General features: G+C 48.9%; 1 protein-coding gene across 1 annotated transcript; it reads right to left on the reverse strand.

The window, feature by feature from the left end:
- Window positions 1-39417: 39417 nt before the first annotated feature.
- EHD4 (EH domain containing 4) lies at window positions 39418-117647 on the reverse strand. The gene is made up of 6 exons (XM_075531611.1): window positions 117304-117647; window positions 97525-97701; window positions 86174-86271; window positions 59240-59652; window positions 50827-50991; window positions 39418-43113 (listed from the first exon to the last, which is right to left on the reverse strand). Exons 1-6 carry the CDS (start codon window positions 117537-117539, stop codon window positions 42577-42579), a joined length of 1626 nt encoding a protein of 541 aa, XP_075387726.1. The 5' UTR covers window positions 117540-117647; the 3' UTR covers window positions 39418-42576.
- Between the last annotated feature and the right edge of the window lie 26532 nt (window positions 117648-144179).

Below are 144179 nucleotides of genomic sequence, written 5' to 3' on the forward strand. Positions count from 1 at the left end.
GTGAAGCCATTATTCTGAATATCTCATAATACAGCTCTATATACTTCTGAATGTGATATTCCCATTTCTGTAACCTTTCTCTAAAAAATTCTCTTCAATTTACATAATGTTAAAGCAAGCTTTGGCATCCCTGAAAGACACAAGTCGTGGTCCTTTTAATAATACTTTACATTTTGAAAACAAAAAGAATCTGAAGGGCGCAAATCAGAGCTTTAAAGTGGATAAAGTGAGATTTCTCAATGAAATTCTGGTAGGCCAGCCATTGATTAGCTGTGAAGAGTGACATTATTGTGATGCGGCGAAAAAAAAATTCATGGCAAAAATTTCTTGGTCTATTTTTTTCTCACAAATGCCATTTTCAGGGTGGGGGGTGTTCCCGCCCCCGCCCCCGAATTTCTCATTTTAATGACTTATGAATATTTGGTACCTTTTAAGAAAATCTATCATGATTGCATATTTGGAATTACCAAAACAATCATCGTAGTTTATTTTTAAATTTTTCTTTTTTAAAACATATTTTATTGGCATGTAATTCACGTATCAGTTTAACAGCTTAATCCTGTTAAGATGAGTTGTACAATCATCACCACTATCAATTTCACAACATTTTCTTTTTCAGACTCATTGCTGTTTTCCCCTAATGTCCCCTTCCCTGTCCCTCGCTCACTGCCAATACAGGCGATTCAGACCCATAGTGACCCTGTATGGCAGGGTAGAACTGCTCTTGGGGGTTTCTGAGATTATAACTCTTTACCAGAGTAGAAAGCCTCATCTTTCTCCCTCAAAATGGCTGGTACTTTTGCTGTGCTGACCTTATAATTAGCAGCTCACGGGTAACCCACTATACCAGCCTTGCCCCTAGGTTAGTCAAATTACTATCTCTATAGATTTTCCTATCCTATATTTCATATACAGAAAATCATAAAAAGCAAAAATAAGAAACAAACAAAAACACTGACAATGAAAAACAGAAAAATCTCTCTGGAAAGAAAGCATTAAAAACTGAAAAAACATTGAGCTGGCCCCGAGGCCTTGATTTGAACTGAATGAGCAGATCCCCTCGGAAGTCACTGTTTGGGCTGAACCTTGCTTTTGAAGTCACACTAAGCAGAATAAGACAGGGTGTGACTGAGTTAACTTGTCAGTAGTCATCTCTATTGATTACAGGGGCTCTCACAGCCATGCTTTGTTTGGAATAAACGTGTGTAGGTATGAACCGAAAGCATTGTAGCAATACTGTTGGGCTTCCTAAAATACGCTTAAAAAATAATACTTTAAAGATTAATGTTGAGCTCTTAAGGTACTACTGAATGTACAGCTCTTACAAATGCACAATTGAACAGTTTTCTTTTCTGACATAGCATCATTAGCTGGAGAATGTTGCTTAACAGTAAGCCAAGTAATCCAACTGCTGGACCAAAACGTATTTGGGAACCACTGAGCAAAATTCTTCTAGGGAAACCTTTATTTTTTAAAACTTCTTTTTTTCAAAAAGTTAGAAAGAGAAACTAAAGATTCTCATTTCAAAATGGGCCTGACAGATTTCCTGCTTTAAGGAGCGTAGAGACTGAAACCTGTGAAGTGTACACATTTCAAACTAGCCATTCTTAGAAACTAAGTGAACATAGCAGACATATTAAGGTGGCCCATTCCTAAAAGACACAAGACTCTTTTGGCAGGTGACTTCAGCTCAAGGATCATCCCTCGGTCTTTTCTAAATGTTCATAGAAAAGTATTTTAGTCTAAGCATCTTCCTTCTCTCTTTTTCTCATGAAGTAGGCCTATATCTCAGTCTAAGGGTTTTTAGCCTCCCTTAGTCTCCCTCCCCGTACTGCCCCATAAATCACGTTCACATTTTATCATATTAGATTGTTATCATATTAGAAGACTTGAATGAACATGAATATTGTTGAGGTGAAAAGAGCAAGAAAAAGAGATTCTAAGATAAGTTCATCCACTACCTAACAGGCAAATTGTAGGTCATCCTGAGTGCTTTATTTAACACAGGTGGCTGCTAACCTAATTTGTACTATAATTGGCACAAATGGTATGGGAGGTGACTTGAAGGGAAAAAAAAATGTTCCCATTGAGGGGTAGGTATTCCCTTGCAGGTTTAATGATTATGACATTTGCGATATATGAGGAAGGAAGTATTTAAAAGCTCTAATAGTCATTAGCTAAATTACACTGATGACCTGCCTAAGGATAAGAAGAAGCTTAGGACCATTAACAAGCAAGACAAAAAGACTAAGAGACATAGAAAATCTCTTGGGTATATTGTAGGGACATCTACAACTTCTGCAGTGAACTATGGTTAATAGTTGAGTAAGAAATAGAAAGTAGAGATTATGAGATTTGGAGATATCTACAGGCTTATCCATGACAATCTGTTAAATTCAGCTTTCTCAGTAGTCTGGCAGTTGAGTAACTCCTCATGATTCGATCTCCTCAGGTGTGTAGCCTTATTCCAGTTAAATCAATGCTATGGAAAAATTAGCTTGATCTCTCCTAGATCTGGATCCTACATCTCATCTGTGATCTCACCTCTGGTTCTTTGAACTCAAGCCAGCAACCTTCCATATTTCCTTCTGATCCTTGTGCTCATTAGCCTTGTGCCATCTTATCCACAACCTGGGAATCACCCTTGCTGCTAGAAGCCCATTGTCTGACATTCCCAGCTTTGGATTCATTATTACCTGTGGCTATATGAGTAAGCAAAAGCTTCCAGCCTGATATCTGGCCAAAAAACTTGGAATTAGTTTACCCCTATAACAGTGTGAGCCATTTCCATGATAGAAACTTCTCTGTGAGTTGGCATCAACACATGACAGTGAGTTTGGTTTTTGTGTGTGCTGTTGTTGAATGGAGGGATCAGTATGATCTGGGAGGTCGACTTGGTTGATTGCATTATTTACATCTTCTATGTTTGTATTGTGTTTCTTTCCTGATGATCTATCTTTCTTTGAAAGCAGTGTATTGAAGTCCCCTACTATTATTGCCCAGAGCTGTCTATTTTTCTCTTCAACTCTGAGTTTGATGAATGTACTCCATGGGGGGGGGTAGATATTATGTCTTCTTGTTATATTGTTCCTTTAATCACTATTGCACTATGTAGTGTCATTTTTGTCTCTCATGGTATTTTTTGTCTTAAAGTCTATTTCATAAGAGATTAATATTGGTTCTTCTTCTTCTTCATCCATGATTAGCTTGGTAATTTTTTCTCTATCCTTGGATTTTTATTCTACTTTTTCTTCGTGTTGAAGTCATGTTTCTTGTAGGCACATATTAATGGCTTTTGTTTTCTTATCAAGTCTGTTGCTCTGTTTCTTGACTGGATTAATTTAATCCATTGACATTCACTACCATTATTTATGTGCACAGTTTTGTTGCAGTCATTTTGTTTTTGGTGTTTTTTCTGTTTTATAGTTTTCTTTGTTCTTTCTCTATATGTGTGTTGTTTTTAGTACTATTTTCATTGTATTGATTTCTGGGTGCTGTTGACTTGTATGTTCCTCTAAGGTTTGTCTGCTACTGTTATTGACTCCCTGTCCAAAGTGTTCCTGTTAGTATTTTTTTGGAATGCTGATCTTGTTTTTATGACTTTCTTTAATTTTATCTTGTCTGGAAATACTCTTACTTGATTTTTGCTGATAAATCTGAGCTTATTTTTCTTGGTTTTCTGTGGTAGCTGACTATTTTTTTCCTAGGTTTTTTCAGGGTTCACTCCTTTCCTCTGGTGTTTGAGGATTTGACTATGTTATGTCACAATGGTTTTCTTTTTGGGTCTACCCTGATTTGGGTTCTCTCAGGTTCTTGTTTTGTTACTTTTTTCTTCTTTATGATTTGGGGGAGTTTTCTTCCATGATTTCTTGTGCATTTCTCTCTGTAGATTCTTTTGTTTGTTTCTCTTGATCCGGGTTCCAATGAAACATAGTTTGTTCCTTTGGATGGTGTTCTGGATCATTCATCGGTTTCTACAGAGTCCTTTTCTTTTTTGGTGATTGATTCTGTTTGGGCCGGGTCCAGACTGGGGAGGCGGGGCTCCCCCACCTCCCCTCTGGCTCCTCAGGAAGATGAAACTTCACAGCCCCCATTCCCAGCCTCTCAGGAAGATGGGTGACCTAATGAAATATGCAACTCCTGCCTCAGCACCCTCGGAAGCTATTTACCTTCCCAGGTTCATCTGCATAGCCCATTCCCCCAGCACTTCAAATATCAGGTCTGCATACAAGATAGCCTCCCATGAATCTGCATCCTGACTCAAAGCCCTACAGCTACAAGCAATAAAGTTATAAAGATTCTCCCTTCTATCAACATATACTCCTTAGCTCAGACCCTATGTAACTCCTACAGCCTTACTGCTGCAAGTTCCCTGATCTAACTCACCTAACTTGTTGAGTCTCGGAACCGCCCGGGGCTCATACCTCCGTCCCTTTGCTCTCCGGTCCCTCCCAGGAGTTCTTTCCCTGCCTCAATAAAATCGTTCTTAACCTCTTATTCCTGACTAAGTCTCATCTCCTTCTGTGCCTCCGTCTCCAACCTCAGTTTCTCTTGTTGGATGTATTTGAGCTGTCCTTAAGCCCAGTAATTTGGCTTTCTTTTTTCTTCAATTCTATTACTTGCTTTTTTACCATGTTACCTACTTCTGTTATCTTATTGTTTCTGTTTTGGTGTTCTATTTGGGGTAAGATTTCTAGGTTTCTAATTCTTTTCTCCATATTTTGAAGGCATCACATTTCTCCTGAATTCCATTTATGGTGCACTGGTTCTCAACCTTACTAATGCTATGACCCTTTAATATAGTTCCCCATGTTGTGGTGCCCCCAACCAGAAAATTATTTTCATTGCTACTTAATAACTATAATTTTTCTATTTTATAATTGGGCAACCCCTGTGAAAGGGTCGTTCGACCCCCAAAGGGGTGGCAACCCACAGGTTGAGAACTGCTGTTTTAAGGCTTTTTCTTTGGGATAATCTTTTGTTTGTATGAATTTCTGGGTGTTGTTCAGTTGTTGTTCAATAGTTTGTGTCTGTGTGTGTCTGTGTGTGTGTGTGTGTGTGTGTGTGTGCTGCAATTGATGGTTATTTCTGTGGTATCTGGCATTGTGGTACAGCTACTAGACTTGAATGGACTGTTGGGCCATGTGAGGACTATTGACTCTTTTGTAGGATTGCTGGGATGGCTAAGGCCTATCTTGACTGGGGATGAGGACAACCAAGACCTACTTACTGGATTATTGGGAAGTCTGGGGTCTCCTTGCCTAATATGTCAGGGACAACTGGGGCTTTCCTCTTGGGATGTGGGTATGTCTGGAGCCTTCTTTACTCGGTTGCTATGATGGCTGGAACTTTCTTTGCCTGGGGATGTAAAGGGCCAGGGACTTCTTTGTGAGATCGCAGGATTGACTGGCTCCTATTGTTCTGTATTTCAGGCCCTTCCTTTATGGTAGGCAAGTAGTGCTATTTTTGCCAGGTAGTGGGAATGAATGGAGCCTTCCTTGTGAGGGGGCATGGGCAGCTAGAGTGGTAGGGACAGTTACAACCTGTCTTTCAAGAGTACAAGGGGACCCAGGGTCATTCTTGTCAGGCTGCTGGAATAGCTGCTCCTGTCCTTGCTAGGGGAGTCAAGAAAGTTGGGAACTTCCTTCCTGGGTCCCAAGGACAGCTGGGATATTTCTTGATGGAGTGGTAAAGATGGATAGGGTCTTTCTTGTGAGGTCTTAGGGGTGGCCAGAGCTTTCCTTTGTGGCCTGTGGGACATGCTAGGTCTCCCTTGCTAGGTTGTTAGGATGGCTGGGACCTTCCTTGCATTGGGCCAGGGACACCAGGAACCTTCCTTCCTTTCTTCCTGGGGGAAGGGAAAGCTGAGCCCTTCCTTGCTGAATCTCAGAGATGGTGGGGCCTTCCTCAACAGGATGGCCATACATCTGTGACCTTCCTTCCTTGGTTTCTAGCACAACTTTCCCTCTTTGGTTGCTGGAATGGTCGGGGCCTTCCTTGCTGGCAGACATGGACAGCCAGAGCATTTCTTGCCTAGTGCAAGGATGCTCGGAGCTTCCATTGCAAGTCACAGGAGCAACTGAAACCTACCTTCAGGATTAGATGGGGTGTTCTTTGTTAGATAGTGAGATGCCTGGGACCTTCCTTGCCAGGAAACAAGGATGCACTGAGCCTATCTTTCCATATGGCAGAGACAGCTGGAACCTACTCTTTGTATTCAGTCACCTTGTGTCTGTGTGTGTGTGTGTGTGTGTGTGAAAGTTGGACATTGAATAAAGGAGACTAGAGAAGAGTGTATGCATTTGAATTACAGTACTTGTGAAGGATATTGGAAGTACCAGGGACTTCCAAAAGTACAAACAAATTTCTCTTGGAAGGAGTGATGCTAAAATGCTCCTTAGAAGTCAAGGATAGGGAGAATGCATCTTACATATTTTGAATATATTATCAGGAGAAAACAGTCTCTGGAGAAGGACATCATCTTGATAAAGTAAAAGGGCAGTGAAAAAGAAAACAGCCCTAAACAAGATGGATTGACACTGTGGCTGCAACAATGGGCTCAAACATAACAATGGCAGGACGGCATCGGAGCAAGCAGTGTTTCATCGTGTTTTACATAGGTTTGCTATCAGTTGGTACCAAACAACCACAACAACTATGAGAAAATGAGTTTTAGTTTGTTAAACTCATGTGCCTGTGGTCTTTCTGTTATAGTATTAACAAATTAAAACAATACTATTGGAATGCATCAAAATCTCTTTAATTCAATGAACAATGTTTATATATGTTTCCTAAAAGACCATTGGATACATATCAAGATAGTAATGTGTCCTTGAGTCTATGCGCATACTTTCTAAAATTTCATAATACAGTTAGGAACCTTAGTGACAAGGAAGATATTTCTAAGAAATATGTGGAAGATTCAGTTGCTTAAAGTAAAATGTACAGGAGGATAAATAAATTGAGGAATGAGTTATTTACTAAAAAAGAATCAAACATGGAATATTTGGAAAATCTCTGCTTATCCTTATTATAAAGGGTTGAGAATGTATGCTTTGGGAATAAAATCTGGATGTCACTGGACAAATGTTTTCTAGAGAGATTAGCAAGTTATTTGTGAATAAAGTCAACAATACCAGCAAAAATGCTACATGTTAAGACTAAAAAGCCCAGTGAGGGAATGAAATGCTGGACGACTGTGGGATTACTGGATTTCCACATGCAGGGAATGGCTGCTAGGGCTACTCTAAATCTGTTATGCTTCAAGGATGGGGTGGGGGAGGGGGAAGATCCTGAGGTTGGCTCACAAGCCACTAATTAAGGTTCTGGGAGGGGCTTTGAGAAGGGGGTGCCAGATGGGAGAGAGGTGTAGGCACCTGTGCTTCTGCAAGGTGGCTGAGAGCTGGCCGCAGTCACCTCCCAGGGTCACAATCTCCACCTGCTGTCTGCATTCTCTCAGCCAGGCTTCCTCCTCTTCCCAGTCCTGGGAGAACTCAGTTTGCTGCAGAGCCTGCTCCAGCTGAGAGCACCTTAGGGTCGTGAAGTGCCATCGAGGGACTTGCTGAGTCCCTAGAGTGATGAGGGAGGGTTCCCCGCCAGGGGACAGCCTGGCCTACTGGAGCTGACCCCGAGGCCTTGAGGGTGGGCATAGCACAGAAGGAGTTGTCAGGGCAGCAGTATTTTAACTTGGGCTGCCAATGATTCCGGGAGTGTAGAATGTGGGGAACTGGCTGGGGCTCTGTCCTGGCCCTGACTAGAGAACCTAGGTCCTGGTGGAGTTGGGCCAGTCCCTGGACCTTGGCCTGCAGCATCTCCACACTGAGCCCCACAGGACAGGGCAGCTGGGCGGCCTTGTGCACCAGGTGACTCATGTGGACTCTGTGGGCCGAGAACGTGGAACTGGCGGGCACCTGACCAGACAGGGGTGGTCATTCCAGACCCAGGGGAGCTGGGTCCCCTTGAGCCCCCTGCCTGAGGAAGGTTCTGGCCCTTGGCTCCCCGCTGCTTGTCCAGGGCCTACCTACAGCTCCCTGAGCTGGTCAGAGCCAGCCTCGACTTCCTCAACAAGCTGTCTGGGGGCTTTCTATCTTCTCCCTATGCTCTCAGAGGTGCTGAAAGAGCCTCTCCCAGCATTGAGTGAGCTCCACTTGCCTGGAGGAGATGAGGTCAAGGGTGGTCTCCAGGGGGAGTCCTCTGAGATATGGTGCCTACTGCTGATGAATTGATTCTGACACATCGTGAGCACATACAATGGTGTATGCATTGCGATTGGTAAATCTACTGCACAGACCTCCTTAAAGTGTTGAACAGCAAGGTTGTTACTTTGAGGTCTAAGACACACCTGACCCCCCAAGCCATGATATGTTCAATCGCCTCAGATGCATGCAAAAAATGGATATCTGTCCGCAGCCATGAGGCCCAGCCATTACTTGGATTTTTTTAAATCTTTTTATTGGGGCTCATAAGGTTCTTATCACAATCTGTACATACATCAATTGAGCAAAGCACCCTTATACATTCGTTGCACTCGTCACTCTCATAATTCACCTTCCACTTGGGTTCCTGGAATCAGCTCGGTTTCCCTTTTTTCCCCCCATACCTCTCCCTCCCCGATCCCACCCCTGGTCCCTTGATAGTTTATAAATAATTATTATATCTTATCTTACACTCCCCGGCGTCTCCCCTCACCCGCCTCCCCATTGCCCATCTCCCAGAGAGGAGGTTACACATAGATCTCCGAGATCGGTTCTCCCTTTCTACATGCCCTTCCCTCCTGGTGTTGCCACTCCCACCGCTGGTGTTGAGGGGTTCGTCTGTCCTAGATTCCCTGTGCCTCCAGATCCCCACTGCACCGCTGTACATCCTCTGGTATAACCAGGTCCACAAGGCAAGGTAGAATTGGGGTCATGATGATTGGGAGGGGAGGAAGCGTTCAGGAACTAGAGGAAGGTTTTGAGTTTCATTATTGCTACACTGAACCCTGAGTGGCCCATCTCCTCCTCACTACCCCTCTGGAAGGGGTGTCCAGCTGTCTACAGGTGGGCATTGGGTCCCCATCATGCACTCCCCCTCTTTCACGGTGATGTGATTCTCACCACCACCCCACATTTGTTGTTGGAGACCTGGTCTCCTCTGTCCTTCATGGTCACCTATGTTGGTGTGCTGCTTCCGTGTGGGCTTGGTTGGTTCTGGGCTAGATGGCCGCTTGATTGCTTTCAAGCCTTTAAGTCCCCAGACGCTATATCTCTCAGTAGCCGGGCACCATCAGCCTTCTTCACCACACTTGCTTATGCACACTTTCGTCTTCAGCGATTATGGCACAATTCACAATAGCAAAGACTTGGAAACAGCCTAAGTTTCCATCGATAGACGAGTGGATTAACAAACTTTGGCACATACACACAATGGAGTATTATGCAGCACTGAAAAGCACCGATGAGCACATGAAACACGTTATTTCATGGGAAGAGCTGGAAGGAATTATGTTAAGCGAGGTAAGCCAGACCCAAAGGGACAGGTACAACATGAGTCCCCTGAGGTAAGTACAATCAGCATGACAGAAATAGAAGAATAAACATCCATCCCACAATAAATGCGAGGAAGCATAGATAGTTGGAGGGCAGGCCACACCTAGGGAGGTACATGAGAGCCCAGCATAAAGAAGGAGTAGTGGGGTAGGGAGAGGGAGAACCGGGAGGGGGAGAATCTGAATGGATGGTATGGGGGGGGGGGCAGGGTACTAACCCACCCGGGGGAGAGAGTATCGGTTGTGTCCCCACAGATCTGGAACATACATACGGACCCCAACACGACACACCAAACAAGGAGGGCAACGCAAAGTACAGAGGTCTACACAAAGAGGCTGGACGACAAGCCGGCCCAAACCAGAATTAGGCCGACCCCCACACTCGAAGGGAATACCACAGAAAACAAAAATAGATCGTCTGGAGTGGGAAAGGAAATGACCCACCACACCACATCCAGAAGGAAGCTGAAACAAAAGAAGGAGAAAGGACGTAGTGGAGTACACCTGGGTCCACCAAGCCCAAGGTCGATAGACCAGCTAGAAGGGCCCATCATACAGAGAGGACCATTCAGCTGACCACACTACGAGATGCGACATCCTGCACCAACACATGGCCCTACACGGGACAGCACCTGAGACACAATGGGGGATGGGCGACTGAGCTGACCCTGCCACACTGAGGCAAACACTGGGGGCGTGCAATGGAGCAGTGGAGGAAGCAGAGCAAAGGGATCCCAAGGGAGTATAAAGGATGGTCTTCCGGGCCAGGACGTGGCGCCCCACAAGCTACACCTAGAAAACACTCCTAAAGGCCAACGAAAGGACCTTGATCTACTAGCAATTTTTCTTTTAATATTTGCTATCTTTTTGTTTAGTCTTCTTTTAATTTGTTTTGTTTTTTACCTTGTAAATTTTTTTTAATTTTAAGAATTTATTGGGGCTCATACAATTCTTTTCACAGTTCATATATATACATACATCAATTGTATAAAGCACATCTGTACAGTCTTTGCCCTAATCATTTTTTTCTCTTTTCTTCTTTTACATTTTATTAGGGACTCAAACAACTCTTACCACAATCCATACATATACATACATCAATTGTATAAAGCACATCCATACATTCCCTGCCCCAATCATTCTCAAGGCATTTGCTCTCCACTTAAGCCCCTTGCATCAGGTCCTCTTTTTTTTCCCCTCCTCCCTCCCCCTTCCCCCCTCCCTCATATGCCCTTGGTAATTTATACATCGTTGTTTTGTCATATCTTGCCCTATCCGGAGTCTCCCTTCCCCCCTTCTCTGCTGTCCCTCTCCCAGGGAAGAGGTCACATGTGGATCCTTGTAATCAGTTCCCCCTTTCCAACCCACTCACCCTCCACTCTCCCAGCATCGTCCCTCACACCCTTGGTCCTGAAGGTATCATCCACCCTGGATTCCCTGTACCTCCAACCCTCATATGTACCAGTGTACAGCCTCTGTCCTATCCAGCCCTGTAAGGTAGAATTCGGATCATGGTAGTTGGGGGGAGGAAGCATCCAGGATCCGGGGGAAAGCTGTGTTCTTCATCGATACTACCTCACACCCTAATTAACCCATCTCCTCTCCTAAACCCCTCTATGAGGGGATCTCCATTGGTCGACACTTGGGCCTTGGGTCTCCATTCTGCACTTCCCCCTTCATATAATATGATATATATATACATATATATACATACATATATACATATACACATATATACACATACATACACACACTTATATCTTTTTTTTTTGCATGATGCCTTATACCTGGTCCCTTGGGCACCTCGTGATCGCACTGGCCGGTGTGCTTCTTCCATGTGGGCTTATTTGCTTCTGAGCTAGATGGCCGCTTGTTCACCTTCAAGCCTTTAAGACCCCAGACACTATCTCTTTTGATAGCCGGGCACCATCAGCTTTCTTCACCACATTTGCTTATGCACCCATTTGTCTTCAGCGATCCTATCATGGAGGTGTGCAGTCAATGATATGATTTTTTGTTCTTTGATGCCTGGTAACTGATCCCTTTGGGACCACTCGCTCACTCAGGCTGGTGTGTTCTTCCATGTGGACTTTGTTGCTTCTGAGCTAGATGGCCGCTTGTTTCTCTTCAAGCCTTTAAGACCCCAGTCACTATCTCTTTTGATAGCCGGGCACCATCAGCTTTCTTCACCACATTTACTTGTTCACCCACTTTGGCTCCAGCCGTTGTGTCGGGAGAGTGAGCATCATAGAGTTCCAATTTAATAAAAGAAGGTATTCATGCATTGAGGGAGTGTTTGAGTAGAGGCCCAAGGTCCTTCCGCCACCTTAATACTTGACCTATAAATATAGACACATAGATCTATTTCCCCATCCTCCTATATATATTTGCATGTACATGTCTTTGTCTAGACCTCCATGAATGCCCTTTGACTCCTAGCTCTTTCCTCCATCTCCCTTGACTTTCCTCCTGCCCTACTACCATGCTTCATCGCCACCTGGGCTAGAGTATACCTCTTCTCTAAGCAACCTTACCCTTGATCATTTCCCACCATGCCTGCCACTCCCACTTCTCTACCATTTGGGGTCCCATGTTTTTCCCTTGTCCCTGGGTTTGTTAACACCACTTCCTTACCCCCCCCTACCCCCCCACCCCAAGTCCCCCCAAAACTGTCGGTCCCGTTGTTTTTCCTCCAGATAGTTCATCCAGCCTGTCCTATTCAGACAGACCTGTGGAGTCACTAACATGCACGAAAACTAGACAGAGGAAAACAAAGCAACAGTATACAACCAGACAACAAAACAACAAAAACAAACCACTGACAAAGAACAGAATAAAACAGTTCACAAGAGAAAAGCTTGTAGTTAGTTCAGGGATCATTTGCTAGCCCTTAGGAGCGTTTTCCAGTCCAGTCTGTTGGGGCACCACGCCCTGGCCCTGAAGTCCACTTTCAGCATTCCCTGGGGACCTTGCCACTCCATTCCCTTGCTGTTCCGCTGCACTCCCCCAGTGATTTGCCTCGGTGTGGTGGGATCAGGTCAGGTGCAATTCCCACACTGAGTCTCCGGTGCTGCCCCCTGTATCGCCCTTAGTCACTGAGGGGCATCATGTCTCATAGTGGGGCCAGCCATGTTGTTCTATCTGTGGACTGGCTGCTCTACTCAGGAACATCATCATCACGGCCTGGTGGGCCAGGCTGTGCTCCACTCTCTCCTCCTGCCCCTTCATCTGCTCCCGTGTGCTCTGATCAAATATGTCCATCTCCCAGAGCTGCAGAGTCAATGTCGTCCTTTGGAAAAAATTCTTTTCGGGGGAGGGGCAGGAATCCACTTAATTTATGGTGCTGGGGCCAGCCTCCCAGACCAGTCCACCGGTTCCCTCCTCCACACCGGGATATTGCGTTCACACCTTGCGACACTGGGTTGAAGTCTGGTCCCACTTTCCCTGTGGAGATATAAACAATACCCTCCCCTTGGGTGGATTAATGCCCTATGACCCCACTACCCTTTTCTTCCTTGTATTTATCCTTTTGTTTTCCTTTCCCCACCTCCTCCACCATTGTCTACCATGTACATCCCTGGTTTTGGTCTGGTCTCTTTCATACTACCCCGTCTTCACCCCTAAAATGTTTGTATATAGTAGCTTTTTTCCCTGTGCCATTTTTGCTTTTTTTTAAAAAAAAAATTTTTTTAATTCTTACCTCAGCGGACTCATGTTGTACTTGTCCTTTTGTGCCTGACTTACCTCGCTTAGCATGATTTCCTCCAGTTCTTCCCATGCCGCTATGTGCCTCATACGTTCATCACTGCTCTTTAGTGATGCGTAGTATTCCATTGGATGTATATACCACAGTTTTTTAATCCAATCGTCAGTTGATGGAAATTTGGGTTGCTTCCAACTCCTTGCAATTGTGAACTGTGCCGCAATGAACATTGGAGCACAGATGTCTGGTCTTGGTTTGTTTCTTGCCTCTTCTGGGTATATGCCCAGTAGGGGGATTGCTGGGTCATATGGTAACTCTATTTCCTTCTGTTTTAGGTATCGCCAGATTGATTTCCATAGTGGCTGTACGTACTTACAGTCCCACCAGCAGTGGATGAGAGTTCCTGTCTCCCCACAGCCCCTCCAACACTTGTTGCTTTCTGATTTTTTGAATTGGGCTACCTTTGAGGGTGTCAGGTGGTACCTCATTGTTGTTTTAATTTGCATTTCTCTTATGGCTAAAGATTGGGAACATTTTCTCATATGTTTGTTGGCCATTCGGATTTCTGTCCCTGTAAAATTTCTGTTCAAGTTCTTTGCCCACCTTTCAAGTGAGCTATTGGTTTTTTTCTTTTTGGAAGCTATCAGAGTATTGTAGATTTTAGTAATAAGACCTTTGTCTGATGTGTCATTGCTAAAGATGTTTTCCCAGTCTGTGGAATCTCTTATTACTCTCTTGGTGAATTCTTTAGATGTACACATGTGTTTTATCTTCAGTATATCCCATTTGTCGATTTGTGCCTCCTCTGTGTTTGTGTCCTTCCCTATTTCTGATAGCCTGTGTATACCCTGCGCCAAAGTTCTCAAGTTGGTCCCAATTCCCTCATTGATGGCCCTAATAGTTTGGGGTTTAACTTCAAGGTCTGTGATCCACCTTGAGTTTATTCTTGTGCATGGAGTGAGATAAGGGTCTTGCTTCATTTTTCTGCATGTTGATATCCATTTTTTCCAGCACCACTTGTTACAGAGGGCATCTGCTTCCCATTTGATCTTTTTGGGGCCCTTGTCAAAGATCAGCTGTGTGTATGCTGATGCTTTTATTTCTGGGTTTTCAGTTCTTTTCCATTGGTCTGAGTATCTGTCATTGTACCAATACCATGCAGTTTTGAGAACTGTGGCTGTATAGTATGTGCCAAAGTCAGGTAAAGCAAGCCCTCCCATGGTGTCCTTCTTCTTGAGGAGTTCTCTGCTAATTCTGGGCTTCTTCCCTCTCCATATGAAGTTGGTAATCAGTTTTTCCATTTCTTTGAAGGAAGATGATGGTAATTGTATCGGGATAGCATTAAACTTATATAGTGCCTTTGGCAGAACTGACATCTTAACTATATTAAGTCTCCCAATCCAAGAGCACGGAATATTCTTCCATTGGTTGAGGTCGCTCTTGGTTTCTTGTAATAGTGTTCTATAGTTTTCCCTATATAGATCTTTTGTTTTTTCAGTCAAGTGTATCCCTAGATATTTCAGTTTGTGTTTGGCTATTGTGAAGGGTACCACCTTTTTGATCTCTTCTTCTGTGGTCTTATCTGATGTGTATAACAGTCCGATGGACTTCTGTTTGTTGATCTTGTATCCTGCCACTCTGCCAAACTCCTCTATTGCTTCCAGTACTCCCCTTGTGGAACGTTTGGGATTTTCCATATATAAAATCATATCATCTGCAAATAACGATATTTTCACCTCTTCCTTCCCCAGACGAATACCTTTGATGTCACTTCTTTGCCTTATGCTGTTAGCTAAAACCTCCAGCACGATATAAAATAGGAGTGGAGACAAGGGGCATCCTTGTCTGGTTCCCTTTTTCAGTGGGATTGTGTTAGTCTTTTCTCCATTGACTACCACTTTGGCTGTTGGTTTTTCATATATAGCTTGTATTGTCTTGAGGAACTTTCCTTCCATTCCTATCTTCGCTAGTGTCTTAAACAGGAATTGGTGTTGGATGTTGTCGAATGCTTTTTCTGCGTCCATTGATATAATCATGTGATTCTTATATTTTTCATGTCAATGTGACGAATAATACTAACGGTCTTTCGTATGTTGAACCATCCCTGCATCCCTGGTATGAATCCCACTTGGTCATGGTGAATTATTTGTTTTATATACTTTTGTATTCTGTTGGCTAGTATTTTGTTAAGGATTTTTGCATCAATGTTCATTAGGGATATCGGTCTGTAGTTCTCGATTCTTGTGGGATCCTTGCCCGGTTTGGGTATCAGAGTTATACTAGCTTCATAGAAGGAGTTTGGGAGTTTGCCATCTTTTTCTATGTTCTGGAAAAGTTTGTGTAGGATTGGTATTAGTTCTTCCCTGAATGCTTGGTAGAATTCTCCAGTGTATCCATCTGGTCCAGGGGATTTTTTTGTTGGTAATCCCTTGATAACCTTTTCTATTTCTTCTATTGCGATGGGTCTGTTGAGATTTTTGATGTCCACCGAGGATAGTCTAGGGAGGGATTGTTTTTCCAGGAATTTGTCCATGTCTTCCAAATTGTTGAATTCATTGGAGTACAATCCTTCATAGTATTGTGTAACTATCCTTTTGATTTCATTAGGGTCTGTTGTAATGACCCCTCTTTCATCCCTTATTCTTGCTATTGAGATTTGTTCCCTCCTTTCTTTGGTTAGGTTTTCCAATGGTCTATCGATCCTGTTTATCTTTTCAAAGAACCAACTTTTAGCGATATTAATTTTTTCCAAAGTTTTTTTATTTTCCCTCTCCTGAATCTCAGCCCTGATTTTTATAATTTCTTTTCTTTTGCTATTAGTAGGGTTGTCCTGCTGACTCAGCTCTAGTTTTTGTAAATTTTGTGTCAGCGTATCCGTCATGAGTCTCTCTTCCTTTCTCAGGTGTGCTTGTATTGCTATGAACCTTCCTCTGATGACTGCCTTTGCTGTGTCCCATAAGTTTTGGTACGTCGTGTGCTCATTTTCGTTGGTTTCGAGAAATTTCCTGATTTCGTCTCGGATCTGCACCAGTATGCACTCCTTTTGCAGTAGAGAGTTATTCATCCTCCAATTATTTGCTCTTATTTTCTTTGTCTTCCTTTTGTTGATTTCCAGTCTTATGGCACAGTGGTCAGAGAGAGAGGTCTGTATTATTTCAATGTGCTTAAATTTATGTAGATTTGCCTTATGCCCCAGCATGTGGTCTATCTTCGAATATGTGCCATGAGGACTTGAAAAGAATGTGAAATTTTTTGTATTTGGATGAAAAGATCTGTAAATATCTATTAGGTCAAATTGTCTAATTGTGGAGTTTAGCTCTCTAGTCTCCTTGTTGAGTTTCTTTCCCTGTGATCTATCTTTCTCAGTGAGTGGTGTGTTGAAGTCACCCACTATAATTGTCGAGTCTGTGATTTCTTTCTTAATCTTTTGGAGTGTTTGGTTCACGTATTGAGCTGGTCTCTCATTCGGGGAATATATGTTTACAATGCTTAGTGGTTCATTGTCTATGATTCCCTTGAGCATTATATAGTGACCCTCCTTATCTCTTTTTATGGTTTGCACTTTGAGGTCAATTTTATCCGAGAAAAGGATTGCAACCCCTGCTTTTTTTGTGTTGCTGTTTGCTTGGTAGGTCCTTCTCCAGCCTTTGATTCTCAGCCTATTTTTGTCTGTAGCCTTGAGGTGTGTCTCCTGTAGGCAGCAAATTGATGGGTTGTGTTTTCTAAGCCATTCTGCAAGTCTCAGTCTTTTAATGCCTGAGTTCAGGCCATTGATATTCAGGGTTATTATCTCCATGTGCGGACTCTGTGATGCCATTTTATACTTTTTGTGTTGGGAGTTTTCCTACTTTCCTTTCTCATTAGTGTGTGTTTTGTGTGTGTATCATTCTTGACTTCTTTCCATCCTTAAGTCATTGCTATCTTGGGGTCTGTTTTCTCTTTGTTGTGCTCTGGGTGAAGTTGTTCTATGTGCTGGTGTCTTATTTGTGCTTGGTGAGTGTTGTTCTTCTGCCCATACTGAGTCGGCGAGGATCTTTTGTAATGCTGGGTTTGTTGTAACGTATTTTTTGAGTTTTTCCTTGTCTGGGAAGACTTTTACTTCTCCATCGATCTTGATCGATAATTTGGCTGGGTAGAGTATTCTTGGATTTGCGTTGTTTTCTTTCAATTTTTGGAATATGTTACTCCACTCTCTCCTTTTTTTCATAGTTTCTGCTGATAGGTCTGAGCATATCCTTATGTGGGAACCTTTATATGTGATTGCTTGCTTTTCCCTAGCTGCTCTCATGATTTTCTCCTTTTCCTCAAAGTTTGAAAGTTTAACTATTATGTGCCTTGGTGATTTCTTCTTGGGGTCCCGTCGTGCTGGTGTTCTTTCAGCCTCCTGGATGGTTGCTTGGTTTTCATTCATTAGGCTGGGGAAGTTTTCCTCCAAGAATTCTCTCGCTATTGTTGCAGATGACTTCTTTGTTGTGTCTTCCTCCGGTAGGCCAATAATTCTAATGTTGTTCCGCTTCATAGCATCAGACATAGCTCTTAGGTTTTCTTCGGCTTCTCTGATGCTCTTATTAGATTTTTGTTCACGTTTATTAAAGTCTGCTTGGCTGTCCTCCACGCCACTGATGCGGTTCTCTGATTCCTCCAATCGATTCTCAAGGAACATGATTCTGCTATTGTGTTTCGTTACCTGCTCCTCAAGCTCCTGTATTTTCCTTTGGTATGTGTCTTTTATATCCTCTATCATTTCATCCTTTTTCTGTAGTGTTTCCCTCATATTCTGCATCGCTCCAAGCACCATTCTGAGAGCTTCTTTGTATGGCATCTCAATGTCTGCTTCTTCTATGTATGTTGTTATGTTCAGGACATCTTCTTCCTTTGCCTTTTGTTTCTCTTGTTTTTTCGTTGAGGTCATTGGGGGTGATGGCTGTTTGCGTTGAGTTGTTTTTGAGGGACCAGGTGCCATTTTCTAGTCTCTCTCTGGAAGACTTATAGGAATTCTTCTTCGATATGCCTACAGCTGATTTTACTATGGGATTAACCTACCACTTTATCTTCCTGTGGCTTCCCTATTAGGGGAGTGCCCCAGATGGCAGATCAACTGCCTGCACCAGTGTTGCAGAGGCTGGGCTGAAGTTCCCGCTATTGGTTTGAATATTGATAAGTGTTGGCTGAGCTGCCTTATGTCCCCAGGTACACAGGCAGGAACTCCCTGGTGAGAAGTCTGAGGAGTATCCCCTGGAGAGCAAGCAGGCCTTACCCTAGCCTTCGGCTATCTATGCAGGGTGGAGCTCACCTAGCTGGGTGTGACCCAGGCGCAAATGCCCTAGGGCAATGGGAGTGCCCCGTAAGTCCGCAATGGAGTGTGAGAGAGCAGGGCAGGAACAAGGGGGGTGAGAAAAATCAAAAAGTGAGACTAGACTGTGCAGGGGTACAGGGAAGCGAGGGAAGCAAAAGAAACTATGTAGCTGAGTCCCACTCCCTGCCTGTGTATCCACAAGGGCTTACTCCCTGCCCCAAGCCCCAGCGGTAGTTCGCAGCTGAGCCCCAAGAAGGGTCGCAAGAATACTGCTGAGCTTCCCCCAGAGAGCAGAGAGGGGGGACAGAGAGCAGAGATGTTAACAGACACCGCCGTGTAGTTGAAGCTTGATCCCTGCCTATGAAGCTGTGGGGATTTGTGTTTATTCCCTGCTCAGACCACGTGGCGCGGCTGCGGCTGCGGCTGTGCCTTGAAAAAGCCCCTGTGTGGGAATATAAAGCAGAGACGCAAACAGAAGCAACAATGTAGATGAGCCCCGATCCCTGCCGGTGGAGCCGCAAGAGTCCTGTTCCTGCCCTGAGGCAGATAGGGAAAAACTGTGGCTGTGCTGAGACCAAGCCCCGCCACAGGCTCCAAATGGTCCCGGCTTGAGCAGATCCGGCAACTGGACTAGGGTCGAGCCCCAGCCGGCTTCCACTGAGGTAAGCCAAAAGCCCCCAGCCCCTCAAAACCCCGTGGATCTGTGCCTACTTATCTTTATGATGCACCTCCTGCGATCCAGTGGCGTTGAATTTCACTCTGAGCAACTCTCCTGGGCTGGATTCTGCGGAGTCCCTCTGGTGTGTGTCACTCCGTCCCCATCTTCCCGGAAGTCCCCCACCTTGTAAATTTTTTATGTTAGTGGCTTTTCTGCTTAGCAGCGTGTCGATGTTGCTTCTGTCAAAGCCATGTTCTTATGTGCCACTTGGGCGCAGTCAAAGTCATATCCGTTTGTATACACATATTACTATGTCAGCAGGTCCACCTAGACAAGATAGGCTGGACAAATAATGAGAGAAGAAAACAACAGGACCAACGGTCCTGGAGGGACATGAGAGCATGGGAGGTAGGGGAAGGGAGGAGGTGTCGCCCAACACAGGGACAAGGGAACAGCGAGTGATTCAAAACCAGAGGAGGGAGGGGAGGGGAGGGGAGGACTGGAAGGGAGTGACCAAGAGCAAGGTAACTGAGAGGAACTACTGAATCCAGAATGAAGGCTAAACATGGTAATGGGTCGGGAGGAACGCGAAAGGAAATAGAGGAAAGGAGTAGGAAGCAAAGTGCATACAGAGAAGCCTAAATACAGACATGTACATATGTAAATATATTTATGATTATGGGGGCAATTGATTTATATGCATATATTTATAGGTTCAGTAGTAGGGTAGCAGATGGACATTGGGCCTCCTCATGCATAATCCCCCAATACAATAGCACCTCGCCCTGCTAAACAGCCATTGCAGGATACCCATCTTCCCGACATGATCACTGAAGACAGACGTGTGTGTAAGCAAATGTGGTGAAGAAAGCTGATGGGGCCCGGCTATCAAAAAAAGATATAGCGTCTGGGGTCTTAAAGGCTTGAAGGCAAATAAGCGGCCATCTAGCTCAGAAGCAACAAAGCCCACAGAGAAGAAGCACACGGCCTAAGCGAATACAAGGTGTTGAATGGACCATGTAGCAGACACCAAGGAACAAAAACAATCATTGTGTGATCACCTTCCTCACATAATCGCTGAAGACGAAAGTGTGCATAAGCAAGTGTGGTGAAGAAGGCTGATGGTGCCCGGCTACTGAGAGATATAGTGTCTGGGGACTTAAAGGCTTGAAAGCAAACAAGCGGCCATCTAGCCCTGAACCAACCGAGCCCACATGGAAGCAGCACACCAACATAGGTGACCATGAAGGAATTTATTAGCCTGAGCTCTGGGTATTCTTCTACCCCAGCCTACGTGACAGAGCACTGCAGCTGTAAAGCTTGAGCTAACAAGGTGTGATGCTCTTTAGATAAGCACCTGTGTCCTGCTTCCCCTTGATTGGGTAAAAGATTGTCCTCGCCTGCGCCTGATTAGCATAAACATGCCACTCCACAGCGTACCTGGTTGAAGACTGTAAGCCCTTACTGACTCACGGCCTGTTGCCACAGTAGCCTAATTTGCATATGCGACGGATGCTCCCCCCCCCCCTTGCTGGCCGATATAAGCTGTAACTCTTTGTTCATTAAACGACACTTGATCAGGATAGTGTCTTGTCTCCATTCTCTGTGCCTCTTGTACCGCCCACATCCCCTCAATTCCCACTCTCTCCTCCAGATCCACGTTGAATGTCTTGCGGGACAGGACAAACATCGAGTAAGAAAGACTGAAGAAAAATCGATCCATCTGAATTGTAGTGCTGGTGAAAACTACTGAAAGTCCCAGGGACCACCAAAAGAACACCCAGATCTGTCTTGTAAGAAGTACAGCCAAAAAAACCCCAAAAAAAGTACAGCCAGGAGGCTCCTTACAGGCAAGTATGTCGAGATTTGGTGTCATGGACTTTGGACATATTATCAGGAGAGACCGGTCCCTGGAGAAAGACATCTTAGTAAAGCAGCCGGGCAGCGGACAAAAGGAAGAGGCTTCACAAGATGGATTGACACCGTGACTGAACCAATGGGCTCAGACATAAGAACCCTTGCGAGTAGGGGGCAGGGCCAGCAGGGGTTCGTTCTGTTGTGCACAGGGTTGCTGTAGTCAGAGCCAACTTGAGGACCCCCTAACCACAACAACGTAGGGGTTCGGAGGCTGTAAATCCTATGAAAGCAGGCAGCCTCATCTTTCTCCTGTTCAGTGGGTGGTGTGTTTGAACTGCTGACCTTTCAGCCTCCGCTACACATGTAACCCACTGCACTCACTACTAGGGCTCCCTGTAAAATACTTGTTCAATGAGAAAAGGCCCTGGGAGAGCTCCCTGGTTGACAATGCTTTATCAAAAGACATGGTTCGTGAGTGATAGGAGATGATCTTTGTAGAGGTGCCCCCAAACACATCTTCACCCTTTTTCCCTGTGGCCCCCAGTGGGCATGTTCAAGGACAGGGATGTGATCGGAAGTCCTTCACTTGTGGTGAGGATGGATCGGGTGCCCGGGGCTCACCTTCAGGCCACATCCGCCCAGCCTTGGTACCTCTCCTGCCGAAGGATGCCTGTGATCTCTGCGAGGGCCTGGAAAAGCCCCTCCAGGATGCCAAGCCACTGGGCAGCCACCTCCACCACAGCTGGGCTGGCCATCAGCTGGGCTGGCCCATGTTCCACCTACACCAGGAGGTTCTTCCAGAGGGCCGCCTTTCGCTGGAAGCACTGGGCCAGGGTATCCAGCCACTCCAGCTGTAGTAGCTACTGCTGCAGGGCCTGGCCCCATCCAGCCTCTGCCCATTCCAGCCCTGCCCAGCGCTGGGCCAGCTCGGCCGGGCCCAGACCCTCACCAGGCAGGAAGGGCCTGCGTTTCTGGGCTTGGAGTGCTGTCTACAGCTGGAAGAGCAGGGCCTCAGTGGCTCCTCGCTGCTGTAGCTTCGGTGGCTTCTCTTGGGTGCCGAAGGAGGCAAAGGCCACCAGTAGCTGGCGTGTGGCAGGCAGTGAGTCTGGGAAATCCCGGGCCTCCAGATGCACCTGCTTCTCTGCAATCCATCGGAGCAGGTCAGCCACCAGCTGCTCATTCTGGGTCTGCAGTGCCCTGTCTCCTGGGGCTGAGGCAGGATTTGTGGAGCAGGGGGAAGGGCTGGTGCAAAGGGGTGCTCAGAGGGGGCCTGGAGCAGGCCCTGAGAGAGAGGCGCTGCCCTTTCAGGTGCTGAATGCCAGCCAGCTGCTTCCCCCATCCCCAGAGGTCCCCACTCCCCTGAAGCCCATAGTCTGTACCACCTCTGTCTCCAACTGAGTCACCAGCCCCGAGCACAGCCCTCCACTGCTCCCATTGGGTCCAAAGGGTAAGAAAGTTCCCTGAAAACATGGACCCAGCAGAGCCTTTTCACAGCCTTGACCTTGCAGACTCGCTAAGCCCCAGGTCTTCCATCATTTTTTTCATCCCATTAAGGAGTTTAAGGACCAGTGAGCCCTGGGAGAAGGGCAGGTCCCTGGCTGAACACCAGTTCCCACAGGCAGCAGCCAAAGTAGGTGACGTTGACAGTGACTCCCGGCGAGCCAGGGCAGACCCGTGCTCCGCAGGGTTTTCTTTTCTTTTTTTTTTTTTTAAATATGGAACTTTCTTTTTTTTTTTTTTTAACAATTTATTGGGGCTGATACAATTCTTTTCACAGTTCATACATATACATACATCAATTGTATAAAGCACATCTGTACAGTCTTTGCCCTAATCATTTTTTTTCTCTTTTCTTCTTTTACATTTTATTAGGGACTCAAACAACTCTTACCACAATCCATACATATACATACATCAATTGTATAAAGCACATCCATACATTCCCTGCCCCAATCATTCTCAAGGCATTTGCTCTCCACTTAAGCCCCTTGCATCAGGTCCTCTTTTTTTTTCCTCCCCCTCCCTCCCCTTTCCCCCCTCCCTCATATGCCCTTGGTAATTTATACCTCGTTATTTTGTCATATCTTGCCCTATCCGGGGTCTCCCTTCCCCCCTTCTCTGCTGTCCCTCTCCAAGGGAAGAGGTCACATGTGGCTCCTTGTAATCAGTTCCCCCTTTCCAACCCACTCACCCTCCACTCTCCCAGCATCGTCCCTCACGCCCTTGGTCCTGAAGGTATCATCCACCCTGGATTCCCTGTACCTCCAGCCCTCATATGTACCAGTGTACAGCCTTTGTCCTATCCAGCCCTGCAAGGTAGAATTCGGATCATGGTAGTTGGGGGGAGGAAGCATCCAGGATCTGGGGGAAAGCTGTGTTCTTCATCGATACTACCTCACACCCTAATTAACCCATCTCCTCTCCTAAGCCCCTCTATGAGGGGATCTCCATTGGCCGACACTTGGGCCTTGGGTCTCCACTCTGCACTTCCCCCTTCATTTAATATAATATATATATACACATACATATATACATATACACATATATACACATACATACACACACTTATATCTTTTTTTTTTTTTGCATGATGCCTTATATCTGCTCCCTTGGGCACCTCGTGATCGCACTGGCCGGTGTGCTTCTTCCATGTGGGCTTATTTGCTTCTGAGCTAGATGGCCGCTTGTTCACCTTCAAGCCTTTAAGACCCCAGACACTATCTCTTTTGATAGCCGGGCACCATCAGCTTTCTTCACCTCATTTTCTTGTGCACCCATTTGTCTTCAGCGATCCTATCGTGGAGGTGTGCAGTCAATGATATGATTTTTTGTTCTTTGATGCCTGGTAACTGATCCCTTTGGGACCACTCGATCACACAGGCTGGTGTGTTCTTCCATGTGGACTTTGTTGCTTCTGAGTTAGATGGCCGCTTGTTTATCTTCAAGCCTTTAAGACCCCAGTCACTATCTCTTTTGATAGCCGGGCACCATCAGCTTTCTTCACCACATTTACTTGTTCACCCACTTTGGCTCCAGCCGTTGTGTCGGGAGAGTGAGCATCATAGAGTTCCAATTTAATAAAAGAAGGTATTCATGCATAGAGGGAGTGTTTGAGTAGAGGCCCAAGGTCCTTCCGCCACCTTAATACTTGACCTATAAATATAGACACAAAGATCTATTTCCCCAACCTCCTATATATATTTGCATGTACATGTTTTTGTCTAGACCTCCATGAATGCCCTTTGACTCCTAGCTCTTTCCTCCATCTCCCTTGACCTTCCTCCTGCCCTACTACCATGCTTCATCGCCACCTGGGCTAGAGTATACCTCTTCTCTAAGCAACCTTACCCTTGATCATTTCCCACCAGGCCTGCCACTCCCCCTTCTCTACCATTTGGGGTCCCATGTTTTTCCCTTGTCCCTGGGTTTGTTAACACCACTTCCTTACCCCCCCCAACCCCCCCACCCCAAGTCCCCCCGGAACTGTCGGTCCCGTTGTTTTTCATCCAGATAGTTCATCCAGCCTGTCCTATTCAGACAGACCTGTGGAGTCACTAACATGCACGAAAACTAGACAGAGGAACACAAAGCAACAGTATACAACCAGACAACAAAACAACCAAAACAAACCACTGAAAAAGAACAGAACAAAACAGTTCACAAGAGAAAAGCTTGTAGTTAGTTCAGGGATCTTTGCTGGCCCTTAGGAGCGTTTTCCAGTCCAGTCTGTTGGGGCACCACGCCCTGGCCCCAAAGTCCACTTTCAGCATTCCCTGGGGACCTTGCCACTCCATTCCCTTGCTGTTCCGCTGCACTCCCCCAGTGATTTGCCTCGGTGTGGTGGGATCAGGTCAGGTGCAATTCCCACACTGTGTCTCCGGTGCTGTCCCCTGTATCGCCCTTAGTCACTGAGGGGCATCATGTCTCATAGTAGGGCCAGCCATGTTGTTCTCTCTGTGGACTGGCTGCTCTACTCAGGAACATCATCATCACGGCCTGGTGGGCCAGGCTGTGCTCCACTCTCTCCTCCTGCCCCTTCATCTGCTCCCGTGTGCTCTGATCAAATATGTCCATCTCCCATAGCTGCAGAGTCAATGTCGTCCTTTGGAACAAATTCTTTTCGGGGGAGGGGCAGGAATCCACTTAATTTATGGTGCTGGGGCCAGCCTCCCAGACCTCTCCACCGGTTCCCTCCTCCACGCCGGGATATTGCATTCACACCTTGCGACACTGGGTTGAAGTCTGGTCCCTCTTTCCCTGTGGAGATATAAACCATACCCTCCCCTTGGGTGGATTAATGCCCCATTTCTGTCATGCTGATTGTACTTACCTCAGGGGACTCATGTTGTACCTGTCCCTTTGGGTCTGGCTTACCTCGCTTAACATAATTCCTTCCAGCTCTTCCCATGAAATAACGTGTTTCATGTGCTCATCGGTGCTTTTTAGTGCTGCATAATACTCCATTGTGTGTATGTGCCAAAGTTTGCTCATCCACTCGTCTATCGATGGAAACTTAGGCTGTTTCCAAGTCTTTGCTATCTCCACAGGGTTTTCAATGACGTATTTATTTATTTAGAAATCATTTTACTGGGGGCTCATACAACTCTTATCACAATCAATCAATCCATCCATTGTGTCAAGCACATTAGTATGAACCATCATCACTTTCTAAACATTTTTTTCTACTTGAAAATGTATCAAGTAGATACATTTGTATCAAGGAGATGCATACCTTGGTATCAGTGCCTCAGTTTCCCCCTCCCTCCCCCACCCTTCCTCACTCATGAACCCTTGATAATTTATAAATTATTATTTTTTCATGTTTTACACTGACCGATGTCTCCCTTCACTCACTTTTCTGTCATCGGTCCCCCTGGGAGGAGGCTATACATAGACCAATGTGATTAGGTTTCCCTCCTCCCCCGACGTCCCCTTCCTCTCCTGGTATGACTACTCTCAATATTGATCCTAAGGGGTTCATCAATTCCCTGTGTTTCCTGCTCTTAACTGTACCCATGTACATACTCTGGTCTGGCCGTATTTGTAAGGTAGAATTGGGGTCATGATAGTGGAGGGGGAGGAAGTGTTAAAGAACTAGAGGATGGGGAAGAGACCACCCCCACCCCCCAAGTCAAGGCTTAACTCCTCCCCTTCAGGAAAAAAAAGAACTAGAGGAAAGTTGTATATTTCAACGGTGCTCTAATGGACTCTGATTGTCTTGTCTCTTCCTTGTGACGCTTCTGTAAGGGGATGTCCAATTGTCTACAGATGGGCTTTGAGTCAACACTCTGCACTCCCCCTCATTCACATTCACAATGATATGATTTTTTGTTCTGGGTCTTTGCCACCTGATACCTGATCCTACTGACACCTCATGATCACAGAGGCTGGTGTGATTCTTCCATGTGGGCTTTGTTGCTTTTCAGCTAGATAGTCATTTGTTTATCTTCAGGCCTTTAAGACCCCTGATGCTATATCTTTTGATAGCCGGGCACCATCATCTTTCTTCACCACGTTTGCTTATGCACCCATTTGTCTGTAGCGAGCGTGTCAGGAAGGTGAGCATCACGGAATGCCAGGTTGTTAGAACAAAGTGTCCTTGCATTGAGGGAGTACTTGAGTAGAGGCCCAATGCAATGACTGACTTTTTAGAAGCCGGTCACCTGACCTTTCTTCTGAGGCGCCTCTGGGTGGATACAAACCTCCAACCGTTAGCAGTCGAGAGCCTAACTGTTTTGCCTTATCCAAGGACTCCCAGACACTCACACCAACCTTCTGCTATGCAGGCATTGTCCTCTCCACTTTATCAACGGAGCCTGGCCATGGTATGCCCACGTTCTCCTGACCTGGCCTCCCTGCCACCAAGCACCCTGGGCCCAGTCCTACCTTTGCCACCAATCTTCAAGGGTCTCCTTTGCAGGGTCTGCCCTGGTGCAGGTGGGATAGGCGCTAGTAGTAGAGGGAGATATAGGTCATGATGGAGCGCTCATCAGGCTGCGGCACTGTCACGTTGTCGGGGTCCCACAGCCAAGTGATGCCCAGCTCCTGCTCAGCCACATGGAAAGCCAAGCGGAGGTTGGGCAGTCAGTGCTCCTGGCGCAGAAAGCTGTGGTCAATTAGGTCTGGCCTGCACAGGGGACAGGAAGGGTTCTTCACCAGTGTGACCCAGACCCAGGAGGGCCGTTTTTTTATGCCAATGACACATGCCTGCATTATACTGTTTTACAAACCTGGTGACCTTAGATGGTGACTGATCTTGCTTGGTTTTGCTTTAAGAATGAAAACAACACTCTCCTATTAGCCATTCACACTTTAGTATGAACCAGCCTATCAAGCTTTCTTAATAGTTATCAGTGAAGCTTGGTTGGTAGGCTTCTGCTGGAAAGGGTGGGGGTGGGGTGTTAATTTGGCTCAGGGCCCAAGCCTGTGGGTATGGGAAGACACTCCCAGAGGGCAGGGCATTTGTCAGGGAGAGGGCCACCAGTAGAACTGAGGGACACAGAAAGGCGGGGCGCAGGCGGACTTCATCCCCTGGTATTTTGAGGGTGCTAATCATAAGACCAGGAATTTCTGTGGCACACTCTCGCCTCACATTCATGCAGGGTGCTGGGATCACAGAGGATGTGGGGAATACGCAGGGGGAGGGTGTGGGACACAGCTACTGAAGCCCCCCAGGGAGAAGGCTGGGAGGGTGCTGGTCCCTTTGGAGTATGTGCGCACACATGTACACACTCCATGCAGGCACTGGCTGCACATGCACCTGTGGGCGTGGATGACCGCACAGAAGCTGAGCCTGTCTCGCCAGCTATAGGAGAAGTCAGTAATGGCCACATGGGGGTAGAGGGCCACATCAGCAGGGCTTCTTTGGCAGACAGCAGGGCTGTGCTGGCCCCGAACTCCTCCTGCAGGACAGGGAGTAGGACCACCATGCCCAGAGGGCTTGGGCGGCAGGGAACCTGCTGGCTGTGGGAGAGACAAGCGTGGTTTCTCCCACCCTACATCCCGCGTGTGCTGCCTCCTGCTTTGCAGAACACTGGAGCCTGCTGTGTCCTCTGTGGAGAGCAGAGAGTGGAGGCTAGGGAAACATTGTTCCCCTAAGAAGCAGGGCTGCCCAGGCCATCACTTCAGAGCAGCTGGCCTCATGGTCACAACCAGTGACAGCAACAGCTGCCCTGTTTGGAGAGCCCGTCTTGGGCCAGGTGTCTGCTAGCCACCCCACCCCACACCCCCCAGGCCTCAGGAGGCAAGGGTGGGCTTTCCGGCCAGTCACCATCGCCACTGGCTTCCTGGCAGTCAGGGCCTGACCCCTCTCCCTTATACTCCACCCCTCACAGCCTGTGAAATCAGCACTCTTGATTGACACCCACCGGTGACACCATGAGGACCCTGGGCTGCCCTGGGCTCCCCACCCATCCAGGAGGAGCTGGGAGAGCCCACTTGGAAATGACTCACCTACACCCCCTCCTGATGCTCTGCCTGTTGAGTTTGCCCTTTTCTACCAAGCTTGGCCTCCATAGGGGGCTCTGGTGGGTTAGCGGGATACTGGCTGGTGTGCCAAATGCAAGGTCGGCAGTTGGAACCAAGGAGACACTGTCCTGGGGAATGATGAGGCTCGCTACTCTGAGATGCAAGGTTGCTATGAGTGGGGATTGGCTGGCTTTTGGTTTGACTTACCTCTGCCCTTCCCTCCCCTCCCCTGCTCTCCGCAGAGTGCCCCCTCCTTCAATGGGAGACCCTCTTTCCAGCCACTTCCCCCTTGCTTCCTTTCCCTAGGGCCCCACTGTGTCCTCCTCCTCCCCTCATTCTTTCTGTGCACACCCCTCCCCAACCAGTCCCTCCTTTACACTCAAAGCATCCAACCTGGACAGGCTGCACTGCCCCCCCCCCCCAGGGAGCTTGGCTGGGAGGAGGTGTGGCAACAGCTCCAGGAGGTGCAGGCTGAAGCCAGGCTCATCCCCAGCTACCCTAGGGGGCAGGGGCAAGGGTGGGGTGTGACAGGAAGTCCCCAGCTGGTCTGGAGAAGGGCCCATATGCCCAAGTGGATGAGAACTGGATTGACTCTGGTGATGAACTTGTGTGGTACAGAGTCAACCTCATCCAGGGTACCTCCAAGTCATACAGGGAACTGACTGTGCACAGGTGAGACCAGCAGGAAAGACAATGCTAACTTGCTGCTCTCAAGGGAAAGGGCTGTGGTGACACCTGAAACTGGTTCAGGGACCTCGGGAGCTCAGCTTCCTGGAATGAATTTACGTTGAGTAGATTTGTCGATTTATCCATCCATGCATTCGCCAAACATTTGTGGGGCACCTGCTATGTGCTAGGTTCTGGGGATGCAGGTAGACAAGGACTCTGGGGCTCACAGTCCCAGCCTGGGGTTCCAGGATGTGCCTGGATTTAGGCCAGACTCACGGCTCCTTTGCCCAAGGGCCTCACCCCTCCAAGTTAATGTTCTTAGCCGGGTGCAGTCAGGTTTTAGGGGGGTATTTTGGAAACTGTGAAATGATGAAAATGGGTAGTTGAAAGGACTTTATGGTCACAGCCCTCTCCAAGCCAATTTTGGGAATGGGGAGAATTTAGAAGAACTAATGATGGGGAGGGAGGGCCACAGGGAAATACTGCCAGGCTCCTGGAACCCGCTCTCCAGCCTTTGACTCTCCCTAACAGTCTATCGTGGGTAAGGCGAGCTTCTGGAGTTCAAGGCTGAGTACAGAACAGTAGTGGTCTCTGTCCCTCCTTCAATGGGACCCTTCTTCCATCTACTCTCCCCCTTCCTCTCATCACCCGCCCCGCCCCCAGGGGCTCTGATCCCGCTCTCTGATCCCTCCCGGCTCTTCCTCTCACTTGGTGGTCAGTGTGGGGGTCAGGCAGACACCTCAGCTCCTCCATAATGAGGGGCTTGAAAGTCATGATTCTAGTGCTCACTTCAGCCCATAGCAGCATCACTGACACTCTGGACTCTTCCACGGAGTGGCTGAAGAGTGGATATTGATTTTTGTGGGCGGCAAGAACCTACGATGGCAATCACTGAAGTTGAATGGAACTGCTCTGTCCCCTCAGGGGAGGCCCGGCTGGGGCAGGTCCCTGGGGGCTGAAACATATCCTGTCCAGCGAGATGTGACCAATCTGGAAGCGCAGAATGATGACCCAGAGGAGGCCCAGCACGAGCGCGTAGTCTCCATCCACAGTGGTCTCTGGCCCGATCAGGGGTATTTGCACCTGTGGATGCAGTTGTTTGGGTTCAGCCACAGAGCCCACATGTCAGAGAGGACTCCAGGCAGGGGCCCAGCTGCTGCATGGAGGGGTCCGGGACCCATCCTACTCCAGCTAGGACCCCAGAGGAGGAGCAGGCATGGGGCCAAGGCCAGGCAAGCGAATACTTTCTGAGTCTTGGGGACTTCGACCCAAACTCCATCCAGGGTGAAGCTTGGCCTGGGGAGCTGGGCTGGACCTCTGCAGTGGGAGGCCTCCTTGTGGGTGGGCTACGGGTGAATCCAGGGGTGTGTGGTGCAAGTGGGAGATGAAAACAAGGGTCATAATAATCAGTGTGTGAACTAAATACACAACTGTCACCCTCCCCCTCCAGGGCCATCTTAGGATCTCCATGGGGTGACTGAGAAGCATCTGCCCTGACCCCATCCACACAAACCATGTTCATAGTTGAGCACCAGTGTTCTAGCTCCAGACTGTTTGAAATTCAGCTCCCCAAACTCATCCATTCAGACTCTCTGGGGTCAGGGCCATGGATTTGCAGGTTAGCGATTGAGAACCTATTGTCTGAGATCTTGCACTGGACACGGAGCATGGGCAAATGCAGGGGAGACGAAGAAAGAACCAATACACTGTCCTTCCAGCAGCCTGCAGGAGCTGTCCCTGTCGGCCTGCCTTAGCAACACTTATCGACACTCTCCTGGGTCGTGTGATGCCAAAGTCCAGAAAGTTCTTCCAGGAGACAGCAACGCAGCCCTGCCACGGGCACTCTGAGTGGTCTGTCCCCACATACTGAACATCTGATCCCGCCTCCTGCTCAAGTGGCCATCTCCTTCACCTCCTTCAAGTACTCACTCAGATGAAGGCCCTGACCCTGACCACCTGACTTCAATGGGAAACAGAGGGGGGTTCTTCTCACCCAACACACGGCCCATCATCACCTGTAACGTTCTAACAAGCGCTGTAACAATATACTTACTGATTACTTATTAACTGCCTCCCCAGCTAGAGTGTTAGGCCCAGGCTAGCTGGGGTCTTGATTTTGTTCCCTGGTCGGTCCCAAGATCCCCAATGGAGTGCCCAGCATGTAGTGGGCAACCCACAGCTAAACCCACCAAACTCACGGCCATGGGGTTGAAGCTGACCCATAGTAACCCTATAGGACAGGCCAGAACTGACCTTGTGGGTTTCTGAGATTATTATTGTTTATGGGAATAGAAACCCCCCTCTTGCTCCCTCAGAGCCACTGGTGGTTTTAAACTGCTTCCCACAAGGGGGCTCTGCTGGGCTGGACACTGAAGCTCTTTCGGGTAAATAATTCTGGGACTCTGTTTGAATTCACATTTGTGAAATGAGGTGGATCATTCCTCTAGTTTCTGAATGCTTCCCCCTACCCCACTACCATGACCCAGTTCTACCTTACAAATCTGGCTATACCAGAGAACACACATTGATATAGATAAGAGCTCTCAACACAGGGAATTCAGGACAGATAAAACCCTTTAGGAACAGTAGTGGGAGTATCGATATCATGAAGGTAGGGGGATGGTCAGGGAGCTGAAAGGGGGGGAAGGGGGAACCCATCACAAGGCTGGATATATAGACCCTCACAAAAAAGGGACAAATAACAGAAATGTGGGTGAAGGGAGACAACAGACTGTACGATATGAAATAATAATAAAAATATAAAATTGATCAAGGGAGCACAAGGGGGGAGGGGCAAAAAGAGGAGCTTATACTAAGGGCTCAAGTAGAAAATATTCTGGAAATGAGATGGTCAGTATATGTACAAATATGCTTGAGACAATTGATATATAGAATGCTTTAAGAGCTGTCAGAGCCCCCAATAAAAATGATTTTTAAAAGAGAGGACACTATGATCCTTTTCCCCTGAAAAGTCTGCGGATCTCCTGTGTTACAGACCGAAGCGTGCCTATGTCCCAGCAGGGAAGATGGCTGCAGGTTCAGCCAGTTGAGGATCCTGTCGGGAGCGGCTTGTCACCCTGTGTCTCCATAGTCTACCTGAGGGTTGATGCCACCGCCTGGCCTGGCCCCAACACCCTAGCCCGGTTTCCACTGCCGAGACCGCTTCCACCCATGGACCTTGACAAAGTCAGCGCATGGAGGAGGAGCATGCAAAGAAGGTTCCACCAAGGAAGTCTCTTCCGTGAACCCTTTGGAATTATTGGCCTCTTATCATTATTGACAATTGTAGCTGTTCTCTGGTTCCTGATCATTTCGATCACTTCCCCTTTTAGGAAACAACTGATGTCAACTGAGAAATAATCCCCACACGTTGAGGTTACTCCCCTTCCTATGGCTTTGAAAGATCCATGTCCTGACTGCGTGCAAAGTGTATTGTATAATAAAACTAGAAACTGGAAGCCAGAAACACCCCTTAAGAAATGTATGTTAGATCTTGAGCAGGCTGAGCATTGTAACCGAAACCCACGGAAATCTCAGAGGCTCATCTGAAAGCTTTTGTGCAAGACCCTAAAAAAGTTTATTATCCTCTTCCCACGGTTTTTCCCCCTCCTCATATTGGTTACCGCATAGGGGGCAGAATACGGCATCCCCCTCCAGGAAATAACCCAAAGAGAAATAGAGTTCCTGGCCCTGATTTACCTTATACAGGGGCTTGTCATGAAAATGGCATAAGAATAGTTAACAAAGAAGGTGTACAAGTTCCTTTTAGTAGTTTAAGTTTTATGGAATGGTTAGCAAGAAGAGGGCCTCCGTGATGTTTGAAGTCACTGATGCAAAGCTACCTATTGTGAGGCAACTCATACCTTGGTACAGAAAGACTTCGGGGAGTTTAATTTATTTATGTGAACTTAGTGGAAAAGAAAGAATAAGAAAGCCCTAGAGGAACAGCCTAAGAAAGAACAGCCAAAGCCTGTCAAGTAATTTTTGATAATGAAATGTATTAATGCTTTATTGATTTCATAGTTAGAACAATGCGCCCTATTTGGATGAAGTGTGCTCAGTTATTGTTGGAAGGTTTATGTTTATCACCCTTGTGATTGAGACAGTTTTAATTTCAAGATATACCAATTTTTAACCAAGAATCATGATGTGATTTATATAACTTGTTACGGTCTTGTGGCCTGAGAATTTCCTGATGTATGATCTCAGGCCATAAGCTTTCAGCTAAGAAAAAGAATATATAAATTGAAGCTTTGCATGAATAAAATTGAGTCGTGTGGTTTCTGTCTCCCACTCGCCGACGCCGTGACCCACCTTGAGGGACCCCCGGACCTTGCTGCAGCTGGACTGCGACAGCACACCTTGGCACTGAGGAAGGCCAGTGCATGCTCAGGCAGCCCGACTGGGGCGTGACAGGGCCTCCCCCAAGATGAGCTCCAGCAGCCGCAGCTGGGAAGGGAAGGGAGTCGGGGGAGGTACAGGGTCAACCCAGGCTCACCGGCTGCCCCAGCCCAGGACCCCAGCCCAGCAGCAGCTGCCTTGGGGAAGAGCTCAGGCTCATGCAGATGCCCTCATAGGGCAGCCCAGGGACGACTGACCAGGAGCGCACCCACCCAGCAGTGCTGGAAGATGTTGATCCAGTTGGTGAAAGTCTTCACCTGCATCCAGCTGAGCTGGGCCTGGGACTTGAGCATGTGGCTCCCCTCATACTAGGGGTCCATGGCAGGACATGGGCTGGGCAGGGTCCCAGTAACCCGGAGAGGTGCAGGGGACTAACCAGGCTGCAGTCCTTTGGGACGAGTGGCTCCCCGGCAGTTTCCGTAGTCTGAAGATCCTGTAGGGCTGGGGGCTGGGGAGGATTGTGGATATTGGTGACTTCCTGGCAGGGTGGGGACCTTTTGCCAGAATGTCCCCCTAGCTGGTGAGCTCTTCTGCCTCAGAGCCTAGCCAAGGAAGACTGTTTTGCTCCTGGTTGGGGCCCTGTCCTTAGATATTTCAGGACCCTTTTTCCCCACCCTGCTTTCAAGGTTGTTCTCTGAGCCCCTATGGCTCAAGGTCTCCTTGGACTATAGTGATGGCTGTTGCTCTTTTGCTCAAATCATCAAAAAAAAAAAATCCCAAACCCGGTGTTAACTGAAACAATTTTACCTCACAGTGACCCTATGCAGGGATCTGAGGCTGTGAATCTTTACAGGAGCAGACAGCCTCATCTTTCTGGCACGATGGCTGGTGGGTTTGAACCACTGATCTTTAAGGGAGTAGACAGCCTCATCTTTCTCCAGAGGAACGGCTGGTGGTTTCAAACGGCTGACTTTGCAGTTAGCAGCCCCACCATAACCGCTATGCCACCAGAGCTCAATAGGGTCCCCTCCAACCCCACTGCTGTCAAGTGGGCTACAATTCACAGTGACCTTCTGGAACAGACCAGAACTGCCACGCGAGGGTCCCTGAGGTTGGGAATCTTTAAGGAAGCATAAAGCCTCCTCTTTTGTCCTGAGAAGCTGCTGAGGGACTCAAATGGCTGATCTTCCAGTTAGCAACCCAGGGTGCATACCAGGGGCGGGAGGAAAACAAGAAGCTGTTATCTGGACCCTGGAGACGACTGATGGAGACGACAGATCAGAGTGGCTGTGCAGGAGGGCAGCGGGGACATCAGGAGAGGTGGGGCTGGAGCTGGGGCCACCCAAGGCCCTCCCCTTGAGCCTCCCCTCCTGGGAGCTGCACACAGCCACTATTGTCCACCCCCCTGCAGCAGGGTGTGGCCCGGAAGAGGGGGTAGCTGAGGAATGCTCCAGCCATTGTCCCCTGTCACCCCGACCTTGCCTCCACGACACAAAGCCCATGGGATGGTCCCACTGGGGCATCTAGGAGTCTGGGCAAACGGTGCGAAAGGTCAGGCCAGTCGGCTGGGCCTCTGTACCTACTTCCCAATCTGGAGCTGACCATTAGTGCCAGAAGGGGCTGAAGATGGGGCACTCCCTCCTCCTGGGAGGGGTTTGCTGTTGGGGCTTCCCCTGGAGAGGGTGACCCAGAGTCCCAGAGCAGCAAAGGCAGGGGAAATGATGGTCTCCTCCGACACCAGAGACGATGACAATGGGAACTCCTGGGGGACCCAGGACCGGGCACCCCAAGACAGGTCATGGATGGGCACTGAGGCAGCGGGTACAGAGGATGCCACCCGCCCCCCACACCTGTATTCCCCGAGCAGCCTGGGACTGGAGTGACAGAGGGAAAGAGTCCTGACTGGAGGTTTCATGGGACTGTCGGCTGAACCCCGATCAGATGAAGGACCTGAGCGTGCAGCAGGCCTGGGAGTGCAAGCAGGTGTCTTCTCAGGGGCGCCCTGGTGGCCACGGCCTGTGGTTGGAGCAGCAGCACGCCTGTCCTACAGGGCTGCCCAGAGACGAGTCTCCAAGTGATGGGGAGAGGCCCAGTACTCCAAGGGTACATCGGACAGGAACTTACTCTCTGGCCCAGAGATGCCCCTCTTGCCACTGTCTGGCTTCTGGAGGCTTGAGATGCCTCTTCCGTCCTTGCTTGCTGGCACCCCAGTTCCGGTCAGACACCACAGGCTTGCACCAGGCAGCCTCTCCCAGCATGCCTCTCTGTTATCCCAAACTCGGTCTCACTGCTATCCAGAGTAATCCTGTGGGGCAATACACCCGCCCTGATGGGTATCTACGACTCACTTTTTTATTTTTCAATCATTTTATTGGGGGCTCATACAACTCTTATCACAATCCAGCCATGCATCCATTGTATCAGGCACATTTGTACATTTGTTGCCATCATCATTCTCAAAACATTTTCTTTCTACTTGAGTCCTTGGTATCAGCTCATTTTCCCCTCCCTCCCTCCCTCTCCATCCCTCCCTCCCTCACTCTTGATAATTTATAAATTATTATTTTGTCATGCCTTATACTGTTCAATGTCTCCCTCCACCCACTTTTCTGTTGTCCATTTCCCAGGGAGGAGATTATATGTAGATCCTTATAATCGGTCCCCCTTTCTACCCCACCTTCCCTCCACCCTCCTGGTATCGCCACTGTCCCCACTGGTCCTGAAGGGATCATCTGTCCTGGATTCCCTGTGTTTCCAGTTCCTATCTGTACCAGTGTACATCCTCTGGTCTAGCCGGACATGTAAGGTAGAATTGGGATCATGATAATGGGTCGGGGGGAGGAATTCAGGCATTAAACAACTAGAGGAAAGTTGTATGTTTCATTGTTGCTACACTGCACCCTGACTGGCTCGTTTTCTCCCCACCACTCTTCTGTAAGGGGATGCCCAGTTGCCTACAGATGGGCTTTGGGGCTCCACTCTGAACTCCCTCTCATTCACAATGATATGATTTTTTTTTTGTATTTTGATGCCTGATAGCTGATCCCATTGACACCTTGTGATCATACAGGCTGGTGTGGTTCTTCCATGTGGGCTTTGTTGCTTTCCAGCTAGAAGGCCACTTGTTTCCCTTCAAACCTCTAAGACCTCAGATGCTATATCTTTTGATAGCCGGGTACCGTCAGCTTTCTTCACCACATTTGCTTATGCACCAATACTAACTTTTTATGGGAGCAGAAAGCTTCATCTTTCTACCTCAGGGCCACTGGTTGTTTCAAACTGCTGACCTTGTGGGCGGCAGCCCAAGCCCTAGTCCCAGCACTATGTTGACAGGGCTCCTCAGTCTTCTAGTGTGTGCTGCTAAGACAAACACCACACATGGATGGCTGTTACAAAACAGAAATTTATTCTCTCAGTTAGGAGGTGAGACATCCAGAGTCAGGCTCCAGCTCCAGAGGAAGGCTTGCTCTCACTGTAGGCTCTGGAGGAAGGGCTTTGTCTCCTTTCAGCCTCTCTGGGCCTGGTATCCAGTGGAGATCTCCTTGTGTCCTGACATTAATCTCTCCCTGGGTCTAGGTGGTTCCCAGTGCAGGGGCCATGAATCTGAGGGACACACTGATCCTGGCTCTTCTCTCTTAGTTGTACTGAGATTCACTCAGGATGCAACCTAATCCTCTGGCCTTATTAACAGCCCGCCAAACCCTCTGCCTTCAAGTTGATTCTGACTCATAGTCACCCTGTATAGCAGCAGTTCTCAACCTGTGGGTTGAGACGCCTTTGGGGGTCAAAGGACCTTTTCATGGGGGTTGCCTGATTCATAGCAGTAGCAAAATTACAGTTATGAAGTAGCAACGAAAATCATTTTATGGTTGGGGGGTCACCACCACATGAGGAACTGTATGAAAGGGTGGAGGCATGAGGAAGGTTGAAAACCGCAGTGGAGGGTCTGAGAGGCCTGGATATAGTGATTACCTGTTGGGCTGCCATCCGTATGGTCAGCAGTTCAAAACCACAAGCAGCTCCAAGGGAGAAGTACTGGGCTTTCTACTCCTGTAAACAGTTACAGATTAACGAAACCCACAGTGGGTTACTATGAGTTGGCATTAACTTGATAGCATTTGGGTTTGCAGTTTTGGTTTGTCTTTGTTAATCTCTATGGGGCAAATGACCTCATTGTTCTCTCACCCTTATTAACATAATGGCCACTCATCCAGCCTCATTAACCCCATAGAGGTTAGGATTTACAACACAGAGCAATTAATCCGAACACAAAGAGGTAGCCGATGGGCCCATACCAAGAATATGATCTACCCAAGTTGCAACCTCATTTGGGGGAACATAATTCAATCTACAACACCCTCCCATCCCTTCTATTCTCACTGCCCTGCAGGTTCTCATCCCCAGTGCCCTAACTCGTCACACTGTCCTTGCTTCAGTCTGCACATGGCCACCCAATTCACCCTCCTCAAGCACTGTGCTCTCAGCAAGACTCCCCGCCGCTTGCGGAGCAAACAGCCTTCAAATTATGCAACCAGGCTTCACTCACTTCAGCACGCCGCTGTGTCTGCTCCCCCTTTTGGGTCAGCAACAGAACCCTCCTGACCCTCCACCTGGATGCTCCTTCCTATTCCCCCCAGTCCACATTCCACTAGTCTAGGAAGTGCTCTGAGCAAATGGCCTCGTGCTGGGGATGTCTGCTCTTGTGCCTCCTTCTCTTGTCCCTTGGTTCAGGACTGCTCACAGGATGTTGTGAGCACCAGAGGACAGGACGGAGCGCTCAGACCCTTGTGACACGTTACACAACGATCGCTCTCCACAGTGGCGGTTGCACTGGAATGTGTTGAATGAGGTCCCCGGCTCAATTATAGCTAAAACCATGGGAAAGCCTGCACTGCTTTTGCAATGCCCTTACGGAAATGAACATCCTTATTGGTCAGTATACAATCTGCATCATTCGTGTGGCAGCAACAGAGATCTCAACTCAAACAAACGTAAAACGATCGCAAAGGGAACGTGAAGTCTAATCAGTCTAGTAGTAGGACTTCAGGTGAGGCTTGATCCAGCAACTCGGAAACATCGCCGCGGGGGGGGGGGGGGGACCCTGGACTGCCTCTGGCTTTCTCAGTGCCCCCTTCACCTTCAGGCCCCACAGGATGGCTGCTGCCGGCCTAACCTTTCTGTACCACCCCGCATTTCTGGGTACTCCCTGGGTCTTTCACCTGTCGCACCAAGTCTTGCTGCCACACAAACATCTTTCCTAAGAATTCGGAGGAACATTATGGGGCAGGAGGCTTGGCTTTCATGGGTTGACTTGGCCACATGTCAGTTCCTGTGTCTAATTGGCTAACCCTAACCAGGACCCTCCCTGGCAGTAGGGGGTGGGGCCATCTCACCAAAACTGCACAACTGGTGGGGATTTCAGGTGAAGATCACCAACAGGGTCAGGAAGGCCCCAAATGTCTGCACTGTGCAGGCAGGCCACCATGTGGTGAGGCAGACAGGGCTCCACCTAGTACCAGGTCACCTGCAGGCATGCTATCTGACCTCCTTGCTGGGGAAGCCTGCTCCCACTGTGGCAAGGCCTTGTCTTCAGTGACCATGCTCAGTGACAGGAGGCAGGTGTTGAACGGCCCAGAGTCTGTGGCCCACAGCAGCTTTGGGTTGCCTCCCAGCTGGGGCTGGTTTGCAGACAGGGCTTCTCTGCACTGCCCTCCTTCTAAAGTAGCTGGGTCCCAGGAATCTCTCTCACCCAGAGGCAGGGGGCCTGGGGGTTCCAGGAAAGACATGAAGCAGGGGTACACCCCCTCCTGAATGCCTGTGTCTTTTCCAAATGGATCCAGTTTGCTTTCAGACAGCTGGCCCCTATTCTCTTAAAAGCCAGAAGGCAGTGGAAAAAAAGGTGGTTTTTCACAAGTTTTATTGATCAATAGACTCTGTGTTCATTTGACATTTCTAAACAAGATTACAATATATATAAAAGCATGGTGTATTAACTGCATTGGTTATTTGACGTGTAACCTCATACACTCATAAGTTAGGCCGGAATAAACTCAATGGCGGTCTGCCCTAAACACGCCCTTCTCTGGTCATGCTCCATGGAGACAACTCGTTGTCCAGTGCTTCCCTTCTCTCCAAGGGGCTGGCTTCTACATACTTCTCTGGGCGGAAGGGGAAAGTGTTAAGGTGCAAAGTGAAAAAGGTGCAGGCGCTACCTACTCAGGTGTGATTTAGGTGGTTAAATCGTTCAGGTTAGATCGTGTAAGACATTCGCGGGACAGCCCAGGCTACTCCCATAGGAGCCGCCACAGAATCACAGGGAAAGACCTTGGCCAGGAAGGAGCCTAGAGGCAGGCAGGGTGGTGGCAGGGCTGGGAGGAGGGCAGCAGGCATCCTGTCCAGCCCCATGACAGGTAACAAGAGCTCCACAACTCAAGGGCCTATGAGCCTGGGAGGGGTGGCCCCAAATCTGAAGATGCTACTGCTGCCTGATGACAAGTGTTGCAAAGGGGACCTGCTCTCGCTCTGGATGAATGACAGCCAGTTTGAGGAGCAGCTTTGCCTCGGGAAGAATCACCCATCCAAGAGGCCGTGGGTGGACTCACAGGAGAAAAGATGAGGCTGGGCTGGAGCAGGCAGCAGAGGAAGGGTGCCACGGGAGGCGGGGATATGTGTTCTGCACATCTCAACAGTACCCGGTTTCTTTAGCAGGACGGTTCAGGAGGGTCTCCTGAGCAGAATAGCTACCTGAGAGCTGAGTTTGGGAGGGGTAGGCTGAGGTTTCACAGACACCCACCCCAGCAAGACTTCCGGTTCTATAGCTTTCCTGCTGTGGTATCACAGAGAGCACTCGGTAAGTTCTTAGCTCTGGTTTACCTACTCCCACCCTCTACTCATGTATGTACACACTGCACAGAAGGCACCCAAACACGGGGGGGGGGGGGGAGTACTGTGGAAATACCAGAGGCTTCAAGTTCGTGGAAAAATGGAATGGAGAAGAGAATGGAATCCTTCCATGAACATCTTGAAACCACATACAGACAAGCAGTGTAGACCTTGGCGGGTTGTGGGGACCTGAGGTGGCCCTACAGGTGGATTGGATATAGACCCGGGAGCTCCATGCTGGCCCTAGAAGACTGAGGCAGTGTTGGCTGCCCTGTCTTGATGGTTCTCTGGTACTTTCCTTTCTAACCAACTTGCTCCAAGAACTTCACCTTCTGAGAAAGGACATTATAAAAATGGATGTGTGACCTACATTTGTTTTCTAAGATCACCACCAGGCCTCTGCAAAAAAAAAAAAAAAAACAGCTACCAGACACCCTGTGCCCTGACCCCCAGCCAAAGGTGCTGGGGCTCGGAGAGGTTTCCTTGCATGTAGAACCCAGACGCCTTAGCGTGCTGCCTCTCTGAATCTTCTCCTATCTCCACACAGTCAAACTCTGGCCAGCTACCCAGACATGAGAATTAAAACACAGACAGTCTTAGTGCAGTCTGTGAGGTCATATGACACAGATATATATGTGCATATAGTTCTGTGTTTCTATGCGGCAGGTGAGCAGAGTCCAAGGAGCCAAAGAATTCTGACGGGAAAACCAACCAACCTTGGCACTTCTAATTTACACCTGTGGACCAAGTGCCTTCTCTTCTCCTGTGGTCTTTGGTGGGCTCTGGGCTGGCACCCCAGGGTTCTGTCTGGGTGCCAGTCCTCTGAAAGTGCTCCTCGTGAAGATGCAGATGGCCGTCTCTGGGCTCAGTGACTGGGACCTGGTGAAAAGGTTCCTCCCAAACAAATCCCTGATCCAAGCCTGCAGCTCTGGCCGGGATGTCACCACATGCAGGTGACAGAGTGGGGGCGGCATGTGGAAAGGTCTCATGGGAGTGCTCCAATTTCATTCCTCTCCTGTGCCGGCCTCCAAGGCATCTCGGTGTCCTGTCCCTCTCCCATTGCAGGAGGGTGAGCCGGGCCCACGCCCTGGCAGGCAGCCTTGCTGCAGGGTGGCCCAGCCATGGCAGGTAGGGTGGCCTTGAGAATGAGCCTGCCACCCCACCACCACAGCCTGAGGCCTCGGCTGGGGTGTGCATGAGGGATGTGCCCAGACTCTGCCTGCCGCTGGTGCCATGACCACCACCTTGCTTTTTTATTCTGTGCAGGAAACCACAAACCTGGACATAACAAAAATAACCTATTTCCTACAAAAATACCGTCTAGCTGTAGCAGACTGCTCTCTCTCCTAACCGCCTCTTCTGCTCCCGGGGTCCACTGCGCCCATGGCACAGGGAGTGGTTGGGGACCTCCGACCTGCTGACTGAATGGAACGTGCTCTTCTCTTCGTGAGCAGACTGGGCGCCACAGGGTTAGGCTTCCTAGTGACTCAGAGAGGCGTTCTAGGAATCTCTCCAATGGGTTCGTAAAGCTCTCGGGTTCCAATGTCCCAAGGAACACAACTTTCCTGGAAGGCTGTGGAGGGGGATTGGGGAGGGAGCAGCGGGGCAGCAGTGCTCTGTGCTGGGACAGAGGGGAGAGCCTGGAGGCAGGCAGGCATGCCAGGGGCAGCACCTCCTCCCCATCCGTCCAGCTTCTCTTTGGTGGACAGTTCTACTCTAAAAACAACAGGAGACAAAATAAATAAGATCACCTTTTCACCCTGGGGCAGTCCTCTGGGGGACAGACAGGCACTAGAGGACGTTCCCAGAGCAGTGCACGGCTGAGGTTGCCCAGAAGGTTCAACAACCACTCACCTCTCAGGGTTGCTGGGATCCAGAAAGTGCTCCCCACCCCCCACCCAGCTCCCCTGGCTTCTGAGTACTCTTTGGACAGGGTTCCTATTTCTTCTCAGCCTCTGATCCTGCTAGCCCTCTCCCTCCCTTCCCTCCCCCTATTTCAATAGACACTCGGGCATTTAGAGAACATCTCCTGTCTGGCATCTGCTTTCCCAGTGAAGCTGGACACGGAAGGGGCAGTGCCCTCCCCAAGACCCCCAGTGAGTTAGTAGCAGAGCAGGCCTCAGGACAGGTCCCTAGCTCCCAACCTTCTCCCCAGGCCCTGCCTGTGGCCCTGCCTCTCAGTCGAACTTCTGCAGGGACTTCCTGTGGGAGGGCGGCACAAGGTGGGAGGGCAGGCTGCTGGGCAGCTCGTAGCCGTCCAGCTTGATCCTGATAAGGTGCTTGGCCAGCGCGAACTCCTCGTCGTCCAGCATGCCGTCGCAGTCACAGTCGGCCAGCTTCCAGATCTTGCCCAGGACACTGTTGGGCAGCTTGGAGGTGACCATCTCCTTCTTGGCATTAACACCCGTGATCTTGCCGTTGATGGGCGACAGCGTGTAGAAGAGCTCATCGTACACGGGCTTGTCCTTAGCCACCACCCACTCCTCCTCATCAGCACCCTCCTTGGCCCCCTCCCCGTAGCCCTGGTTGAAGGGGCCCTCAGAGGTGCCATCGAAGGCGCCACCCTGCACCAGCTGGGTGGGCATGCTGGTCTCCTCCTGGCTGATGAGGTTCATCAGTGATGCGATTTTGCTGCCCAGCATGTTGTCCACGGCTTCGATCAGCTTGGGCTTCAGCGAGTGGAATTTGGTGAAGTCATAGTTCTCCAGCTGCTCCTGAGGGGGACAAAAGCACACCCGCTGGGTCACAGGCTGACTCTTCAGGAAGCAAACCCTACAGGGGGCGCACGCCAAATTCTCCAGCTCGCCTGGGGGGAGACGGGGGGTGCATATCCCAACTTACCAGTTATCAGACAGTGTTATGGAGGAAACTGGGCCCGCATCCAAGGGCCCTAACCTTGCTAACTGTGAATGTGGCCTTGTTTGGAAATAAGAGGGGGCTGCTGTGAAGGCCACCTGAAGTACATACCAAACACACCACTATGAGGCCATGCTGGAGTAGATTGGGCCCTTGTCCAATCTGAGTGGTGTCTTACAGAAGAGAGCCCACGGGAGCCACTCCATTCTGAGTGGTATCCTACACACGAGCCCACGGGAGCCACTTGGTGGGAAGGTGGCCATGGGCAGATGGCAGCATACACACACCACGGCTGCCTGTATCACCAGATGGTAGGAGAGAGGCTTAGAGCAGACTCTCCCTCAGAAGGAATCCACAGAGACTTCCTCCCTGGGGGATGGACAACAGAAAAGAGGGTGAAAGGAGACGTCGGATGGGGCACGATGTGACAAAATAATAACTTATAAATTATCAAGGGCTTATGAGGGAGGGGGAACGGGGAGGGAGGGGACAAAAAAGAGGACCTGATGCCAAGTACTTAAGTGGAGAGCAAATGTTTTGAAAATTATGAGGGCAATGAATGTACAGATGTGCTTTACACAATTGATGTATGTATGGATTGTGTTAAGAGTTGTATGATCCCCTAATAAAACATTTTAAAAAGCAACAACAAAAAAAAGAAGGAATCCACAGTTCCCTGAATTTAAACCCCCAGCCTTCAGGATGGTAACAATACATTTCTGTTCTTGTACTTTCAGGCAACACTAGGAAATGATTAGAGATCTTTGGAGCCAGAGATGAGTTGCATGTGACGTATGATTTTTTTTTTTTTCCGATGGTAGCTAATCCCTACTGACAGCTGTATCAGTGACTATGGTGACCCTCTGGGACTTGGATACAGTCTTCCTTCAACCTGCCTTTTTTAAAAGTCTTGGCAGCGTTAATAGGTTATGCCTTAGGCTGCTAACCGCAAGATCAACAGTTCAAATCCAGATAAGGCTTTCTGCTCTTGTAGAGATTTACAAAATCCCACAAGGGTAGTTCTAGCTGATCTGTAGGGTCACTGTGAGTTGTGAGTTGGATTTGTTTTTTGTTAGTATTAATATGACTTTATTACACCCATCAGTTGATGTTCACAACAGTCCTGGCTGTAAAGAAGGGCAAGCATCCTTGTTGTATAGCCGGCCTCCAGAAGTCGGCCTCCAGAAGTTCCAGTAGAGCCTAGACTGAACACCAGCTCTCCTGACATGGAATTCGTCTTCACTCATCTGGGACATGAAGCTGTAACAGATGTGCCATCTTTGGGTAAAATGATTATTCAAGGGCTCAGTTAAAAACGAAAACAAAACATAGCTAAGGTACCTTAACTAGAGACAAAATACCAGGGGGCTTGGTGTCTCAGGATTGAGCCCATGGGGCTGGGTCACTGGAATCGTGCATGAACAGCCTCACTAGGGCACAGACTGGCCAGGTGCATGGGTCACAGGCAGGGCCACTGAATTCGTGTCATTTCACACAAACAGACAGATCAATTGCTATCGAGGTGTAGGGATGGAGCGCAAGCATAGGAATCCAGCCCGCAGGGCAAAGAAGGGTCTCGGCTCCATTTCTCATCAGCAGATGGGACAGGAGCACAGGTGCCAGGGAGACACATGGCTGGAGGCTTGGAGAGATGGGATCAGACTGCAAGATGCCCAGCAACGATCCTACCTCTCTTGTTCATTTGTTTTTCATTTATTTATCCATCCATCCATTCCCCCTCCCTCCCCTTCACCATTTCTCAGTCCTCTACTAAGAGCCAGGTCCTCTGTGGGCCTGGGGACTTTAGTCAATACACGAAAAGCCAGTGCCTCCCCTTGAGGAGCTTGTGCTATAATGGATGGACAGTTGCTTCTTAATTACTGTCCATTTCAGAAAGTTTTGGCAAAAAAAAAAAAGGATACCATGGAGACATGAGACAGAAGAATCATTAGAAAGTTCAAAGCCAGGCCACTACCAGGGAGAGGAATCGAACCAACCATGACAGCCGACAACTGAGGCTGAGGAGCTGTTGCCTGAGTAGGGAGCTCAGAGCCTCTCAGCTGCCTCGCAGGGCACCAGGGGCTGCCCAGCCCTCACAGCCACCTGTTCTCTGCTGGAAAGGAGCCTTTCTACCTACCCCTGCCCCTCCCTGCCCTGCTGCACAGCAGGGGCCTCAAGACCCAAAGGGCAACATCTCCAACAGCGGTTTTGCCAAATAAATGCCAAGACTCCCAGGTGGGGACACGTATCTATGGGCTCTCGATAAAATCCTTCTGTGTGAATAAATCTATAGGGTGGACCCAAGAAGGGCCATTGCACTGCCCACCTTTCTGAGATGCTGCCTGAGAGGGAGATGAGAGGGCCATGGCAGGCAGTTAGGAAAAACAAAACTTTATGCTGTCATAAATATCCATACTTTTAATTTGTAAAAAATTGAGAAAAAACAGGTGTGCAAAAGGAAAAGAAATCCATTTATAACCCCATCATCCAGCAGTAACCTCTGCTAACATTTTTTAATATTCTCTCTCTCTCTCTCTCACACACACACCACAGACACACACAAACACACAAAAAAGCTTATCTTTGTATAATTCTTATACAACCTTTTCTTAATATCTACAGGGCCCCTGCTCATGCCCACTGCCCCCACAGCTCGGCATTTTAGGGTGAAGAGTTCAAACTACAGTCTCCAAGGTGCACCGCAGGGCTGAGGTCTCTGCTGCTATCTGGAAGTGACGCCGTGAGCCTGAGCTGCAGTGAGAGCTGCGCTGAGAGCTAAGGAGCCTCACGAATCTCCCCAGAGGGGCCTCGGAAAGACTCTTAAGTAGCCAGCTCTGCACCATCTGCGTGGTGCAGACCTGGTTTTGGAGTCTCTGGCCACTCCATCAGAGTCCCCAGCCCCAACATCAGCCACCCCCAACATCAGCAACACACAATGCAAACAGCTGAGTCATGCAGGAGGCCTGGCATGGGAAAACCACACCCGGCAGAGGGGCAGGGATCCTACCCAACAATCCCAGAGTTGCCTTGGGAGACAAGCCTGTGTACACCTACCCCGCTACGGTGCTGAACATACACACGGAGCCCCAGTGTCTGGCCAAGTGGACCAATGAGGGCAGGCGGCCCACGCTTCCCAGCAGCCTGCAGGGGATTGGGCGCCTTGGCAAGTCTCTGGACAACCAGCCAGGGAATTGGCCACCTACTTACTGAGGCCTCCACTGCCATCCCGCCTGGAGGGCCTGCAGGACACAGACCAGCCACTCTCCTTCCCCGGGTCCCCATGTACCCAGGTCTGACCAAGAGTGCAGGAAGCAAAAATGAACAGCCTTCTCCCTGCTGCCCCGTGGGAAAGACCAGGAGTGGGGGGCTGTGAGCCCCAAAGATGTCTTTCTCACAACCTGGGCGAGAACCCCAGGGACCGGCTCTCCTCACCCTTGCTCCTTTATTGCCGGGTGGGCTCCCCGTGGTGCCACGGCCCTTCCGTCTGTGATTGCTCCTGTGTCTAGTCTGTTCTTCTCCTGTTTCAACAGGCACTAGATGGAAGACAGAGCCCACTCTAGCATGGCCTCTATCACAATAGAGAAAACCCTGTCCCCAAATGGGACTGTATCCTCAGGTATAAACCCATGGCCATCTCGACCCGACAGGACAGTGTCCAACTGTCCCATAGGGTTTCTGAAGCTGTCAGTCTATCCAGAAGCAGATTGCCCCATCATCCTCCCATGGAGTAGCTGTTGAGTTTGAACCACTGACCTTTGGGTTGGCAGCTGAGCACGTTTGCCACTACTCCACCAAGGCTCCTCTCCACAGGTATCGGGTTAGAATTCTAACATGTTTGGGGGACAGAACTGAATCAACAATACCTATCCTTTTATTGGGATGAGCGCACATGAGGGAACTTAAAGATCTTTCTCACCAACACATAGAGCCACCAAAAGACAACAAACCAGGTCTCCTGATTCCCTCCCAGGAAAGTGGCCAGGTCCCTTGGAGACTATTCCCGGACCACGCCCTCCCAGCCTTCCCCAGGAGTGAGCAGTTTTCAGGTCAGCCTGAGCACCCAGACAGGCTGCTGGCTCTGCTGCTGAAGTGCTGCTGACTCATCAGCTCCAGGCTCCAAATTCTCCACGTAGGAGGAGGGCCTGCATGCATAGGAGTCAACAGGAAGGGCAGCATTTCCTCTTGCTCCCCTCATTCCACAGTAAGAACACATTCCTGTGGCCAACGGGACCCCTCCTCAAAGTGGGTGGGTCAGGCCCAGGCAGCTTTGCCCCCTGACCTGATCCTAGGGCCTCTCTTGGGGCTGGGTGTCCTCAGCGCTGCCCTCGGTGGGGACAGAACAAAACAGGGCCTGGTCCCCGCAGCCCTGGAGACCATCCCTAGGTTTGCACCATGGCTGTAGCCGTGTTGCTGGTCATTCCATCTCATCCAGGGTCTTCCTCTTTTCCACTCACCTTCGACTTTACCAAGCAGGATGTCCCTTTCTAGGGACGGGTCACCTGATGACGCGGCCCACGTCTGTGGGCCGAGGGCTGGCCAGCTTCGCCTCTGAGGAGCCCTCCTGCTGGCGGTTCGTCCTCCTGGGCAGAGGGGAGTCTCCTTTCAGCAGTCCGTGGTCCTTTCAACACTCCTCACCTGCACCCCAGTCCAGGTGCATCTGGCGGGCGCACCTAGATCCTCAAAGGCGCACCTAGGTCCTCACTTTAGAGCGGCCGTGTGCAGATTTACTTTGGACACCTGGTCTGCTGCTTCCCGGAGCACCGTGGGTCCCAACCAGGCGAAGGAGTCCTCGTCAGCGTCAATCCATTCTGTTTCTCATGCTGCTCCTTAGCCGTCTAGGTGGAGGGGGTTGGTGGTCGTCTTCTTTTTTAAAGATCATTTTACTGGGGGCTCTTACAGCTTGTATCACAATCCATCCATCCAAGGTATCAAGCAGATTTGTACACAGGTTGCCACTCTCGTTTTCTGAACATTTACTTTCTATTGGAGCCATTGGTATCAGCTCCTCTATCTAAGAGCTTGGTCTTCCCGACGGTCAGTTGCATCCCCAACTGAAGGCTGCAGGCTGATGCGCTGACAGGCACATGGTGGGAAGCACAGGGTAACAACCTCCAAGACGCATGTTCGGCTCTACAGTTTCCTGTCTTGACCTGACCCGTGAGTCACCACTGACTGGTTTGGTCCAGGAACGAACAGGGGGAGAGACTTCACGCTGGCCTCCTCGAGCTCCCTGTGAGCCACGGAGGGTGATATACTCACGTCCTAGAAAGAGGCCTCGTGAAGTAGAAGAGGAGGACAGCACAATAGTCACTACCACGCACCCACGACCCACTTGATGTCCAGAGCAACGGTGGTGAGCCTAAGATCAGATGACAGGGAGCCAGACTAGGGCTATGGCCGGTTCTCCCTGGGGCAGCTCCTGGTGGGCCCAGACAGGCCTGGTTCCCTTCATAAATACAGTTCCCCCGCACTTAATTGACTACCTTGGCATCCATCATTTCACACTGACAACCGTGGCGACCCTCTTGTCCAGCTGTTTGGCCCCTTAACGGTGTATGTGTGGCAGTCACCAACTCCGAGGAGTGAGAAGAGACTAGCGGTGAAGATGAAGGGTGTGCATCGCCACGGCTGGGCCGCGGTGCTCAGCAACTTGGCAGTTAGGTAATGATGGAGCCGTCCCCCACTTTGCAAGTATATAGGGCCATCCTCCACTTCCCCCGTCACACCGATCTTTGCATAACAACCCCATTGTCCGTTGGAGCCTACCCACGTTGCTAAGTGAGGAGTGGGTGTCATTGTGACCTTGCGTTCCCTGAAGGCATGTCAGAAAAACTTTTGCCCTAAAGTTTGGTTCTGGGTTGCTGGCCTCGCACCCAAGAGGATGCTGGGGGGAACCAATGCAGGGCACTGTCCCAAGAGGCCTCGGTGAGCCCTCAAGTTAGCCTGCCACCCCGGGAATATACTATTTCATTCTCTGAGGGCGGGGACGCCTGCTCTTCGGGAAGAAGACAAGATGCTTCTGCGTTTGTTTCTGAGACAGCCACGATGTCATTTCTGAGAAGGCAACACATGCCAGATGTACTTGCGCTCCACCCGAACATTAAGAGTTGGCCACCCCTATGTTCATGTGTAAACTACACGGTAAGTAAAGGTCTATACGACACCAAATTCACTTTAGAGGATAAACAGCACAGGATCAGAGCCTGCCCTGCTAACGCCCATCTACTTTCCCTCCACGTCTGGCCTGCCCTTCTCCCTGCAGCTCCCCTTCCTCATCCCTTCCTACCCACCCCTCATGCCCCCCAGTGAACTGGCACAAACACGCAGGCCCAGTCCCCTGGCACACGCCGACTTCTGAGCTGTCTCGCCGAGGCTCATGAACAGCATGACTGGCAGTGTCCAGACTGCAGGCAACAGGAAGGGACTCTCGGCCTCACCTACCTGGTATGTTCTCACTAGTTGAGCCCACATTAGACGGCCAGACATTTTTACAGACCCCGCTGCTGGCTTCTCTGGAACAACCCAGACCCATACGGTACGGGGCATCAATGCTGGGCTGCGGGGTCTCCCCACTGAGCAGAGGCCGGGTGTGCACCCACGGACCAGCTCTCCCTGTACGCAGAAGCATGGAGAAGCAATCCACGTGGGGAAAGCACAGGGAGTCAGAGAGGGCCGAGGGGTTTCTTGCTCATTGGGCCTGCTTCCCTCACTCGGGCTCTCTACTGGTGGCTGCAGGCTCTTGAGTTTAGGACTGTGGCCTTCAGTTCAGACAGGTCCCTGCTCAGGAGAAAAAGATGCTCAGTCTGGCACTGTTGGGAGGTGGACACACTGGCCAAGCCATGCAGCTAAACTCAGTCACAGCTAGCCAGTCTCTGAAACCAGGCTCAAGGTACCCAATGCTGACCTTGAAGGACAAGTCCTGAGAGCACCAAATGGAGTCCAGCCATGTGAACAGAGCCCCATAGCCTCGGACCAAGCCCTTCCACCTACGGGAGCTTTGCTGTCTGAGCTCACTGTTGGGAGGGCAGGGCAGTTTCGTTTGAGTTTTGGTTTCAAATGTGAAGATAGCCTTTAGGCAATAATTTCAAGAAAAGGACTCACTCAGCCTCAGTGGCTCCACAAACTCTGGATTCTGTTGATAATTAGAAACTGCCCCACCCCACCCCCACTACAAAAAGAAGGAAAAGAAATTCCGTCCCACATTTTATCCCCCCGCTCTGATCAGGATTCTTCTAGACTCTTGATCACAATGCTAGGTAACGGTGGCCAGGCACCATCCAGTCCTTCTGGTCTCATGGCAAAAGAGGCAGCTGCTCCCGGAGGCAAGCAGACACGTGTTCCGCCTCCTCCTCAGGTCACATGTCCCCTTGTGTTTAGAAGTCCTGGAGGAAGGCACTGTCTGCTTTAGTCTTGGGAGCGTCTGTCCCAGCTCCCCATGAGGGATGTGGACTGGTGGCATTCTCCCTGAGCCTAGCCCATGGCATTGCCAGGCCACCAGTGACCAGCTGGACCACATGGCACTGTGTTTCCACCCCCTTCCCTGTCCCGGGCGTACTAACGGGCTCTAGTACCTGCATGGTCTTGACCTCGGGAAAGTCCCCTGCAGAAATCTGGTACTCTCGCTGCAGCTGGATGTAGATTTCGGGTAACCTGCTGATAAGCTCCCTCTTCTTGTTTTCTTTTCCAAATACACTCGGCATCTCCTTTTTCAGGTAACTGATGATGTAGGCGTGTACCTGGAGGAGGAGAAGGCAATAAGGACAGGCTCCAGGGAGAATATGCTTCCACGGCATCAATTCTAGTCTTTGGTAAGGGCTGTCTCCATGCCTACGGTGTAAAGGTCCCTGTGCTAGGCAAGAGATTGGTGGTTCTAACCCACCCAGCAGCTCTGCGAGGGAAGAGAAGGGTAGTGAAGAGTGCCTATAAAGATGAGCGCCAAGAAACCCTTGGGCACATGCCGACTCTAGAACAGTCTCTTCAGCTACAAATCGACACCAGGATCAAACCCACAACACATGTCTATAGCCGACTGAGTGCAACCGAACTCAGCTAGCTACTGATTGCATATAATAACTAGTTGGTAAGTGGCTCCTTTTAAACTGTTGGAAAGGAAGGCTCCCAGCCACCACGGTACTGGACATTCGACACGTGATCCCTGCTCCCCAGCTGTGGTTCCTTCTGTGTGAAGTGAGGGGTCTGGGTGGGAGAGATGGAAGTTCAGTGATTAGCCAGAAGCCTTAAGAGAAAATCACACTAGAGCTGGGGCTGATGCCTGGGAGGCAGATGTAAACACTGACCTACCCAGAAATCTGTGCCCCGGGAAGGACGAGATGAGGATTCCCACAAGCTCTGTGGACACAGACATGTCATGCCCAAATATCTTGGCAGGAGGCACCAGTCATTTCTACATGGGACCAGCAAGGGCCCATGCTGGCAGCAGGCACAGGAGCATTACCCCAGGGATGGCGGTATGGGGTGTTGGGTGTTCATGCATCCCCCAGAGGGAGGGCTCAGTGGGCTCTTGTCACACTCTTCCCAAACATTCCCACTCTTCTACTGCTTTTGCATTTCTAAGACATTAAGAAATGTTCTTTTATACAAGTTCTCTTTGTCTCTACCGGATCCTACAGAGCGATTGAGAAGTCCAGTGCAATAAGTCAAATAAGAAAGGATGAAAGACAGAGTGGCGGCTGAAAAAAGCAAAAGGCTATGTAGCTACGGGAAATCCAGAGAGCAGGCCTCTACTGTAATTTTGTGGCAGAGGAGAGAAATGAAATGTAGGAGGTGAGCAGAAATATTCCACAGCTCCAAGGGCAGGCGTAGCTCCCAACCCTCTGCTTAGATAAGCACCCTGAAATGAAGTGCATCTAAGCGAGAGCTGCCGTGCTCGGGCCAGACGATGTTAACTTCCCCGTCCCTGTTCTTGGAGATGCAAGGTTTGGAGAAGTAACCCCGAGTCTGTCCCTGGAAAACATGTTGTGTTTTTTAAACTGACAGCAGCTTAAAAGGTTTACAGGATTCTCTAAGAGAGCCAGAGAAACCCAAGGTCTGGGAACTCCCACATTCAGAATTACAGCTGGAATGGCCTCCTGGAACATCAGCTGAATCAGGAGTAAGTGGAGTCATTCCTTGCCAAGAGCAGCGAACCCGTGGGGAAGGGCCCTGTGAAGGATTTGAAGGGGCGGCCCTACTTCATGGGGGAGCAGCCTGCTGCTGCCCTGACATCATTTCCTCTGCCCCAGTCTTTCTGGGATGTTGGACCAGGCCTGTGGCCCTGCTCTGGAGCCAGCCCCAAATGAACTCCCACCCGGGCTGGAGTGGCTGCCCTCTGTCTCCTTCCCAAACCCACTGCCATCCTGTGGATTACAAAGCACATCCACCCTATAAAAAACCCAAACTCACTGCCATCTGGTCAACGCTGACTCACAGCAAGCCCCTGCGGGTTTCAAGAAAGACACTGCTATGTGAGTAGAAAGCCCAGTCTCTCTCTGTGAAGATGCTGGCGGTTTCGAACTCCAGACCACATGCTTGCAGTTCAACTCGTACCCACTACAGCACCCGGGCTGCTCACAGAACACCGACAGGGCAGTGAAACGGCGCCATCAGGTTTCCGTGGATGGAGCCCTTTAGAGAAACAAAGAGCCTTGCCTTTTTCCTGCAGAGCAGCTGGTGGGCTTGAACTGCTGACCTTTCAGTAACAGCCCAACACCTGCTCCACTGTACACCACCAGGGGGCCTTCCTTGTCACCTAGCAGAGACATCTGGTTTTGGAACCTCAGAGTAGACAGGTCTCAGCCCAGGGAAGGCTCTGGATCAGCCCTTCATCTGAATTGGTGCCCTCTTCCTGGTGGCCAAGAGCACCTGCTCCCTCTTCTTATACCTTGTAGCATCTACTGGTTGGTGACCATGGCTGCTGGACAATGAGACGCCCTCAAACAGGCCACCAGTGCCCAGGCACCTCTCATGTGCAGATGTCATGCTAGCTGCCAACTCCGTCCCCTCTCTACCGCCCAGCATGACCTGAATCATGACCTTCGGGTGACCTGTCCCTGCTGATGGCAGTTCTCAGCCTCAGCTTGCACTTGCAAGGAGTCCCAGTGGCCTGTTCTGGGAGGGTCTCCTGCCTGCTGCGCTGTCTCTGTGGAGCTACCTGCTCCTGCCCGAAGACCATTTCCCAGGGCCAGTCTCCTCGCGTGATCTCCGCCTTTACAAAGCCTATCAAGTGACAAGGTAACTTCTTAGTCATAGAATCATGGAGCATTGGGCCTGGAAGGGACCTCTCGTGGCTTCAAGGTCACGCAGCCAGTCAGGTGCGATGGAGTCGGCACTAGTCTTCCACCGCTCATCCTGGCTTCCCATGGGGTGGAAATTACGCATCTGACTTTAGCTGGGGACAATCCAAGAACAAGGCCCCTGGTGGCACAGCAGTTAAAGCTCTGAGCTGCCTAATGAGAAGGCAGCAGTTCCAACCTAGGAGGAGGATGTGGCAGTCTGCTTCAGTCCATAATGACAGGTGTGGAACTCCTGTGCAGCAGTGGGATTCCACCCTACGGGGATGTTGAGTCCAAGAGGAACGGCCTGGTAGCAGTGCACTTTGGAGACAGGTTTGAAGGGCAACACGGGGAACTCAGGTCCCACGTGTTTAACTCACAAGTTTAATTCACCGATTCCTGGATGCTTCAGAGCCCTCTCAGTTTGGTCCATGCAGCCATCCCTGTGGACATGATTGGGAAAGCCCCAGAAGCAACAACTGGGGGTGAATCAAAGGAATCAAAACGGCAGGTTTTCTCTGGGTTGATGAATAGAAATGAAGCTCCCCCCCCCCCGCCCAATAGTTTCAATGTAGACAGATGCATACACAGTCCTCACACAGACACACACGGACACACATCAATCTCACTGTGCCGAACACCACATGTTTATAGGACCCCAGACAGGGAAATCCCAGCCAGTGCCTGGGGGGCAGTAGCATGGGTGTGGGAGGGCGCAACACCCATTTGCAAGCAACACACAACGTGCACGGGGACCTGTGTCTTTGTAGGTCCAGCTGGAAACCGGCAGGGAACATTTGAAGCCGGGGGACCAGCCCATTTTATGATGACATCACCGACTCAGAGAACTCTGGGTGGTGAGATGCAGCGGGATGGGGATGGGGGCGGGCACGAAGTCACTTAGGCTGCGCAGTAGTTTGCTCTTCTGTGCAGATCACAGTTAGCGCTGACAGTGGTGCCTGATCCTCAGCAGTCTTCAAGGGGGACTTACAGGGCCCACCCAGACATGTGAGGTGGAACTTCAAAGAGACAAGGCTTCCGTATATGGACTCAAGCAGCTTCGGACTGCCAGTGGAGCTATTTCTAAAAAGCCATGGAGGACTAGGCAGTCAAGGGTGATATACTCATGACCCATTCCAGAATGGCTCTCCCACACCTTAGCCAGCATCCAGCTGGTTAACTCAAAAAGGCCACAGTCCCCCCAGGAGGAACACAACTCAAGCCAGGCTCTGCACCCCATACAGATCTAAGAGGAGACTATGCTCTGAAGACAAAGCCAGTTTCTGCAGAGCCATTGTGCGCTCCCACAAATACTGACCTCACCTTTTCCTCTGGCTTTCAGGTTCCTTCTGCAAACTGCACCTCTCACCCATTGAGCACAGATCCCCTGGTGGGTGTGGTCCTGTTCGTGGCAGTGTGCTCTTAAAGCATGAGGCCCGCTCTGGACTTCCGCTCACTCGCTGTATAAAAATGCCACTGCTGGGGATTCCTGCGAGCCGATTTCCCTCATCTTGCTATTTCAATCGGAACGAAACAGAACCATCTATTCCAAGTCCATTTTTCACCCCCTCTTCTTTTTCTGGATTTCCCAAAATAATAACTAACTCTAAAGAGCTGTACATTGAACCGTGGCTTGGCTAGCATCGTGGACAGAAACAGCCCTCAAAGGATGTCTATGGAGATCACATGACGTGCTTGCTCTGAGGCTAACCAGAAACCAACTCTAAAAGAGGCTTCCCGTTCTTGAAACAGAGAGCGGGGTGAAAACGAGACAGACACACACACACTCCAGAGATCTCTGGATTAAGATACCACATCTCTCATGCCACCCTCCTGACACACCTGGGCCGGATCCCTGTGGAACATACTTTATTTTGGATGGGCCAGGAATTCTGCCTCATGACAGTGCTCTATGAGACACACTCCACACCCCAAGCCAGAGCTGACACCTCGTAGGTGCCATCTAGGAGCCCCAGTGGCATGGTGATTGAGCGCTCAGCTGCGAACTGTGGGATTAACTTCCAGATCAGCAGCACGCTTTCAAGTAGTCAGCTTAGTGAAGCTCCACCTTCTGTGGGAACCAACAGGGTGCGATCCATCCATGTGGAAAGTGAGGAGCCCCCCGTGTTAGGTAGGTTTATTGTGCCAACCTGGCCAATGAACACGTGGGGTTAATTGAAGGACAGTTTAATTGAAGGGCAGAGAGATAAATGGCTTGGCGAGCCTCACCTTTCTGTCTCTTGTTCTGTGATGGTTGGACGCATGTGAGGCTGCCTTAGCTAGTTCTCTGCCTCAACTGTCACGGCTCACTTCGTATGAGACATCCCTGAGGAGAAGCCACATGGACCTACCCTGATGCAGCCCTGGATGCTGAAGCAGCTATGTGGGACACTCAGATGCTTACACAGTCACTGATTCGGCTTTCCTCCTGCATGTGATACCATTGCGTGTCTTTTGTGAGATTGAGGAGGACTTTTTAGATTGGTGTCGGACATATGGGCTAAGTTGTACCTATGGGGTTGGACTGGACTATGTTGGGATGCTTTCTTAATGTACACGTACCCTTTATAAAACTCATATATATATATGAGTTTCTGTGGATTTGTTTCTCTAGTCTACCCCTTCCAATGCAATCCACTTTGGAGCGGAGTGGTCACATGACTGCCCCCTGGCCCTAGGAGTTGCCCCAACCCGGTTCTGAATCTATTCTGAAATGCCCGGGCTGCTAACCAGATGAAAGATGCCTCCCTTTCTGGGCTTTCAGGCCCTTGTGTGTGAAATGAGGCCCAACCAATCAGAAGGCCCGGGGCAGACGGGGCAGCTCCTGGGATGTGGGTGGGAGGCTCTCAGCAAGGGCGGTGCACACAAGGAAGATGGGCGCAGGGGAGATTAGATGAAGATTCCACAGTACAAGGGTATTTTGATGGCCCAGACATGTTCCAAAGACTTGCACTCAGGGGGCCCCTGGTCCCTGCGAGTGAAAGCCCAGCTGGTGTAGTGCGAAGTCAGCAGCTTGTGGCTGGGGCCTTTGTGCTGAGTTCTGCTTCTGGTTTGCTGGGGACATTTCCTGTCCTCCCTTCTGGGCGCGGTTCTGCTCACAGGCACACAGGCACCCAGGCACCGAGAGGCTCAGACTGGAAACATTGTCCTTCTAGCACGTGCCTTTACATAAAGGACTGAGCCAGAGCCTGTTCTTAGGAAGAAACAAACATGAGTGGGTCTCTGCCGCCCCGGCCCCGCCCCATAAATTAGCTCAGCAGCAAGTCTGCTGGCTGCCCTCAACCCTCCACATGGGCTCTCATGGCTCTCGGAGTCTGAGGGCAGTAGCTGTGTGTCTACACCCAGTCCATGCCAGCCTCATGACCTGCGGCGGCGACGTTCTACGTCGCTCGGCACCATGAGTGGGTTTTCTGCCTCTGATGTGTTCAGATGACTGGACACAGCTGTGTCTTGAGTCACTGTGACCCTCGGGAGTAACTGGCAAACGAAGGCTGCTCGCAAAAACCAGTTGGCAGAGGTTTCTGACATCTGCAGAGGCCGTGACCTAGTTCAGCAGCTCTGCTGTGTGCAGCGGTGTTGGGTGTCTGCACCAGCGGAGGGCTGCCCTCATCTGTACAGGCTGGAGACCTGTACAGGGGTGCACCACATGCCAGGGGCTCATGGGACAGGCAAAACCAGGCTTCCTGTCACCATGAGGGAGGCCCAGGGCAAGTGTGAGGGTGAAATCGCGTTGGGAGAGACTGCGGGGAGGTGCCTTCGCATGGGGGATCAAACCAGTTAGCACAACTGCCATGGGGAGCTGGACAAAAGGGCCGAGGTTTGGCCAGGATGGAGCCTGCACCAGGAGGATAGAGAGCATTGACTCACCCACAGGCCAGGCAACAGGGGAGGGGTGTGTGTGGGCACACTAGGCTCAGCAGAGGCACATGGGCAGCCCAGGTTGTCTAACAGGACAGAGGTGGCTAAAGGAGACATGCTGCTCCACGTGTGCTGGCACGAAGGTGGAGGTGATGGAAAGCTCACCCCTGCTCCCCTGTTGCCCTCACTGATACCTGTCACTCAGCTGTCACCCTCCCTCAGAGCACCTTAACCACCAAGGCCCAGCCCACAACCAGCACACAGCTCACCAACAAGGGGGCTTGGTGGGCACCACCCTCCTCCACCAGCCTGTGGACTCTGTAGTCCTGACCCAGGCCTGCTGGGTCGTGTGAATTGCAGAGGCAAAGTTGTGTTAGAACTCCAGATAGGTGACCTGTTGGGTCCAAGGTCAGGCCAGAAACCACTGACTGTGAAGCAAATGAACTTGGAAGGAGTAGGAATTCCTGACCGCCAGAAGATGGAGAGGACAGGTGTGCTTCCTGACCCAGGGACCAGTGGACGGGAAGCTGGCTTGTCTTCGCTGAAGTGATGGGGCCCAAAGTCAGAACTATGTTGAGCAAGGAGGCCTGCTCTCCAGTCCTGGCCTTGTCACAAGTGGGCTAGGTGACCCTGGGGAAATCACCACCTGGCCTTGTCCTAAAAGTAGGGAGTCAGGAAAGACCTCGGGTTCTAGAACAGCCTAAGAACTTTACAGAGACACTGTGAATGTACACACACACACACACACACACACACACACACACACACCACTCTCCCACCCCTGCAGCAGGAGCTCTGGGCAGGGTACATGTGATGATCAGCTGGGTTTGGGCTTCCCTGGACAAGACAGGCTCAGGGCACTTCCAGCATTGGAAAACAGTGACTTATAAAGAACAGTCTCCCACCGTGTTCTCTCTTGGAGGAGTCTTAGGCTTTTGTGCTTGAGGAACCCGGGACATTGATTCTACCACCTGAAGGCGGGTGGCAGAATACCACCTAGCCTGTTAGGCTCAACTCAGGGGAGGGGAGTCAGGGACCTGATGTGCACAGTCAGAGACTGCAAACCAGGGCCGGTGCAAGTAGGGGTGGGGTGGGGGGCATAGATCCCAAACCAGCACACTCCAAGGGTTCCACTGAGCCAGTTTTCCTCCCAGGCTCCTCTGGGGCCAGGCTGTAGCATCAGGAAGACCCACAATGATTTCCGGCAGCACCAGGTGCCCGTGCCCCACCTGTGCCAGCTGCTGAGGGTGAGCTTAGAGTGCCTCAGGGTCCATCCCCTAACTCAGTAAGAGCTTCCACAAGTGAATGCACTGTCCTTCCTGTGTGCGCTAGGGCTCCACGGACCCTGTGGTCCGGAATCCACACCAGCGGCCCTGTTGGCTCCACGTGCTGGGTTAGGAAGCAGGTTTGAGCTGGGAGCTGGGGTTGAAGCAGGGCTCCCTGATCTTGAGGGGACAGGGGCGCTTCAGTGATAGACTTCTCGCCTTCCACTCGGGAGACCTGGGTTTGATTCCTGGCTAAGGCACCTCACAGCCAGCTGCCTCCGCCTCCATCCTTGTCAGTGTCAGGCTGTGCTGTTATGACGATGCTTGTTATATGTTACAGGGGCGCTTCGACTTAAAAATGCAATAGCAGCCTACTTCCAAGACACCAGCCAGGGAAACCCCTGTGGATCCTAATGCTCTGCCCGCCCAGGGATGGTGGGTTATGCAGGACCAGGCTGTGTTGGTTGAGGCTGTGCATGGGCTCACCGTGAAGTGGGGTATCTAACGGCAACCGGCACCACGGGACCCTGAGGCTGTGTTCTTAGCCTGACAGCTTGTGGGGTGCAGCTGGAGAGCAGCAGGATGCTTACCTTGGCCAGCCTGGCCCGCTTGATGAGATCGTTGAGTTTGCGCACCGCCGCCTTCTGCGGGAGGCTCTGGATGTCCCGGAAGAGGTCCTGGGCCTCGGCCTCGAAGAGCCTGCGGTTGTCAGTGTTCTGTAGGGGCTGTGCCCAGAAGGAGCCGATGTACACACGCAGCACCTCGGGCGTGTTGATGACCTTGCCCAGGGACCACATGAGGGCCCCATAGACGCGCATCAGCTGCTGCGTGTCCACCTGGTCTGCCTTGTTCAGCACCACGCGGATCTTGTCATCCTGGCCCCGGAAGGCCTTGATGGCCTCCGAGAACTCATCGGAGATGTCCAGTTTGTGCGCATCGAAGAGCAGGATGATCCTGTCCACCCGCTCGGCAAACCACTGCAGGACCTGGCAGAAGTCATACCCTGTGGGGAGAGGGCAGGGTGTCAGTGCTGGAGGCCCAAGCTGCCAGCGAGGGGCCCACCTCCAGCTTGGAGCTAGGAGGGGCCTCAGACCCAGCCCCTGGGCTGGACCCACCTGGCTAATGCGGGCCTCCTGGGAAACTCTCCCTAGGGAGAAATAGCGCATGAAGGGCTCAAGGTCACCTCATGACCCTCTGGCTTGCTTCCAAGTCCGGGATTTTGGTTAGTCCTCACCTGTGTCTTACTTTACCTAATTTGGACTTTCTGACCAATGGCAAAATGGAAGACTGGCTCTGTAGGAAGCACAGACCCTGGCTCAAAAGTGTCTTTGGTCAAAATCCACGCTTCAAAGAGCCCCAGAGGTGCCCTGGTGGTGTGGTGGTGACACGTGGGCTGCGATCTGCACCAGCGGCTCCTTGGGACAAAGACGGGGCTTTTCACGCCTGTAAACAGTTACACGCTCAGAAACGCACCGAGGCAGTGCTGCCCTGTCCCGTATGAGTCAGCTACTGACTGGATGGTAGTGTGTCTGGGTTTGTTGGTGAAAGCACCTGAGACAGAGGGGAGAAAGCCTGGGCTCAGGTGGCACTCCCCGAGGTGGCCAGGAAATGACTCAAAAGAGGAGTCGCCTTTGGAGTGCCAAGGAGGCCAGAGGGTGCCGGGGTGCTGCTGTGTAACTACTGGACTGCTCATCCCAGGTTGAAACCCACCAGCTGCTCCAGGGGAGAAAGATGCAGCTGTCTACCCTTGTGAAGACTGACAGCCTCAAACACCCCTGAGAAGGTCGCTTTGAGTGGGACCAGCTGCATGGCTGTGTGTCTTTCTGTGCTTTTTTTTAGTAAGGAAGTCAAAGGCTGGCTTTGCTGACACTGTGACCAATATTTATCATGAGTGCTATTTCTGTCTTAAGTATGTTATAAATATTTTTTTTAAGTTCTGTCTCCCTGCTCTTCTGTAAAATGGTTTCTTGCCAATTTCTTCTTCTTTTTTTAAAACGACCAGGCCCACCACAAATTCGGCCATACACCAACCCTCTGCGTCTCATGCAGTTAAACAAACACGCCTTTCAACCTGTGGTCAAGACTTTCAGGTGTTTCCCCAGGGAGGCAGCTTCCCACAAAAGGAAAGCAGAAAGCCTATTTTTCATTCAGCCAATTAGCCGTGTAATCAGAGTCCTAATCTAGCCCAGCTTGGAGCCTGGCTGAGAGACCACCTTTCCTGTCTCCTCCTCCAGCGTGCATGTGCGCGCACACAGCCGACAGAGGATGACAGGCACGCTGACCTAAACAGCATGTCCTTCGACAGCTGTGAATGCCTTGCTACTTTTGCCTCAAGTATTGCACACATTAAGCCCGGTTTATCTATATAACACCATACAATGAGCTTCACTCATCAGTAAAGAAAACGCCATCAATGTCACAAGACTACATATATTATGCTACTGCTCATGTGGAATGTTCAACATGCCAAACAATACCCGGCAGCCTACAACTACCATACCCCCCCACCCCAAATCCCAACCCAGGGGCAGCATGTTAATTCTGACTCCTGGCATCCTATGCACCACAGACAAGTGCTTTCTTGGCTTGACACTGTAAAGGGAAGCCAGGTTGCCAGGCCTTTCTTCCATGCTGCCCCTGGGTGGGTTTGAACCGCCAACCTTTATGTTAGCAGTAGGCTACACATTTTGCCACCGGGGTCTTCTGGATAGCTATGACAGCAAAAGTACAACAGTGTCAGCATCCATTTCAGGACAGTGGAAGCAAAACGTAGGTCGATCAGACAGGGCCTAAAGAAGGATCTACTCAGAAAAAATGAAGGTTCAAAATTCACTGTCAGTCATCAAGTTGATGCCTACCCAACCTACAGGACGGGGCCGAGCTGCCCCTGTGGGTTTCTGTGACTGTAACTCTTTATAGGACTAGAAAGCATTGTCTTTCTCCCAAGCAGAGGCTGGTGGTTTTGAACTGCTGACCTAGTGGTTAGCAGCACAACCTGTAACCTACTACACTGCCAGAGCTCCTGAATGGACTGAAGTTTCTGTGAATTTGCAGAAGAGGCATAAGGAGAGTGCTTGGATGAGGGCATTGGAGTCAGATATATTTTTAAAAAGAAAACCAAATGTTCACAAGTGCTGAAGACACCCTGGGTACCCATCTGTGGCAGTTACATAAGTGGTTGTCAACTTGAGACTATTAAGCGTGAAAGGGTATAATTTAGGATGTCAATCCAGTCGCAGCTTGACGATCTCAATTGGAGGCGCTAAGGAGATAAATAGCTCACTGGAGGCAGGACACACAGACTCCCTGGGAGACATTCCTGTTGACAAAACACAAGAAGCTACGCTGATGGAGCCAAAGCCCTGGAGCTGGAGGTGCCATGTGGAGACCCACAGCAGCACTGAGATGCTTCCACCACCACTGGACCCACAAAACTTTTTGCCCACTAGCCTGTGATCTTCCTGCCTTTGGCGTCATTTTATGTGTTGCATGAGTCTGAAGAGGAATTTACAGACTGGTATCGGGCATATGGGCTAATATTGGACTTATGGACTTGATCTGGACTGGGCAAAGATGTTTTCTTAATATACAATTACTCTTTCTATAATGCTTTTTCTTATACACATATGAGTGTCTTATGAATTTTTCCCTAGCCCACCTGGACTGACACACAATCCCTCTGCCCCAGCGGAAACCGCTGCCTGGGCGCGGTGTGGTATTATCCCCCAGTGCCTCTCTGGACATGCCCTGTTTATGCAGTTCATGTTTTGACTTTGTCTTGTGGTGCACCCCAATTTCCTGGGACAAAGGCAACTCTCGGGATGTGGGCCAGGGTTTATTTTCATAGCTGTCAGGAGCCAATTTAGAACAGAAGCCAAGCCAAGCCCCGCTCAGTGACTCACGTAGCAGACTGTTACGATTCAGGGTCAGGGTTTAACTGTTTTGTCCCTGCAAAGCCGGTACAAACTGCCTCCCCAGCAGCAGGAGGTGCTACTGTCACTAAGACTGGCTTCTGCCCCAGATCACAGGTGGAGAGACCCCACAGAGGGGTGACTATGCTGTCCTTGGGGAGCTAGAAGGCTGCCCACCCCGGGACCAAACACCAGAAGAACCTGCATGTGGTCTTGCTTGTCCAGGAAGGACGATGGACTCATTACTCTGATCTGACCACCCTCTCCCATTGTCTCCCTTGGTTTCCAGCTACCCAAACTGGGCAGCTGGAAGTTCAGTAACGAGGCATATGGGATGTACTCTGGGGTGGACATGTGTTGGTTTGTGCTGAGCAGCCTTCCGGTTTGCGGGTACTTTAGGGGCAATGAAAGCTGAAAGTGGAGCCCACAGGCCCTTACCCCCCTCCTCAGTGGGATGGGATATAGCAGGAGAAGTAGAATCAGACAATCAGCTCTTCCCCTGTGAGTGGGGTGCCGAGCTTTGGAGTGAAGAAGGATACAGGGAAAACAGGAGCTGATTCACAGTGGTGACAGCTGAGTTGAGAGTCTACTGGCAGCAGCTTCCTAACCCCTTTCTGGGCCCAAGTCTCCAACTTTCCCAACCAACCAATTCTCAATTCTGGGAATGACCTGAGCGTTCCCTTAATTCTTTTTCTATCTCAGCCAGATGGTTTGTTTAATTGAAAGGCAAAGACATAAATGGCTCGGCCAGCCTTTCCTTTCTGTACGTTGCTCTCTGATGATGGAACCAGTGTGCCTTAGCTAGTCTCTGCCTCAACTTGTGAGCTACAATACCCTTGGGACACCCAACCCGTGGACCGTGTCGTTATAGTTTGAGGTTCCTTCGAGACCTGCTTTGCCATACTGCTTGAGCTGGGGACTGTCGGACCCCTGTCATCTGCCTGATTGTTGGTGACCTGCCCTGCTATTTGCGGCCTGTGGCCAGGCTGCCTGTATTGCTCTAAAGAAGACTCAATTGTCTGCTTCCTTGGCTTGTGAGTTGAAGGACTGCCAGTATATCAACTATCTCACGGAAGTGAGTTAACTGAGCCCTCTGTACTGCTCTGTGGACTAATTAACCACTTATTTCATTGTGTTCTATATGCCTGTCTATCTATCCTGTCTAACAAACACCCCCTCCCCCGCCTACATTTTAATCTTTCTGAAATATGTCTGCCTCTTCACAATTAACACCACAGGAAACCAGCTAGCCCGCAGGTAGAGACGTTGAAGCACGGCTGTCATTACCTGCCATGCAGTCAGCCACATGGATGCAGAGTCTCTTCTTCTGAGGGCCCTGTAGCTACAGCGTGTGCCTGAACGTTAACTTTTGGCCCCTGATACTGAGTTTCCATCACTTCTCTGTCAGTTTTCGGTTCTGTGGTGGCTTGTGTGTGGCTGAAAACATGCCATCAGCCATTCAAATACCAGCATGGTGACCCACGGTGGACAGGGAAGAACACGTTCTTTAATCCTCAAGGCGCAAGAACTGATCAAATAAATCAACAACCCAGAAACTAAACCAAAGCCGCAAGTTGCAATACTGAAGGATTCGATAGCTGAAATATTGAACGACAAAGGAAGCATTAAAGAAGACAGGAGTCAAGCACGGAGTCACTGTAACAAAAAGAACAGGTCAGCATCCATCAGTGGCATGGAAGGGAAAAAGCCAAGCTTCACTGAAAGCACCGGCAGAAACACAACCAGAAAAACCTCACGAGCCTTCAGGAACCGATGAAATGTCAAACAGGTGCAGTGTTGGCAGCAATCACTCCGCAATGCCAAGAAATTTGGAAGGCAGCCACCTGGCCAACTGACTGGAGGAGATCCACAGGTGTGCCCACTCCAAAGAGACGAGCCATCAAAACGCGGGAATCACGGAACACCATCAGTAGGGTCGTTAGTGCAAGCAAAGCTCTGAGAATAACTAAGCCGTTGGCAGCAGTACATCCACAGGGAATTGCTAGACATTCAAGTTCGGTTGAAAAGAAGATGTGAACAAGAGATGTCACTGCTGACACCAGATGGATCTTGGATGGAAGCAAAGAATATCAGGCAGTGTTTTATTAGCCACACAAGGGCATTCAACTATGCGGATCACACCAAATTACGGATAACGCTGTGAAGACCGGGAATTCCAGAGAGATGACCATATGTCCACAGTTTCTTGTTTTAAGCCAACAGCAGCTCTATAAAGCCTAAGAAACACAGTCCGTACAGCTGCTTTGTTTGTCATGGAGCAGGATACAAGGACAGCTTGCCACACATCAGGGAACACAACCAATGGAATAAAATACAGACATGGACACCCAACCCCAACCCGCTGACATGAGTCAGTCTGACGCGCAGAAACCCTCCCTCGTGTTTCTGGGACTAAATCTCCTGCCCACCCCACCCACCCCCAAATGAAGAGATTCATTACAACTCCACAGACAGCATGGTTATCCACAGACTTAAGGTGTGTGCTACATTAGACAACGGAGAGGAGAGCATCGTTGTTTCAGAAGTAGAAACTAAGATTACAAACTTGTAATTGGCTGAAAGACAATCAGGGGAGTCCAAGGCGAGACTAAATCTTTACCAGAGTAGACAGCCTCATCTTTCAAGGAATGGTTGGTGGGTTGGAACTACCAACCTTGAGCATAGTAGCTCAATGCTAAACCCACAGCACCACCAGGGCTCCTTAGACTTGGAAGTAAGCAAAGGTAAGAGTGCTTGGGAAGAGAGGTGAGGACTATCAAAGTTGGGAATGGCTGCTCTGTTCAATTATGACAGCACAATGGATTCAGGCACCGACCTAAATATATCTACCTACCTAACCCCCCGCCCCAGCTGATTCTTAAGCAAAGTGTGGTCCTGAATCAGAATCAAATAAGGAGCCTGTTAAAATGTAGACTCCGAGGCCCCTCCCCAAAGCACTGACCCTCCCGGCTGGACTTGGTGGTCTGCAGGTGACTGCGGCACACAGAGAGGTTGGAAAACCGCTGTGTTGGACTGAGTGCCATGCTGTCGTTGGTGAGGGGAACAAAACACTCTAAGCAGAGTTTATTTTTGCCCGAAGCAGTTACCAAGGGATGGTTAGGTGGTGTGTTGTAGAACTGAATTCAAACATGCTTTTGTGGCTATGAGTTCTAACATCCACAGAAGCTCCCTTCCCTGTGCTCAGATTTGCTAAAGAGAACCACCACAGCGGTGAAGGGCTGGTAATTTAGTTAGCCAACCAGGAAGGTCTTGGACACCATGGCTTATCCAAGCAAATCGCCCAGCAGACTCTGAAGACATGGTTTCAAATGTACTCCTCTGCTCCCAACCTAGAGAGCCAGCCAAATCCTACCCCTTCTCCAAAACACCTGGATGGGGCTGGATGCGTTACATATTACTTAACTTTAATTTTTTTCAGGACTCTGATTATATGAGAACATGCTTACCTGCAGCACGCGCAATACATTTTCAACAAAGAGAAGCCATTATTGTGGAATTTTATTATCTATTGTGTATCATCACACGCAACATAACGTTCTGATTTCTCCCCCTCACTTCATAGGTGGAATTGACTGCTTCCTCTACTGCCTTCTTTGCGTTGCTATTGCTCCACTGCACACCCTGCTGTATCATCATCAGGTGGGTGTATTGGTCTCTCTCGTTAGATCACAAGCCCTTTCATCAAAGGGCCCATGCCTTTCTCACAGCTACACCAGATGGGCTTTTGCCCGACCAGACTGCCATCTGGTCCTGGCTCCATCACATCCTAGTTCTGTGACCCTGTGTGAGTTAGTTACTTAATGTCTCTGTGTCTCACTTCTTCACCTGTACCTGCGGAGTTCATACATGAGAATCACCATGACCCCAAGAAAGCACTGCTGGTTCCTGGTTATTACATTTTTAATCTCTCTGTCAAGGGCAGGGGCACAGTGGGGTTACAATAAATGCCCTGTGACAATGAGGGATGCCACTCCTATTGGGATGAAACACCATTCATGAGGGGAAAACAGCAATACAATGACCCTTGAGCCAAGGGAGAGGATTAGTTCAAATGCTCAGAAAATAGCGAATCAGTGACAGTTAGTGGGGCAGAAAGCCACCTTCCCTTTCTTCCTTGTCAAAGTACAGAGTTCAACCGGATGGTCTTCAAGATCCCAGCTCGCTCCAAGATCACATCTGTGATTCTTATCACACACACTCCGACAGAAAAGTCCTGTGCATGGCTGGGATGACTCGGGGCATAGACTTGTCCTCACTAGGCGGAGAACAAGGATACTTCCCAAAGACTCTGTTATAGATGACGATGGTTGGCTCTTATCAATAACAGAGGCCAGCCACATGGTGCTGCATAAGCCTGTGCACCCAGCTACTGCTTCACACGAGGTTGGCCACAGGGACTCTCAGGCTGAACGTGGCCCTCAGATGCTGTTTGCTTGAAACCTACACGGTGTTCTTAAAATTTTGAGCTGGCTGCCGTTGGTCAGGGCACTGTTGTTCGGTTCTTACAGCTGGCCTGGCTCACAGATGCATCCACAGCTGATGACTGCTCCTGAGTGGACACACTATAGCTCTTATCCAGCCTTTGAGTCCAGGGCAGCAGGCCAGCACTCGAGGAGGGCGGGGGGGTCGCTGCTTCTCCTAAAGTAACATGTTGATTCCCGTGAATGGCTCCCCACTGGGCAGCGACCCTTCGTACCCAGTTCTCTGCAACACCCAGGACAGAGTTGACCAAGAGCACATCTCGATAAATGTTCCCTGGACAAACTGTGTCCGAAATTCCAAAACTGCCTTTAAACTATCTTTTGGAACTCATCTGTTCTAGAAGTTGGGAGTAAACTGAACATCTGGTTGGAATGTAAAAGCACTTCAAGTATAAAAGCGCCCCCATCTCAAAACCCTCTCGCTGCCTTCGAGTCAATGCTGACTCATAGGGTGGAACTGTCCCGGGGAGTTCCAAGACTGTAGCTCTTCAGGGAGTAGGAATCCCGTCTTTCTCCCTTGAGGCACTGGGTGGTTTGTGGGCCTGTAACCACCATGCACCTGGTCCCCTCACAAAAGCCAAAGGTGAATGAACAGTGCTTGGCACTGCCACAGGGGGGCCCAACTCTTCCGGATGAAGGAGATGAGCTGTATCCAGTTTATGAAGAAGGCTGGTCCCTGGCAGGCCTGTCCAACACACCCAGGGCACATGTGGGCCTGAATGTGTGCATAATTAACATGTGTGTATGTATGTGTGCATGCATGCATGGGTCTGTGTGTGCACACGTGTATGCAGAAACTGATGCAATCATAGCACCATCCCATGGTGATGCTTGCTTTTCAATTCAATAATGGGAATTTAAAAGTTGAGCCGAATGTGGGTGAAATACACACAGCTCGACCGATAGAAGGAATGCCACCAAGCTGTACACAGAACAATGTTGTACTGGTATCATATGATCACACGCAACTATGGGAAGCACCTGCAGAGGCTGCTACTGCTTATACTTCGCAGAATGAGTCTTCTCAGTGGGAAGACTAAGGGTCACTGCCTCACAGGATGACTGGGTCGGCTGGCATAATCTAGCTCAGAAAGTTCACGTTCTACGTCCTGGCTGGATGACTCGTGTCTGGGATGGTTCAAGTTTGTGCGCAGCCCTCTAAGATACAGTTGCCAGTTTCTATTCATGTGGAGCAAGCGAGAAAACCCACGACTCAGGGAAGGACCCAGACGGCAAGGCCCAAGAGTCCCCATGAAACAAGGTGCCCTCTGCCTTAAGACCAGAACTTGATGAACGTTCTAACCAGCACCACAGCAGATGGATCCTGAGGGAACAGGAGAAGACAGTGGGGACAAGTTTAAATCCTCAAATATTCCAAACTTACTGGACCCATCAAGGCCGGAGGAACCCTGAAGAGCGATGCCCCGAGACCCTCTTCAAACCCGGACCTGAAACGCCCCCTTAAGTTGCCTAAAGCAAAAAGGAACGTCTGCCCCCTGGAGCACGGCGTTCCTTCAGCAGCAGGAATTCCAACTCTATCAGAGTTTCCAGTGGAGCTTTTACGAGTCTGGAACTAAACAGAGATGCAATCGATCTAAATGTTTAAAAATACAGTTTCTATCTTTGCCCAAGGCCCCGGGCGTTGTGCAGTTTGGGAGCTGGGAACCCAGGTCTCACCAGTGGAAGATCCCAGCTTGGCATTCGGAGGCGTGCTCCCCATTCTCGGAACAAATGGAGTGGGCGGCAGGAAGGGGCCCCTTCCGGGCTCAGCCCCCATGGAGACCAGGCAGAAAAAGAGTCACCAGGAAATGGCACTGGGTGGGGGCACTTTGCTCCCTGGCTCAGGTATGTGCTGGCTGAGGGTCCCCAAGGAAACAAACTTGGCCATCTATTTTTAATAGAACATGGGGGGGTGGGGGGCGGAGGCGGCTTAAATTTCTTCCCAGAACCAAGTTTCTAATTACTCAAGGTTTAAATAAGACTGGCGTCAATGAAAGGACATAAGAGACGGGAGGGCCAGCCAGAAGGAAGCCACATTGCTGGCCCCTCCGCCTCTGGGTGGGCAAGGCCCGTTCTGGGTGGTGCAGTTCTAAGATGAGTGGGCTTTCCTTGACAGCAGTGGGTTTGGTTCAGAAGGGAACCTTGAGGTATTCTCCTTCCATAAAGATCACGGCCTTGGGAGCAGCTCCACTCGGTCCTCGTGCTTCAAACTGACCAAGTGGCAGTGGGTTTGGCGGCAATGTCTCTCCTGAGGCCCCTCTGCTTCATGCCCATCTGGGTGTCCCTCCAGCACCTACAGGCACCGCGCACTGGCACCGCCCCTCTAACTGCCCTTCTCCAGTTAAGAGGGCCAGCCCGCAAATTACCACCCTCCCTTGTCGTCTTAGCATTTAGAGCCTATCTTTAAAAACACAAGGGACCCTGATTACTCCCAGAATAAATGTTTACAACTTCTCCGTTACCAGACCCACTCTGCCTGCCTGCACCAGCCTTTCCTGAGAGTCTAAGCTTTGTCCTCCCCACCCAACACACCACAACAGGTTCTTCGCTGGTTCTACAAACAACCCCTGCTTCCCTTTACCCAGATGTGTCCTTCGGCAGGGAATGTGCTTCCCTTTCCATCTCCCCATCCTCTGGGCACCTCAGGGGGTTTTTCCACACCCTCTTCATATAGGGTCTGCTCTCGCCTCGGCCTGAAGCCCCTGCTTTCCACAGCCCAATCACAGCCCAGAAACTGGGAGCAGAGGCTGATGGGGGAACCTAGTGCAGGTCACTTCTCACCACCTACTCAGGCCCTTCTTGATGCAGTCTCAGGCCCCACTGACTTCTCTCTGTGACAGCATTCAGACCTTGCAAGCACTTATAGGCTAACCAGGAGACAAGGACACAGAACCCGGTGATGGCAGAGACCCCCTCCCTCTCTCATTGTTCCCCATTACCTCCCACTGGGCAGAGCAGGCCGTCCAAACATCTGGTTTCATGAAGTAAACTGACTTGAAAGACTGCGTTGCTGAAATACTGGTGCGAGATCGTGCAGGTGTTACACATATTCCGCGGCTCCTGGTACACAATAGCCACCAAGGTTAAACAAGGCCAGCAGTCTGAAACCACCAGCTGCTCTTTGGGAGAAAGATGGGGCTTTTTCCTCCTGGGAAGAGTTACGGTCTCGGAAACTCACTGGGGCCATTTTACCCTGTCCTGTAGGGTCTCTATGAGTCGGGCATCAACTCGGTGGTAGTGGGTTTGCTTTTAGAAGTGAAATATGTCCAGTGAGCCTTTGCATTTTTTGCCCAGATTGACTTTGCAACTGGGAAAGGCTGTTCTGATGTTGGAAAGTTAGGTGCAGGACAGCAGGTAAAAACGCCATGACTGCGAAACGTCTACTCAGCTCTCACTGTCTTTGGTTGGCCCTGGGGTCGTTCCGTGGGCAGCGGACTGAATCCTTGCAGCAACTCCGTAAGGTGGGTACTATTACCATCCCCTACGTTACATGCAAGGAGTGGAGGTTCAGAGAGGCTGACCAACTCTCCCGAGGTCCCAGGGAAGGCATGGTTCGAATCCCAGAGCCTGCATCCCAGCTACCGCACGGTGCCATGCAGATATCAGGATGGTGGTTTGGGGGGAGATGCTTATATTCTTCTCTTTTGATGAATTATAATTTTCTGAGTATTCTACAAGAGTCTATTGTCCCATCACAATGAACAAAAAGTGCATTGTGGACATTACTGGTCCCTATGCTAGTGGTCTAACAGCAAGACATCATTGCGGAGGATGTTTGCGATCAAGTATGATGGTGTTGAGTAGCAATGGCCTACATTTCTGGAATCTTCTGCTGGAGGCTGTACTGACCGCCACCTCCAGAAAACATGAGGTGTGCCCTGGCAACTGCACAGCCATCTGGGGGTGAGGGGGAGGCAGCCCCCCCACCACCTGTACTTTCCAGAGAAACACAAAGAATCGGGTGAGAAAACGGGACACACTGGGCTCCTACTGCCTTCTCTACCTTCCTTCCTTCCTTCTCCCCCTAGGCTGGCCAGAAACACAGTCAAGGTGGGGGGGGGGGGGGTGAGGGGAAGGCCAGCTGCCATGGGCTCCAGGAAAGGCTGATACTAAACTCGTGGCACCTTGGAGCAATCAGAAGCCAAGCCAGGCCTCCCCAGAAGGACGCTGTTGTCTCCCATCTGCACAGAAGGTGGTCTTGAGTACACTGCTTCTTGTAGGGGTGAAGACTCTCAGTGGGTCCTGACAAGACCCCTGTGGTGACTAGGGCTCCCTCTCTCTTCACATTGGGCCTCAAAAGGGTTTGGCCACTGAGTCGACTGTATTTAAACAAAAATGGAGGGCCTATTTGTTCAGGAAATGGGCTTTGAGTTGCTTCCTCCTCCCCTCCCTTTTCCTTCTTGGGATTTAGTCCAAGGCCTGTAAATCAATTCTTCTGTGTCTGTTTCCTCATAAAATAAACACGCTAACCTCGTCACCTACCCCTCCTTCCTCTCAGGGATGCTGTGAACGGAACGTTCCAGCGGACAGTGGGCTACCTGACCTTGCAGGCCTCCCAAGGCCATGGCCCTTGGAGGAACTGCAGGAGAGACTCGCTGAGCCCACAGGCAGGGGAACGGGGGAGGAGGGGGCAGTGTGTGTGGCGATTTAGTCCGAGACATCACTGGGGGTGCAAAGGGTCTGGACTCTGCTGCTACCCAAGGCTAGTAGTTCAAACCTACCCATGGCACTGCGGAAGAAAGGCCTAGCGAGTGGCTAGAAAGCCTTTGGAGCTCATGTCTCTCCTCAATAGCACGAGTTGAAATAGACTTGATGGCAATAGATTGGTGTGAAGGTATGGTCCACGCAACCCCTAGACTGCACATCTCGTTCGCCACAGCACACTGGAAATAGGTCGTTTACATTCGACAGTGTCAAGAGGACTCCTCTCAGGAGAGAGAATAATACATGCATGGCAGTTTAGGCTCTTTCCTGGTGAGAATTTACCGACACAATCCCAGAAGTCCTAGGTCTTCGCTCAGCCATTCTCTGCCCGGCCTTTTCTACAGCTACAAGATGCGTCACCTCTTTCCAGCTCTTAACTTTTAACTATATGTGATCATTCTGAATATCATCAAACTCCAGAACCCATGGCCTGAAGAGTTTATTCTGACTCACAGTGACTCTATACAGGATTTCAAAGGCTGTACATCTCTAGAGCAGTGGATAGCCTCATCTTTCTTCCAATGAATGGAGGATGGGTTTGAACTGCCAACCTCAAGGTTAGCAGCCCAATTCCTGACCCACAGTCTCACCAGAGCTCCTTCAGCCATCATAGAGTACCCAACTCCTTATTACACCAGCTTAAGAATGTAAAACAGGATTGAATGATTCAATTGTATGCCATGTGAAGTACATGCTAATAAAACTATTAAAAATTATTCTGTTGATCTTTAAAAAAAAGAATGTAAGACTATTCAGGTGGCTAAGGAAAGACTGAATGCCTCATTACACATGTTAAAATGATCAGACAAGTTTCATTTGACTCTCTCCCTTCGATCAGACTCCTCCACCATGGCAATGTGACCCTATTTGAGGGTCCAAGCATCCCCGGTGATCGACTGCTGGAAAACCATCCATTGAGAACCCTCTGGAGCTGGGGAGGGAGGGGGAAAATGAGGAGCTGATTGATACCAAGGGCTCAAGTAGAAAGAAAATGTTTTGAGAATGATGATGGCGACAAGTGTACAAATGTGCTTGACACAATGGATGGATGGATGATGATAAGAGCTATACGAGCCCCCAATAAAATCATTAAAAAATAAAAAGAGAGAGAACCCCTTGGAGCCTCCTCTGCCCTGACAGACGTCACGGGGTTGGTGGCCATGAGCCGGAGGCTACTGGAAAGCAACGGGTTTGAGTGTTTCTGGAGGGGTCACCATTTGACTGGAAGGTTTTATTAATTCGTCCTCCGATCCCCAACGAATCTAGAAGAAATTACCAGAGGAGAAGTCACAGAATTGTACACTTCTTAAGGATGATAAAACCAAACTAGACCACTGCCATTGAGTTGCTTCCACCTCGTGAGGAGCCTACTGCACTGAGCAGAGGCACCACACAGAGTCTCTAGTTTGCCATCACGACGGAGGCAGGTGGCCACATCTTATAGGAAGTGGCTAGTAGGTTCTTCCCAGCAGCCATTCAGTCAGCAGCTGAGCACTTAACCGCTGCACCACTGGGGCTCCTTGACGTCCTGTCCTCAAATTCAACTTTCTAATGTTACCACGAACACAATCCAGGAACCAGGTGTCATGCGCATGGAAATTGCCCATTCCTCATTTTTCTAGCGGGCTTTGTATAACAATCTCCCCCACCCCCAGTCCCCAGACAAGGGATTCTTATACAATGCATCAATAAATCAGACGTGATTCACACTGAATTTTCTTGAGGCAAAACGTCAGTGACATACAGACCCCACCCAAGTGTGCTGAGGCCAATGTCTCCAAACGGGGTCACAACCTTGGCAGCGCATCTTGTCATTCTGTGGTTCGGAAGGGCAAAAAGACAATGCTCCTTCAAGCCACCGGTTTCTAGAGAGACGTCAAACCAGGAGGATGAGAAAGCTGGGATCAGCAAAGGGTTTAAAAGCAACCTCTGACCTGGAATGCCCGGCCCTGCCAGTTCCTGCTTTGCCACCTTCCCCGTGCAGCCTGAGTGATCAGCGAGCACTGGGACAGCATGAATCATGGAGACCAGCTCCAGTAACTAAGTTATCAGCCACGCCACCCGGAGAGGCAAACTATTACTCAGACATGGTTAGTGCTTGAGCTACGTCACAGATGAAAAGGCAGATCAAGCCAGCAGGGGAACATGGGACACCGAACCTCCTTATTTAAACACCCACACACAAAAAAGACTCAATTCTTTAGTAAAAAACAAAAACCACCACCACCGAAACTAAGTAATTGCCAACAGCTTTTCCAGATAGCCAGACCCACTCAGAAAAGAAACTCACAAAAGAGCCCACCGCCATGGGCCTAATCATCGCCACCTTAATCGTGAGAAATGAAAATCAGCATTGCAATGAGTCATCCTTTTCCATTCTCAGACTAGCAAAAGGCAAAGGAAAAGAACTCCGTCATTCCCTGTGCTGGGGAGGGAGGTTGCAGAGAAGTAGAACACCTATGTCTGGGAATGTAAACCCAGGAGGACTTCAAAGAGTTCCTGGGGAAAAATGGGATGGAAAGATCGAATTTTCCCACATACACCTTTTTCAGGTACACTTTCTAGAGTGGGGCGGGGACTATCTGGCCTGCGGGCTGTAAAAGACATGCAGAATCGATACCAATGAACGTCACATGCCTCACCCAAGAGCAGCAGTTCCAACCCTCACATTGTTGTTAGGGCCACTGAGCTGGCCCTGAATCACAGGAGTGACCTATGCACACAGAGTGAAACCCTGCCCAGGCCTGCACCGTGCTCCCAATTGTCCCTAAGCCTAAACCCGCTGATGGAGCCACCGAGTCTCCCCATCTCGTCGAGGGCCTTCTTCTTTTTCACCACGTTTCCACCTTACCAAACACGATGTCCTTTTCCAGGGACTGGCCTCTCCTGACCATACCAGGGGTACCCCCAAAAAACCGGAATTTTGTAGTACGCATTTTTTCCCGTAAGTCAAACATCGAGCAACTCACAATTACTCTGGTCACAGTGAATTTTTTCAAGAGTATTTTTGCTTGACCCTCCTTTTTTTGTGATGGCCAATTTAAGAGAACAGCACGTGGCTGTGAAATTTTGTTTTGCCGCAGAAATGGCTGTGATGCTGAACACAGCTGACAAGGACAGAACTATGGGGAAAACTCAACTCTGTGAGTGGTTTTCTCGTTTCTAAAAAGGTGAAATGGCGATTGATGATAAACCTCATTCTGGACATCCATCAACTTCCCAAATGGATGAAAATATCAACTTGTAGTGCATTTGGAGTTCACTCCACTAGGTTAGACTGTTAATAAAGCTTTATATTTAGAGGTTCTGAAAAGATTGTGCAACAGTGTGTGACAAAAAAGGGTTTGCTTTGAGGCAGATAGGGGACTGGTTTTGCCACCACGACAATGCACCTGCTCAAGCAGCCATCCCAGTGCACCTGTTTGGGGCAAAAATCAACATTCCTCTCTTGCCCCACGCACCTGACCTCACTCTGTGTGACTTCTTTTTGTTTCTGAGAATGCAGAGGGACATGAAAGGATGGTGATTTGATGATGTGGAAGAGGTGGAGGAGGTGCTGTCAGCCATCCAAACAGAGGTGTTTGAAAAATGTTTCCAAGAATGGAATCACAGATTAGACAAATGTATTAAGTGTAATGGAGAGTACTTTGAAGGTGATAGGTTGTTTTGTAAAAAAAAAAAAAAAATTAAATGCATAGCTTTGAAAAAAAATTCGTTGTTGTATTTTTAGTACCCCCACGTATGTCCAAAGTATGCAAGATGAAGTCTTGCCATCCTTGCCTCTAAGGAGCATTCTGGCCTAACTTTTTCTAATACAGATCAGTTAGTCCTTTTATCAAATCCTGGCACTTTCAATATTCTTCTCCAGCACCACAATTCAAATACATCGATTCTTCTGTGGTCCTCCTTATTCAATGCCCAACCTTCACATGCAGAGGATGCAATCGAGAATGCCATGGGTCAGGAGAACCTCCCTCCTCAGAAGAACATCCTTGCTCTTCAATCCTCTAAAGAGGTCTTTGCAGCAGGTGTACCCAGTGCAATATGTCTTTTGCTCTCTTGACTGCTATTCATCACATTAGATGTGAGCTTATTAAATGTTGGACCCATGTGGCCTGAGGATGTCACGAATCGCCCAATCGCCCTTGGCAGAAAGAAGGTTCTTTAACGAGATCTAGAGGGTTTTCTGGTACCAGATAACTTAATGAAAGGTCCCGCTGCCGTTGCTCCAGCAGCTGCATTTCTAGAGGGAGATCTTAAGAATTATATTTGTGGATTGGGAGCAAAACAAACATCCTTGCAATAGTGTGCCCATTCACTGTGGTTCTGTACAGCAACAAGTTAGAAACAACTTGAATGTCAACCATCAAGAGGGTACGGCTCCTTAGGCCTTCGGGCACATCTATGTGATGGTTCTGCCACACTGTGGGGAGGGCGGGCTGCAAGTGGGTGCACAGGCCACCTCCCTGAGAGACTACTGGTAGAGGAGCAGGGTATGTGGGTGGGAGAAACATCCTTGACTCCCTCTTTGTAACTTCTGAAATTTGTGCCTGGTTGGGGATACACATTCAGAGCCAGCCATGTTACTGTAGCACAGGGCCTCAGAAGATAGATCTCTCAACAATAAAGAGCCGGCCTGGTATTTTGCAGGATTTGGATTCAAATCCGAAGTGTGGTTTGTACTCAAAGCAGACTGGACACTAAGGCTGTCTCATTAGCATGACAAAGATGACCTAGAATCCCAAATGGGATTGTAACCACGGTTACGATTATCAACACTTATTTTGGGGAGGATCTGATTAAATTCATAACAGTTACTAAACATTTGGAAGTGAAAAAAAAGGCCATTAAAAAACACTTTTTTTCCTTTAGGGGTTCCTAAGAATCCTACTTTCTAAAGAGGTGGCTTAGGGGTAGCTCCCAAATGAAGTGGGGCAGGCAGAGAACAGCAGTGTCAGGGCATGGCCACCCTCCCCGGCAGATGCCAGCGTCAAGGAACAGCTGTTCCCAGGGCTGCCATCCTCCCTGAGAGGGTGCTGGCTAGCCACAGAGGCCCCGCCACTTCGTTGGTTCCCCAAGTTTGTCATTATTTCCCACTCCCCACTTTGTGTGTATGTGGGGGGGGGGCGGGGAATAAAGGTACAGAGAGGGAAGGTTCAGGAGTAGTCACTCACCCCCCACCCCTGCCCCACCAGCCTCCACCCCAGGCTCTTCAAAGTGGGCCCCCTGCTTCAGAACCAGGGACAGGCAGCTTTCTGGACATCAGTGGATTGTCTGTGCTTGAGGCCAGGAGGCAGAGTGCTAACAAACCCCCCCATCCCCACCCCCTCCAGAAATACTGCAGGCGGTAGCCTGAGAGCCTCCACTCTAGCCTCATCATGGGGAGCACATGACCCGGGGAACTATGAGACAGCAACAACCAGTGACAGCCAACCAAAAGGCCCACAGACAGGGAGTGGGGACAGGGCTGCATTGTTACTGCCCAGCACATAAGCACCCGGATGCTCATAACACTAATTCTGGGTAATAATCACAAGAAGGTCAAAAAAGATAACCCATAGATGGCTTCCTGTCCCTCAGAATCAAACCCATGCACCTTGGCAAGGCATCCTGGCTTACAGCAGGAGGCGCTCAAAACCATTTTCTCTACTTACCAGCCTGGAGTTGGGCCTGGAATTTTCTCTCTACCCTAAGGCCCCTGCCAAGGCAGCTCCTTCCACCTGCGAAAGCCCTGCCCCCAACTCTTCCCAAGACGGGTCCTCTCATTCTTTATCTCCAAGCCTGTCACCTCCTTTGAGAAGCCTTCCCTGACTACCCATCGCCGGCTGTGGGACCCAGCAACTATTTCCATCATTTCTTTAGGGTTTGGGGTCCTCCTTGTCCCTACCCAAACGTATGCCCCGTGTAAGTAGCTACCGAGAAAGCCGTGTTAACAGCAAGAATGGCAAATTAACCCTAAGGCACCTAGTAGCTCGCTTTCTCTCTCTCTCTGTCTCTCTCTAAAATACAAACTCACTGCTGTCAAGATAATTCCGGCTCACAGCAACCTGAAAGGACAGAACAGACCCACCCTGTGAGTTTCTGAGACTGTAAACCTTTATCAGAGTAGAAAGCCTCATGTTTCCCCCTGGAGAAGCTGGTGGTTTTGAACAGCTGACCTTCTGGATAGCAGCCCATGTGATAACCAACTGTGGCATCGGGGCTCCTTCTGTCTGACCTACCAGCTGTTGTCAGGTGCACAACAGAAGGAAACGTTGCCTGGTCCCATGCCACTCTCACACTGTTGCTCTCTTTGGGCCATCCCCGCAGCCACTGTGCAGATCCATCAGCTCGAGGGCCTTCCTCTCTTTCGCTGCCCCTCCACTTTATCGAGCATGACGGTCAAAAGTGAGTAAGGCGCAGTCTCACCATTCTTCTAGGGAGCATCCGTGCTGGGCTTATTCTTTGGCCGTGGCATCTCGAGCAGATGCTAAAGAATGGCCTGCTGACTGAGAGCATCACTGTCAGGAGGCACCGAGCAACGTGGGGTGCATGGCAGCATTCGCGGAGGGTGAAGGCCTCCTGCCTCACCACCGCCCTCTCACAGTAAGGCAGTGCGCAAGGGTCACCGCTGAAAATCACTAAACGAAGGTGTGCGTGTCTGGGGGTGGGGGCGGGGGCAGGGCAACGACTTGGTGTTTGTAGAGAAAAATCATAATCACCTAATGAAAAGCCCCTTGTGGCATCCTCGCCCCCCACCCCCACCCCCAGGGCTGCCCTAGCTGCGCCTCCCCAGCAAGGACTTGGGTAACGTGCCACACTCTCTCCAGTCCAGGTGACAGCTGCCCGTCAGCTCGGGGCACCCCCTTAGGAGGGAAGAGCCTGCCCCACTTGATTTGGGAACACCCCTAAGCCACCCATGCCCTCTTTAGAAAATGGGGTTTTCAAGGAGCCCTAAAGAAAACCAGATTTCCAAAAGGAGAGTCCAAATGTCTTGGGATTGGGAGCATGGGCCCTGGGACCATCCGGATGAAATACCGGCTCAGCCACTTACTCACCGGACAACTTAGTGGCTCACACTAACAGCCTGACTTGTCTCTAGAGGTTCGGCTGTGAGCTCCTCACTAAGGGTCTCCTCTCAGGAGGTAGGAGTCAGATGACATCTGGGCTGGAGATTAGCTGTCTCAGCTGGCCTAGCTGGGAAGGTGAGGCTAGCCAAGCCTCCCGGTCTCACGCTAGGAATGGCGGTCTCAGTGTGGTTGGACTTTTTGATTGACAGCCAGCTTCTAGAGAGTGAGATCCTAGAGATGTAGGCAGAACCTGCGAGCTTTCTTGAGACCGAGACTTGGGAAGTCCTGAAGAATCATTTCTGTTGAATTCTTCTGGTCAGAAAGTGAGTTTCAGGGCCATTCCAGATTCAAGGTAGGTTGGCTGGGAGTGGTGAGCGAGGGGCATCTCCCCAGACTAGCTATCGCACCCGCTCTATTACTGTGTGCAAATCACTTCTCTTTGTGCCCCAGGCTTGCCTTCTATAAAACGGAAGGACAGTTCCTACCTCCTAGAACTTTTGTGAAGAACAAATGAGCTAAGGATGTGTGACAAGCATTTGACAATGTACTCTATATAGCATCGGCCGTTATAATGAGAGGGGGTGCGTGATGGGGACCCAATACCCAATCTGTAGACAGCTGGACATCCCTTACAGAGGGGTAGTGGGGAGGAGGTGAGTCACTCAGGGTTCAGTGTAGCAAAAATGAAACTTAAAACCTTCCTCTAGTTCTTGAACGCTTCCTCCCCTCCCAATTATCATGACCCCAATTCTACCTTGCGGACCTGGTTAAACCAGAGGATGTTCAGCGGTGCAGTAGGGATCTGGAAACACAGGGAATCTAAGACGGATGAACCCCTCAGGACCAGCGGTGGGAGTAGCGACACCGGGACGGAAGGTGGTGTAGAAAGGGAGAACCGATCTTGGGGATCTATGTGTAACCTAGATGGGCAATGGGAAGGTGGGTGAGGGGAGACACCAGGCAGTGTAAGATAGGATAAAATAATTATTTATAAAGTATTAAGGGTACAGGGGAAAGAGGAGAGCGGGGAGGGAGGGGGAGGGAAAAAAGGAAACCGAGTTGATTCCAGGAACCCAAGTGGAAGGCAAATTTTGAGAATGACGAGGGCAACGAATGTATAAGGGTGCTTTACTCAATTGATGTATGTATGGATTGTGATAAGAGTTGTATGAGCTCCAATAAAAAGATTTATAAATTTAAAAAAAGTAGCCAAGAACAAACCTTTCTTCTGATGTCTATGAAATGTCCCCTGACATACTGCTCTAGGTTTTCTTTATATAGAAAGTGAGAGATTGGATCTTGTCTCCATCCAAAAGTCTGGGCAGGTTTGAAGTTTGTATAAAAAAGTGGTCATTTTTTTAAATGATCCATTATGCCTTTAAAATATTAGCGAAGCCTAAAAATAGCTGTCAGGGCTTGGCAAATGCCACTCTGAGTCACGATGATGGCATGCTCGTACCAGGGCAGAGGCAGCAACCCTTGTGGTGTGGAATTTCCTGTGGCACTGGTGGAACAGAGCCCATGAACGAGTTTGTCAGCAAACTTCCCCGAAACAGAAAGGAATCAGGATTTTCTGCTAGAAGAGTGATAAGGAAGTGCTGTCCCAGTACCTCGCAGCCCACCTTCAGATGGGCCTCTGCAACGGCCAGAACACAGGACCTCCAAACCCATCGCCAGGGGCTGGCCACTTCGCCGTCGCTACCAAACTCAAAGCCCAAAGGTAGGCCACGGTGACCAAGGTCCCCGGGTCCAGATGGCTTCGCCCTCTGAGCATCTACAGAGTTCTGTGTCCATGCCTCCCACCACTTCATCTCCCGGGATAGTCAGTCCTGCCTTCAGGAGAACGCCCGTCTCATGCCATGTGTGCTCACCCCTACACACCCATCTTCCAGCCACAGACAAACACGCACATGCCTGTTTCTGCCTTCGCACATGATTTTGCCTGCTGTCTAGAAAAGGACAAAAGTGGCCGGGTTACTGTTCGCTTCACTGTTTCAGGAGGGGAGCCCTGGTGTCATAGTAGTTACCTGCCAGGCTCCTAACTGCAAGGTTAGCAGTTCAAAACCACCAGCCACTCTGAGGGGGAAAGGTGAGGCTTCCTACGACAGTACAGGGTAAACCCACAGGGACAGGTCTACCCCGTACAGTGGAATGGCGCTGGATTGGAGTCGACTTGACGGCAGTGAGTTTGGTGTGGTTCGGTGCTAGGCAGGCACATCACTAACGAAGTCACGCCATCATCCTCGCTTTAATTCTTGCCCTGACGCTGTTGGTCAGTGCGTTTGTCCCTTTGTCTGATCAGGAAGAGCTCAAGGATGGACGGATCAGTGAATGAAAACCGAGTCTAGAAAGAAATACTCTCACTGACTGCTAACTGGTTTTTGACAAGGAATCCCAAGACAGTTAAGGGGGGGAGGGGTCACGGGATAGTCTTCCAGTAAATATGTGACAGCTACATCTCTACGTGCAAAAGAATTCAATTAGATCCCCCACTGCAAAGCATAAAGAGTAAGCAATCCAAAATGGCCACAGGCCGAATGAAATACAAGAGCTGAACCTCTCAAAAATCATAGCAAAAACAACAGGTCTATGTCTCATGATGTTGGGTTGAGCAAGCCGTCTTAGACATGGCACTAACCCCTCAGGCGGCAAGAGACAAACAAACAAACAAACTGGACTTCACCAAAATTAAAAGCTGTTGTGCTTCAAGGGCTCCACTGAGGAAGTGGTGAGACAACAGAAGAAAGTACTGTAAATCACACGTCTGACTGATAACCAGAACATATGAAGAAGGCGTGCAACTCAATGATAAATAGAAACCAATTAAGAATCAGGTAAAGGATCTGCAAAGGCATTTTCCAAAAGAAATATGCAAATGACCATTAAACTCACGGCCGTCGAGTCAATTCCAACTCAGAGACCTTACAAGGCAGGGGACAGCTGGCCCTGTGGGTTTCCTACTGGAACTCAGTATGTGAGTGGAGAGCCTCATCTTCTTCCCATGGAGGGAGGCTAGGGATTTCAAACTGCTGACCTCGTAGTCAACAGCCCAAGACGTAACCCAAGACAGCAGCAGGGCTCCTCACCAATGACCCAAATGCACAGGGGAACACGCTCCAGGCCTCCGTCCACTAGGTTAATGCACAATGAGATACCGCTTGGCACCCACTAGTGTGGCCATAATAACCAAGAAGAATACTCATGATCGCAAGGATTGGTGAAGGTAGGGAGAAATCGGAGCCTCACACATTCCTGAGGAGAATGCTAGATGGTGCAGCCACTTTGGAAAAGAGGCAGGTGAGCTCCTGAAAAGGTTCAATATTGCAGTACTGTCTGATCCTAGCAATTCCAATTCCGGATCACATACCCAGGACAATGGAGAAAGCACACACAAAAACGTGCACACAAATAGCCACCTCTATTATTCATTAGAGCCCCAGGAGGAAAAGCTAGCACCCCGTGCCTATCAGCTGGTGAATGGTGCTGCCACTGGCTGCCGGTGAGTCAACACCAACTCCCGGCGACCCCAGGCACCTTACAAATGGCCGAGCCAAAAGGCTGGTGGCCCCGAGCACCGCAGGGGGCCTTGGAAAACAGGCCTGGTGCTCTGCAATTAGGAACCCTGGTGGCAGAGCGGTTACTCAACAGGCTGCGATCGGCAAGGTCACCATTTCAAAACCACCTGCTGCTCGACCTAGTCCCCCGGGGCCACGAGAACAGAAGAATGGACAAAGGAAATGCGGCGCATCTGCACCATGGACTAGCACTCACTTGTGAGAAAGAATCCGCTCCTGGGAAGGGGCTATAACAAGGACGGGCCTTAAAAATGTTTAGGTTCAGTGAGTTTATAAACGATGTCTAGCACATGATGGGGAGTTGGGAGATGGGGAGTTCTTTGGTGAGCGATGCTAGCGTGCTGAGGTGGACTGTGGCCGTGAAGGCACAGTTCTGTACATGCACCAACAGCCAATGAACTGCGCCCTCAAAGCAAGAGAGAAGGCAAGGTCTGGGGCAAGGGGGAGATCCCCTTCTCTTAGCCGTTTCGCTGACTCTTCCCATCCCTCACCTCTGGGGGCTCCCGAGTCCCCTCCACTCACTGCACATCTCGATAGAACTTGCATCATTCACAAGGCAGAGTGGTGTGTTTGTGTGTCTGTCTACTCCCCCTGGATGGGTAGGCCCCAGGCAAGACCTATGTCTCACTCACTTTGAATCCGGCATCGAGGACAGGCTTGGCACCCAGGAGATGCCAAATAAGCATGTGTGTCGAATGAATAGTCTCTAGTGCGCTCCTGATGGTACCCATTTATGTCCATAGCATCCCTCCTAAAACAAGGAAACATCAACATGTGAGCACGCACACACGGGAGGACATCTGCCCTGTGCTGCTGTGGTGTGGGCATTAGTCTCTGTCCTCTGTATGTCACAACCTATGCTTTTACCAGCACGACCTCGTTTTATAGGAAGATGACACCTCTCCCAAGGCCACACGGAAGCACTGCCTGGCCTTTCCCCACTCTACTACACAGCACAGGTTTTGAGACCTCAATCCCTTGATTGGATCAAGGGCAACAGTCAGATGTAGTCTCAGAAACGTCATGAAACTTGGTGAGTACTTCTAAGGTCCATGGGCGAGGCTGGCTCCCTTAACCACACGTTCCTCCTCCCGCCATGGCCCTCTGCTGGTTTCTAAGACTCTTGTTCTCAGCACCCTTGGTGTTTCTTAGCAGGATCTTTGCTGCTGTCTAGTTTCAGGTCTTCTGGTATCTCAGAAGAGAAGACTCGCTCCGCTTTCTCCTTTCCTAGGCAGCCTTCAAAATCCAGTCTTCTGTCTTTTAAGTTAAAAAAAAAAAAACCAACAAAACACAACTTGGCAAGTTGGTTGTGCTTGTACTTCTTCCCTAATTGGGGCTTGTTTTAGCTTTTCCTATTTTTTTTTTCCTGCTCCATATTAACCACGGATTCGATTTCCACGCCCTGATCCGGGGCCTGTCAATCCCTTTGAGATGCTCCACTGTGTGGGCTACGTCTGTCCGTACTCAGATGCCTCTCATTCTTCTCGACGGCTCTCCTGCATGTTGCAGTCACTGGACGGTGCACATGATTGGTGTGCTTGGCTGCTAGCTGAAAGGTTAGAGGTTTGAGTCCCCCCCCCCCCCAGAGGCACCGCAGTAGAAAGATCTGGCACACCACTTCTGAACAATCAGCCACTGAAGACCCCCCAGAGCCCGTTCTACTCTGACACACCCACGGATTTGTCGGGAGTTTCCTGTGACTCAGTGTCATTCTGCAACGTTGCCAAACTTAAAGGTGACCTAAGTGGTGCTTGTGTGTAAATCTCTACATATTAACTAATGACTATGAAGCTTAGGTTACCCCATCAATGAAGTCAGACTCTCAGTTTCATGACTCACTATGATTCCATGCTTTTAATGAACTCTGGTGGTGCACATGGGCTATAGGGATTGAGCAGGTCACCCCAAGGTGGGCAGTTTCAAACCCGCCAGGTGCTCCACGGGGGAGAGATGAGTGAGCCTGGGTGCACCTGGAAAAGTCTCTCTTGAACACCCCTGACAGAGGTGCCATCAGCAGGAACTGACCTTTGGGTTTGGCGCTGTGGATAGTGCTTTTACTAGGGGGCACTTCCTGCCCTTTCCTTTTCACCGTCTTCTCAGTGTCAATCACTGGCTGAAGGTGACCGGCCCACTGCTGTCCCATAAAAAGAGTAGAACTACAGACCTCTTTGGGTTTCTGAGGCCGAGGATCTTTATGGGGCAGAAAGCCTCACAGACTCGAATGCAGCGAGAAGGGATGAAGCACCCCAAGAAGCAACTCTCAAATGTCCATTTAACCAGCTGATGGGCCTAGGAGAGCGGAGAGCTCCACTGGAAAAGACATGTCACGAGTTTACTTATTTTTTCTTCTGCAGTTGTTCAAATTTTTTAACAGGGGAAAAACTGCAGTATCCTTGTTACCAAAGTTAAGTCTACTAAACGAAAGTATCGGGATCTCAGACGCCACGGGAATAATTATTTGTGCTAGCAGAGCGCCTTCAAGTTGATGTACTGACCACGTGCTACATTAGAACTTTTCATGCTCCCTCTGCTGACGGGGACATTTTGATGGGAGCCAGAGCCTGCAAGTCGGTACCAAGCTCAGGAACAATGTCTAGATGGTGTTTTGTTTGGGTTCAGCAGGAGCTAGGCAGTATTCCCGGGGAAAAGCAGCCCAGGAGCCAGATGAGTAGGAAATGGACAAAACCCACTGCCACTGAGTTCATCCTGACTCACAGTGGCCCTGTTTAGAGTTGCTGAGGCTGTCTGGCTTTCCCAAAGTAGATAGTCTCAACTTTCTCCCAGGGAGCCACGGGTGGATTTGAACTACCCAACACTTTCCCTGGCAGGGTGACCAGGGCCCCAGGAAGAGACTGCCAAGCAGTGAAAAGAAGGATGTGTGGTCAACGTGCTCTGTCGTCTCATCTCTAGAGCCTTAAGGACCAGGGCTGCTTTTGGAGAGACAGTGCTCTTGAAGACCGACAACGTTTCATTCTGTCATCCACAAGGCCAGCACAGGCTGGAGCTTACGCAAGGGAACTAACAACAGCAGCAGCTGGAACAGCACTGCTAGAAATACTTCAAACTGCAGCAACCTACAAGTCATCTCTATTCTTTGGAGTTAAATGTGTTGAAAATGTCAGCTGAATAATCCAACACCAGTTGTGCTACCAGACCCGTCCAAGTGCCTGAGCTCGGGAGCCCTGATCACGGTCGGTCACACTGTCCTTCCTCAACAGCCACTGTGTCCGTCGGGGTGGCATGCTGTCACCGGCTGGCTTCAACTGCCTGTGCTATTTCTGTGCCTAGGATGTGAGTATAAGCCATGATCCATCAAGCCAGGATATGAGTCAGGTTAAACAGAACTATAAAGAGTTAAAATGAACCAAGCTTCAAAGCATACTAAAAATATCCCAGCATGCTCCGCCATGATTGTATCCGACCTGCAGCTTGAAGGACGCTGGGGAGCAGAAAGACATGGGTGATAGAATTGGCCAATGCACTTCCAGCCTGGGTTTACAGCACCATTGGTCATTATTTGGTCACCTCTGCTGGGCATACTTCCAACTGTGAACATTTATGTGAAGTAGCATGAGAGCAGATGACAGTGTGTAGCAGAACTAAGAGGCCATAGCTACAACTCTGGCAAGTTTCTTGGTTGAAATGGCAGAACGTGCGATTCTATCACCACCTGACTGTTTCTCAGGGGTAGGGGGTAGGCTTTAGCTCTGGACTCCAGGGCTCTCCAATGATGCTTCGGGTGCCCAGGCAGATGGGTGGAATACAGCAGGGCTGGCCACTGACCTCGGCTGATGCGCTGCTTCTCTCCGGACAGGATGCCGGGGCTGTCAATGATGCTGATGCTCTTCAGGACCTGGTTGGGCAGCTGGGAGCACATGAACCTGGAAGACAAGGACCAGAGGGAGAATCAGACGTGTGCACTGCAGGGCGCCCTCACTGTAGAGGCCCCCGGCCTCTCTGGCCTGGCAGGCATCACAAGGATTGGCTGTGACTGACACAGGGAACAGAGACTGGTGCCCACCAGCCAGATCCCTCTCTGCGAATTTTGGTTTAACTTTTGTACGTTAAAGGAAGCCTGGTTAAGCTGGCTGTCTACCCCTGTAAGCAGTTACACTTTCCGAAACCTGCAAAAGGGCAGTTCTGCTCTGTCCTGCAGGTTTGCTAAGAGTCAGAATGGTCTCGCTGGCAGTGTGTTTGGCTTTTTGGTCTGGCTACATTATCCTCAATTCAACAGCTCACAACTGACGTCGAACTTGGGTTCGAGCCCGGCTTCTAAGCACTAAGTCTGCGGTTTGAGCCCTCTAGGGCAGGGGTCCTCAAACTTTTAAAACGGGGGCCAGTTCACTGTCCCTCAGACCGTTGGAGAGCCAGACTATAGTTTAAAAATAAAACATGAACAAATTCCTATGCACACTGGATGAGTCAGCTGCTAAGCAGGACTGGCAGCAGCTGCAAAGACACCTGGAGGGCTGAATAAATGTCCTCGGCGGGCCACATGTGGCCTGCGGGCCATAGTTTGAGGACCCCTGCTCTAGGCGCTCTGTGGGAGAAAATATTCCAGCCTAGGAAACCCTGTGGGCAGTTTGGAATCGCCTCACCTGGTCACCACACCAGGCATGTATTAAGTACTTCCTTCAGTGTTTTACAAACATCATTGCGTTTCAGTTTCAGCTTCAGCTTCTCTTTAGAACACACAGCTGCTCAGAGACTCGGAGCCAGGACTTGTTCCTAGGTTGGCTCTAATTCATCTGTTCTTTCCCCAAACAGCTGGAGCTCTGGCTCCTGGGGATGCCATGCCTCTTTTAGGATATACTGTCCAATGGCCTGAAGTATCCCACATCTCTTCCTTGTCCTGGGCCTGCCCACTCCAGGAGCTAGAGATACTTGGGCCTGTAGTCCCTTTCTGATGCCCCAGGGATGCAGCATCTAGCCCATTGCCTGCTATGGCTTCCTGCCCAGGGTGAGGCAGGCACCGGTGGTCAACACCTCAGATCCTCGAGGTGCCCAGGGGCTCGGGGAGCATCCTCAGACTGGGTTAGGGACCGGGGCTTGGGGCATACTCTGGAGAGCATGCCCAAGCCCCGTGCCCAGTCCATCCTTTCTCCTTGCTCTGACCCTGACCCCCCTCAGCTGTCACTCTGGTCAGCTGCTCCACAGGCAAAAGGGGAGAGGGGGGGTACACTGCTGGCCTTGAGGGTCAACAGCAAGGGCTCAGGTTCAGCTCAGGCTTTGTCCATCGGTAGCTGTGGGGCCCTGGACAAGGGCTTCGCCCCACTGGACCACAGCCCCTCGTGTGCAGAGCAAGACATCTGGGCCACAGACGAGTGGCTTTCTTTCTCAGCTTCAGCCTCGGGGAGCTCTGTGACTACCAGATGCAAACCCGGCTCCGTCCAACCCACGCCACAGAGCTGCGTGGTCTTTGTACGAGCCTTGCAGAGGGCCATGTAGGGGCCTCTGCTGCCCTGTACTACCCTACATCTGGGTGGGAGATGTCTGAGCATCAGTCCTTTCATCCGGTGGGCCAGAAGGGAGGGGGTTGCTCAGGAAGGAAGCATGCTAGGCATGCTGAGCCACTGTCCCTGACATTTCAAAATAGCTTCCTGTGGAGGTGCTCAGGACACCATTCCCCAAGCGTCCTTTCTTTGTTTTCAGGAAGCTGTAAAAAGAACACTGTGATCGTTTTGTGGCTGGCAAAGGGGAGGCAAGGAGCAGTGACAGTGTCTTCAGGTCTCACGGCTCAGGCAAGGCTGACTGGGATGTCGACTTATGGCACCGAGTGTCCATGGGGGGCCAAATGCAGCCCTCGCAGTTAAAAACCTCATGACGTGCAGAACACAGAGGGAGGGCAGGCCTCATCTGCATATTTTCCTGCCCTTTCTGCACCTCCAACCTGGGTGCTTTGCTAGAAAGAGGACAAAGGTCAAGTAAGCAATCCGGATAAACTCAGGGAGGAAGGTGTCCCAGCCGGGTCTTCCAGGCCGGGCAGGCACAGCTCTGGCCAGGTCTCCCTAAGTGGCACCACGTGACGGTATCTGTAGCCATCTCTGACTATGGATAGAGGCCAGTCTTCCTCCCATCACATGCAAGCACCTGATGTCAAGTTTTCTAAAACATCGTGTGTCCAGCTCCCAGTGCAAGGCTCACAAAGGGCTTTGAGAATTAGCTCTTCTCTCCCTCCGTGCAAAGAGACAAGCTTTCACCACCAGCCTGCCCCCCGCCACGCCCCCTCCCCCCCCCCCCCCCCGCCTCCTGCCCAGTGCTGGAGGCAGACCATGGGCCACAACCAGATGCAGCCAGATGTGGAAACGACATCATCCCCCAAGTATTTCAGGGACCGCAAAGGACCAGTGCAAAGAGGAGGAGGAAGAAGAAGGCCGGCAAGCAGCTGCCTGTGCATAGTTCCTCCCGACAAGAGAGAGCTGCGCCCAGGGCACCAGGGAGCACTGACACCTTTGGGTGGGAGTGGGGGCAGGACAGACACTCGGCTCACCTACAGAGGGTGAGAATCACAGATCAACACTCAGAAATCCAAACCCAAACAGGGTCACAGCAATGTGGTCTTGTTCTTGTGCTTTGAGAACGCAGGGCTCTTTCTCCTGCACGTGGCTGCCGGCCTCCGCCTGGCCTTCCCAGCGCTTCTGCGGCAGTGTGTACAGGCACAGATGTGCCGTCCCACTGGAGTTCCTACTCCGCCCTGGGATGGTGGACTCAACGGGGGCTCCCTCGTGCCCTCTCCACTGCCCACTGAACACACAGACCCATGCTAGTCAACCGCAGAGGTGCTCCTCGCAGGGGTTTACTCAGTAAGTGCTGCGGAGCGCTTTGTTTTTGTTTGGACAGTGGTGAGTTTGTCGGCTTTTAGGAAGTGTCTCCCTCCCCAAAGGCTGACCGGAAACGCTTGTTTTCTGGAGTCAGTGGGGGGGGAGGGGCAAGACTATATACCAAGCCCACACCCCCAGCCCCTCCACCTCCAGGGCAGGCTTCCGAGCAGCAGAAAGGGGAGCACAGAGGCATGGCTGGGCAGCTGGGCGGCACGGCCGCACTCTCTCGGGGAAAGTGTGAGGAGTCTGCAGCAGAGAAACAGGGGTGAGAAGAAGAGATGGCTCAAAACTCCCCAGAGGTCAAGGTGCTCCTTCAATGATCACAATGAAGGAGACAGGCTTTCAAAAGAAGCAGGTGGTCTCTGCACGGTGACTTTAACTACCTAACAATGCAGCTCTCTTGGTCTTGACAGAAGGGATGAAATAACCTGGACCCTTACTGAGCATGTAGGATGTGCCAGAGACAGGTCTACGCTCCTTGCACATGAATAAACTGAATCCTCACCACCACCTTCTCAGAGAAGAGCCTGGTGGCATAGTGGTAATGTGTTGGGCTGCAATCCACCTGGTCGGCAGTTCAAAACCCCCAGCAGCTTCCCTGGGAGAAAGAATGGTCCTTCTACTCCACTCTACAGTGAAAGTCTCAGAAACCCCTGGGGGTGGCTGTGAGTCGGCTGTGACCGGGCAGCTGGCGGTAGAGCAGAGTGGCACCGCCTGAGACACAGGGGCTGTGAGTCACCAACTTACAAGGGAGGAGATTGGGGCATAAGAGGTCAGAGACCATCACCTGCGAAGTCACCTGGCCAGTAGCCGTGGAGCCGGGATCCTAACCTGGCCACTCTGGCTGCAGGTTCTAGCCTGCGAGTCTGTGATGATGGCTTCCTGTCTTTGCAATTGACTGTGTACCTTCAGTTTACTCAGAGGCCAATACCCTAAAACAAATTAAGGTGGGGTGAGCCACAGCCCTAGGTGCATCTCCTCCTGTCCCTCCCCACCAAGCTGGCGTGGAGTCCACCACGTGTGTCTGGGTAGACCAGTGCTCTGCAGATCACCGGGACTTTTTTCTGTGGTCCCTGGAGGTGGACTTAAACCTCTAATGCAGTGGTTCTCAACCTATGGGTTGCAACCCTTTGGAGCAGGGGAGGGGGGGGGGTCAAACGACCCTTTCACAGGGGTCACCTGATCCATAGCAGTAGCAAGCTTACAGTTATGAAGTAGCAACGAAAATAATTTTGTGCTTGGGTGGGGGGGGGGGGTTGTCACCACAACATGAGGAGGGTGGAGAATCCCTGCTCTCTGTGCAGCACCAGGGCACCAGGGCACGCACTGCTCTGTACAGCTTGCGACCAGATGTGGAGGGCCGAGAGGTGAACAACAGAGGCTGAAGCTCTGGGTGCTGGGCCCCCCTATTGCTCACCACTCAGGGATGTGAGGCCGCTGAGCCTCTCTGAGGACTCCCAGGTCTGCCAGTCCCAGATTCTGACTCAAAGCGACCCCACCTGCCCTGACTGAGCAGCACTGCCCAGAGGGCTTCCTGGGCTGTGACCCTTAGTGGGCGTCGCCAGAACCTGCATAAACAGCTGAGTTCCACCTGCGGACCTTGGTTAGCAGCTGAGCGCTGCCCCGTTGCATTTCTCAGGCTGGTCATTGGGGTCACGGAACCCTGAGGGCACAGTGGTGAGGGTCCCGAGGTGTCTTGAAGCACTTGCTATGACCTGAGCGACTTCATGGATGGGGAGAGCATGACCAGAGAGATGACACAGCTTCCTGAGTTTGCACGGCCAATGGGACACAGTGCCCACAAAGACAACTCAACTGTGCAGCAAACCAAGGCGGGGACAGCCCTACCCAGAAAGTTTAGGCAAGTCCTTGGCGGCCAAAGAGGCATTTCGTTCCTGTCAAGGCTGGAAATAAAGGCCCAGGGCTGAAGTTTAGGCCGAGCCTCAGGAGATGACCATTTAGCACCTGGCTCCGAATCAGCCATCTCAAGGAGTTCAACCCAGACAGCGTCTCCTGGGGTCAGCAGTGCAGCTGGTCTGGAGCGGAAGGCTGGCTTTGGGATGGTTAAGAACAATGGTCTGTCCTCTGGGAGCTGCCACCCCCGGGGGTTAAAGAGTTACAGGATAAGCTTCATCAAGCTTATTATGGGTAAGCACACCATTAAAAATAATAATAAGCCCCTCATTAAAAACAACAACCGCTTTGCTGGTAAATCAAGAACGAATCTTGGCAAGAGCCTTGGTCTGCACAGCACGGTAACTGGTGGAGATGACACCTGCCCGCCCGACCGTGCGGACTGAGGGCTGTTTCTTCTAGGACGTGCTTGTTGGGAGATGAGTGACAATGGAATGCTCAAAGCTGAAAACAGAGTTACGGAAGACTCCACGAAGAGTTACAAAACTCTAGGTAACAAGTAGCATAACCGTCTAAAAGGAACACCTTTTAAAATGTAGTGTATTATTGCCAGATCATTATAGGGACGCAACCCCCCGAAAAGCCAAACCCACTGCCGCCGAGTGGACTCGGACTCATGAGGACCGTGTGGGACAGAGGGTACCGGCTGCATCGGGTTTTGCATGCCTTTGTGGAAGAAGACAGGTGGGGGGGGGGGTGTTAAACCTGCAGGCCTCTGGGTCAGCGGGCCCCGCTTAACCCATGTCACCACCAGGGCTCCTTCTACACAGGCAGGATAGTGGTTTTTCTTTGTAAACAGCTTCATTGATGAACAGTTCACCTGCCATACAATTCAGGGGTCTGAAGAGAGCAAAGAAGAGTTGGGGAATCGTCACAATCAACCTTAGAACATTTTCTTCACTGCTTTATTCATTGGTATCAGCTCCCCACTTCCCTGCACCCTCCCCTGCCAGAGCCTTAAGAAACCATTCACCCAGTTACTGTCTCTATAGATTTACCAATCCCGGACTTCATATTTAAAAAAAAAACCATACAGCTCCCCTGCTCCCAACAATAACAAAATAAAACACAGGAAACACCTCAACCCGAAAGAAAAGAAAGAAAATGAAAACGAGAACAAATCGAAACTGGTCCAAAGGGAAAGCAAATGATAGAACGGTAAGCTGTCTGACCCAGGCGCCATTCACATCCCCGGCCGCTAACAGTCAGAGGGGGTTCGGTGGAGGCCTACTCCACATGGGGACTCGGGGTAGACTCTGGTCGCTTCTGCCACCACCATCAGGCTTATGCTGGAAGAACTGCTCAGATCCCTTCAGTTCAAGAGGGAGTTTCAAAATTTGTATTCCTAGCATCAGGGATTAAAGCTATTTAAAGGAAAGAAAGAAGTAAAATCTATGAAGGAATTAAATGAGATCATTTCTTCTGTGGGAGACCACACCTTAAGTTAGACTAGCTCCTACCTAAAAACACCACAGACTGCCAAAAGAACACACAAACCCATCTTGGAAGAAATACAGCCAGAGCACTCCTGAGAGCAAGAGTGGTGAGGCCTGGTCTCACCCATGTTCTCTGCAGACACCAGACCTTGGAGAAGGACACCATGTCTGGGAAAAGCAGCGAAAAAAAGGATGGCCCTGGACAGGGTGGACTGCCACAGTGGACTCACACTTGAGAGCCACTGTGAGCGTGGTGCATGACAGGGCGGTGGTCATAGTTTGCTTGAAACTATAGTCCAGCCCTCCAACAGGTCTGAGGGACAGTGAACTGGCCCCTGTTTAAAAAATTTGAGGACCCCTGCCGTAGAGAACCCGAGAGAGGCCTGTCAGTGGAATGTGAAGCATGAGGCCACCCTCAAGCTGCTTCCACAGAACTCTTCCTGCTCTGGGACCAACTCCTGTGTCACTTGGAACTGCCTTTTAGGGTGTTTGTCCTGATGTCTCAAAACTGCACTGTGGACACCCTGTTAATTTTGGAAACCGGCATGGATGGAGAAATGACTGAGGTGCCACCGACCCATCCAGTGCCTGGGGAGATGACATCACGTAAGCCCGCACGGTGGGGACTACCTCCTTAAGCACTTAACTCAGAGACCTCTGGGAGCAGATGCTAAAGCTGCCTCCAGGTCACGAGAGCCAGACCTATCCTAGGGTGGGATGCTGGTGGTTGCCCTGGACGACGGATGTCCCCACAGCAAACAGCCAGTCCCTTTCCTACTAACGGCATCTTCACCTAGCTCCCAGCGCTGTACGCTGTACGGAAAAAGTGGGGGTGCTGCCTTAGGGTTCAGCCTGCTGTTGCTTCCAGAGAACTCAAAAACGTCCCTGCCATCGAGCAGATGCCGACTCACAGCGACCCTATAGGGCAGAGTAAAACAGTCCCCGTAAGTTTCCGAGACCATAACTCTTTCCCGAAGTAGAAAGCCCCGTCTTTCTTCTGCAGAGGGGCTGGTGGTTTTAACCGCTGACCTTGTGGCTCGCAGCCCAGCGTGTCACCCCTAGGCCATCAGGGCTCCCTGTTGTTGCCAGAGGGGTGCTCTAATGATGAGCACACAGTGAGTGTCTCGCACCGACTCTGCCCCTTCAGCAGAGGCTGGGTTGAAGAGACCTTGTCACATGGAGGCTTCACCAGGCTGTCTGCTCTGTGAGGTCCGTCCCTCCCTCACCCATCCAGGTGGCCAGCAGCATGGCTGGGAGGAAGGCTCTTCTTTGCCAGAGCCTCATGGAGGTACAGGCTGGGGGACAGGTGGCGATGGGAGTCCCAAATTGCGGTTCTGCCTCTGCCTCTTCCTGACTTGGTGGCCCTGCGCCAAGCACTTTACTTTCTTGCCTTAAACTTTCTCATTTGTGCACTGGCATTAGTCTCGTATGTCTTATTAATCCCCTAGGATCATGAGTGGGCCTCCTATACACGTCGCTACGGATAACGGCCATCTTCACCAGCACTGCTGGAGAGCCACCGTCACGACCGCCGGGGCAGTTCACGAGGAGCCCGAGGGGCCAGGATAGCGGAGCCAGCAAGGATGCTGGGGTTCCAATCCTAACACTGCTACCGAGACAGTCACAGGGCCCTAGGGAAGTCAGATGAACCGCTCTAGGCTTCAACGTGAGGAGCCCCGGTAACGCGGCAGGTCACACATGGGGCTGCTAACCACAGGTCGGCAGTTGGAACCCACCAGCATCTTCGCAGGAAAAAGATGAAGCTTTCTCCTCCCATAAGGACTGAGTCTCGAAACCCACCAGGCAGTTCTATTCGGAAACCTACTGGGTTGCTGCGAGTTGGGACATACTCAGTGGTAGTGACATTGTTCTTGTCTGCTTTGAGTTTATGCTTCGACTGGTGGTGGAATGGGTTATACACGGGGCTGCTGACCGAAAGGGCAGCAGTTCAAAGCCACCGGCGGTTCCACAGGAGGACGCTGAGGTTTTCTGCTCTCGTCAAGGTTTATAGCCTCAGAAACCCACAAGGGATGTTCTCCCTGTCCTACAAGGTCACCAAGTTGACATCAACTTGACGGCAGTGCGTCGAACGATTCTTCAACTCTCCTCTGCCAGGATAGAGGTAGTATCTATTGTATGGGGCTTGTGAGAACTTAAAGCTAATTCGCAGGGAAAATTTAGATTAGTATGGACACATAGCAAGCATCTTACAATTAACGGCTGTTATTTTTCTACACATTGTTTTTTAATTCAATTAATAGTTGGTTATCTAGTGCTATACATGGATTCTTTTCGACACGTAGAAATGAGGAGTTCATGAATCTTGCCACCCAAAGTCTACCCTGATTTTTTTTTCTCTCACATCTGTTATGTGCTTTAGATTTGGGGGTGAAAACAAGTTGTGAGTACAGGGGTAGTGACTCTTCGAGTCATAGTCTGTAACTCCCACCAAATAACCTTTCCCTGCATGGGTCTGGTAAGAACTTGGGGGAAGATACTGATTGATAGGATTCACCTGTGAGTATTTCCAACCAGATTCTTTGGAATAGCATCCTACTATATATGAAAGGAGCCCTCTGAGAAGCAGGGCAGGTATGGGGTGCATCTGTTGGACCTGAGAGCCTTGCACAGTGAAGCTCCTGGATCCAGAAGACAGCTATGCTCTCAGACAAGCAGCAGCAGAACCAAGAGCCAGAGTGTGGAACAGTGTTTTCTGCAGGAGGCTGGCGTGCAGAGTAGGTACCTCTGGGCACTTAATTCAGGGAGCTGGGTTCGCTGACCCACAGAGCTGAAGCTGTCCTGGTAAACAACTACCCTGAGCATTTCTCACTGGCATTACAAATTGTTACAACCTCCTTAATAAGCTCTTTAACTGTGAATCTTGTGAGTTTCTGTGTAGCCAATGCAATGGATATTAGAAACTAGGAAGGTAAAATCATGGACACCAATTTCGACAGAGCACCGAGAAACATAAATTATCTGTCAACATGAACCAAGCCAATAATCACTTATCAAAACCCAAACTCATTGCCACTGAGTCGATTCCAACTCACAGTGACCCGCTAGGGCAGAGTAAAACTGCTCTTGTAGACTTCAGGCTGTAAATCTTTACGGAGGCAGAGAGCCTCATCTTTCTCTTGCAGAGCCCTTGGTGAGTTTGAACTGCTGACCTCGAGGTTAGCAGTCAACTCATAACTCAGTAACCAATAGTCTGGGGTTTCTCCTTGTGACTATGGGAATTTGAAGGACATGGCAGCCTATTATCTTTTCAAAAAGTCTTTGTCAAACAAAGGACCAGGACAAGCAACCTGGCTATTTCCCGCCCTGTGACATGGTTGCAGGGAGGCTCTGAGGGGGAGTCCTAGTCTGCCTCGCTGGAGTCTGGCCCACTTGGTTCCATGGGATCCAGGGGACTGACCCTCTGCTGCTGACTCCCAAAGCCCAAGCTCTCGCTCTCCCCTCCCTGGTACCGACCAAGGTTGCCCTGGAACCCAGGAGTCACATCTCCCTAGAAGGGAACACTGTGTGTGTTGGGAGGGGGGGGGGGTCCTCTGGGTGGCTCTCTGCAGGTCACCAAGAGAAGTGACGGAACTTTCTGAGCCAGCCGTCATCACCTGACCATGTCCATGCACCCTCTCCCCAGGTCCCTTTCCGCCTCCAGGATGCTTTCTTTGGTTTGCAATGGGAGCATTTAGAAGGCCTCTAGGAGCTGAGCAGCTACTTCGTTTAATCTCCCACAGAAGGCACCTGCAGAGGTTACCTGGGCCACGCTTTGCAGCTACAGGATGACAACAAGGCAGAGGGTTTGTCCTGGGCAGATGGCTCTCAACTGGAAGGATCTACTTCTATTGGTAAAAATCTCTCCAAAGGAGAAGTACAGTGTGTGTCTCCTCCCGTCCTCTGTCAGCTCCCCTCTCACTTCCCTCTCCCGTGGACTTGGGCTGTCCAGCCCATTCTGACGGTGATGGTGATGGTGACGGTGGCAGAGCAGGCCTGCTCCACAGATCACTGGGCCGTTCTCGCCATGGGGCTATGGAGTGGGTTTGAACAGCCAACCTTTTGGGTAGCAAACACAAACCACGTGTGCCAACGGGGTCTACTCTCACACACAGAGGCTCAAACAGCTCCTCCCTGGCTCTTGAGCAGCAGAGAAGAGGCAGGACCGAAGAAGGAAGAGGAAAGGGTAAAAACAAGCACTAGGCGTGGCTGGGTGGGGCAGGGCTGGGGGCGCAGGAAGAGCAGCAGAGCCAGTCGGAAAGGGAGGAGCTGTATCCAGGAGAACCCCGGGCCCTTCTCTCTGCCCCACGGAACCTTTGGTTTCACTCTGGTGGAAGGATAAGGGGGTGTTTTACATGGATGAAACACACCTCCAATTAAGAGAGAATCTCAGCCAGTAGCTTCGATAACCCAAACACCACAACCCAGCCATGTAACCAAACGCACGTTTCATGTTTTGACTCTGTCTTCTTGTCTTGCTCTTGTGAATGTGGAGGCTCCTGAAAGTGTGGGGGTGAGAAATAGGGGACCTCAGGTGGGGGCACAGCAACCACACCCCGGCATCATCGCCAGGCTCAATCTGGGCATTGAGAAAACCTCAGGGCTTCCCTAGCTAAGCCCTCTGGCTCTAGGAGGCCCCAGTGACCAGGAGGTCATTACCACCCAAGGCAACCCGATCCATTTTTGTACAGCTTCAATTACTAGAAATTTGTTCCTTACCCTCAGGGGCCTTATAATGTCCATTATAAAGCCTTATAATGGCCTGAGCTCCGCTCTCTGAAGCAGAATCAGTATAAGCGGTCATTTTCTATGGCTGCCTTCCCAAGACAGTCTAGGAATATAAACCACAGTCCCTCTGGTCTCTCGTCCCTGTGCTGCTGTTACTGGACTTTCACACACCATTGGCAATCACTCACAGAAAACGTTTAAGCCACCTGACCAGAGGTGGCCATTTGCTGGTCCTCACCGATTCAGGAAAGCATTTCCAAAACGACTCAGTTTTCGGAACGGCTTCTTGGGGTCCACAACCAGAGCATTTCCTGGGGTGCTGCCCTCTGACTCGCCATACATCACGGCAATGAAGGAGTCAGTGGTGGGCTCCGGGCCGATCCGCATGCCTGGGAAGTCTTGCTCCAGCAGGTACCTGGCAGAGGCAAAAGTGAAGATAGGTGAGACGTCACCATGGTGTCCTGTGTGACCGGTGCTGACCCCAGGGCTCACCAATGTAACTGGAGAGCCTGCCTCAGGTAGGCAGCAACGGCTGCCTGTTGACTCTTGTAAATAAAGAAATCCATGCATCGTCAGCCTTCTGAGAGTAGACCTCTTCACAGCATGGCTGTGCCGAGCAGGGGCCAATCCCACAGAGGTTTGCCCAGTCAGCTCCCACCCCCAACCCCCCCCCTGCCCCCAGAAAACCTCAAGCGGGTTCAAATCCTCTGCAGAGGCTTGTCCTGATCTGCCCCTCCAGTGTGTTGGGGGCACCCTCTCCCTCCCTTCGGGATACTCCATGCTCACTGGGTGGTTTAAACGTTTTCTCCTGTGGGTGATTTCAGCACGCACTGTCTGAGGTCCACAAGTACATCCCCAGCTCTCAGCGCTGTGTCTGCCCACGGAGGCCACTCAAGGCCCAGAGACTTAAATAACAGACAATTGCCTTCCTTGTCACTGGCAATCAATGACGCCAACACATCCTCCCCTGTTTGTCCCACAGCTCCCCCGGGCCTCCGAAAAGTCATGACCGCAGAAGAAAGTCTCCAAAGACACCAGGAGCAGTGGCAGCTGCTCTCGGGGGGGTCAGGATGAAGGGGAGGGTCAGATTAGCTACCAGCAGGATCAAGGCTAACCATTAGACTGGGTAAATCAGAAAGATATGCCCCTTCCTCTGGGCAGCTCCAGTCCCGCACAAGCTCCACAATTGAACATGAACTCTCACGAAGCATAGAGCTGGAGCCTGGGGTTCTTAAGGGCTGGGAGAACCCGTTGACATAATGTGGGCACAGGAGACAGCTGGATGAGGCAAGTCTGCTTTCTGTCACCGAAGCCATTCAAAGGCCTTCCCTCCCTGTGTCCCTTGTGGATGCTGTGGTGGTTGTCTGCTACAGAGCAGGCTGTGACTCACGGAACTGAACAAGGCCTGTTCCTGGTTCATGATCATTGGCTGGTCGGTCTGAGCCAATACTGTGGCTATTTTATCCATCCCCCCCACCCGGCGAGGCACTCCCTCATGCTCACCGACCCTCCACTTCATTAGCACTGTGCCCTTCTCTAGCCGCCGGTCTTTCTGAGGATGTGTTCACAGTGGGTGAGCCGGGGACTCGCCACCCTGGCTTCTAAAGAGCATCCTAGGATCTCAGTCCACACCTAGGTGGTGACGCACACATGCAATGTGGAGGGAACCAATGGGAACTCGAAGACGGGGAAGCAAAAACACAGCACCTTCCCACAACATGCAGCAGGGATGGTGACCAGGTACAGGGTGATGATCTGGGCAGAGCCCTGTCCCAGGTCTGTCAGGGAGATGGCCCCTCGCCCTAGTGAAGGAGCTCAAGGGAAGAAGCCTGTACCGTCCGTGTGGTCAAAAGGGAGTTCTTTGCCTAACAAGCCCTCAACACTCAAACGTAAGGCCCAAACACGTGCTCTATGTCTAGATGCAGAGGGAAAGAATGGCGTTATCAAATGCTAGACAAGAGCGTGCCATCTCCTTCAGCATGAGGAATCGAGCCATCGTGGACCGGTGTTCTGTGACTCAAGCAGGTTGCTCCATCATCTTCGCTCTTGTTACTAGTTTAACCCCTAAAGCCGCTACATTTGGGGGAGGTCAGGAAGAGATGCACCGGTTACACATGTCCCCTAGATTGGCGTAAATTGGGGGAAAGAATTGGAACAAGAGTGTGCCCTTGGGAATAAAGCAGGAAGAGCTCGGGTCCACTATGGGGAGGGGGAAGAGGGCACACCCACCCATACAGCACGGTACTCAGGCTGCCCCAGGGCGCTGGGCCAGCTCTCCCCACTCTCCCTGGAGAAAGCTGGGGAGAGGTAGGGCTTCTGTTTTTAAATGTGTTCAAATTTAATTAAAACAATTTTTCCCCAATACCCTTTCCATCACATGCATCATGCAACCTTTATAACCACCACCATGACCTCGAACTCACAAAAAAACTCATGAATCACAAACAAAAGCGTGTGGGGAGGGGGGAGGATCTTGGCGTATCTACTAGCTTTGAAACCCATAAGTCGTCATGAGATCCTGCACAAACCTCAGAAATAGCTGATAGAAACCAGTGTGAGAATGGCTCGCGTTTCCTGAAGCACACCTCCTCTCAGAGGAGTCGTGGTAGTGCCGTGGGCTAAGCGCTGGACTGCTAACTGCAGCCCCATGGGTTCAGACCCACTGCTCCCAGGAAGAAAGCTGAGGCTGTGGGTTCTGTAAAGCATTCCGGTCTCAGAAAACCTAGATGGGGTCGCTAGGAGTCAGAACCACTGTGAAGGCACTGGGCGTGGTTGGGTTCTTGAGGCCAGAGTGTGGATGCCTATGAACACACGAATGTAGGATTCATGTTTTACAGCCCCTTGGGAACTCAAGTCTGAAGTCATTCCGCAGCAAAGCTAGAATTCCAGGGCCAGCCACAGTCTGTCTCCCACCCCCAGCCATATGTCCACTCCCGGAGGCCTGGGGGAACTACGAGGAGTTAGAGGCGAGTGAATGGGGAAGGGGTGACCATTAAGGGAAAGGGGTCGGCCTCTTGAAGATCAGCAGCCAGCGTTCCCAGGCTACAGGAGGCACCCACGGTTCCCCAAGCACAACAGGGTGAGCCCCCTGTACTGGTCTGAAAGCCGACAGGCCCTTTTCCCATCAAGCCAGTACAAATAGCAGTGGCTGGCTCCCCAAAGATAGCCCATAACAGGTCACACAAACCAATAAAACAGATGAACCAGTCGAGGACCCAGCCACTTTTGGGAAGAGAGCTCAGTGTTGAGTTTCTCCCTAGCATCAGGCATCCAGCCCAGGCTCACGCTGGGGAGGTAGAATGGGGTTGGGGCTGCGAGGGTGGAAGGACATCTAATGGCTGTAGTTACCCAGTGAGCCCCCAGCTTACCTGAAACCAGAGTTTAAGGTTTAAGATTACCTTCAGGGAGTGTCTGAATCACCTTCTGGTGTTTCATTTACAGAAAAGCAAATCAATCCCCCATTAATTTCAGCCTAACTGGGGTTTGACGACAAAACCTAAATTATAAAATGGTGCGTAAAGAAGTGCAGGTGCTTCCTATTCACGTAATAGAACCTAGCATCGCCAGACAGAACCCCTTCACAAAGAAGCTAGCATTGCCAGACAGAACCCTTACCAAATAATTATTTTTAAGGAATTCAGCATATGTGGAGCAGTTTGAAGTAAAGGTGTTCCCTGAACCGTGAACTTGGTAAATCATTTGCTCTCCGGGTGCTAGACAAAAAGGAAGTGCAAGCAATCCATCACGGGATAATTATACATCCCACTTACATTAGGAGTTCGTTTAGCTATTCTTTCTTCCACAGATAATAAAAATGCAAAACTCAGAGCTCAATCTCATTATCAAAGTAATAAACCATGAAAGGCAGCATATGAAAACTCAAACTCACTGCCGTGGACTGGCCTCCAGTAGCACATTATGGGGGGAAAAAAACCCAACCCAAAATGCTCAGGGCCCTTCCACCTTCCTGTCCGGGCTCCCTCATCCTCTCCCCAACCCCCCATCAGGGATCTTCTTGCCTAGACTAGTCTCTTTCAGGCCTGAAATTCCTGCTTCTGTCTTCCTTCACTGGCCAGCATTTCCCTTGTCTGGCAGCAGATTTAAGCCCCATGACCTCTACCCTCTATCACACCCATTCTCTAAGCCACTTTACAAGGTGGCACACCCCTCCTAGGAGCCCTCTCTGCTGCACTCACTCCCCACTGACCCCACTCACTCCCCACTGACCACCACCCCCACTCCCCACTGACCCTGGCAGGCAGCAGAAGTGCTTCCTATTTCTCACTCAGTGTTGACGTGCCTGGTGGGCCTGTTTCCTCTCGATGGTTCCCGCTTCCCGGAAGGCATGACCCACACACTTAAAACTTTAGAATCTTAGGGATGGTAAATAATTTTTTACAGCAACCTGATAAACTTAATTATATATGTGACTTACACACAGAGGCTCCAACACGTTTGTGGGAAAATTAAATTATATTTTGTTTTTTCTTTTTCTATTATTTTCTAAATCATTTTATTGGGGCTCATACAACTCTTATCACAATCCACACATACATCAATTGTGTAAAGCACTTAACACCAATCAGCAACAGAGCAGGAAGGTGACTTGTCGCTGGTCAAACTTGCTGGGTACTGCACTGTATGTGGAACCTGGTAGCTCCTCCCTCCGGGTCAAAAGCTCACCCTAAGTTGAGCTCCCTGATTTCCTGGCCCACAGAACCTCATTGTTACGTGTTATCAGCTGCCCTGAGTGGGCCACAATCAAGGCAACCTACACACAACAGAAATGGTGGCCAGCCCTGCGCCAGACTGCAGGTGGAACTGCTGTGATGTGTGTGTGTGTGTGTGTGTGTGACACACATGTGCAGTTCAGTGACATCAATTATGTTCATCTGCTTGTTCGACCATCACCGTACTTTATCCATTCCCAAACTGGACCATCCCCCCTTCCGTCAGGGTTTTCCTGGATTGGTTTTTGCAACAGCAGATTTAATGGCCTTTCTTCCTGGTGAATCTTAGGGTGAAACCTGTTCAGCATCATAACATGCCAACCTCCAAGGGAAGATGGGTGGTGGCTGAGTATGAAGCTGAATTCATTAGCCTGAAATGACCCTGAGCCTCCTGCATGGGAAGTAAGACTTTTTCTCACTAAGACACCAGTAAACACTCTCATGACTTTCCGAGGGACCTGTGAAGTGTAGGTCCTACACATACTGTGCACATGGCGCAGGGGGGAGATTCTGCCCGGAGCAGGGCCGAAACTCTCCTAGAGTCCTGCTACCCTGCTAGGAAGGCTGGCACATTTGATGCAGCCAGGAAACCTAGGACAACCAGGAAAACAAAGTGTCCAAGGAGGCTGAGCAGAGCCTGACGTGTGCCAGGCAGAAACAGAGCTGCCACACATCGGCATGCACAACATGACCCATCGGGCTAAATCTTGGGCTTTTTCACCACCGCAGAGGCTCTCCCAGAGCCACGAGCTGCGTGGACTCTTTGGTGTGATCTGCAAGAGCACGAATTCCAAGGATCCAGAGGCCCCAGGAAGACAAGAGAACAGAATCTATCTCGATTCTGGGCCGATTAGCTCACTCTACCGCATCCTGTGTGTGGAAGACTTGATTCTGTCCTTGGCCCCACCTTGCTCCCCCTTTTCCTGTGTTCTCAGAGAGGCCTGCCAACTCTTGTGGTGATTGCTCCAGGAGTCCAGAGCCAAGCCATCCACATAAAAAAGGTCCAGATGCTTGGGTTCCCAGCATCTGGGAGAAGGGGTGGGGGGTGACCTGACATCTCAGAGACCGCTCTAACAAGCCTCATGGAACACTGGCTACCAAGCTCTGGCTACACCCTGCCTTTAATATTTATATATATGTTATATATATATAATATATAAACATATATATGTTTACATGTAGTTTGCTTCTGAGAATATACAAAGCAAAACATATTGATTCAACAGTGTCTGTAGGTCTAATCCAGTGACATTGATTACAGTCTATACAAGTCTACAACTCCCTTTTTGAGCTGTCCCCCCTCCACTCACACAAACTCACGGCCCATGAAGGTTCCCATCGAGTCTTTCGAGTTGCTGGGGCCAAGGAGTTGAGCTGCTTTGACACAGGGTGTATGTGGGCAATGCATTTCCCCTTCATTGCTTAGGCTAGAAAACGTTCATTTGTTTTTCTTAACTTCAGAGGAAAAAATTTCACCTGTGACAAGGAGAAGAAAAAAAAAATCTCAAGGCAATGGAACACAAGCCAGGCCCCATCTCAAAGATGAGCTTAAGGATGACTGAAGCCATGTTCCCGGCACACACTTGGCCCTCCTGGGCACTCATCTATGCCAGTGTTTCCCACAGTAGGTGATACCACCCCTGGGGGGCGCTGGAACCGTTTGGGAGGGGTGGTGGTGCTGCTGCAAAGTGGATACCTACACTCTGTCCTGGGTCATGAGCTAGAGTACCAACAACTTGAACTGCCAGGGGGGGCAATGAGTAATTTTTTTCTCTGAAAAGGGGGCGAATGCCAAGCTTGAGAACCTCTGCTCTAATACATTGTTTTGACTATTACGCCGGTGCTTGAAAGAGGGGTGAAAGCTCTCCGTAGAGACATCTGAAAGTCTTGTGATATGCTCAGGTTTCCACAGGGATGATCTGGTTTCATCCAGTATCTTTCGAGGCGGGTATTATTTTTAGCCTTATTTGAGAGAGGAGGAAACTAAGGCCCACATAGAGTAAGCAGCTCCTCTATGGTGAGCTAACTGGTGAAGGAAAGCATGAAAATTTGAATTTAGGATTTCCCACGGGTCCTGATGGAGCCCAAGTGTCACCGTGGGCTAAGCCCTCGGCTGCTAACTGCAAGATCAGTGGCTCACACCCTCCAGGCGCTCCACGGGCGAGCGGTGAGGACGTGTGCGCCTGCGAGGGCTAGTGTTGGGAAGCCCAAGGATGAGAGCTGCTATGAGTGGGAACTGACTCGATGGCAGTGGGTTGGGCTGGGGGGACTAGTCCTTTGAGAACACTTGCTGATAGGTGCCCATGTCGATTTCCACTTTTAGGCAGCCGTGGGACAGCAGAGAGCTGCCCCACAGGGTTTTCTTGGTTGCAGCCTCTATGGGAGCAGAGGAGCAGGTGTTTCTGCCATGGAGCTGATGGGGAGATTTGAACTGCCAACCTTTCAGTCAGCTGCCACCAAGGAGCCCCCAGAGAGGCTGAGTTAAGTTAGCCTTTCTGTGAATCCTAACAGAACTATAAACATTAAGATTTGGGAGCTCACACAAGCCAGCTTTAATTTTTTTGTGGACAAAAAGTAAAATCCCAATTTGTTACTAGAATGCTCATGTTTATCCAACTGACCTATACAAATAGGAGACTTTTAACTAGACATTCAATAAGTAAGACAAACAAGAGCCAGACTCACCGATGTTGAGTCCATTCCAACTCAGCTGCCTCTGTGGGTTTCCAAGACTGTAACAATTTACAGCAGCAGAAAGCCACATCTTTCTTCCTCGGAGCAGCTGGGAGATTAGAACTGCTGACCTTGTGATTTGCAGCCCAATGCAGAACCCACTATGCCACCAAGGGATCCCTAAGCAAGCACCCTAAAAAGATGGCACATGCATGTGGGGCTGCCTCATGAACTTTACTTCCAAGTGAGAGAGAGGGCTTGTGATGGTAAGCAGACATAAAACACGATTGTGCTGGAGCCATTTTTCAAAAGCCCATTACACTGATTCCGAGAGTCATTTTATTCCTTCAACTATTACTGAAATTTCAAAGCACCGAATTGCAAATGAGACACAATAGGAAATATACTGTTTGTGTTCAGCAGAGCAGCTGTCTCACTTCCTTATTTTTCAATCAGGGTAGGAACTATTCATATTTCGATCGATAATGCCTCTAGGAAAATGTCACAGAATATATTTTTATCAGCAGTGCTTATTCGTGCCAGTATTTCACGAGGAAAGGGACCTGAAAGACCTTCAGCTCTGATTTGCCATGAACCTAGGAACGGTGGTTTCAAAGCTGTTTACTTTGTTTAATCCTCATACTCACAACCAGGAAATATAAAAATCAAACATTATTACAGATGTCTCATAAAACGGCCCATTTAAAATCCCTTGCTAGGAGGCGCCGCCACAGCCGTCACTGAAAGCAGGCAGTAAAATCATAAGGCGTGTTTCACACATACATTTTATATTCCACCCTCACTGCCACTCTACCAGGCATAGGAGAAAACCGTGCTTACCACAAAATCATCCCTTGCACAAGACCACACGTGTACAGGGTGATGGCCTCTCCCAGGATTTTTATGTATTTTCATCCAGTTGTTGGATCCAGGTGCATCTAGATTTTTTTCATGCTTAATTTTCCCGTCATTAAAAAGTATTAAAAATGACTTGAAAACATTGCTTTTAATGGCCACATAATATTTCAGGGTGCATATATATCATTTTAGTTAGCCGTTTCCTGACTGTTGGGCATTTCAACAGCTTCCTCTTTCTTGCTGGTAGGAAAAAAGAAACCAGCAACAAAAACCGCTGAGGCAAACATCCCTGAAGACACATTTCAGCTACGTTATAAATATGACCTTCTTTGCATTATTAAAAAACTAAATGTGGTGTATCTTCACCTTCACTTAACAGCTGCTTGCCTTCCTTAAGTGTGAACCCTCAATTTTACTTTAATTCTTCCGTCAGTTGAATCACTGATGCACGGTGACAAGGATTTTGCTCATCTTATGCCATCTTTGGAACTGCTGTGTTCCCAGTGGAGGAGCGGGAAGGTCAGTCTGCTGAACCCAGAAGCTGGAATTTGCTGGATGAAGCCTTTCCATCTTCCAGCTATGAATGGAATTTTAAGCTACTCAGGCTGAGATGGGCACATTACTGTTGTGACCCTGGTTTGTTTGTTTGTTTGTTTTTTAGGGGGGCAATAAGAAAGGATGGGAAGGGCAGAAAGAGGAGAGGCAGAGGGAATTTACTGCAAAGTAAGGCAACATACACTGTGCCAGCTTCTTACTGACCTGTTTGAGGAGCCATTCATTTGCTCCGTGTTAGCTGGGGCTGGCTGTGCTATGACTCGCCATTGAGGAATCTGACTTTGGCTTTGAAGCTCTTGGATCCTCAGTGGACCATAGTCTTCACAAGGAGGCCACAGACCAGGACATTCCCCAAAGTTATCTGACCAAGGAACTTATTTATTTATTTATTTTGGGAACACTTTAAAAAAAACACCTATCAACAATCTTTCAGAATTGATTCTGCACAGCTCAGATTTTTTAAAGGCATTTAATGAAACTAAAACCCCATACTCTTTTTTTTTTTCAAATGAAATTCTCTTACTATTAGTGAAAGATACTTTCTTAATGTGATGACTGTGTAAAACATGAACACAGCAGCTGGCATGGCATCGTAAGGTGAACAACTATCATTAAAATTAGAAGCTCCCTACGGCTGCCACCTCCCAACACCAGAAAACAAGCACCTGAAGAGGGGATGCAGTACTCACAAAAACAGCTCAAGTTCTAGCCAAAAGTGTTCTAACAGGATACCTAAGAGCATAAAATTGGAAAACATCCTCTATGTTCCGAGCTGTACAATAGAATAGGATGCAGCCACTCAAGTTATTTTTGAAGACTGCTTAGTGACATGAGAAAATATTCTTCTTAGCACGTTCAATAAAGAAAGCAACTTCTTAGACTTATCATGTCATCCCCAGTCTTATAAACACGACTTCCATGTCATCACCAACAGTCCTTGCTAAAAATGTGGACAGATCAGGCTTTGGTTCACAGGCTGTGGCAGGCCCACCAAAGGCAGCCTACTTCAGGGTTGAGGTGACCCCTCTCCTGGCTGGCTGGTTCCATCTGTCAGGGTTCCACTACCTGAGCCTGCAGCTAGCAATCGCTCCCAAATGTTCCCTGGGGGACGCTGCAAAGGTTTGCTCTGCACGATGAGCTATGCAAGATGAACTATCAAAACCCAGGACAGAGTTCTGCGCCACACACAGAGATTTAGACTCAGGAAGTCGGGGACGGGGCACTGGAATCTGAGTATTTCTAAAGGTTTCCCAGCGGTTGCGATACATGGCCAGTTTCAAAAACAATGGCTTTCTAGTTATTGGGTTTTTGTTTGGTTTGTTTCATGAACTCCAAGCAGGTTACGTTTCTAAAACAGCTAAAATGTGTGCTCCGGGACATTTATCTCAGCATGATTTGTAACGGCAAGAAATGGGAAGTTATTGAAATGCCCAACAGTCAGGCATTTAGGAACCATGGCTTTCCTGTTTTCTGAGGTTTTGAAAGTGACTTTTAGAAGCAAACTCCTATATGTGAATTAAAGAAAAGAACTTCCCGAATTAAAAAGTGAAATTCTTGTCATTGTTTGCCACACATTTGCTCAGATCCCCAGATGCCGTCAAAGCAAGACCCCACATTACAGCTTGCTGGAGTTTCCTCTGTCCTCTGGATCCTGGGTGGCGGAGTGGTTACGAATTGGGCTGTTATCTGCAAGGTCTGCAGTCTGAAACCACCAGCTGCTTCCTGGCACAGGGGCTGCTTTCTACTTCCCATAAAGTTACCGTCTCAGAAACTCACAAGACAGTTCTACCCAGTCCTGTAGGGTCGCTCTGGGTCAAGTCGATGGCAGTGAATTTGGTGTTTTGGTTAGGATCTTTGCTCCACGTCCTGCCTTCCTCTTAGCCTTCCTCATCATCAGCTGCTCCCCCTCCACTCCTTCCCTTTCCCCAACTTCTCACACTGCGGAGGTCCTGCTCCTCTTTAACAGAACCTCCCTAAGGCCTGGGCCAGGCCACGGCTCTTCCCCTCGGCGTCCAGTGCCTGAGCCTCCTATCTTGGATTCTCCAGTGCCACCACCTGCCTCCATCCATGCCTCCCTGGTTTCCATCACCAGCACTCCCTGCCACAGCTCAAGCCCATGTCACCCTGGCCTCCTGATTGCTAATCCACTGCTTCTATTTCCATCCTTCTCCCAGGCGGCGCTGACACTCCCACAACCCCCTCTCCTTCCCTGGCATCTATGGGGATCATCTGTTATCTCATTTGTCTAGCGTCCTTTTCCATTTTCTGAAAACAGCATTCTGAGGAGCCACCTCCTCCACTCTTACTCCCTGTGGTTCGGGTGGCTGACCAGCCCACTCCACCCCACTGAGGCTGGAAAACTGGCAGAACGGCCTGGAACTGGAGCTGACCACCTGCCAAAGAGGGTCGCCAACATGAAGAAGACAGCAGGACTGACAAGGGATCCCGATGACACCATTTTGTGTCTTGCGTCTGAGGCCAGCACATCCTAGTTTAATTATTCTCATGAAATTCTTTTTTTAACCTTTTTCCTTAAGCCAGTTGGATCTTTATCTTGAGTAACCAAATGCCTGAAGATAGAGCAGGGTTGAATCTCCGTACTCCCTGAGTAAACTCTGCTTCTCCAAACTTCCCCCAATGTCTCCACAAGTTCTTCTCAAGGAACGCTGACTCACAGCGGACCTCCCCTGTGGGTTCCCAAGACCTTAACTGTGCATGGGCTTAGAACGCCTAGTCTTTCTCCCAAGGAGCAGCTGGTGTTTTCGAACTGCCAACCATGCAGATTGCAGTCTAATGCGTAACCACTATACCACTTGAACTCCTAGGTGCCTGCAAATATCTGTGTTCCTTAGACTCCTGTCCCCAGAGCTTGGCTACCAATTGCTGACACTCAAAAATCAAATGTGTATCAGGCCAGGACTCCCACTGTGCTCTAAACCTATTATGACCAACCTGCCTGTGAAGTCCCTGCTTAGGGATCATGTAAATACATGCTATTGCTGTTAGGGGTCATTGCGCTGGTTCCAGCCCATAGCGACCATACACACAATAGAGCGCAACATCACCTGGTCCTGAGTCGTCCTCACATGTGCTCCTATGCTTGAGCCCATTGCCGCAGCCCCAGTGTCAATCCATCTCATTGCGGGCCTTCCTCTTTGTCACCGCCTCTCTACTTTACCAAGCATGATGTTTCTCCACGGACTGAATCTGGTCTCTCCTGACAGCCTGTCCAAAGTATGTAAGAAGTCTTGGCATCCTTGCCACTCAAGAACATCCTGGCCATCCATCTAAACAACAGCGTTGCTGCTGTTAGATTTCATTAAGTCACTTTTGACTCACAGAGACCCACGTCACGGAGGAGAGCCATCCCCTAGGGTCTCCAAGCCCATCACCGTATAGCAGCAGATTGCCAGCCCACTGGGTTAGCAGCTGAGCGCTTAACCATTGCACTTTCACGGCTCTTGGAACAGAACAACTACAAACTCATCATCATGTTGCTGTCTGTTCTCTTCTTATGCCTCTCTCTCAGTGAAAGACTCCACTACCTCCCCCCGCCCCCCAGGGACACAAAGAAACCTGGGCCTCGTTCTGGACAGTTCCCTTCCCTTACTCCCCAGCTCCTGCAAAACCAAATAGCGAACTCAGCGCTGGTTCACTGTGGATGTCCTGGACTCTAGCTGTTGACGGGAGTAGGAAGCCCAGTCTTTCTCCCGAGGGGCTGCTGGTGGTCTCCAACTGCTACCCAGGTGGATCACAGTCCTACACATAACCACTACACCACCAGGGCTCCACTGCCCCAGCTCCTGACCACCAGTTAATTTTGGCGCATTAGTCCCTAGGGATCTGCTTTGAGGTGGCATCCTCAAAGAGGCCTTATCCCACTTCCGTGCTCGAAGGAGGTCCTCCTGTGCTCCTAGCCAACCTTGCACCTCTAGGGTCATAGCCTTCGTCACTCATGAGCTGTCATGGCTTACTGATGCTTTCCTATATTCCCCATGAAGCTTTACATTCTGGGAGAGTAGGGCCTATCCCTACAATAAATGCTATTTGCATAAGCAAGCAATAGAGCAGCGGTTCTCAACCTGTGGGTCACGACCCTCTTGGGGGGGGTGTCGAACAATCCTTTCACAGAAGTTGCTCGATTCATAACAGTAGCAAAATGACAGTTATGAATTAGCAACAAAAATAACTTTATGGTTAGGGGGGTCACCACAATATGAGGAACTGTATGAAAGGGTCGCAGCCTGTGGAAGGTTGAGAACCACTGCAGTAGAGTCTGCACCTGATTTTATACTCTGTATTACAAATGTAGTCTAATTCCTCCTCACAGAAGTTAAATGTATCAATATTTCAGAGAGAGCTATAAGAAGGGTGCACCTGATGCAGAAAGCTGGTTGTCAGGGGCCCTATCACTCGAATGGGATTGGGAGCACCCAACAGGGCCCACAAGGTTTCCTAACGGGATGTTTTAAAAGCAGTGGCTAAATAGGCAGAGCCTGTCACTGGTGGACCTCGCTGATCCCCGAGCTGGACTGCCTTCATTCCTTGCTCTTTAATTGCTCAGGCTTCCCAAAGGAATGGAGGACTTTGCTCCTATTAGGAATTCCTTTTCCTTCTTCCCCCTCCCTTTGCTGGCATCTAGTTTTCTGATACTTCTCATATTTTTATACCTTCCTAAAAACTGCCAAACCCTTCTCTGAGCACAACTGCAAATTCTTTCTGTCCACTGCCCATCCACCCAGATAGTCCCTGAGCCCTCTGCCGTGTCAGGACCTGGGAGCAGGCTGCAGACTGGAGCCACTCCCTCCCAACTGTGCACAGCTCCCTTCGACCATCTCTGGATTATCTTCTCAGAGAGAAAAGGAAGAGGCAAAAGAACAGTTGAGTCATGATGCTTTCTGTTAATCTTGTAGCAAGAGCCCCAAGCAGTGGGCCTACCACTTCCTGATTCCTACCCAAAGAGAATTATTTATTGTCGGAGGCATTTCTGCCCCTACTCCAGCTTCCTAGCCCTTCCCAGGGTCCTTCACGTGGAAGTTGTTTCCCCCCTTGCATGTGGGCCTTTTACCCGGCTCTTTTTCTCATACTGAACACTACATTAGCATGACACTATCTAACCTCTTAAAATGCAGCTCTTACTGAGGATTCTGTAAGGAAATATTTATCATCCCCTCACTGTTACCAACTTTGTTGGGTTATGATGAGTGGATGAGTTTCTGCTGACAGGCATGCACAGGAGGAAGGGCACAGAGGGGTTGTGTGGTGACTACTGCCCTTCCTTTTGTCTTCCTTCATTGTAACTTCGGAGAAGTGCTGGGGTCCAAGATGGGCCTCTGTCTGCATTTCACTTCAATTCTTGGGTCTTGGCAGGAGTGAACCTGCTTCGTCAGCCATCAGACCTGTAGGCTTTCCTTCCCTCTCCCGATGTTCATCCTGTGATCCCTCCTGCCCTGTGTTCTCTCGGCTTCTTTCTTCTTTTTCCTTTCCAGCATCCTTTCTGTATTTTAAAGCATGCACACAGGACAGCACACAGATGCAGAAATCATTTGATGACTACCAACTGCCAAATTGTGGAAATTAATTAAGTTATAAAGTACTGAGTGTTGAAGACTGGATTGTTTTATATCATTTTTAATTGAGATACAATCATTCATGTATAGTATAAAATTCATCCACTGAAAGGGTGTAATTCAGTGTTTGCTTTTGTATAGTCACAAAGTTGTGCAACCAACTCCACAATCTAATTTCAGAACATTTTCATCACCCCTACCAAAAAAACAAAGCCCCTTACCCATTATCAGTCACCCCCCCCCATTCCTTTTCCACATGGACACCCAGTTATGTCAGCAAAATTTGCTATGGTTAGGCTTTCCTCAACTGACCATGAAGGGACACACTCTTTCTGGGTTCTCAAGTCCATTCGACAGCTCCATCTGGCTATCCTCATGCCAGGACCACACCCTGACCTTGATGACTGCAGGTTTGGGGTAACAGTTGGAACTGGGAAGTGTGAGTCATCCAACTTTGTTCTTCTTTTACAATATTGTTCTGACTATTCTGAGCCCTTTGCATTTCCCTCGGAATGTTAACCTCAGCTTGTCAATTTCTGCACACACAAAAAGCCAGCTGGGATTTCAATAGGAATTATGCCAATCTGTTGATTACTTCAGGAAGTACTGGCATCTCAACAATATGAGTGTTCTGATTAATGAACACAGGAATCTTTCCATAAAAAAGCCCTTTGGGGGGAAAAAAAAGCCCTTTGGGTCAACGTTTTATAGTTCTCAACCTTTAAGTCTTGCACGTCTCTTGTTATGTTTATTCCCACATATTTTCTTCTCTTCGATGCTACTGTACATGGAATTATTTTAATTTTTGTATTGTAATTGCTTATGTATAGAACCACACAATCGATTTTTTCATATTAATCTTGTATCCTTTAATGAATTTGCTTGTGCTAATAGTTTTTGTTTTGTTTTGGTGTGGATCCCTTAGTATTTTCTATACACAAGACCATGCTACCTGTGGGAAGTTATTTGTACTTCTTTCTTGTCTATCTAAAGGCCTTTTTCTTTCTTTTGTCTAGGTTCTTGGACCTTGCCCTTAAAAGCCTACAGATTCCTTGAGTAACTTCCTTCTTTCTTCTTCACGAGCAAGCGAGGGGAGGGCAGTGAAGGGATGGCGATGTGGGAAGAGTTCCCTAAAATGAGAAGGTGCAATCATGGGGGATGAACTGACTTTAGGTGAACCTCACATTCTTTCAAGTATGTCCACCTTCACAGCAAGAGCTTTTCTGGGCAAATCTCTGAAGTCTGTTTTCCTCTGTTTGGGACAAAAGCCTGGCCAAGCTCAGCAATTACCCATCCTGGGCTGGTACAAAGTCTAAATCGATAAGGTCACTTTCCCCACTCCTATCTCTTCTCCTTTCCTGGTGCTATAAATCATGTCCATCCAAAGTATATGTGGAACATTAACCTTACCTGTGGATGCAACTCTGTTTGAAAATAAGGTTTTCCATGCTAGGCTAAGGAGCCCTGGTGGCATAGTGGTTATGCATTGGGCTACTAACTACAAGATCTGCAGTTCAAAAGTATGTGTAGACGCATTAAATGTGCTGCTAGTGGGACTTTAAAAGGAAATGATACACATATTATTGGATAGTAGAGGAAGGGTGATCCTTTTTAATAAGGCGGCAAATACTTTGGAGTGTGTGCTAATATTTTGTGGAAAAAAGAACTTGTAAGTGATGAATTTGCATGTTTGGCTGAAGAAATCTTTAAGCAAAATCTTCAAGATGAAGCATGCTTCCTCCTTGTTGCTTACAGTAGAATAGAGTGAAAAATGAAACCAGAACTTAAGAGATTTATAACAGTTGGTGATGCAAACTTAAAAAGCATGTCTTGGAACTTTCACCAAAGGTGTGGCTACATACGTTTTTCTAAAGAGATCAGGCCTGTGACTCATGGATCTAGTCAATCACCACCCAAAAGCCTCTCAGTGGAGACAAAACCAAATGAAAGAAAGCTGTCTGTCTCCTGGAATTTTACAGGCAGGAAATGGGCCAATGCAGCTAGTCAGCTGCCAACACCGGTTGTCCTCCACGAAAAGAAAGGCACTATCTCAGGAGCAGATGGGCTATCACAGTAGACCTGTCACAGAGGAGCACTGGGCAGGACTGCTACTTCCTCAGTTTCAGAGAGGGGGGTCAACTTCAGAGGTATGGAGGCCACGTCAGTGGGCTAAGAGAATGAGGCCGCAGCCCAAAGTCAAGAGTTTGGGCTGTTTCACTAGTCCAAGAAAATGCCCAATAACAACTTCCCTGGTGGCTTTTGACCTGGCTTGGTACCGACCTAGTCCCTACCAGTTTCTCTGATTTGGAAGTACAATGTCTACCAGGTGTCTGTTTCGTCACTACTTTGGGATATGACTTACAGCCTAGATTTTACAGGTCTATAGTCAAAGGGATTTAGTCCCAGAAGGAAAACACCCAGAGTCTCACACTTAGTTGATTTAGACAATGCAGAAGATGAGATTTTAGACCTTACAGTTGATGCTGGAATGGGTTATGGTTGGGTGGATCATATGGGAGGGTGAATGTGTTTTGCAAATGACATGAACATACATTTTGAGAGGGTCCAAGGGTGTAATTAATTCCTACCAAATAGATGTTGGAATCCTAAGCCCTATACTTGCATACACGATGCGATTTGGAAATTGGGTTTTGTTGTTAGTTAAATCATAAACAAGCCGTCAACACCACGAGAAATATGCATTTCTTTTCATTAAGGCCACCCACTTGTGGTATTTGTTACAGCAGCAGGAGGAAGCTTAGACATCTGACCAATTCTTCCCTTCTGGTGAGAGGTGGAACAGCCATCTCAAATTTCCTTTTAGGCCAGTTTTGTGATTTGGGTGAGACGAGTCCACCCACTGCCTTCCCTCTGTCCATCCCTCAGTCGATCCTCTTCCCTGTATTTGAACCCCTGATGAGCTTCCAGCCGGTGTGTATTTTCTTGGTGGCCAACTTCGCCATTCATCCCATCCAAGAAAGCTTTTCCTCAGACAAGAGACACACTGAATTTTCCCACTCCGGATGAAGGTCTTGGCCCACCTTCCCAACCCTGGGGCAAAACGAGGTTGGTTATAGGTATGGATTCACTCAAGGTGTGGAATGGTAGAGCACAGACTTTGCTGAATAGCTCTATGGTGGGAAGCTCCCCTCCACATTAGCTCTGTGTTATCAGTGAGTGACCTCTTGGGATGTGGCAAGAAACCAGGAGGCTAAGAATCTCTGTGTAGATAGGTGCACCCCACATCCAACCATGGGCTTCCAGCATTCAGTCAGTAGAGGCACACAATTCAGGCCTCTGTGGCACAGATCAGAGAGGGCTAGGAGTCAGGAACCAGCATGGTTAGCACCCTGCACCAAGCATTCTGCTCTCTGGCACCAGTACAGGTGTCTCTCAGATGTCTGACCTTTTATGAGGGGGCTTCCACCTAGCTATAATCTGGAACAAACTCACGGCCTCACCAAACTTCTTGTCCAGCCTGATTTTCTTCTTACCTCAAAGGTCCACCTTGTACCCGTGGCCTAACAAGGCCTCTTAAGTCAGCGATGTCCTCAAAGACCAGTGGCTTCCAGAAAAGCCCCTCCTCCTTCACCCAAGGGTTGTGAGTGGCACAGAAGTGGTTGATTTGGGTGGAGCAACTAGAATAAATCGAATCTCAGAACCCTTCTTAAAACTTTAATTAGTTCATTAAACTTGCCCCAAATAATGAAAAAAGTAAATTGGGGATTGGGGGTGGGGTTGGGAGTGGAAGTGGGGAATGAAGTCAGGGCCCTACTCTGAGCTGTGTTCTCTTTCTTCAGACTGCTTATTGTCCAGGCCAGGGCAGCTGAGAGAGGCTGTCCTAGCTGCAGGTTGGTGCCACATTAAGCAGGGGCTCCCTAATGACACATATGCACAGTAATGCCTTTGTGGCAAAGACAAACAGGAAAAACTGCCCCGGGTGCTGTGGACACGCACCACTAATATCTGCGATAGTATCACTCTAACAATACTATGCTCTTACACTTGATCTAGTTCAAAAATTCCACTTCCTACTCCTGTATTACTTGGTCATAATACTTTATTATTCAAGTTCTTAAAAACTGGCTAATTATTACTGAGACCTTATGTATACCATCTGCTTGTCATCTTTCAAGGTGCTGGTTTCTGTAATATTTTTATTTGGAATATCTGGGGAGACATACTTAATCCAATTTTAAGCATACTCGTAAGCATTAAGGTAGCTTTTAACTTGTTATTTTTCCCCAGTCTTCTCTTCTTTTCCTGGACATTCAATGTATTGTCTAGAACTATCGTTTAGTACAAAGCGCATTTCTTAGCTGAATTCATTCATGGTGTATGTGCTAAATTCATAGGGCATGAATTTTTACATAATATTTTTTAATCATTTTATTGGGGGCTCATACAACTCTTATCACAATCCATACATACATCAATTGTATAAAGCACATTTGTACATGCGTTACCCTCATCATTCTCAAAACATCTCCTCTCCACTTAAGCCCCTGGCATCAGCTCCTCATTTTTAACATATTTTCTATAGTGACAATTACTCCTCTGGTTGTAGGAGCTATTTAGGCCACTGGAATGGAGGGAAAAAAGAGGTCACCACTTAATAGAAATGGCATGCATCCAAATATAGATGCGGCTTTCTCAAACACCTGTTGAATAAACATCAATGATGAAGAGATGGTTAACAATTTCCAAAACCCTGAAATGGCCAGTAACTGCTTCAACTGAAACAGCAAAACAATATACTGGCTGCTTTAGCAATAAAATAGTTGCTTCAAAAGGTAATCTACGTAGTTCCATACACACATTATTTCCCATCAAAAGCCACTTTGGAGGAAATCGATTTGTTCAAAACACAAGGCATGCAAGGCGAGTCCTTGTGGAAATACAGCAGACATAACAGATATTTTCAGTTGTCAAGGGTGCGCGAGGAGGAAACGACCCACCTAAGAAAATAGAAACTGAGACCCATTTAAGAAATAGAAACTAACAAAGAGTAATTTGACACCCTCTAACTTCCGGTGCCCGTCCAGACCAGGCTGGGAACCAGCAGAATGAAGGGACCCCGACAGTCCCCTCCCATGGAACAGTGGGGGGGTTGACATGCAATGACGTCGAAGGACAGGGTCAGGGGCAACCTCCTCTAGTGCTGCCATTCATTTCTTGGTAAATAGTTATAACTCCGGGCACGCTCCTCAACCAAGACCCGATGGCCCATTCTAACCCTCAGCACCTCCGGCCTCTTTCTAGCGAAGGCCAGATCCCTTCGTTACAAGATGCAGGGACAGCCTCGCTCTCCCTTCCAGGAAGGGGGTTAGAACGGCAGATGCAGGAAGGAGAGCGCTTGGCTGTACCGGGAAGGGGTTGGGGGCCCTCAGGCCCGCGGGGGGCGGGGGGAGGGTGTCCGAGGCTACTGGACGGCCGTGCCCGCCCTGGGGCGGGGCTGAAACCCGGAGCCTGAGGTCATGCAGATGCCGGGGGTGCGGGGAGCTGCGGTCCGGAGGCTCCGGGAAGGGGACGCGGGCACCGCCGGACGCCCCCAGCGGGGTGGGCCGGGCGGTGGGTGCTGGGGACGACACGTGCACGCGGGGAGCGCCGCCCCGCGGCTGGGGCGGTTACCTGATGAAGGTGGTCTTGCCCGTGCTGTACTGGCCCACCAGCAGGATCATGGGCTTGTTGTCGAAGTCGGCGTCCTCCAGCGCGGGCGAGTGGAACTCGTGGAAGCGGTACGCCTCCTCCAGCGGCAGCACCTTGCGCTGGTAGAGCGAGCGCAGGCCGCCCGTCACCGTCTGCACCGCGTCCGCGCCGCCCGCGCGCTCGCGCCCGCCGGCCTGCCGCCCCATCCAGCTGAACATCCTCCCGTCCTGCGGGCCGCGCCGCGCGTCCGCTGGCTTCCGTGCCCCCCGGCGTCCCGGCCCGCGCCGCACGCCAGACTTCCAGGCTCGCACTGAGCCGGCCCCGCCGCGCTGGCCAGCGCCCGAGCGAGACCCCGCCTCCCGGCGCGGCAGCCAATCGGTGGCCTTGACGTCACGGGTGAGCGCTCATTATTAAGAAGCGTCCGCTCGGGCTCTTTTTCATTGGGCCCCCGCCAGCGCGGTGGCAGCGTCAGCCAATGGCGAGAAGTTCCTAATGATTTATGGAGATCCGAGGCCGCCCCGGGGACGCGGCCAGGAGAGGGAGTTTCCCGGACCCGGTTGCACCGGCACGACCGCGGCGGAGCCGCCCTCCTGGTCGCCAGGGCCCCGCCTCCGGCCAGGTGGCATCAGCTTCCGGGCACATTTGAGCTGGCAAGAAGTTGCCTAGGGAGGCTGCTCGGTTTGTTGGAACGTATGTTTTTTTTTTTACCAAGTCTACGGACGTCGACACTCCAGTGCTCAGATGAAGTTGACAAGCAGATTCTTCTCCGCAAATCATGGTTACGCCCATTTTATTTATGCAGAGACCTAGACTCACGAACCGCAGTGGCAGAAGTTGAAAGTGGAGTACATATTTCTCATGTATCTCTATGCTGTCTCCACTCATTTCTGGTCAATGGAAGGCTTCGTTTTGGTAGTTTTCTTTACTTGGTTTTCTGTAAAACTGAAGATTTTTGTCACCATCCTCATGATTACATTTTCCTCGTTATTAAAAAGGTTGTTGAATGGCCCTGCTTGGTGCTCGCCCTCATGAAGATAGGGGTGCTGTAGCAAAGTGTGGCGAAGAAACCAGATGGTGGCCAGTGTATGGGGTTGTTTGTATAGGCTTGATTTCAAACACACAGCCTTCTAAGTGAGGTATCAACTAAATCCACATGGAAGAAGCACACCATCATGTGTGACCTAAGAATTGTAAATAATAAAATCCATATCTAAAGGAGGAAAAGACATCAGCACTTAAATCATGAGCACCTGGTTTTCAGAAAGCTATGGATGACCGTGGAAGCCCAAAATCTATTTGCAGGGACTACACATGGATTAAGCCTCTGGTGAATCCCCCCTGATCATAGTTAAGGACTGCAAATGGCCCTGCTATCAGACAGAGAGCATTATAAAGCCGATTATAGCAGACAGGTCAAAAGGTCACATCAACATCGGATCATTTGCTCTCCCTTTTGACCCATTTTAAAGCAGTTTCTGTTAAAAAATAAAAAGTGAGGTGGAGATACATGTGGATCAAGTCCCTGATGAATCCCGTCTGTCTGGCCTGGGAAGTGAACAGCCTTGCTAGCACCCAGAATGCAGTGGAACATGGATTGCTGCAGACTCGGTTAGGTTCAAATGTAGCACCCTATCACTGGATCTCCTTTTTGAGCCATTAAACTTTGTTCCAGTTATTAATATTTTCTGCTTTCTTTCCATTTGAGGTATCCATCTGTTTTACTTTGTATTGTTAGTTGTTACTTTGTTTGTTTGTTTTTCAGTATATGAAATCGAAGATAGGTAAGTCCATAGGGACAGTATCTGGATGAACGGTCCCTTGTGGGTATACAGGCAGGGCAGGTTGGGGGGCAATGGGGAGCTAATAACAATGAGTACAAGAAAGAAGAAAATGTTCTAAAACTGATTGTAGTGATGATTGTGCAACTCCTTTGGATGTTGTTGAATTGTATACTGTGTGAATTATGTGCCAATAAAACTGTTGGGGGAAAATAAGCCAAACATGTTGAGTGCTGTCATGTTGATCCCATTGGGTTTTCTTAGTACAGTGGTTCTCAACAGCTGAAAGTATTAATTCACTGCCCACACCTGAGCAGATTAGCCAAACTATCTAGAGTAGTGTCTGATATCAAATTGAGAGTATTGATTGGAAAAAGTTGGTACCCTGAAATATGGGACGGGAACATATGGGCTGGTGATCCTGCAGAGGAGGATATTGAGCCACTAGAAACAATTGACCCACCCAAGTCAATGGATCCACCCCTCCCAGCTGATGGTATTAATTCACTATAAATAAAACAATCCACACATGAGCAGATTAGCCAAACTGTTCAAGCAGAAATGCCGGGGGGGGGGGGGCTACATCGGTAGCATTGCCTGAGAGAGAAACCTTACAAGATATTGTTGACAGCATCCAGGAAACACCCTCACCACCCATTATTTCCGCTAGACCTGTCACTAAAATTAAGGCTCAGAAAGCTCCTAAAGGTGAGGTTGAGATGATTACTCAAGAAGAAGCGCGCTATACTCATGGAGATCTGCTCGAGTTTTCAAATACGGACAAACAGAAGCCTGGGGAATATCCCTGGGAATGGTTACTAAGGGTGTGGAATACTGGTGCATGAAATGTAATATTAGACCGGTTGAGTTTCTGGATCTGGGACCCCTAAGCACAGACTCTTCTTTCAATGTCTCTGTGAGAGAGGCTAAGAGAGGATCTAATTCTTTATTTGGTTGGTTCAATGAAGCATGGACTGCCAGATGGCCTAGACTGGACCAACTTGAAGTACCTGACCTATGTTGGCACACTGTAGAGGAAGGCATTCAAAAGCTTAGGGAGATTGGTATGTTAGAATGCTATCTATCAGTATATTCCCATAGACCCAAAAAGGGGGTGTCCTGATGACATACCCTTTACCACAACGATAAGGAACAAGTTTGTGAAGTGGGTCCCAGCATCTCTTAAGTCTCCTGTAATTGCTATTTTATGGGCACCAGGATTAACAGTGGGCACTGCCCTAAGTGAACTCTGACACTTGCCCACAATGGGGCTGATTGGTCCCCGTGATGGTAGAGGGCAGGTGGCAGCACTGAATCAACAGAGACAGGGTGGGCGTGGTTATAATAGACAACAAGTTTTCAGTAGTAATCAAAGCAACCTGTCTCGTATGGAATTATGGCATTGGCTACTTAGCCACGGTGTCCCTAGGAATGAAATAGATGGGAAACCTACTAAATATTTACGTGATCTGCACAGACGAAAGAATGGTAGATCAGGTGAACAGCAGAATAGACAGTCACGATTGCTCAATCAATTCCCAGACCTGAGCCAGTTTACAGACCCACAACCCCTTGAATGAGGGGGAGGCTGGGTCCCTTTGAAGAAGAACCCTGCTACATCACCAATAGTTAATACTGTTTGTCTTTCTTCTAGCCTCCCCAAAGGGACCTGTGGCCTTTCACAAGAGTGACTGTTCATTGAGGGAAAGGAAATAATCAAACTTTTCAGGGATTACTGGCCCTAAATCCAGGAGACCAAAAGTGTTTCGAAGGCCCACCAGTAAGAGTGGGAGCTTATGGAGGTCAAGTTATCGATGGAGTTTTTGCTCAGTTATGCCTCACTGTGGGTCCAGTGGGCCCCCGGACCCATTCTGTGGTTATTTCCCCAGTTCCAGAATTCATCGTTGAAATAGACATATTTAGTAAATGGCAGAGCACCCATATTGGATCCCTGAAATGTGGAATAAGGGCTATCATGGGAGAAAGGTCAAGTGGACACCATTAGAACTGTTATTATCTAGGAAAATAGTAAACCAAAAGCAGTACCGCATTCCTGGAGGGATTGCAGAGATCAGTGCCACCATCAAAGACTTCAAAGACACAGGGGTGGTGATTCCTACTACATCCCCATTTAACTCACCTATTTGGCCTGTAAAGAAGACAGATGGATCCTGGAGAATGACAGTGGATTCTCGTAAACTTAACCAGATGGTGACTCCAATTGCAGTTGCCGTTTCAGACGTGATTACATTGCTTGAGCAAATTAATACTTCTCCTGGTACTTGGTATGCAGCTATGGATCTGGCGAGTGCCTTCTTCTCAATACCAGTCTCAAAGGACCCCCAGAAGCAGTTTGCCTTCACCTGGCAAGGGCAACAGTATACTTTCACAACTCCCCCCCCCCAGGGGTACATCAACTCTTCTGCCCTGTGCCATAATTTAGTCCGAAGGGACATTGACCACCTGTCTATTCCACAAAATGTCACACTGGTCCATTATATTGATGACATTATGCTGATTGGACCCACTAAGGAGGATGTATCAAAGACTCTAGATTCATTGGTACAATATCTGCGTACAAGAGGTTGGGAAATTAACCCAGAGAAGATCCAGGTACCCTCCACATCAGTAAAATTTCTAGGGGGTCCAGTGGTGTGGGGCATGTCAACATATTCCTACTAAAGTGAAGGATAAACTATTGCATTTAGTGCCCCCAGTGACTAAAAAAGAGGCACAACGCCTAGTGGGCCTCTTCGGATTTTGGAGGCAACATATCCCTCACTTGGTTGTTCTACTTCGACATATTTATCAAGTGACACAAAAAACCTCCAATTTTGAGTGGGGCCCAGAACAAGAAAAGGCTCTTCAACCAGTTCAGACTGCTGTGCAAGCTTCTTTGCCACTGGGACCATATGATCCAGCTGACCCAATGGTGCTAGAGCTGTCAGTTGTAGATAAAGATGCAGTGTGGAGTCTTTGGCAGACTCCTATGGGTGAATCACAGCATAGACCATTGGGATTTTGGAGTAAAGTCTTGCCATCCTCTGAAAACAACTACTCCCCCTTTGAAAAACAGCTGTTGGCCTGTTACTGGGCCTTGGTGGAGACTGAACGCCTCACCATGGGCCACCAGGTCACCATGAGGCCTGAATTACCTATCATGAACTGGGTATTGTCTGACCCACGTAATCATAAAGTTGGATGTGCACAGCAACACTCCATTGTTAAATGGAAGTGGTATATACGAGATCGGACCAAAGCAGGACCTGAAGGGACAAGTAAGCTGCATGAAGAAGTGGCCCAAATGCCCACAGTCTCCACTCCTCTCACATTGCCTCCTTTCTCCCAGTCTGCACCTATGGCCTCCTGGGGAATTCCTTACCATACTTTAACTGAAGACCAAAAAGTCATGCTTGGTTTACGGATGGCTCTGCACGATATGCAGGTGCCACTCGTAAGTGGACAGCAGCAGCACTACAGCCCCTTTCTGGGATCTCCCTAAAGGACAGTGGTGAAGGGAAAGCTTCCCAATGGGCAGAACTTCAAGCAGTGCACCTGGCCATTCAGTTTGCATATAAGGAAAAATGGCCAGATGTGAGACTATATACTGATTCATGGGCTGTGGCTAATGGCTTTGCTGGATGGTTAGGGAATTGGAAGGACCATGATTAGAAAATTGGTGAAAAGGAGATGTGGGGAAAAGGTATGTGGATAGACCTCTCTGAATGGGTCAAGAAAGTAAAGGTCTTTGTACCTCATGTGAACTCTCACCAAAGGATTACCTCTGAAGAGGAGGACTTTAATAATCAAGTGGATAAAATGACACACGCTGTGAAGACTGGTCCTCCTCTTTCCTCTGCCGCTCCTGTTATTGCCCAATGGGCACATGAACAAAGTGGACATGGTGGCAGGGATGGAGGTTATGTATGGGCACAGCAACATGGATTTCCACTCACCAAGGCTGACTTGGCCACTGCCACTGCTGAGTGACCCATTTGCCAGCAACAGAAACCAACATTAAGTCCAAGATATGGGGCAATTCCTCGGGGAGATCAACCAGCAACTTGGTGACAGGTTAATTACATAGGACCACTTCCATCATGAGGGGACAGCGTTTTGTTCTTACTGGAATAGACACCTACTCTGGATATGGATTTGCCTCCCTGCATGCAATGCTTCTGCCAAAACTACTATTCGTGGACTTACAGAATGCCTCATCCACCGGCATGGCATCCCACATAGCATTGCTTCAGATCAAGGAACTCACTTTACAGCAAATACAGTGCGGCAATGGGCCCATTCCCATGGAATCCACTGGTTGTATCATGTTCCTCATTATCCTGAAGCTGCAGGCTTGATATGGAATGGGCTCCTAAAGACACAATTACGGTGCCAACTAGGTGGCAACAACTTACAGGGCTGGGGCAATGTTCTCCAGGAAGCTGTATACGCTCTAAACCAGCGGCCAATATATGGTTCTGTGTTTCCAATAGCCAGAATTCATGGGTCCAGGAACCAAGGGGTGGAAGTTGGAGTGGCACCACTCACTATTACTCCTAGTGATCCACTTGCAGCATTTTTGCTTCCTGTCCCAGCAACCCTATGTTCCTCAGCCCTGGAGGTCCTGGTCCCAAAGGAAGGAACTCTCCCACCTGGAAACACAGCACGGATTCCACTGAACTGGCAGCTGAGAATGCCCCCTGGGCACTTTGGACTTCTCATGCCTTTGGATCAACAGGTCAGGAAGAGTGTTACAGTACTAAGTGGTGTCATTGATCCTGATTACCAAGGAGAAATTGGACTGGTACTATATAATGGAGGTAAAGAAGAATATGTCTGGACTCCAGGAGATCCCATAGGCCGACTCTTAGTGCTACCATACCCTATGATTTAAGTAAATGGTAAATGACAGCAACCCAATCCTGACAGGACTTATAATGACCCAGACCACTCAGGAATAAAGGTCTGGGTCACCCCAACAGGCAAAAAACCACAGCCAGCTGAGGTGCTTGCTGAGGGCAAAGGTAATATAGAATGGGTATTAGTAGAAGGTAGTTCTACCTATCAATTACAACCACGTGATCAATTGCAAAAGCAAGGTTTGTAATTGTCAATGTATTTTCTTTTTATGTGCTTATTGCATATCTTTCCTTTGTTCAGGTATGATATATCAGATACAATTGGATTCAGTGTGCTTTCATTTATATGTGTGCTAGATGATTGATGACCAGTGTGGTTACATCAATGTCCGGAAATTATATAAGCATATATGGCTAAAGAATTGTGTACAGGTGCCAGGTTGGCAAGGGGTGGATTGAGATAGTTTATTGTGGCAGCCTGGCCGATAAACACAAGTGGGATTAATTGAAGGGCGGAGAGATAAGTGGCTTGGCGAGCCTCGCCTTTCTTGTCTCTCGCTCTTTAATCATTGGACCAGTGTGCAGCTGCCTTGCTTATTCTGTGCCTCAATTTAAAGGGCACACTACCTGGGGGATGCCTAGCCTGTGTTGCTATAAGTTGAGGTCCCTTTAAGACCACATGATTGAAATTTATATCTCTGGAGCTGGGGACTGACAGTTGGTGACCTGACTGACAGTTGGTGAACCTGCCTTACTGTTTGCTGCCTGTGCTGGGATAGACCAGCTCTCTCTCTACAGAGGACGACCTGGCAGCTCTCAAGACTTGAAGGACTTCCAGTGTCTCACAACTCTCTCATGGGAGTCAGTCTCACTGAGCCATTTGTACTGTTCTATAATTTAACTGTTCATTTCTTGTATTATATATTAATCTGTTTATAATTTAACTGTCATTCCTTGTGTTATATATCTATCTTTATAGATATAAATATAAATTATATATAAATATATATAAATATATATATAGTTATCAGCAATCTGGTTTTATCTCTCTAAAGAACCCTAACAAAAGTAGCAACAAAAATAAATTTATGGTTGGGGGACTCACCACAACATGAGGAGCTGTATGGAAGGTGGTGACATTAAGAGGGTTGAGAACTACTGTTGTCGCAGAAAGTCAGGTCTTTTTCCCATGAAGTGGCAAGGTGGGTTAAACTGCCAACCTTTAGTTGGCAGCCCAATGCTTATTCACTGCATCCCCAGTACTCCTAATGTCCGCATATTGACAACGACTATTTAACTTCCTAGCTGTACATTTTCCAATGATCCCTAGTAGCAATGGTTAAGCACTTGGATGTTACCAAAAGGTCAGTTGCAGCTAAGAGAACAGATAGCTTCATTTTTTTCCAGATGGGTTAGAACTGCTGAACTTGTGGTTCGTGGCCCAATGCCTAACACACAGTGCTGTCCAGGCTCCTTCCTGCTAGACCAGCAACGATGAAAAAAATCAGAAAATAACAGACTTAGGCAAGGATGCCAGAGCAGAACTCGTATCCATTGCTAGTGGGAATGTAAAATGGTGCCACCATGGGAAAAGTATAGTGAGCCCTCAAATTAAAGATACAACTATAGCATGACTCAGCAATTCCACTCCTAGGTATATACCCTTGGGACCTGAAAGCTGTGACACAAATGGACATGTGTACATCTACACTCACCAGACATTATTCATAATAGCCCAAAGGTAGAATCAACCTAAGTGCCCATCAAGGGATGGATAAAACAAACAAAATATGATACTTACATAAAAAAGAGGCCCCTAGTGGCCTAGTGGGTTACACATTGGGCTGCTGACTGCAAGGTAAACAGTTCAAAATCACCAGCTGCTCCATGGGAGAAAGATGAGCCTGTCTACTTCTGTAACATTTCACAATCTGAGAAACCCACAGGGGCAGTTCTGCTGTGTCCTATAAGGTCACTAGGAGTCAGAATTAGTTTGACGACAGTGAGTGAGACATTCAAAAGAATAATCACTACTCAACCACAAAAAGAAATGAAGTTCTGATATATGTCCAGTGTGGATGGACCTCAAAGATATTATGCCAAGTGAAAGAGTCAATCACCAAAAACACATACTGTGTGACCTCACTTTTATGAAATGACATGAACAGGTGCAGATATGAAGGCCAACTGGCTATTAGTGGTTACTTAGGGTGGGAGTTGGAGAGGCGGGAGAAGGACTCCTTTGCTGAGAAATAGTGAGTTTATGTCTAAGATGAAGGGAAATTGGCATCACAGAATAGGGAAACGATAGATTAAATCTTTCATGGGTTTTGAATACATATTGATATTTCTAGACAAAAAGATTTGTTTTAAACATTAGGAACTACAAAACAGTGCTCAGAAACGAAGGCCTAAGATACAAAGTCAAAAAAAGAGGAAGATATATTATGGATATCGATGGATTAGAAAATTCCATTCCAATAGGATGTACATGTCCTCCCAATTGATGGACAACTTCAGTGTAATCCTAATCCATGCAAAGGCATTCATTCGACTATGTAGCTCATAACAAACTGTGGATAGCCTTGAGGAGAATGGAGATTCCAGAACACTTTATTGTGCTCATGCGCAACCTGTACATGGAGGGAGGGAGGGAGTTAGGTGAACAGAACCAGAGAATTCTGCGTGGTTTGAAATCAGGAAAGGTGTGTGTCAGAGCTGTGTCCCCCCGCCATATTTATTTGATCTTTATGCTGAACAACTCCTCAGAGAAGCTGGATTATGTGAAGAAGAATGTGACATCAGGATGGGAGGAAAGTGTATTAACAACCTTCGAGATGCAGATGACACACCTTGCCTGCTGGAAGGGTGGAAGACTTGAAGCACTTGCTGATGAAGATCAAGGATTGCAGCCTTCAGTGTGGATTAGGACTCCGTGTAAAGAAGACCCAAATCTTCACAGCTGGACCAATAGGCCACATCCTGATAACCAGAGAAAGAGTGAAGTCATCAACCTTCCTCATGCTACGACCCTTTCATACAGTTCCTCATGTGGTGGTGACCCCCCAATCGTAACATTATTTTTGTTGCTACTTCATCACTGTCATTTTGCTACTGTTATGAATCTGGTGACCCCTGTGAAAGGGTCATTCGACACCCCCCCAAAGGGGTCGCGACCCACAGGTTGAGAACCACTGATCTACAATCAGTGCTCAGGGAAGCATCAACCAAGAGATCAAATGACATGTTGCATTGGGCAAATCTGCTGCACGAGATCTCTTTTTAAATATGTTGAAAAGCAAGGAATTACTCATATGCATGTGAAACTTGGACAATGAGTAAGGGAGACTGAAGAAGAACTGATGCATGTGAGTTATGGTGCCGGCGAAGAATATTGGAAGTACCATGGACTGTCATTAGAACAAACAAATCAGTCTTGTAAGAAGTACAGCAAGAATGCTCCTGGTGATGTCTTTGTCTGACTTTGAAATCAGGATGATGCTGGCCTCAGAGATTGAGTTAGGAAATGGTCCTTCTCTCAGATTTTTTTTAAAGCATTTGGGAATTGGTGTCAATCACTCTTTGGTGTGTGGTAGAATTCCCCAGTGAAGCCAGTTGGTTCAGATTTTATTTTTAATGTTGGGAGATTTTTAAAATCTTTTATTATCAATTTTAATCATAGAATAATGTGATCAACATAGCAGTAACTTACCTAAGTACTATTTATTAGATATATTAATTCTGGCAACAGAATTGTTTTGCGAAATACTTCTATATTGAATTAGAACACTATAGTTACATTAGTAACTGAACAAAAGCCTTATTTTTCTTTTCCCTTAAATACTATTTCATTCTCAAAAAAATTGATATAGGTGCAAAAATACTAATTACCACAACATTGCAGCTAAAACTCCAAAATGTTTGACAAAATCAGCAACTATGGGAGCATCAGCATCAATGACCCCACTGCACGTGCTTGTAGGGCACGCAGACAGTGACATGATCTGAGGCATCACTGTGATTGGGGAATGCCGACAGCCTTCCGTGGAATACATCTAAAGGTTCAAAAGCGAATTAGCATAGGGGTTTATAACCTTGTATGTCTATTGACACATGTAAGTTAGGTTCACCAAAAGTTTTGGTTTGCATGTGCTGATATTTTTATTTTGTTGGATGGGAATTATATTTTATTGGATGATTGGTATGTTTTTATTGTGGTTTGTTTCTTTTCAGGTGGGAGTTACATGTCAGATCGTTAACTTTGTATTCCAGAGTCTGACCTACCAAAACTCCATCCGCTGATCCTCCCCACTCCTTGATTTTTTATTTCCTAATCCATCTCTTCACTTGTTTGTGGGTCTCTAAGACAGTTTCCAGACTAAAAGAGACTAGGAGGGAGGATGCGGGGGTCCACTTCTGAAAAGGATGGCCCCTGAGGACATTATGCATAGTAGTAGGGCATTCCTGTTAGGGTGTCTAAAATTCAGACTGACCATAACAAGTGTTGGCGGGGATGTGGAGCAACTGCAACTCCGAGCCACTGCTGGGACGTGACATAGGACAACCACTTTGAGAAACAGTTTGGCAGTTTCTTAAAAAGTTAAACCTATCCTGTTACCGACCAGGGGAGATGGACGAGGAAGGGTCATAAAGGGCCTGAAAAAACCCTGGGTGAGGGTGAAAACTGCTCATTACCTTGTTGGTGGGGTTGACTTTATCACTGTTTACATATGTCAAAGTTCAACAAGTTGCATGCTTTATATATGTGTCATTGATTGTATATTGGTTAGACTTGGTTGTTTTTTAGATCCACACATTATTTATGTATGTTTGTATCTAATTATTTCAAAACTATTTTATTGGGAATATATATATATATTATCATCCCATAGTTCAATCACATCAAGCAGTATTGTACAATTGCTACCACAATCAGCTTCACTTCCTAAGTGTTTAAAGTGTTCCTACTCTTGACCTGGAAGCTTCCTCTACTTTTAGGAATTGTGTCCTGGGGAAATAATGAACACAGAGCGTTAGCTAAGAAGATGTTTATCTGAGTGTTGTTTATAATAGTGAAAAGCTGTCACTAGATGTCACTTCATAGAAGATTAGTTAAGTAAATGATGAATTCCTGTGTAACCATTCAAATTGCGTCATATGATAAAAATACTAATGACCTAGAAAAAATCTTAGAATATGTTAAGTGGGGTGGGGGACCCAAATAGGTTACAAAAGTGAATGTATAAGGTTTGTATTCCTTTGTTTAAAATAAGTATTCAAGAAAAGAGATGGGAAGCATGGGCCCCAAATAGCCATGATCTTTATATTTTGGAATGATTAATTATCTCAGTTTCTTTTTTTGTGAGCTTCAGCATTTCTAAAACTTTTCACAATCACCATGTTCTTTTATAATCAGAGAGGAAAAAGAGCTTAAGAAAGGGGAAGAGCAATATAGTGCCTTTAATCCATACAATGAAATAAATGAAGCACCTGGACCACAGATGGTCCGGTCCTCACAGGTTCCATTTTCCTCCCTCCTCTGAGGGCCCACAGCTGCCCATCACTTTTCTGGTTCTTCTGTCCGCAGTTTGAGAGAGACCAAACCTCCCCAGGCCAGTGATCATGCATCTATGCGAAAACTGTTCTTTAAAAATAGATAAAGAAAAGAATAAAGTTCTTTCTTCAGTCTGAACAATCTCAATTCCAGTCATATCTTCCCCAGAATCCATCAGCTTTTCCAGGGTAAATCCCTCTACAGGGGGTTCCAAAGGACGTGCCATTGGTTTCCTGCAAATATGTGAGATTGAATACTTCTTGAAGGAAGTGTCCTGGTTATAAGACTTGTGACTGTCCTTGCTGTCTGGAAATTTTTGCTGTAATTTGTGTTGTAATCCCTGAGCATCATAGTCTTGGTGATTTGATGATCACAAGGTTTGCCCTGGATCATGGTCAGGGAACTCCAAACGAGTTCAAAGCCTGACTCTGAAGCCCTTAAATTCAGAGTGGTTAGAGACTTGGGAGGTGTATACTGTGGATATTGGAGGAGTGACTTGGGCCTGGATGCACAGGTGTGCTATATTATCATGATGCCTCACCGTTGCCCTCACTAATAAAGAGCACAGTAGCTGCGAGTGGACAGCACGTGAAACGGATGGGCCTTAGTGGGGGTTGAGTGCCCTCCGAAGAGTCCCAGAACTCTGTGTTAGTGGGACAAAGGAGGAAGGGCTGTTCTCTGCCCTAAGTAAGTCTAGTCCACTCTGAACAGGGGCAATTAGTGATGTCCATGACCTGCAGGGCCTGCCACTTCTATTACCACCTTGACCTTTTAATCGCCACTTGCAGTGCACCTTTCCCTACCTATCCTCTCTGCATGCTTTGGGGCCTGTAAACAAGGCTGTTCAATTAGCACTTAATCCTAGGAGAGAGGAACTTAGGTGTTCTCCTCCCAAGAAGCAAAGTGGGAGGGGATTGGGTGTCTTCCAGCCCTGGGACAGGGAGCCCGACATGGGGCACCTAAGGTTTAAGGGGATGTGTGCTGTTGTGCTCATCTCGGTCTTACTTGTTCTATGGACAATACACACCTGCTGATAGCACCCTTACAAGTGTCTGGCTCCGAGGGTCTGCCATGGCACCTTCACTCTCGCATAACCCTGTCCTTTCTCTGTGGCACTGACCAGTCACTGCTTCCACCCAGAGGTGGGGCCTGTAGGGCCTGCAGGTGCAGATGTCCAGTTGGCACTTGCAGCCCGCGAGCAAGCTGCAGACAACTTGTCCTTCCTTAGTAACAGAATCTCGATTTTTTGTTCTTTTAAAAATTATTGTATCGGGGGCTCATGCAACTCTTATCACAATCCATCCATCCATCCATCCACAGTGTCAAGCACATTTGTACATTTGTTGCCATCATCATTCTCAAAACATTTGCTTTCTATTGGAGCCTTTGGTATCATCTCCTCATTCCCCTCCCCCCACAGACCCTTGATAATTTATAAATTTTTATTATTTTGGAAACTCGATTTTTTATGAGGTAAACATTTATTCAATTTTTATGAGGTAACAGCCCCAAATGTCCAGCTTCCTACATTTCAGTGTGATCATGAGACCTAGATCTGGTTGTTGATTTGTTAGCTGAATGATGATGTGTGGAGCTTACGTCACCTTGGTTGGTGGGGGACAGGCCCAAGGGGGGGGTTGTTTAGTCTCTTTTGCTCCTTCTTCCCTCCTATGGCCTTGTCTATGGGTGTGATGGCTCCCGTTAGGCTACGAAGCAAAGGATTACACACACAAAACCCCCAACCCATTGTTGTAGGAACACATGTGTTACAGAGTAGACCTGCTCCATGGGGATTTCTTGGCTTTTAATTTACACAGAAGCAGACCGCCTGGCCTTTCTCCCGCACCACTCACTACTGGTTGGGTTCAAACTGCCCACCTTTCCATTAGTAGTGACAAGCCAACTGTTTGCTCCCCACAGGGACTGGTTAAACAGAGATTGGGAAGGAATAGAGCGTTGATGACTCGTGGCATGCTCTTGCTAGACTTGGTTTGCCTCCCAGTGGACTCGCTTCTAGAAGCGTATTGGAGCGATTACTTTTCAGGGCTCTGTTTGTCAGAGAATAAAGGAATTCATAATAAACACGGAATTTATTACCAGAACTGGGATCTGCAATAACAGAACCTAAGATACTATACCAGTTTAGTGGGAGGGGAGGAGAGGCAACTTAATACTAAAGATTCAAGTAGTACAGACTGGGATTTGGCCACACATTTTTGACATGCTTCTCAGTGAGGGGTGGGATGGGGGCGGGGGTTGGTGGTGGCAGTTTGTCCCTCCCCATGAGAGTGAATCTGTCCGTGACTGCTTGGTCGCAGAGTACTGTATAAGCCAAGCTGTATGATGTCTGAGGCTAGGTCACAAAAGGGCAGGCAGCTGTCACTGTTCTCTGGGAACACTCATTCTTGGAGGCTTGCGCTGTCACTGAAGAAGACCGATGATCTCAAGACCATCCTGCTGGAGGGGCCGCGAGAAGGTGTTCCAGCTGACAGGCCCAACAGAGCCTGCCCTTCGCCATCTCACGCCAGCCACCAGTGTGCAAGTGTGAAGCAACAAGGTGTCTTGTTAGCGGCTCCTTTGGGTCTGGTTATTCTAGACGCTGGGAGCCCTGGTGGCGTAGTGGTTCTGTTAGGCAGATAAGTGCAGGGATGGGAATGTCCGTTAACGCATGCCCAGAGAGCCAAGCATGCCCAAAGAGCAGTGCACTACACATGCTCAGAGGTTCAGGTTTCCCGCCAGTAGGCATGGGTGGGCGTTAAACCTGGATCAGCCCACCTGGGCCAGGTTAATTCAATTCAGTCAATGGGGTAATCTGGGGTCATCCACCACGCCTCCCCGTGGAATCCTTGAAAAGGCAGGAGCCAAGAGTCAGGAGGGGGAGAACTTGGGAGAGATCTAACATAGAGCAGCAGGGAAAAAGAGATCTTTGCGTGACGCTGAGCAGTCTTTGCCAGGCTGCATGGTCAGGAGGAATCCTATAGGTGCCGTGTAAAACCTGAAACTTCTTCTAACTCTCATAAAACTCACTTGGATCACGAACCAGGCTTCGGCGTGAATTCTTTCTCATGCAGAGCCAAGGACAGAGGTGCAACTCTATCTCCAGAGAGATCTAACAGTTATGCTTTGGACTGCAATCTAAAGGTCCCACGTTTGGAACTACCAGCCATTCTGCAGGAGAAAGACAGGGCTTTCTACTCCATGAAGCAGTGACAGTGTCAGAAACCCACAGGGCAGTTCTACCCTGTCCTCTTGGGTCACTATGAGTTGGAATCGACTGATGGCAAGGAGTAATTCTAGACTCTAGCCACTTAAGCCACTTGAGCTGAGGTCCCAGACATTATGCTGTAAAGAAGAGTCATCCTTGCTGACCCACTGAACCTGTGGACATCATAAACGGCGAGTCTTTCATGCCCTGGTGATGGTGGTAACACGTTGGGCTGCTAACCACAAGGTCGGCAGTTTGAAACCACCAGCTGCTCCTTTGGAGAAATGTCGGGGTAGCCAGCCCCTAACAGATCATCATAGTTCCGGTAGGCACAATTGTACAGCAATAATAAGTAAAGATTATAGTAAAGTCAGAGAGAACATGAGAGATAGAAGAGAGATTGAAATAATGGAGTCAGACACATTTCATGGTAGCATGCTCACCTCTGCTCCTCTTGGTGGTACGGTGCAGGAGAGAGAGAGAGAGATGTATTGCTAACCAAGGCTTATATAACTTTTGGGGACATGTAAGGCCCCCAATTACAGGTAAAGACATGCGTCACAGGAAAGGGTTGTACTATAGGTTATAGAGCAATGGGAGGGGGACAATCTAGGGGTACACATGCAATGGGAAGAGGGATTAAGGGTATACATGTGACAAGATGGGCGGATCCTAGACTCAGAATGGCAGCCTAACTTTGGATGTCACTAAGCAGGTTTGATCTGTTCTCTGGCTCTCCATGGAAACCATTATCAATAGGGTGTGAGCCCCACCTTCAGTGGACCAAATGCCATCAGGGAGAATATCTCTAAGCATCTGACCTCCCACCATGTGCTGGCAAATAGGCTCTAATATTTGGCTTTTTTAGGGGGAAATAAAGCTGGGGGGAAGTCTTTTTATATCCCACAGAGAAAGAGGAGGCTTTGTACTCCCCTAAAGAGTTATAATCTCAGAAACTCACAGGGGTAGTTCTACCCTGTCCTATAGGGTGGCCATGAGTGGGAATTGACTCGATCGCAGTGAGTTAGGGTTGAGTGCATTTTTTGCCGCTGAATTGTGTGGGGCTTTGTTCCTCAGCAATTGGTAACCAGACAGCTAGTGATTCTCGGTGAACGTTTACTTCTTGTTCACAAAAAAGTCCAGCAGGAAACAGTCCAGACTGGTTTGGTGACTTCATGAGGTAGAGGGAGTGCCAGCAGCCACGTGGGACCAGGAGATCACTTTGAAGATGGCGAGAGAGCTGAAAGGAGGCAGGCTCTCTGAAGAGAAATGAGAGTCCTCTACTTTCTCTCGTCTCAGCCTTGTTTTAGTAGCTAATTAACTACCCTGTTTCCCCAAAAGTAAGACATTCCCCCCAAATAAGACCTATTTACAGTTTTGCCTCTCGCTGAAATATAATGTTAGATCTCTCTGGAGATTGAGTTGTACCTCGGTCCTTGCCTCCACGCAAGAAAGAATTCACGCAGAAGCCTGGTTCGTGATCCAAGTGAGTTTTATGAGAGTTTGACGATGTTTTAGGTTTACACGGCACCCATAGGACTCCTCCTGACCATGCAGCCTGGCAGAGACTGCTCGGCCTCACGCAAAGTTCTCTCCGCCTAACTCTAAGCTCCTGCCTTTTCAAGGATTCCACGGGGAGGCGTGGTGGATAACCCCAGATCGACCCCATTGGCTGAATTGAATTCACCTGGCCCAGGTGGGCCAATCCAGGTTTAGCGCCCACCCATGCCTACCAGCTGGAAACCTGAGCCTCTGAGCATGTGCAGTGTGCCGCTCCTTGTTCCCGTTTGGCTCTCTGGGCATGCGTTAATGGACATTCCTATCCCTGCGCTAGTCTGCCTAACAATAAGGCATCCCCCCGAAAATAAGACCTCCCCAAAATAAGGGTTTGAATTATGATGATGTTCCAGAAGATGATGACATTGAATAAATGAGTAAATGTATCATAGATTGTTGTACATAGAAATAATGGTAGTAACAAGAAATGCTTGATACTGTAGGATTCACAGTTGTCTGGTTATGCTGGGTTGTGATGACAACTACTACCGTACCGTATACAGGTAACAAATTTCCTTTTTTGTTGTTCAACAATAAATGTGTACCATATTATTCTTCATGGAAAAATAAGACATGCCCTGAAAATAGGACCTAGCACATCTTTGGGAGCAAACATTAATATAAGACACTGTCTTATCTTCGGGGAAACAGGGTAGTTAACTTTTCATGCCCCACCCTCACCCCATGAAGATCTAAGTTTTTGGAAAGCACCGACCATTTACAATAACTTTCGATCTTTCTGGTTATACAGTCAAAATAATGTCCATTGAAACAGGTTATGTCATCAAAATAATGTCAATTGACATAGACGTTGATGGCAAACTTCTAGGACTCAGATGATCAGCTAAACTAGAGTTAAAAAACGAAGAGAAAGAAAAAAAGCAGCAGTCGAAGCCCTGGGTGTAAAAGAGAATGTGGAGTTGGGAAGGGCTAAGGGGGAGACCCTCTGGGACGGCTAGCAGTTAAAGGAGGGCAGGGGCAGAGGCCTGTGCATAAGGGGCTAGAGAGGTGAGGAGAACTCCTAGACAGATGCTACCCCCACCCCCATCCGTGAGCCTGGCTGAGTCGGAGCCCATTGTTTCTATATGGTCTTCCCAATGAGGCCAGAAGGGAAGCTCCTTGAAGTGTGGGGTCAATTGTGGTTCCTCTTTGTTGTCGCAGCACTGGCATGGACAGAGTAGTCAGGCAATAAATAACCCAGTGAACTGCCACTGGCAAGGAAGCCATGGGAAGGGTGAGTTTCAGGAGGGAGGGAGGGATCTGCGGTGCCAAAGGCGAGAACAATCGAGCCCGGGAGGCCTGCAAAGGCTCAGGGTATCTGGCAGCTGGCAGGGCTTCGGTGACCTTGAGAAGCCACCTATCGGAGAGGTGGAGGCGAGACCATCTGCTCACGGGCAGTGTGGCTGGGGCGGTGTGCTGGCCGCCCTCTTGAGAAGGAATGCGGCGTGTGCTAGAGCGGCTGGCTTTTTCCCTCCCCTTCCCATTTAATCACGTTGATGGAGCAGGAACCACCAAGGGGCCTCTTCCGGGCCCTGACCCTGTGTGCTTGCCTTTCTTGGAGTTGACCGGCATGTTACTGAAATCCGTTTCTGAATTTCCCTCCCTGTGAGGCCCTTTCCAGCCTAGTATTGTTTTAGTAGCTCATTAACTAATTAACTTTCCATTCCACCCCTTTCCCCTCCCCCAGGGAAGTTTCTGGAAGGCACAGACTGCGATACCCACAGAATAGGCACTTTCCTTCCCCCCATCAAGGTTTCCTGAAAAACACCTGAGCTCCAAACAGCAAGGACCGGATCCATCTGCGTGGATGCTCCCCTAGGGAGGGATGCGGCTCCCCATGGACGAGTCAACGAAGCCAGATGGCGGCCCAGGCAGTTACACCCTCCTGTCCCACATACCGACCCGAGAAAGAAAAAACACACCGGGGGGAAACCCCAAGCTGTTTCAGAGCTCTGCCAGCCCAAGAGCGACACCATCTAAGTGAATGCTAAACCAAGAAAATGGCTGTTCAAGTGGTAGGAACACTAGTATGCCTTGGAAAACACCTGCTAACTAATATGACTCTCAGTGGAACATAGCAAGCTGGGAGCTAGGACAGAAAGCACTGCACACATTATGAAGTCAGTTAACTAGGATGTCCCATGAAACTATGGCCCTGAACTTCAAAACCAAGAAATCAAATCCCACAAAGTATTTGCTTGTACATAAACAGCCTTCTCACAATAGGACAGGGTAGAACTCCCCTGAGAGTTTCTGAGACTGAAATTCTTTACGGGAATAGAAAGCCCTGCCTTTCTCCCTTGGAGCAGCTGGTGGTTTTGAACTGCTGATCTTAAGGTTAGCAGCCCAACACATAACCACTACTTCACCAGGGCTCCTTAAGCAGCCTGAGCAGCTACTCCCCCCTGCCCCCATTGTCCTAGCTCTATCACACAACTTTTGCCTGTGCAACTTATTGACAACAATTACAGTAATTGGCTGTGCAATCCTTCCTGTAATGTGACTTTCCCATCATTCTAAGTCTCCCTTTCCTCTTGCCTTCGTGTACCTAACCTAATAACCACTAATAAACGTTGCTCTCAATACATTTGCTTTTTCTTGTCTTTTTGTGTGTGAGGTCAGATAATATTTGTCTTTTGTGATCTTTCTGGTTGTCTCCCTCTGCATCATGTCTTCACGTTCCAGTAGTGTGTGTATCAAGGCTTTGATTTTCCTACTAGCTGAGTGGGTCGTATTCCATTGGATGTGTAAACCACATTGGTTTCTTCTATTCATCTATTGATGAGCATTTAAATGGTCTCTGCCTTCTGGCTACTGTGAATAGTATTGTAAATTAACATTGCTATAGAAGTCTAAGTGACCGATACCAGTCCATTTCAGTTCACTTGTGCCTAGGAGATCTGTCTTTGTGTGCTCCATCTCATTTTTGACAACTTCTCATTTTTCTACATTTGCACCCTTTTCTTCTCGTTATGAGTACTGTAAGCCTCACAAGCTTGAGTCCGTCCATATCATTGTAGTCGACTCTCCTTAGAGGAGGCAGCACTTCCTTGGTCGTATTTTTGCATGCCTTCCGATCTGAGGGGCTCATCTTCTGGCACTGTGTCTGATCATATTTCGCTGCTTATTATGAGGTTCTCAGTGGCTCAACCTTCTGCCGTGGACAGCCTGTTCCTTCTTCATTTTCTGTCCTGGGTTTGGGAGCTCCCCTGAAACCTGTTCATCTCGGGTGACTCAGCTGATACTTGAAAGGCCAGTGACAGAGCTTTCAGCATCACAGCAAACATGCCAGCCCCTACCTACCGTCTGACCAACTGGCAGACAAGCGATGGCGTTTAGGCGTATTCCTGTCTCTTCTCTTCAGTGTTCTTGTATTATTTCTACTTGAGTCAATATAGAGCGTTTGCATGTTTCTAGAAACGTGTCCTTTCATCTCCTTTATCTAATTTGTTGGCATGCAACTCTCGCTAGGATTGTCTTATGCTGCTGTTTTGTTTTTGTGATTTCTGGCTTTAGTTCTTTGCTGAGGAAAGGGGATGGCCACTGACTGGTGTCTCCTGCTCACGTAGGCAAGCTCGGCACTTCATGGAGTGCTTCTCGGGTTGATTTGAATGGCTGATCCGCTTCCATATTGCCTAAAGATTTGGCCCCCAAGTCCATCTTTCCCATGCTCGGAGCTCTCTGATTCATCGTTTTGCATAATGGCATGGGGCTTATCAAAGTTCTAAATTTGGGAAGAAACTCACACCAGCTCTTTGGCCCTTAAAAATCAAAAGCCAACTCGTTGCCATCGAGTCAATTCTGACTCATAGCAAAGGTTGTGAATCCCTATGGGAGCAGAAAGTCTCCTCTCTCCCCCTCAGAGAGGCAGACTTGAACCGCCAATCTGATGGTCAGGAGTCTAATGCTGACCCAACAGCACCACCAGGGCCCTTAACCTAAGACCAGAAGAACTGGACAGTGCCTAGCTCTCGATACGGAACATGTTGATACAAGATTCCCTAGATGAATCCTGATCAAAAGGGGAGAAAATGCAAAACAGAATTTCAAATTTCATGAAGGAGAGTCAGGAACAGGAGGAGCTGCAATCAATCCTCCCAACATAAAAATAAAATCTGAACCAGCTGACTCCACTGGGGAATCCTACCACATCAGAGAGTAATTGACACCATTCCTTCTTAAATACTTTCAAAAAATAGAGGAGGAGGCCCACTTCCTAACTCATTTTCTGAGGCCAGCATCATCCTGATAACAAAATCAGACAAAAAGATCACAAGAAAAAGAAAACTACAGACCAATATCCCCAAAGAATATAGGTGCAAAAATGCCCGGTCTCCACAATCTTCCATCATATTTAAAAATAGACAGCTTGGCTAATTGGAATTTTCCCCAGGAATGCCATTAACATTACAAAATCAGTCAATGTAAAATATACTACATTGGTGTAATTGTTAGGAGCCCTTCTGTGATAGTGGTTAAGTGATGGGCTGCTAACCATGAAGTCAGCAGTTCAAAACCACTAGCTGCTCCATTGGAGAAAGATGAAGCTTTCTACTACCATAAAGAGTTTCAGTCTTGGAAACTCACTGGGACAGTTCTATCCTGTCCTATAAGGTCACTATTAGTCAGAATTTACTTGATGGCAGTGAGTTATTTTTTCTTTTAATGTAGTTGTTAAGTGCTGACAAGTCAGTTTCTACTCACAGAGACTCTCTCTAAAGCAACAAAACATTGCTGATCCTGCACCAATCATTCTATGTTTAAGACCACTGTTGCAGCCACTGTATCAATTTCCATTTCATTGAGTCAACACTCCCCCTGCCAAAAAACAAACAAAAACCTACTGCCATCGAGTCAATTCTCATTCATATCTACTTTATATAGATGGGGTTTCTGAGTCTCATTACATTTTTACAGAAGCAGACAGCCTCATATTTCTCCTGTGGAGCAGCTGGTGGATTTGATCCATTGACCTTTCGGTTAGTAATCTGTCAATTTACCCAACATCAGTATTAACATGGTCATCTAGTAATCCTTGATCTTCATCAGCAAATGCTTCAAGTCCTCATGTTTAACAAGCAAGGTTGTGGCAACTGAATATAGCAGGTTGTTTATGAATCTTCCTCCAATCCTGATGCCCCATTTTCCTTCATTTAGTACAGTTTCTTAGATTATTATCTCAGCACACAAGTAAAACAAATATGGTGAAGAATACAATCCTGATCACAACTTTTGTGATTTCGAACCAGGCAATGTCTCCTCGTTTTGTTTAACTGTACATTAGTCCATATATAGATTCCTCATGAGCACAATGAAGTGTTTTGGAATTCCTGTCCTCCGCAGTGCTAGCCATAATGCTATGTTCCACACAGTTAAATGCCTTTGCGCAGTGAACAAAAGACAAGTAAATACATTTCTGGTATTCTCTGCTCTTGGTCAAGATCTATCTGACATCAGCAATGATAGTGCCCGTTCCTGTCTTCATTTCAATCTGGCTTGAATTTCTGGCAGCTACCTGACCATGTACTGCTGCAGCCATTTAAAAATGATCTTCGACTTCCGGGAAGATGGCTACGGAGTGACACATACCAGAGGGACTCCACAGAATCCAGCCCAGGAGAGTTGCTGAGAGGGAAATTCAACACCACTGGATCGCAGGAGGCGCATCACAATGATAAGTAGGCACAGATCCATGGGGTTTTGAGGGGCTGGGGGCTTTTGGCTTACCTCAGTGGAAGCCAACTGGGGCTCGACCCTAGCCTAGCCGCTGTGTCTGCCCAAGCCGGGACCATTTGGAGCCTGTAGCAGGGCTAGGCCTCGGCGCAGTCACAGTTTTCCCTTGCCTGCCTCAGGGCAGGGACAGGGCCCTTGAGGCTCCACCAGCAGGGATTGGTGTTCAGCTGCATTGTTGCTTCTGTTTGCATCTCTGCTCCATATTCCCACGCAGCCTTGGAGGGCTGCGCAGGGGCTTTTTCGGGGCACAGCCACAGCCACGCCACGTGGGCTGAGCAGGGACTGAACCCAAACCCCCACAGCTCCATAGGCAGGGATCAAGCTTCAGCTACACTGCGGCGTCAGTTAACATCTCTGCTCTCTGTACCCCCACTTCTCTGGGGGCTGCTCAGCAGCTTTCTTGCGACTCTTCTTGGGGCTCAGCTATGGATTGCCGCTGGGGCTTGGGGCAGGGAGTGGGCCCTTGCAGGTCCACAGGCAGGGAGTGGGACTCAGCTGCATAGTTGCTTTTCCTTCCCTCGCTTCCCTGTACCCCGGCACAGTCCAGTCTCACTGTTTGATTTTGCTCCCCCTCTTTTTCCTGAACTGCTCTCTCACACTCCATTGCAGACTTACTGGACTCTCCCATTGCCCTAAGGCATTTGTGCCTGGGCCACACCCAGCTAGGTGAGCTCCACCCTGCATAGATAGCCCAAGGCTAGGGAAAGGCCTGCTTGCTCTCCAGGGGATACTCCTCTGACTCCTCACCAGGGAGTTCCTGCCTGTGTACCTGGGGACATAAGGCAGCTCAGCCAACACATATCAATATTCAAACCAATAGCAGGAACTTCAGCCCAGCCTCTGCAACACTGGGGCAGGCAGGCGACCTGCCATCTGGGGCACTCCCCTGATTGGGAAGCCACAGGAAGATAAAGGGGTAGGTTAACAACCTAGCAAAATCAGCTGTAGGCAGTTGGAAGAAGCATTCCTATAAGTCTTCCAGAGAGAGACTAGAAAATGGCACCTGGTCCCTCAAAAACAACTCAACGGAAACAGCCATCAGCCCCAACGACCTCAATGAAAAAACAGGAGAAACAAAAGACAAAGGCAGAAGATGTGCTGAACATAGCAACATACATAGAAGAAGCAGACATTGAGATGCCATGCAAAGAAACTCTCAGAATGCTGCTTGGAGCCATGCAGGATATGAGGGAAACAATACAGAAAAAGGATGAAACAATAGTGGAGATAAAAGCCATACACCAAAGGGAAATACAGGAGCTTAGGGAGGAAATAACGAAAAACAATAGCAAAATCATGTTCCTTGAGAATCGATTGGAGGAATCAAAGAAACGCATCAGTGTCTTGGAGGACAGCCAAGCAGACTTTAATAAATGTGAACAAAAATCTAATAAGAGCATCAGAGAAGCCGAAGGAAACCTAAGAGCTATGTCTGATGCTATGAAGAGGAACAACATTAGAATTATCGGCCTACCGGAGGAAGACACAACAAAGAAGTCATCTGCAACAATAGCGAGAGAATTCTTGGAGGAAAACTTCCCCAGCCTAATGAATGAAAACCAAGCAACCATCCGGGAAGCTGAAAGAACACCAGCACGACGGGACCCCAAGAAGAAATCACCAAGGCACATAATAGTTAAACTATCCAACTTTGAGGAAAAGGAGAAAATCATGAAAGCAGCTAGGGCAAAACAAGCAATCACATATACAGGTCACCACATAAGGATATGCTCAGACCTATCAGCAGAAACTATGAAAAAAAGGAGAGAGTGGAGTAACATATTCCAAAGGTTGAATGCAAATCCAAGAATACTCTACCCAGCCAAATTATCGATCAAGATCAATGGAGAAGTAAAAGTCTTCCCAGACAAGGAAAAACTCAAAAAATACGTTACAACAAACCCAGCCTTACAAAAGATCCTTGCCAACTCAGTATGAGCAGAAGAACAACACTCACCAAGCACAAATAAGAGACCAACACATAGAACAACTTCACCCAGACCACAACAAAGAGAAAACAGGCCCCAAGATAGCAATGGCTTAAGGATGGAAAGAAGTCAAGAATGAAACACACACAAAACACATACTGATAAAAAGAAAGTAGGAAAACTCCCAACACAAAAGGTATAAAATGGCATCACAGAGTCCGCACATTGAGATAATAACCCTGAATATCAATGGCCTGAACTCAGGCATTAAAAGACTGAGACTAACAGAATGGCTTAGAAAACACAACCCATCAATTTGCTGCCTACAGGAGACACATCTCAAGGCTACAGACAAAAATAGGCTGAGAATCAAAGGCTGGAGAAGGACCTACCAAGCAAACAGCAATACAAAAATAGCAGCGGTTGCAATCCTTATCTCGGATAAAATTGACCTCAAAGTGCAAACCATAAAAAGAGATAAGGAGGGACACTATAGAATGCTCAAGGGAATCATAGACAATGAACCACTAAGCATTGTAAACATATTCCCCGAATGAGAGACCGCTCAATACGTCAACCAAACACTCCAAAAGATTAAGAAAGAAATCACAGACTCGACAATTATAGTGGGCGACTTCAACACACCACTCACTGAGAAAGATAGATCACAGGGAAAGAAACTCAACAAGGAGACTAGAGAGCTAATCTCCACAATTAGACAATTTGACCTAATAGATATTTACAGAGATTTTCATCCAAATAAAAGAAATTTTCACATTCTTTTCAAGTCCCCATGGCACATATTCGAAGATAGACCACATGCTGGGGCATAAGGCAAATCTACATAAATTTAAGCACATTGAAATAATACAGACCTCTCTCTATGACACTGTGCCATAAGACTGGAAATCAACAAAAAGAAGACAAAGAAAATAAGAGCAAATAATTGGAGAATGAATAACTCTCTACTGCAAAAGGAGTGCATACTGGTGCAGATCAGAGATGAAATCAGGAAATTTCTAGAAACCAATGAAAATGAGCACACGACGTACCAAAACTTATGGGACACAGCAAAGGCAGTCATCAGAGGAAGTCATCAGAGGAAGGTTCATAGCAATACAAGCACACCTAAGAAAGGAAAAGAGACTCATGATGGATACGCTGACACAAAACTTACAAAAACTAGAGCAGAGTCAGCATGACAACCCTACTAATAGCAAAAGAAAAGAAATAAAAATCAGGGCTGAGATTTAGGAGAAGGAAAATTTAAAAACTGTGGAAAAAATTAATATCGCTAAAAGTTGGTTTTTTGAAAGGATAAACAGGATCGATAGACCATTGGCAAACCTAACCAAAGAAAGGAGGGAACAAATCTCAATAGCAAGAATAAGGGATGAAAGAGGGGTCATTACAACAGACCCTAATGAAATCAAAAGGATAGCTACACAGTACTATGAAGGATTGTACTCCAATGAATTCAACAATTTGGAAGACATGGACAAATTCCTGGAAAAACAATCCCTCCCTAGACTATCCTCGGTGGACATCAAGAATCTCAACAGACCCATAGCAATAGAAGAAATAGAAAAGGTTATCAAGGGATTACCAACAAAAAAATCCCCTGGACCAGATGGCTACACTGGAGAATTCTACCAAGCAATCAGGGAAGAACTAATACCAATTCTACACAAACTTTTCCAGAACATAGAAAAAGATGGCAAACTCCCAAACTCTTTCTATGAAGCTAGTATAACTCTGATACCGGGCAAGGATCCCACAAGAATCGAGAACTACAGACCAATATCCCTAATGAACATTGATGCAAAAATCCTTAACAAAATACTAGCCAACAGAATACAAAAGTATAGAAAACAAATAATTCACCATGACCAAGTGGGATTCATACCAGGGATGCAGGGATGGTTAAACATACGAAAGACCATTAGTATTATTCATCACATTGACATGAAAAAGTATAAGAATCACATGATTATATCAATAGACGCAGAAAAAGCATTCAACAACATCCAACACCAACTCCTGTTTAAGACACTAGCGAAGATAGGAATGGAAGGAAAGTTCCTCAAGACAATACAAGCTATATATGAAAAACCAACAGCCAAAGTGGTAGTCAATGGAGAAATGACTAACACAATCCCACTGAAAAAGGGGACCAGACAAGGATGCCCCTTGTCCCCACTCCTATTTAATATCGTGCTGGAGGTTTTAGCTAACAGCATAAGG

The sequence above is a fragment of the Tenrec ecaudatus genome, chromosome 14 (genome assembly GCF_050624435.1).
Source record: "Tenrec ecaudatus isolate mTenEca1 chromosome 14, mTenEca1.hap1, whole genome shotgun sequence".
Taxonomy (NCBI): Eukaryota; Metazoa; Chordata; class Mammalia; order Afrosoricida; family Tenrecidae; genus Tenrec; species Tenrec ecaudatus.

Excerpts from the sequence above, each read along its gene's own strand:
- EHD4 (XM_075531611.1), bottom strand. The coding sequence starts at position 117,539 with ATGTTCAGCTGGATGGGGCGGCAGGCCGGCGGGCGCGAGCGCGCGGGC. Across the intron at positions 59,653-86,173 it reads GAAGCAGCGCATCAGCCGAG|GGTATGACTTCTGCCAGGTC; the intron begins GTCAGTGGCCAG and ends CTCTCCCCACAG. Across the intron at positions 50,992-59,239 it reads AGCGGGCCAGGCTGGCCAAG|GTACACGCCTACATCATCAG; the intron begins GTAAGCATCCTG and ends CTCCTCCTCCAG.